At 37.5% G+C, this 121,896-nt stretch overlaps 2 protein-coding genes across 8 annotated transcripts; one reads left to right on the top strand and one right to left on the bottom strand.

The window, feature by feature from the left end:
• The first annotated feature begins 244 nt into the window (after positions 1-244).
• Positions 245-75,442, top strand: CLCN3 (chloride voltage-gated channel 3). 6 transcript variants are annotated; one of them, XM_036281592.1, is made up of 14 exons: positions 253-760; positions 13,629-13,804; positions 42,484-42,641; positions 46,545-46,644; positions 48,247-48,434; positions 49,559-49,681; positions 50,819-51,025; positions 54,385-54,465; positions 56,171-56,716; positions 59,505-59,691; positions 62,320-62,718; positions 65,622-65,838; positions 70,735-70,810; positions 72,527-73,050. In XM_036281592.1, the coding sequence occupies exons 2-14, from the start codon at positions 13,645-13,647 to the stop codon at positions 72,683-72,685; spliced, it is 2,601 nt and encodes an 866-aa protein (XP_036137485.1). In that variant the 5' UTR covers positions 253-760; positions 13,629-13,644; the 3' UTR covers positions 72,686-73,050. The 6 variants fall into 6 exon arrangements, with proteins under 6 accessions (XP_036137489.1, XP_036137485.1, XP_036137487.1 ...); XM_036281594.1 differs by lacking the exon at positions 72,527-73,050 and adding an exon at positions 74,907-75,442 and having other exon boundaries at positions 274-760; XM_036281596.1 differs by lacking the exon at positions 70,735-70,810 and having other exon boundaries at positions 245-760; positions 72,527-73,588.
• On the bottom strand, positions 64,398-104,531 carry LOC118643486 (histone PARylation factor 1). 2 transcript variants are annotated; one of them, XM_036281599.1, is made up of 9 exons: positions 104,423-104,484; positions 100,849-101,008; positions 98,738-98,927; positions 97,001-97,099; positions 90,773-90,923; positions 85,588-85,675; positions 81,903-82,075; positions 78,766-78,893; positions 64,398-64,468 (listed from the first exon to the last, which is right to left on the bottom strand). In XM_036281599.1, the coding sequence occupies exons 1-9, from the start codon at positions 104,468-104,470 to the stop codon at positions 64,414-64,416; spliced, it is 1,092 nt and encodes a 363-aa protein (XP_036137492.1). In that variant the 5' UTR covers positions 104,471-104,484; the 3' UTR covers positions 64,398-64,413. The 2 variants fall into 2 exon arrangements, with proteins under 2 accessions (XP_036137492.1, XP_036137493.1); XM_036281600.1 differs by lacking the exon at positions 64,398-64,468 and having other exon boundaries at positions 78,651-78,893; positions 104,423-104,531.
• Between the last annotated feature and the right edge of the window lie 17,365 nt (positions 104,532-121,896).

Below are 121,896 nucleotides of genomic sequence, written 5' to 3'. Positions count from 1 at the left end.
AAAGCCAGAGTGACGCGTACAGAGCCACAGGAAGGATTTCACACCCTGCGCAGCCCCGGGTGCTCGCTGGCGCGCCGGGCTCCTTTGCCCGGCGCCCCGCCCACTGTTTCCACATTGCCCAATAGGCGCCGACGACGGTGGCCGGAGGAGGAGGTGTTGGGGCGGCCGGACGCTGAACGGCCGTTCACGTCTACGCGGTGACGTCATGCGTCGACGCACCTGTCGGGCTCCGGAGTCCTGCTGATTTTCTTCCCCTTCCGTGGGTCGGGGCCGGTTTGGTGCGGTCCGGAACCTTCAACTCCTTTCTTGTAGTCCAAGTCCTCCCGCAGCGGCCGAGCTCCGGCTGCGTGTTGAGGAAGGAGGGTGTGGTGGGTTGAAAGCTATTCTACTTCATTCCCGAGTTAGACCATGGATTCAGTTTTAGTCTCTCAAGAGGGAAGTGATGTTGGAGATTGTTATTTCTAATTTCGGGTAGAAACAGGTTGACTCTGGGGCCCAGAGCGAGCGTATCTAACTTAGTGCTTCTCCCGTGTTTGAAGGAGGACCAAAAAAAAAAAAAAAAAGTCCCATCTGGCAAAATTTCCGTAACCTCTTAAGTAGAAAACCCCAGGTGTCTTTTAAATTGCGATAGTTTTTGTTGTGTCCAGCTTCTTCGGGTGGAGCTCCCAGGGTTAGCTAGGTTTTAGGTTTGAAACAGATGCAGAATCCAAAGGCAGTGCAGAAAACAGCCAACGATTTTGCTATGCCTCTGAGCTGCAAGGTGAGTTGCATTCTGTGAGTGAAATTTCCTTAGCTGTCCTGTTCACGGTTTTGGGGTCAACTTGGACGCCAGGCTGTCATCTTGGTTTATCTTATAATAGATTTACCTACATGATGTTAAATTCACCCTGGTTAGATATATATTCTCCTGCATTCTTTAAGATTTCACTTGTTTTGTCCAGGAAACGTCGAGGGACCTTTGACTAGAATAGAAGTAGGTTCCAGGAAAAGATTAAATTTGAACTCAGAGTGGGATTTACGTTCGCTATATCTGCCCAAATGTAAAGCAGACATTGAGTTTTCTTTCTTTAGTTTAGGTTTTTGTGTATCTCAAGACATAGTTTGTGTGTATATATAAAATGTTTGTGTTTTGATCTTAAACTTGGACCAGAAGCTTCCTTAGAATCTCAGAAAATGATTTTGCATATAATATGCTTTATTTGTATAGGATTTTAAAACTAGAGCACATAGAAGGTAGTTATATATACATTATGCATATTTATTAGAATTGATTCAACAGTGATCATACCAATTTTTTTTGTAATTAAAAACTTCAGTTCTGCGAACTATAAACTTTTTTGATCTATGCAATTCAGTTACTGCACCATCATTGTGGTTTGTGTCATTGATTATTGAATCTTACCAGAAATGCTTTTTCTTTCATCTCCAAAGAGTTAATTTAGAAGACTTTTTTCTTGATGAGGTCTGTATGGAAGTAATTTAACTGATGTCAATTTTATATGCCTTTGTAACTACTAAATGTCTAGCTCTGGAGTACATATAGGAGTTAACATGCTAATGTATATATTGTTGATTTTTATTGTAAAAGGTGCTGCTGCTGATTGCATAGAATGGCTAAATAAAACAGATGTGAGATCTACAGATAACTTCTCAAATTGAGGATGCTTTTATGACTTCTAGTTAATAGGAGCAGCCACTGTTGACAGAGTACATGACACATTTCATTCCACTCCCACGTTCTACCTCCCACACTCTTCAGAGACTTATTTTTTTTAATAGTATAGCTTACATACAATATATTAGTTTCAGGTGTACAGCATAGTGATTTTTACATTTGTATACCTTATGTGATCACCACATGTCTAATAACTCAAAGCCTTTGATTCTTTGCTTGAAAAATGGGTCAATTGATTTTAAGAAGTCAATATGAATGTTTATTACGTGCATCACATCATTACTTGGAAATTGTTTTAGCATGTGTTTTCAATAATGTGTTGCTCATTAGAAATGTAAATATTTAACCAGGTTTTGGATATATACAGTTCAGGGAAACAGATTTGCTGAAGTTATGATTTTGTTAGTAAATTGGCTATTTTCCAGGTCATGTGGGTGACAGGCTTTCCATTTCCTGTTGTGACATGTTGGTAATAATTTTCAGACCATTCAGGAAGCCAGATTTGAGCTCTGTAGTGGATCAGATATCAAAGCAGTATTCTGTGGGTTTTGGCCACTATGACTGCTTTGTAGAACTTTTAGCAAAGTTTCTAGTCAAACTTGTCAGCAGTGATCTAAAACATATATGACATAATAAATGTTAATATTTATTGAGTAGATTCTATGATTTAGGATCTTTCCTAAATGGTTTTTGTGGATTATCTCAGTTCTCACACCAACTCCATGAGGTAAGGGCTTTCCAGTGTTCCCATTATACAGATGTGTAAACTGAGGCATAGAGGATTTAATTAATTTGCCTAAGATCTCAGTAATTGTCAGAACTTAGACTGAAGCCTGGCAGTATGATTTCAGAGCTCTTGTTCTCAATGGCTCCACTATATTGCAGATAACACTAATTCAAATGCTAGAAGTGCCCTGGTTGGTTTTGCTCAGTGGTTAGAGCATCGGCCTGCGGTCCAGAGAGACCTGGGTTCGGTTCCTGCTAAGGGCATGTACCTCGGTTGCAGTTTGTCCCCGGCCCTGGTTGGGTCATGCAGATGGCAGCCACTCGATGTGTCCCTTTCACGTGGATTTCTCTCTCTCTCTCCCTCTACCCCTTCCTCCCTCCCTCCCACTCTATCCGAACAAAAAATGGAAAAATGTCCTTGGGTGAGGATAAAAAAAAAAAAATGCAAGAAGAAAAGATAGGATAAGAGGGATGGCACCATAGGTTCATTTATTTTTTTCAATTATAAAAGTAGTGTAAAATTACAGAAACTGGAAAATCCTTTTTTCTTTTCTTTAAGACTCTCATTCTACTATAATAAACCCTGTTTTGGCATTATGTACATGTGTATATAAACATGGTATCTATGATTCATTTCGATTCTTAAAGATAAATGTTCCTTAGTTAAGTATAAAATGGAGGATGAACCCATGTGACGGGGAAACTACCCATTTGCATTGTTGAAATTTGCAATTTTGACTAGAACCGAGTTAAATGAATCTCTTTCTTGACCTTATAGAAAATAGTTGAACAGTTTGTCTTGTAAAATCATGACTGTTACTTGGTTTTCAAAGTGTAAGCCCTGTTAGCACCTTTTTGTTGGATTTTTGTTTCCCTTTATTCCTTGTTATAGTCTGAGCCTTATATTTGTGTGTGTTTTTCCTTTTAAAATCATCTAGCATTTAACTTTTGAATGGCTTTAATTTTTTTTTATCAATCTAGGAAATTTTCTTCAGAGTAGATAGCTGCTTTACTTTAACAGGTTATCCATTGCATACTTTTTTGAAGAAAAATACATGGTATAGCAATTTGGACATTCAGCTAACTTAACAGTAAGGATAAAATATCAAGTAGTATTACTTTTGGGAGCAGTCGATTTCTTGTCATGTCTTGTTTGGGTTGACAATTTGTATCAGAATAAATTCTTGCTACCATGATGTTCCAACCTGAGTTTCATGACGTTATATGGGATGGAGGGGTCATATCCTGATAAAATAAAATTGAGAAGCTTTTCATAAATTTTGTTTATGAAATTAGTTTTTACTACAGGTTTTTCCAAGAACCTTTCTTATCCTGTTAGCCATTAGACTTCTAGATGGGGATATGCTTCATTATCCTTGCTGCCTCTATGGTGAAACCTTTTACTGGACTTGTGTTCTGTGCACATACTCATCTCCGAACATGTTTGTTGCCTTCTGGGCTGCATAGCTTGATTCACGCCAATGCTTTTGCTTCTCCCATCTCTGCCCCATAAAATCCCACTTACTTTTTTTTAAACATCAGATATTATTTTTTAAATATGTTTTAATAGTAATTTTTAGAGAGGAAGGGAGAGAAAGATAGAAACATTGATTGGCTGCCTCTTGCACACCCCCTACTGGGGTTTGAGCCCACAAGCTGGGCATGTGCTCTGACCGGGAATTGAACTGGGACCTCTCAGTCCATGGGCCGATGCTCAATCCACTGAGCCACACTGTCCGGGCCCCACTTACTTTTTAAGGTCCAACTGGTATGTCTCTTCCAAAGGAGGCTTCTCATCAAATACAGTGGAATGGGGTCTTTTCTTTGAGTTCTTATATTAATTCTTCTGTCCTATCTGTCATGTATTGCCTTTTATTATGTGGATATATAGTAATTTATAGGAAAATATTAAAACATCCCTTTTGAGTACAGTATATAAAGTAATTTATACGGAAGGTTACTGAAAACTGTAAGCCCTATACAAATATGATGCCATTAATCAATAAAAATTGTGTTTATATTTTTTACGATTTCTTTAAAAAATTTTTTTTTTCTTTATTGACTTTAGAGAGAGAAGAAGTGAGAGGGAGAGAGATAGAAACATCGATGAGAGAGAACATCGATTGGCTGCCTCCTGCATGCCCCCCACTGGGAGCATGTGTCCTGACTGGGAATCGAACCGGCAACCTCTTGGTGCATGGGTTGATGCTCAACCACTGAGCCACACCGGCCAGACATACAATTTCTGACACATTAGTAGCTGTTCTATAAATATTGGAAAATGAATAAATTATTGTTTAACTTTATGGTCACATTTTAATATGTGATCAGTACTTAGCACATACAGTTCTTAAAATAGTTATTTGGAAATGCTGTGTACAAATGGCTAGATAAGTCAGTTTAACTTCCCTGTCATTAATGCTGTTGAGACTTTTGTCCATCTCTAATTGCTAACATTTGGGATTTTCATTTCTTTTTTTGGGGGGTGGGATGTGGACTTTCATTTCTTTCACTCAGATTGTGCACACTTTTCTGTCAGGTTACTAGCCAGCCAGACAGTTGACTGATACACCTTTGACTTTTAGCCATGGTCCTCAGCCCTAACCCGTCTTCTTTATGAGTGAGGTGAAAGTTTGTTGGGAGCTATGAAAAATTAGTGTACCATCTCAGATTGTTAGTCACTTAGCCACCCATTTCTAGGGTCTTCCTATTTCTGCCACCCCACCCCCCTTCTGGTGGTGTACTGCTTAGTGTTTAAAGTTTAGGGCTAGATTACATTCCCTTTGTTGTAGTCTGGCCTTAAATAGGATATATAATTCTACGCTTGGAAAAAACACTCTGATCTTGAGTCCTATAAGCTGTAGGAGACAAAAATTTGTTTCTTTCAACTGTTTTGATTTCTTAGATTTCTTTTTCACCATTCCCTACATTTTATTACCACATCCTCTTAAATATTTCTCAGAACTCTTTCTACTCCTCCGTATTGCTATGTCTTATTTCAGTATGCCCTCACTATCATATTTAGAATTGTTCAAGGGTCTACTAGAATAAGGGTCACCTAACTTTTCTCACTATCTTTAGTCTTTCAGTCTCTTGCTCTTCTAATCTATCTTCCACACTACTGCTAGCATTGGTCTGCTAAAATTTATATATGATCATGTGGTTTCTCTTTAAAAACTCTTAATGGTTTCCCATGTGTATAAATGAGGAAATAAGTTCCTTAGCATGACACGAGCCCCTTCCTTCTTGATCTGGCCTAGGTTCACCTCTCCAGCTACTCTTTAGTTCTCTTCCTCTTCTCTTCTGTAAGCTACCCAAGCAGGTTTTGTTACTATGGTGCTGTGTTTCTGCACCTTTTTTTTTTTTGCCTGTACTGACTTTTCATCTTATATACTTAGCCTAGTTAACTCATCCTAATAATTCATTTCTCATCTGAAACCTTCCCTCTGTTACTAAGTGTTCACAGATTTTCCCAGGCAGCATGCTTATTCCTTTTTAGTGTTATTAAATACCTTGTATATATCTCTCTTCTACTTATCATACCGTACTGTAATGATTTGTATGTGTTTCTCCTTCATTGCCTTGGGAATAGGGACCATATCTTATTTATTACCCCAGCAACCTGGCTTTGTGCCTGGTATATGCTAGCTGCTGAGTAAGTGATTGCTGAATGAATTAATAAATGACTCTCAGCCTTGGCTGGTGTTGCTCAGTTGGTTGAGCATCGTCCTATGCACCAAAAGGTTGCTGGTTTGATTCCCAGTCAGGGCATATGCCTTGGGCTGCCAGCTCAATCCAGGTAGGGAGCATGCAGGAGGCAGCAGATCGATGTTGCTGTCTCTCATTGATGTTTCTCTCTCTAAAAATCAATAAACTATTCTTTAAAAAATAAAATAACAACTGACTCTGAAAACTAACTTTAGCTACTAGGTACATGGTGATCCTGGAAACTCATGTAGGGAGAATAGGAAGACAGGCAGGTTTGGGGCAAATACTTATTCAGTTTGGGTTATGTTGAATTTGAGTTCTCATACAACATCTAAGGAGAAATGTGCCATTCATTTGTTATACATTTGTTATTCATTCATACTATAAATATTGATTGACTCAGAAAGACTTTGTAGCTAAAGAAAGATTATTCTAAAATTTATATGGAAAGGCAAAGGAACTAGAATAGCTAATACAATTTTGAAAATAAAGTGTGAGAAGTCACTCTATCCAATTTCAAGACTATAGAGCTACAGTAATCAAAATTGTGGTATTGCTGTAGGTAGAGATACATAGAGATACATAGATCAATGTAACAGAACAGAGAATTCTGAAATAGACCCACACAAATATGCCCAACTAATTTTGGCAGAGGCACATAAACAATTCACTGGAAGGAAATAAAATTTTCAGCAAATGGTGCTGGAACAGTTGGATATCCATATGTCAAAATAAACCAAAACAAAACAAAACAATGAACCTCAACCTGTGCCTTACACCTTACACAAAAATTTACTTACACTGGATCATGGACGTCAATGTAAAATGTACAACTATAAAACTTTTAGAATAAAAATTTAGAAGAAAATGTTTGGGAGGTGGGTTTCTTATATTTGACACCAAAAGCATTGTCCATTAGGAATAATTGATATATTGAACTCATCAAAATAAAGTATTTTTGTTTTGTGATAGACCTGGTTAAAATGAATAAAAGCTACAGAGTGGGAGAAAACATTTGCAAACAACATATCTGACAAAGGACTATTATCTAGGATATATATATATATATATATATATATATATATATATATATACACTAAAATATAAAACTTGGCAGTAAAAAAGCAATCCAGTTGGAAAATGGGCAAAAGATATGAACAGTCATTTCATTGTATAGGATATGCAGATAGTAGACAAACACATAAAAAGATGTTCAACATCATTAGCTGTTAGGGAAATGCAAATTAAATCATGAGACATCACTACACCTATTAGGATAGCTAAAATTAAAAAATAGTGACAACATCAAGTGCTGGTAAGGATATAGAGAAACTGGATCACTCATACACTGTTGATTGGAATGTAAAATTGGCAGTTTCTTAAAAACTAAACATATGATTACTGTATGTCCCACCTATTGCACTCCTTGGCTTTCATCCCAGAGAAATGACTTATGTTCACCAAAAAAACCCAAACCTGTACATGGATGTTTATAGCAGCTCTATTCATAATAGCCAGAAAAGAGCTATAAATTCTTCAATGGGTGAATGGTTAAACAAACTGTGTTATACCCATGCCATGGAATACTATTCAGCAATATAAAGGAAAGACTTATTGATACATAAAACAACCTGGATGAATCTGGAGAAATGCTGAGTGCAAAGAACTAATCCCCAAAAGTACTGTTTGATTCCATTTACATGCCATTCTTCAAATTTATAGAAATGGAAAACAGGTTATGGGTTGCCAGAGGTTAAGGAAGAGGGGAGGCGGAAGGGGGCTGGAAGAATGTGGGCATGGCTATAAAAGGGCAACAGGAGGGATACTTTTGATGGAAATGTCCTGTACCTTGACTATATCAATGTCAGTGTCCTGATTGTGATATTGTACTATAGTTTTATAAGTTACCACTGGTTGCTAAGTAAAGGGTACAAGGATCTCTATGTATTATTACAACTGCATGTGAAATCACAATTATCTCAAAACAAAAAGCAAAAAATTGAACATGTAGTATGTGCCAGATACTGTGCTCACCATTGAATATGTAATGTTGAGCAAAAGTGACACAGTGCTAGACCTCATGATACATTCTAGAAGGAAAGACAGACATTCATTAAATAATCACGTAAGTGTAATATTACAACTGTGTTGAGTGCCAAAATGGAGAAAAGGAGAGACATAAGAACTACCAATGAAAATCTGACCACGTCAGGAAAGATTTGCCTAGATAGTATGTAGGTCAATGGAGGTTTTCTGTACTAGTTGCATGACTGGACGCGTTATTTAAACTCTGTGCCTCATTCTCCTCATCCTTAAATGGGGATAATCATAGCACTTTGAGAATTTGTTAAATAAATAAAGGGATACTTAATCTGAAGAATGAGGAAGAGAGTTGATTAGATGAAGAGAAGTGTATGTTTCCAGCAGAGGGAACAATAGAGGCACCGAGGCAGGAGATAGAAAAGAACCTGATAGGACTGATAGGAAGATTAGTGAGTCAAGAGCACTTGCAAGAAGTACACACTAAAAAAATAAAGCTGGAGAAGTAAGCAGAGGCCAGGCTTTTGAATTTGTCTGCTAAGGGTGGTAAGAAATTATTAGGACTAATCCAATCCATGGAGTGGGGAGAGATTACTAGTCAGACTTGCTTTTAGAAAAGACTGTGCTGGCCTGGTTGGTGTGGTTCAGTGGTTGAGCTTCAACCCAAGCACCAGGAGGTCACCAGTTCAATTTCCGGTCACCGCTCATGCCCAGGTTGTGGGCCAAATCCCCAGTGGGGGGCATGCAGGAGGCAGCCAGGCGATCTTCTCTCTCATCGATGTTTCTATCTCTCTCTCCCTCTCCCTTCCTCTCTAAAATCAATAAAGAAAAAAAATTTTAAAAATAAAAGACCATACTGGCTGCCATGTGGAAATCAGATTAGAAGAAGGCAAGGTGATTTTACATAGATCATTTAGGAACTTATTGCAGTAAACCAGGCTTCATCCCTGAAGATTTTCATTGGTTATCACTATAATCTTCGTAAATCTGTAAAAATATATTTATAAGCTATGTGTGTCTGTCATAATGTTTTGAATATATTTCTGACAATTAAAAAGGAAAAGGTGACTATAGTATTGTTTTCATATTTTTTAATATGCAAAATTTCAGTTGCTGTATTATGCTTTAAATAGCCATTTGTGGGCAAGCCTGGGAATTGCGTTTAGAACCTGAAAAGACTTAACACTGGTATCTAGATTGCTTTATATTTTCTTTTTCTTTTTTATCCTCACTTGAGGACATTTTTTTTTGCATTTATCTTCAGATAGAGTAGGAGGGAGAGGGGGAGGAAAAGAGAGAGAGAGAAACATCGACATGATCCACTGGTTGCTACCCACACAACCCCAACTGGGCCGGGGACAAACTGTAACCGAGGTACATGCCCTTAGCGGGAATCAAACCCGGGACTCTTTGGTCCTCAGGCTGATGCCCTAACCGCTGAGCCAAACCGGCCAGGGCTATATTTCCTTTTTGCTATCATAGAATTTTAATACTTTATAGCAGTGCTGTTATATAAAAATATTTGTGCTGTAACTGCAAGCCACATATGTAATTTTAAATTTCATTAAAAGGTAGAAAGACAGTGATGAGGTTAATTTTAATAAGTATTTTATTTAACCCAGTATATCTAAAGTATTCTTTCAACATTTCAATATAAAACTATTAATGAAATATTTGATTTCTTATAAAGTCTTAGAAATCCACTAGATGTTTTACTGTAGAGCACATCTCAGTTTGCACTAGTCATGATTCACAGATAGTGGGTGCTGAACAGACGGTACAGCTCTATAGGTTTCTGGGTTAATAAGAGTAGTTTTTTTTTTAAGTTATCAAATTTATGGAAATAGAAACCCATGCAGGCCTGAGTTTAATAAACTTTTGGAATAAAGTTGGTTATTCTTGTTAAAAAGAAAGATGTGGAGTTCTAGTTGCCTCGGCGGTGTTAGTAAAATTAACTTTCTTAAACATTTTGAACGAGTTAAGTTGCCAGTTAACACTTACGGTTCTTGAGGGACTTTTAGGGATAAAATGGAGGAGATATGTTGGAACTTGCTGATTGAGGTCCCAGTATATAGAAAGCCTGTAACTAATGTTTATTTGGTGTATATTATATGTATTAAGCCCTTCTAGTTTGACTATCAACATAAAGAAGTGAAGAATAGAATGTGTTCTTTGCAAACTCTTAGCCTGAATGCTTTGATACGCCAAAATTGAAATGATTCTTTAACTATTAATGCTTTTATAAACAAAACAAAACAAAACAAAACAAAACAAAACAAAAACCCTATGGTTATTTACTCAAGAGCCATAATATTTAACTTGATTGCTTCTGTGGACACTGCAAAATTCTTAGCATGATCAGTTATTTTTATACTATTCTATTTTAACATAGACCTTAAATATAAAAACTCTTGCTTTTTAATACAGTCTAACAAATTTCAGTATGTAATAATAGGCCATCTTTGGTAGAAGTAACCATAAAACAGTAAAAAAGTTGTAAAGCATTATGTATTTAAATTTTGGTTATTCTGCCCTGGCCGGTTTGGCTCAGCAGTTAGAGCATCGGCCTGGGGCCATAGAGTCCTGGGTTTGGTTCCTGTTAAGGGCACGTACCTTGGTTGCGGTTTGTCCCTGGCCCCGGTTGGGGTTGTGTGGGTGGCAGCCACTGATGTGTTTCTCTTACATCGATGTTTGTCTCTCTATCTTCCTCCCTCGCTCCCTCCCGCTGTATCTGAAGATAAATGTAAAAATGTCCTTGAGTGGGGATAAAAAAAATAATAACAAAAAAATTTTTTGGTTAGTCTTCCAAGCGCAGATGAATACTGTTATGGAGAGTATTTGTTTATTGAAAAATATATAGGTTAATCCTCACCTGAGGATATTTTACCATTAATTTTTACATAGAGTGGAAGGGCAGGGAGAGAGAGAGAGAGAGAGAGAGAGAGAGAGAGAGAGAGAGAGAGAAACATTGATGTGAGAGAGACACATCGATTGGTTGCCTCCCGCTTAACCCCACCTGGGGCCGGGATTGAACCTGCAACCAAGGTATGTGCCCTTGAGCAGGAACTGAACCCTCAACCCTTTGGTCCATGGGCTGATGCTCCAACCACTGAGCCAAATCAGCTGGAGCAGTATATTTTTTACCTCATTGTTTGAGTAAGCATTTTGACACTTATTATCCATGTTATGTACCAGTCACTATCAGATGCTGAGAATAAAGATATGTTCTCAAGGAGCTCTTAAAACTTCAACTTCTCTAAATTAGGAAATTTATGTAAATAAATCTGTTAAAAATAATATTTTATTTTTCTAAAAAATATATAAAAGCTTTATAAGTATTATTTAATTATTATAGCTCTTTGATGTTAATTTCCTTGTGCAGAAGGAAAATTTTTTGAAGACAAGAGATTGTCTTGAAACACTCCAAGTCTTCAGCACTAGAATTTAGCATGAGAGCTGGAGTATGCTTAGTTCCATTCATCTTTTATTTTGTATGTACTTATTATAACATATGTAGTAAGTCTTGTTTTATACGGCTTACTAGTTTTGTTAATGGTGGAAGTGGAGCTCTTGGAGTACTGTGGGGAAAAGAATTTCCTGAGGCACCCACTGGATGATGGGGTTTTGTGGAAAGCTTTGTTGATGATGTAAAATTGAGGAGGCTCCCTTCCAAGGTCCCAACTCCATCAGTTTTACCATGGAAAATGCCCAATCTTGTCTTTATCAGGGCCAAGATTAAGGCCACTGTCCAGAATTTCTGCTCCATATTGAAGTCCAGTCCAGTCCAGCATCTGGATAGCTTAGCTTGTGTTCCCAGCTGCAGTCCAGCAGTCCATTTCACATGGGGTCCACATGGCCATGTACCATGTGGCTGCTTAAGGCTACATGACTATGAAGAGGGAACAGGTGAGAACACTGGTCACAGAGCAAGAGAGAAAAGGGAACAAGCAAGAGAGAGGGAACTCTTTGTCATTTTCCTAATTTTTTTTTTTATTATTGAATTTTAGAGAGGAAGGGAAAGGGAGAGGGAATTTAGAGAAACATCGATATAAGAGGGAAACATTTGTGAGAGCAGAACATTGATTGGCTGCCACCTGCATGTTCCCTACTGGAAATCGAGCCAACTGAGCCACACTGGCTAGGGCTCTCTGGGGATTTTAACCTTCCAAGATTTTGCAGGCTTGCAAATTCATTGTTTCCCAGCTAGACTGATAGGCAAGCACCTTCCTTAAATGACCCCGACTTCACTGCACATTTGACTTCACTGTGCATGTGCTTATCTCCCCTTTGTTATATCCCTTCCCCCAGTGATTTGCAGGGAATGGACTAGTGGTTCCCTGCAGAGCATGAAGCTGCAGCTTATAATGATGCCCAGATGACCATGCTTGTAATGTCTGGCTTCCCCTTTGCTCTCTTTCTATTGTGAACATTAATAAACTAGTTATGACATTAATAGTTTCACTATATTTATGACTACCTTGCAAATCCCACACACGGACCTTCTAAGTCTGTTGCTAATGTCTACCAATTTGATGTTGAACAAATAGGTAGATGTATTTTTAAAAATTCAAACTAGGAGTAATACTATTTTCAGAGTATAGAGAGTAAGAACAATGAAAACTTATGCTTGTTTAATATTGTCAACTTTAAAAAAATGAAATTGTTGCCCTGGCCAGTTTGGCTCAGCGGTTAGAGCGTCGGCCTGCGGTCCTGAGAGACCCAGGTTTGCTTCTCGCTAAGGGCGCATACCTCAGTTGCAGTTTGTTCCCGGCCTTGGTTGGTTGTGCGGGTGGCAGCAACTCGATGTGTCCCTTTCATGTCGATGTTTCTTTCTCCCGCCCTCCCTCCCACTCTATCTGAACAAAAAAATGGGAAAAAAAAAATGAAATTGTTACTGTTATCATGTTTTCCATGACTGATATTTGACTATCAGCTCTGTCGATTTTAAATTTTAAAATGATGAAAAGAGAATGAAATTAACATTAAAATAATTTAAATTACAGTATTTAAAATGAGTACTTGTCTTTGCTAAAATATACAGAAGGGACAGTCTCACTTTCAGACCTGGTACCTCAGCCATGTTATTCCTTACCCCTGTGGGCAACTTCCTTGGAAATCCCTCCAGAGATAGTCGGTACATGCCCAAGCAATTATATACTGTGTTCATCCCACCCCCTCATATATTGCAGTATACTGTAAAGACTTCTCTGTACTTTGTTCTTTAACTTAACAATTGATCTTGGAGATCGTTTATACCACTACCTAAAGAAATTCTTCATTCTTTTTTACAGCTGCATAGTGAGAATAGAATTATTAAATCATCCCACAACATTTAACATGATAGATGTTCTGGTATTGTTATAGTGAATTAAATTAGTATTTTTTCAATACAGAGATCAGAGGCTTCCTTTTGTCATGTTAAACTAGATGATTTTTATATGTTGGGAAAATTTTTAAACAATTTTTTCCCTTTTTTCAGATAACCAGACAGCTCAATGGAGTCTGAGCAACTGTTCCATAGAGGCTACTATAGAAACAGCTACAACAGTATAACAAGTGCAAGTAGCGATGAGGAACTTTTAGATGGAGCAGGTGTCATTACGGACTTTCAAACTTCTGAAGATGACAATTTGTTAGATGGTGACACAGTCGTTGGTAAGTTTAGCATTACAACTCTTAATTTTTATAGTCATAAATATCTACTAATCTGTATATACTTGTTTTACCAAAGTTGTGTATTTGGGTAACTATTTTATTTTTGTAAATATATTGATTTTAGAGAGAGAGAGAGGAAGGGAGAGGGAGAAAGATAGAAATACCTATGTGAGAAAAAGCCATCAATCATCTGCTTCCTGTATGACCCCCACCAGGGATCAAACCCACAACCCGTGCTTGTGTCCTGACCGGGAATCAAACCAGTGACCTCTTGGTGCACGGGTCGACGCTCAATCACTGAGCCACACTGGCCGGGCTGGGTAACATATTTTAAATTGAGGTGATTCATGTAACATAAAAAACACTTTTAAAAGTGTACAATTCAGTGGCATTTATCACATTCACAGTGTTGTGCAACTACTACTTCTTTCTAGTTCCAAACATTTTCATTATCTCAAAAGAATACCTTGTATATGAATAAACTTTAAAATTAAATATAACATAATGCAGAAATCGATAAAGCTATAATTGGGGAGCTCAGAAAAACAGAACTAATAGGATATAAACTGATATATTGGAAGAGATTTATTATGAGCAATTGGCTCACATGATTGTGGAGGCTGAGGGGTCTCATGACATGCTATCTGCAAATTGGATGTCCAGGAAAGTTGTTGGTATAGTCCTAGTCCAAATCCAAAGATCTGAGAACCAGGGGAACGAGTTGAGAAGTCCCAGTTTGTGTCTGAATGCTCCAGATCCAGGAGCACTGATGTCCAAGGGCAGAAGAAGATCGATTATGTCTCAGCTCAAGCAGAGAACAAATTCACCCTTTCTTTGCCTTTTTGTTCTATTTAGATCCTTAACTGATTGGACAATTCCCACCTTCATTGGTGAGAGCATCTCTTTTTTTTTCCAGTTTTCCAATTCAAACGCTAATGTCTTCTGGAAAGACCCTCATAGACACATACACAAAAAATGTTTTACCATTATCTAGGCATCCCTTAGCCTGGTCAGGTTGACATAAAATTAACCATCACAACAATCATCAAATTCTAAGTGTGGAAATTGATGAATTTCTACAAAGTGAACATCTTGTATAACTACCCCTCTATCAAGAAGTAAAACATTATCGGGATCCCAGAAGGTCTAAAATTTATATTCCATGTGACAAGGTCATGATAATTTCAGCTATGCTACATTGTTTTTTTCTAAAAATTGATTTGAGAGAGATGAGTCTTCTGTCTTAAGGGTTTTTATCTGTGTACTTTTCTGGGAGAACTGAGAAAATAGTTGGGTAAATCTTGTTTTGTGCTGTGGTTCTAATTAAGAATTTCAGTTGAAAAAGTGTCAATAGTTATGGGCTAAGCCTATAAAAATATTAGCTTAAGTAAATACATAAAATCACAGAGAGTCTATGGATCTGTTTAAACAGTTCTAAAATACTAACATTTAGAGGAAATTCCTTAGAAGAATATTTTTGAATATTGATTTAAAAAAATTATCAACCTTGCTTGACTTAACTACTTCTAATGATTTATTTGTGATAGCTTTTCAAAATATTGTTGTATCATTGGCAAACAGTGACAATTTTGTGTCTTCCTAATCTTTATAGCTTTCTCCTCCTCTGTCCCCCTTGCTTTGCTTTGCTGGCTCTAGTAAATTGTTGAATGCAAATGGTGATTGCAGGCATCTTTGGTCTTGTTCCGACCCTAAAGTTTCACCATTTAGTATTGACCTCAAAGTTTTAGGTATGATGTTTAATCTGGACTTTTGTGTTACATTTTATCAGATTAAACAGGCTCATTATCTATTCTTACCTGCAAAACTAATCTATAACAACAGGAATCAAAATAGTAGTTATTTTTGAACCTGGAAGAGGGAACAATTTAAAATCATGAAGGGATGTTGAATTTATCATTTTCCCTCCATTTTTTTGAGATGATCATCTGATTTATATCTTTTTTCTGTTATTAAACTTTAGTTGATTTTCAGATGTATTAATGCATTATTTTTTGTTAATTGCTGCATTTGATTTACTTATGTATTGTTCAGGATTTTTGCATATATATTTATAACTGAGGTTGGCTGATAGTTTCCCTGTGTCATACTCTTATTAGGTTTTGGTATCAAGGTAATACTTCCCTCATAAAGTGAGTTGTAGTAATGTCTTTTTCTAGTCTCTGGAGGGGTTTATGTAAGACTGGCATTATCATTTCTTGCTTAAATTTTGGTATAATTTGCCAATGAAACGCTTGGCTTAGAATTTTCTTTGTATTAAAGTTTTAAATTATGTTTCAAGTTATTTAATGATTATAGTACTATTCTGCTGTTGTTTCTTTTTACATCAGTTTGGTAAGTTGTATTTTTCTCAAAAATTCTTCTTTTTATTTAAAACATTTATTTGCATAAAATTGTTTTAATGACTGTAGGTTCTGTAGTCATGATAATGACTTTTTCATCCTGATAATGGTTGATTGTGTCCTTCTCTTTTCTCCTTCCCTTCCTCCTCCTTCTCTCCTCCCTCCTTAAAAATCAGTGTCCTGTAAATTTGTCAGTCATCAGACTTTCCAGTGAACTACTTTTGCCTTTGTTCTTTTCTGTTATGTATTCATTTTCTATTTCATTAATTTCTGATCTTAATTCCCCTACTTTCTTTGGATTTATTTTCCTGTATTTTTTTTAACTTCTTAAAATGGCTAGTTCCTTAATTTTAAGCCTCTTTTCAGGTAAATACATTTAAAGCTGTACATTTCCGTCCAGATTCTTATTATTGTTGTCACCAATTAAAAATTCCTTCTAACAGAATAGAGAACCCAGTAATGGACCCAAGGCAATATGCTCAATTAATATTTGACAAAGGTGGCAAGAGCATACAGTGGAGTAAAGACAGCCTCTTTAATAAATTGTGTTGGGAAACTTGGACAGCTACATGCAAAAAAATGAAACTAGACCATCAACTTACACCATACACAAAAATAAACTCAAAATGGATAAAAGACTTAAATGTGACCCGTGAATTTATAAAAATTCTAGAAGAAAATGTAGGCAACAAAATTTCAGACATCATACGCAGAAGAATTTTCACTGATACATCACCTAAGGCAACAGAAACAAAGGAGAAAATGAACACATGGGACTACATCAAACTCAAAAGCTTCTGCACAGCAAAAGAAACAACCATCAAAATGAAAAGGCAACCCACTGTATGGGAAAACATCATTGCCAACGATACATCAGATAAGGGGTTAATTTCTAAAATATATAGGGTGCTCATACAACTCAACAAAAGGAAGGCAAAGAACCCAATTAAAAAATGGGCAGAGGAGCTGAATAGACACCTCTCCAAACAGGACATACAAATGGCCAAGAGACATGAAGAAATGTTCAATATCACTAATCATCAGAGAGATGCAAATTAAAACAATGAGGTATCCCCTCACACCTATCAGAATGGCTGCCATCAACAAATCATCAAACAACAAGTGTTGGCAAGAGTGTGGAGAAATGGAGACTCTAGTGCACTGCTGGTGGGAATGCCGACTGGTGCAGCCACTATGGAAAACAATATGGTGTTACCTCAAAAAATTAAAAATTAAACTTCCATTTGACCCAGTGATCCCACTTCTAGGAATATACTCTAAGAAACCTGAAACACCAATCAGAAAGAATATATGTACCCCCATGTTCATAGCAGCACTATTTACAATAGCTAAGATCTGGAAACAGCCCAAGTGTCCATCGGTAGACAAATGGATAAAAAAGCGGTGGTACATATACACAATGGAGTACTATGCAGCTGTAAGAAAGAAAGATCTCTTATCCTTTGAGACGACATGGAGGGATCTGGAAAGTATTATCCTAAGTGAAACAAGCCATGCAGAAAAAGACAAATACCACATGATCTCACTTATATATGGAATATAATGAATATAACAGTCTGAGGAATAGAGTAGACCCAGAAACATGGAAGTAGGGTGCAAACTGACAACCCTCAGAAGAGGGGGTGGTGGGGGGTGGGAAGAGATAAACCACAGAACTTATATGCATATATGCATGACCAATGGATATGTACTACAAAGCCGGGGATGGGACAAGGGGGGTATGGGGAGGAGGGTGTCAATGGGGTTAAAAAAGGAGAAACATCTGTAACAACAACAAAAAAAATCCCTTCTAACTTCTATAATGATATCTATTTAGGTTTATAGGTAATATCAACATTTTGAAATTTTTTGAGATCTGCATTGTGACCCAGGAAAAGGTCTATTTTTGTAAATGTTCCATGTATGCTATAGAAGAGTATATAATATGAAGTTTTGGTTTATAGTATTCTCTATATGTCCATTAGATAAAGTCTGTTAATCTTCTGATGAACTCTTTTTTTCCCATTTATTTTTCTCCTTGCTTGTTTCTATCAAATATTTGATAGTGGTGCATTAAAATGTATCTAAAGACTTATCTACTACTATCTATTGTTGTTATGTAAATTTTTGCTTTATATACTTTGATCTTAAGTTATTAGGTTATATCTTCCTTGAACTGAACCATATTACTTTTATTGTGAAGTGACTCTGTTTTCCAATACTACTTTCTTTCAAGGCTCCTTTGATAACAGTCTAGCTCCCAAATTTTCTTTGGGTTTAGGGTTTGCATGCACTGTTTTTAAAATCTTTTTACTTTTAGCCTCTCTGTATCCATGTGCTTTAGTTGAGACTCTCGTAATCATGTTGAGAGCTAAAATGTCTTATGTTTTTGAGGGATGAACATTGTAAAACCATTCAGTTTTTTTTTTTCCCTCTCACCTGAGGACATTTTTTGATATTTTGTTCAGATAGAGTGGGAGGTAGAGAGAGGAAGAGAGAGAGAAACATCGACATGAAAGGGACACATCGAGTGTCTGCCACTCGCATGGCCCAACCAGGGCCGGGGACAAATTGCAACCGAGGTACATGCCCTTAGCGGGAACCGAACCCGGGTCTCTCTGGGCCACAGGTCGACACTCTAACCGCTGAGCCAAACCGACCAGGGCAACCATTTAGTTTTTTATATTTACTTTCTGGCTTGTCATTTCTGAGAATTCCTAGATTTTCTTTCTTTTGTGGTGCAGTAACTGTGTAGCATGATTTGACTGTCCTCCTCGAAAGCTTTGCTATTTCTCTTTTTCCTCTCTGATGCTTTTGCTTAGTGAGTAGAATTGACAACTAAGGTTAAAATTTAATGTCATATAGTGTGTCCAAATGTAGATCTAAAGCACCTGTACTTAATGGGTAAACTACAGTTAATCTGACACTTTTAGTAGTAATATACGTAGTTTGAGGAGTAAAGGATATGCTTTTCTATTAATGTCTATCTCGTATAAGTGATTATTTTTATTAACATTTCTTTAAAAAGAATGTTCTTATTATAGAAAATTTTAAATATGTGTATAGGGAAAAGTATTATGTACCTTCTTATTCTCATAATTTAGCTTAAATGATTATCAACTCATGGTCAATTTTATTTAATCTTTGCTTCCTTCTCCCAATTATTTTGAAAAAAATCTCTGAAACATTGCATATTTTAGGTAGATGGATATACTGATAAAGAGTCGCTCCTTCATCAGACTTGACTCAGGCTCCTCTGAATTCTCTTCCTGGGTAGGAGCCTCACTTTTGATTTGTTTCAGTATTGCTCAGTTTTGGCAAGAATCCTATAAAGTTGATTTAGCCTCAAACCTCCACCCTCCTAATCCTCCACCACCCTCAAGGTGATAATCTCATCACCCTGGCCTGCACATTAGCAAGATTTCTATTAGCTAGAACATTGGTTCCCCTCTACCTTACCCCAGATGTTTCCTTTTAGTAACTTTTTAAAAATCCTCATCCAAGGAAGTGTTTTTTATGGATTTTTTAGAGTGGAAGGGAGAGAGAGAGGGAGAGAAACACTGATGTGAGAGAAAAACATGGATCGGTTGCCTCCCTGGCACACCCTAACCAGGGATCAAACCTGCAACCTAATTACGTGCTCTGTTTGGTAATCAAACCCATGACCTTTTGGTGTGCAGAATGACACTCCAATCAACTGAGCAACCCGGCCAGGGCCTCTTAGGTTTTACAGTTTTTTACTTAATGAATTTATTGGGGTGACATTGGTTAATACAGTTAGGTTTCAGGTGGCCTGGCTGGTGTGGCTCAGTGGTTGAGCGTTGACCCATGCACCAAGAGTTTGTCAGTTCAATTCCTGGTTAGGGCATATGCCTGGTTTGTGGGCCAAGTCCCCAGTGGGAGGCATGCAGGAGGCGGCCAATTGATGTTTCTGTCTCTCTCTCCCTCTCATTTCCTCTCTCTAAAATCAACAAAGAAAAAAAAAAAAAGGTTTTGCTCTGGCTGGTTTGGCTCAGTGTTTTTGGCTCAGTAGTTAGAGCGTCTGCCTGTGGTCCAGAGAGACCCGGGTTTGGTACTTGCTAAGGGCACGTGCCTCGGTTGCAGTTTGTCCCTGCCCTGGTTGGTCGTGCGGGTGGCAGCCACTCGATGTGTCCCTTTCATGTCGATGTTTCTCTCTCTCTCTCTCTCTCTCTCTCTCTCTCTCTCTCTCTCTCTTCCTTTCTCTCCCTCCCACTCTATCAGAACAAAAAATGGAAAAATGTCCTCAGGTGAGGATAAAAAAAAAATTAGGTTTCAGGTGTACAATTCTATAATACATCCTCTGTATATTGTATTGGGTGTTCACCACCCAAGTCAAGTAATTTCCATCACCATTTATTCCCCCTTTACCCTCTTCTGCCATCTCCCAACCCTGTTTTCCTCTGGTGATCACCATACTGTCTGTGTCTTTGAGGTTTGTTTGTTTTTTTTGCTTAATCCTTTCACCTTTGTCACCCAGCCTTCCCAAGCCCCTCTCTTCTGACAGCTGTTAGTCTGTTCTCTCTATCCACGAGTCCATTTCTATTTCGTTTGTTAATTTAATTTGTTCATTAGATTCCACATATAAGTGAAATCATATGGTACTTATCTTTTTCTCGTTGGCTATTTCACTTAGCATAATACTCTCCAGGTCCATCCATGCTGTCCCAGAAGATAAAATGTCCTTTTTTTTAAATTTTTATGGCTGAGTAGCATTCCATTGTGTAAATGTACCACAGCTTTAATATTATTATTATTATTATTATTATTATTTTATTTTATTTCCTTCTTATTGGGGTGAAACTGGTTAACAAAATTATGCAGGTTTCAGGTGCACAATTCCACAATATATCATCTGTACACTGTATTGTGTGTTCATCACCCAAGTCAAGACTCTGTTCATCACCATTTTTCCCCCATACCCTTCTCCACCTCCCTCCATCTCCGTCCCCCCACCCAACCCCCTGGGCAATCACCACACTGTTGTCTGTGTCCATGAGTATTTTCTTTAAAAAAAAATTTTTTTTTGCTTAAACTCCCCAGCCTCTCTCCCCTGACATCTACCAGCCTCTTCTTTATGGGTCTGTCACTGTTTTTCTTGCTAATTCATTTTTTTCATTAGATTCCACATATGAATGAATCATGTGGTACTTGTCTTTCTCTGACTGGCTTATTTCACTTAGCTTAATGCTGTCCAAGACCATCCAAGCTGTTGCAAAGGGTAAGATTTCTTTTTTTTTTTTATGCCTGAGTAGTATTCCATTGTGTAAATATACCACAGCTTTTTTATCTACTCATCTACTATTGGACACTTGTGCTGCTTCCAAATCTTGGCTGTTGTAAATAACACTGCAATGAACTTAGGGATTTCTTTGGATATATTATCAGAATTGGAATTGCGGCGTCTACAGCAGTTCCATTTTTAATTTTTTGAGGAAACTCTATACTGTTTTCCACAGTGGCTGCACCAATTTACAGTCCCACCAACAGTGCCCAAGGGTTTCATTTTCTCTACATCCTTGCCAGTGTTTGTTTGTTGATTTATTGATCATGGCCATTCTGACAGGTGTGAAGTGATGTCTCATTGTGGTTTTAATTTGCATTTTTCTGATGATTATTGATGTTGAGCATCTTTTCATGTCTATTGGCCATCTGTATGACCTCTTTTTTTTTTTATCCTCACCTGAGGACATGTTTTTCATTTTTTGTTCAGATAGAGCAGGAGGAAGAGAGAGAGAGAGAAACATTGACGTGAAAGGTACACATCGAGTGGCTGCCACTGGGTCGGGGACAAACTGCAACCGAGGTACATGCCCTTAGCGGGAACTGAACCTGGGTCTCTGTGGACCACAGGCCGACGCTCTAACTGCTGATCCAAACCGGCCAGGGTTGTATGACCACTTTAGAGAAGTGTCTCTTCAGGTACTTTGCCCATTTTTAAATTGGCTTATTTGTTTTTTTGGTGTTGAGTTTTTATAAATTTTGAATATTAACCCCTTAACAGATGTATCATTGGTGAATATGTTCTACCATTCAGTGGGTTGTCTTTTCATTTTGTTGATGGTTTCTTTTGCTGTGCAAAAACTTTCTAGTTTGTTGTAGTCCCACTGGTTTATTTTTTCTTTTGTTTCCCTTGCCTGAGGAGATGTATCAGGAAAAATATCCTTTGGGTGGTGGGCACATACAGATCATGTTATCATGGAAATGTACACTTAAAACCCATGTGAACTTATTAACCAATATCACCCTAATAAATTAAAGAAAAAAACAATGAAAAAACATATTACTATGAGAAATGTTTGAGATTTTGCTACCTACATTTTCTTCTAGGATTTTTATGATTTGGAGTCTTACATTTAAACATTTAATCCATTTTGAGTGTATTCTTGTGTATGATGTAAAAAGGTGGTTTAGTTTTATGTTTCATGTATCTGTTCAATTTCCCAACACCATTTATTGAACAGGCTGTTCTTGCCTCCTTTGTCAAATGTTAATTGACCATAAAGGTGTGGGTTTATTTCTAGGCTCTTTGTTCTGCTCTGCTGAGCTATGGTTGTTTTTATGCCAGTATCATGCTGTTTTGATTAGTATGGCTTTGTAGTATCATTTCATATCATGTAGTGTGAGTCTTCCAGCTTTGTTCTTCTTTCTCAAGATTGCTGTGACTATTTGGGGTCTTTTTGGTTCCATATAAATTTTTAGAATATTTGTTCCTGTTCTGTGAAATAATTCCATTGGTATCTTGATAGGAATTGTGTTGAATCTATAGATTGCTTTGGGTAGTATAAATATTTTAATAATGTTAATTCTTTCTATACATGAACACAGTATATACTTCCATTTGTTTGTATCTTCAGTTTTTTTCTTCAGTGTCTAATACTGAGTACAGGTCTTTTACATTCTTGGTTAAATTTATTCCCAGATATTTTTAAAAAATAATGTTTTTATTGATATTTTAGAGAGAGAGAAAGGGAGAGAGAGATAGAAACATTGATGTGAAAGAGAAACATCGATTGGCTGCCTCCTGCATGGCCCCTACTGGGGATCGAGCCTGCAACCCGGGCATGTGCCCTAACCAGGAATTGAACCATGAGTTCTCAGTCCATGGGATGAAACTCAGTCCACTGAGCCACACCAGGCAAGTGGTACTTTATCTTTTTAATTCAGTTGTAAATGGGATTGTTTTCTTAGTTTCCCCTTTTGATAGTTTATTATTGGTGTATAAAAATACAACTGATTTCTGGATAATTATTTAGTCTTCTGCTACTTTACTGAATTCATTTTTTCAGCTTTAGTAGTTTTCTGGTGGAATCTTTAGGGTTCTCTATATACAGTATCATGTCATCTGTAATAATGACAGTTATACTTCTTCTTTTCCAATTTGAATGGCTTTTATTTCTTCTTGTGTGATTGCTGTGGCTAGGACTTCCAATACTGTGTTAAGAATGGTGAAAGCAGAAATCCTATCATGTTCCCGATCTTAAGGGAAATACTTGTAGTTTTTGCCCATTGAGTATGATGTTGGCTGTAGGTTTGTCATATATGGCCTTTATTACATTGGGGTATGTATGTTTCCTCTATTCCCACTTTAAGAGAGTTTTTTTAAAATCATAAATGGGTGATGGATTTTATCCAATGTTTTTTCTGCATCTATTGATATGATCATGTAGTTTTTATCCTTTATTTTGTTTATGTGTGTATCATGTTTATTGATTTGCGATACTGTATCAACAACCTTGCATCCCAGGAGTAAATCCCACTTGATCATGGTGTATGATCTTTTTAATGTATTGCTGGATACACTTTGCTAATATTTTGTTGAGGATTTTAGCATCTGTGTTCATCAGGGATTCTGGTCTATAATTTTCTTTCTTTGTAATGTCTTTAATTTGGTCAAAATGGATTAATTCCTAGAAACATAGTCTCCCAAAATGGAATCAAGGAAGAATCAGAAAAATCTGAAAAGACCAATTATAACTAATGAGAAGCAGTACTAAAAAAACAAGCAAAAAACTCTCAACAAAAAAAGTCCTGGACTAGATGGCTTCACAGGTGAATTTTACCAAACATTCAGTGAATAATTAACACCCGTCTTTCTTAAACTATTCAAAAAAATTCAAGAGGAAGAAGACTCCCAAGCTAATTTTATGAGCCTAGCATTATCCTAAGTCCAAATCCTCTTAGAAATTTTTTATTGACAAACCTTCTAATCCCCTCCTTGGCTGTAAATTCCCACTTCCTTGTTGTATTGGGAATTAAGCCAAGTTCTATACTGAGGTGTCTTTTCCCCCGCAATAATCCTGAATAAAATCTGTTTTTACCATTTTAACTACTGTTCAGCTCTAGTTTTTTAAAAAATATATTCATATATATGTGTATACACACACATACTTATTTCATTTTGTATCTCTAAAATATAAGAATTTCTTTAAGGTTATATTATATCTAAAATATGATTTATTTCTTAAAATCAGATATCTTCTATTTCACATTTCCCCAGTTGTTTCATAAAAACTTTATATATTGAAATTGATTGATATATCTGTTAAGTGATTTTATTTGTTTTATTTTTAATTCTATAGCCCTTCCCCTTCCTTTTTTTTTTCTTCTTACTATTTATTTGTTGAAATAGTCACGTCATTAGTTTCCTAATTTGGGTTTTCCTGATTGTGTACTTGAGCTGTTATTTAACATGTTTCTGTGTTTTCCATATTTCCTGTAAATTGGTAGTTAGATCTAATGGCAAAAAAACTTTATTTATTTAAATACATTTTCATTGATTTTTTAGAGAGAGAGGAAGAGAGAAAGAGAGAAACATTGATGTGAGAGAGAAACATCAACATCGATCAGGTGCCTCCTGCACACCCCCTACTGGGAATCAAACCTGAAACCCAGGCATGTGCCCTGACCAGGAATGGAACTGGGATCTCTCTGTCCATGGGCTCAATCCACTGAGCCCCACTGGCCGGGCCAAATAAACATTTTTTAAGGTAATTTTTTAAAGGTTTCTTGGCTCATGTGTTTGGAAGGGCTTAATGTTTGAACATTATAATACTATAGTAATATGTTGTACACATATATAGTTATAGTACCCTAGTCATCTGTTCTGCCTCCTTGATATGTATGCCTCGTAGAGGTTGTGGTTTATCCAGTATCCCACATCAAGTTGAAGTTAGAATCTGGGCTGCATTCGGAAGTAGAACTATCTTCTTCTAAATTTTAAGTTCTTTTTTGTGCTGCCACTTTAGTGTTTTTATTCTTCAGAGGTTCCATCCTGAGCATACCTCCACCCCTGACCTAGGAATTCTCCAGTTTGTCTTCTGTTCTCTTTCCACTTTAGCCCTGCTCTAATTGTAATTCAGTTTGTTAATCTGGTAATACCTAATCTGTGTCAAAGTCCTCTTTTGCCACACCTTCCAGTCTACTTTCTCCTTTTCTAAAGTCTAATTATGTAGCACTGAAGCCTGAGTAATAATTCTTATAAGAAAAAGTGGCAGCCATGGACCCATAAGCGTGAGAGATTTGTTTACTTTTGAAATTAAAAAAAAAATTTAGATTTCTTATTACAAAAGTAATATATCTATGTAAAAACTAAATATGTAGTATACAGTATTTGTTTACAACTTTAAAACAATATGGAACTATATAAAGTAAAAACTAAATGTGCCATCATCTCCCCCCACTCCACCTCATTCCTTCCTCAGTGATAACAATTGTTGAGTTTCTTGTGTCTCATTCTAAACTGAACTCTATAAAAATACATACAATTTATTTATTTATTTATTTTATTTTTTATTGTGTGTGTGGTACATGCCCCTAGTGGGAACCAAACCTGGAACTCTCTGATCCTCAGGCCGACGCTCAACCCAAACTGGCCAGGGTCGTACAATTTATATATTGTATGTACATGTACAAAATTTTTGTTAACTAAAAATAATTCAAAATTATTTACTTATGATGCAAAAATTTTACCTATACAACACTGTCAATATATTTTACAAGGAAGGTACTCTTCCCCCCTCTAGTTAGTGCTAGCTAACTATCATTTCAATTTTTCTTTATGACAAAGTTGTAATACAGGAAAAGCAAGTTAGGAGAGTGTCAATACCAGGAAATTCATAGATAGATTTTCATTTTATACAATGGCATGAAAGAATGTAAGTAGTATAAAAATGAAATTATTTATGATTATCATATAGTATATAGTTTTAAAAAGTTTTATAATAGTAGAACTCAACAAAGGACCAACTTTAATGTAGTAAACTTAGCTCTTTTTCAAAGCTTTCCTTGTTTAAAAAATTATTTCCAAGAAAATTCAAAAAAATACAGAAAGAACAAAAAATCACACAGTCATATCATAAATGTTAATAGCCAGAATCAGAATTAGATTTTATGGCATTAATTCCATCTGTGTTCCTTTCCTAAACCCTTTTCTCCAAATCCCATATGAGATTTTATGAGGTCTGCCTTTCTGATGTTCATACTTTTTGAAATATGAGAACTTTATTTAACCTAATTAAAAAATACTCCAAATGTACTAGACAAACTGAGTGGAATTTTCTTTTTGCATTTATCTTCAGATAGGGCGGGAGGGAGAGAGGGAGGAAGAGAGAGAGAAAAACATTGATGTAAGAGAGACACATCGACTGGTTGCTACCCACGCGACCCCAACGGGGGCTGGGGACAAACCACAACCGAGGTACATGCCTCCAGTGGGAACCGAACCAGGACTCTCTTGTCCGCGGGCCGATGCTCTAACCACTGAGCAAACTGGCCAGGGCTGAGTGGAATTTTCTTAACTGCCATGTGAGTCCTCTCTTTTTTTATTACCTAAATTCTCATATAAATGCCTTGAATTGGAGTGGACCTCAGAAGTTGGCTCATTCAGTACTTAGGAAAACAAATTTTACAGAACCCCTGAGTCTTACAGAATTGCTTTTAATGAATAGCACATTTTTATTTAGTGGCACTGCAACAATAATGTGATTTCAGAAGGAGAATCTCCTAGTCTAGAGGAATCACCTCAAGGGTAGCTGTAAAAATTATGAGCATGAGCTTTTTTTAAAAAAGAATTTACAGTTTGAAACAAAAAGAGTTGCTTTATTTATGCATTTCATAAAATTTCCAGCAAAGATCCAATTTGAATTACCTTTTGAGACACATTTTACTAACCCCCCCCCTTTTTTTGAAAGCACAAAATACTTATGAGCTAGGATCAGTAGGAAGATAGGATAAGAAACTCTCCTACCTAGTAAATCTCTTTTTGCTTTGTTTCACAAGCAATAGCCAAGTTACTTATTGTGTTGATAAGTTTTCTTTCTCAAAAGGTAGAATGGCTTACTGTTTGGTTATTGAAAGAAGGGAACAAGAGGCTGCTGAAGGGAATTGGTGAGATAAAATACTATTCAACTGCTCAGTTACTAAAGTTTTTGAACCCATTTTAGATCATTAAAAATTGACTTTTAAAACCAAGTCTCTTGAAGACTTTGATATGTTCTAGTTCTTTATGACTCACATGACAATACTATATAAAAATTAGTATACATATAAAAATCACTTATTAGAGTGTTGCTCCCATTTTTCTACATTAGAAATTAAAAGGGGCATTGTCTACATCCAGAATTTCCTTTTTACATATCTAGATTAAATGCTTTGTTCTCTGTATATTTATCTTAAAATCAAAAAGAAATAATGTTCTGTTGTCTTACTGTAGTTGCCACTGATGCTGTAGAGGCTGTATTGTGAGTGTTTTAAAATTCTCAAACCAGTTTTGTCTGTTATACTTGGAGCTTAGTCATCATCATATGTAGCCGGACCTGATTAAGAAGGCTGTTCCGCCTCTAAGCCTTGCTAGATTGTAGCCACTAGCAACCAGGCTGCAATAATTTCCCTTTGATGACATCATCCACTGTGGAAGAACACAGTTGCTTCAGCGAGTCGAACTACATACAGTTCTAACCCTCATCAAATATGGCATCTCCCTTGCCTGCTGCAGCAGGGGTGGAGGAAATGCTACTGTCTTTTTAAGCTAGCAAGCTTTTATTTTTCTTCTTCTTTTTAAAAATTCTAATCATGGATGTTTCTTCTGATCCTTATTTGCCTTATGACGGGGGAGGAGACTATATTCCCCTGAGGGAATTACATAAAAGAGGTAATATACCCTTGCTATGAATACTCTGTTGGTATGTTTTGCATGCGGCTGGGCGGCTGTCTAATTTAAACAGGTTCTCGATTGTCCTTGACTGCAGTATGCTGTTTAGTTGGCCTGGGTTGTTAGTAAGGGGCAAATGCAACCTTCTGAATGTTCTGTAGTCCTCTCTGATTGTTTTCTCTGTGCAGATTAGTACTGCTTCAGATCACATCGGACTCCGACTCCATCTTCTGTGTGAAATCCTCTTTCTATTTAACTGGGAAAATGAATTAATCCGCTTTTACAGCTAACTAATGTGGTGTGTTGGTTAGCCCCTAAAAAATGTTTTTCTTGCTTCAGAAAACATGTTTCCTTTAATTTAATACAGAGAAATCAAGTGTGTGTCTCGGTACCATTATATTTCAGCTGCTGCCAATTACCATGTAGCTTTCACGCCACAAAGTAAATTTATAGTAAAAGCTCACCAGCATTTTAGAACACTGTGAAATGGCAGTAAAGATAAACACGTTTTGATATTAACATTTTCCATTTAACACGCACTTCAGCTGATTAACACTAACTACATTATCTTACAAAGGTAGCTTTAAAAAATCGATATAAAAATATTTAGGGTAATTTTTATACATCAGAAAAAATAATAGTCAATAGTTTGTAATAACCAGAAAAACTAGCATTCATATAAATATTTTGGCAGGTACTGTCAAGGTCTCCTTAAAACTGATTACATGTTAATTAAATTGCTTTTTAGTCATTTTACTTAAACCGGTTATGCTAAAAATAGGCCATTGGCAATTGTTGTTCTAGAAAAAAATTGAACCTAAAGAAAACCATCTTAGATAGGTGACTTTATTTATGAGCCACATTAGTTTGAATTATTGTATGGTATTATAAACTCATTTTATGCTTTAGCTCAAACTTTTATTTATTAAATATATATAGAGAAGTCATGATTTTCCTGAGTCCATTTAGCCTGTTATAGTTTATATTCTTATAACACTTTTTTAAGTGCTAAGTTCCACTAGAATTGAAAAGTTAATATAGTCAGCAAATATTTATTGGTTGCATTATCTACTGGATACTATTTTAAGCTCTAAACAGTTATTATATGTCCCATAGTATTCTGTTGTTAGTAAAAGCTTGCTTTTCAGATTTTGAGAAAAACTATACAAAGATCATGTTACATATACTTACAGAATTCCCCTCTTAATAAATTTTATGTATTTTATATGTATAGTTATATGTATAAAATAACATATAATTTTAGAATATATGGGAAAATAATCTAAAAGTATAAAGAAGAAAATAAAAATTTTTCATAATTTATCACCCAGAGCTGTTGCCCTCCCCGCCCCCCCCATTATTAGTGTGTCCATTAACTCTACTTTTTCCTATGTTTCCATCATCCCTTTTCTGGTAAGGATTTATTTAAACCAGAAGCAACTTGGATGAGTGATGACTGTTCAAATGTCACAGTATTTGCTAATTATTAAGTAATTAAACTGTAAAATAAGACAAACTGTGTTTTCTTTTCGCTATTATAGCATCTGTTTGTTGATGATAATAAACCAGAATATCTAGGCTTGGTAAATTGAAATTATCAGTGTTAAGCTTAACAATCTTTGACAGAAATTACTTATGGAGTTCATGTCTGTATAAGATATGCAAATAATAATAAGCCAAAGCATATGTAAGAGTAGGCATGGTTACTAATATGATTATTACTAAAATATAAGCTTTTTGCGTTTATTATATTTTTATAAATAATCCTTTAGGAATCTTGCTTAAGTCTAAATCAGTCTTTCTCTTGGCAGCCCAAATAGGTTCCTTGTCCCTTGATGAGACTTATTCCATTAATATAAACTAATGTTATTTGAAGGTAAAATTGTGTCTTTGTAGTACCGATGAGGCAGTTATTAGGCTTACTTGACTGTACTGTAGTTTCCTAGTATCTGTGGGTAAGAGGTGGTTTTCCATAATTTATAAGCTATTGTAGCCATGGGTCAGCACAAAGGAACTGGAGATGCGGAGATAAGCAGCTAACATAAATCAAGAAAACTGAATCAGGACAAAACAATGACTAGAAATATATCTTTAGGCTAATAACAGATGAAGAGGCAGATAATGGAAGTATGAAATTGTAAAGGATGCCAGTAAAGTAAGTATGAAGCTCAGAGTGCTAGAGTTAGGGATTACCTTTGTGGAGTAAATTAAATTTAATACTACTTTTCTAGGTGAGATGGTAAATGATTATTGTTGATAGATTAGAAATGATGACATTTTAGAACTAACCATTTTTGGGGGTAAATTTCCTACACAAAAGCCATTAAGTTCATTCATGAAATGTCTCTTTCATTTTTTTTTCTTTCTTTCATTTTCATCAGGGAAAAAAACCCTTGTTTTATTTGAATTGTCATTTTTATACTTTGACTTTTTTCTTAATTTGTTTATGAAGTTTAATTAGCCTTGGGGGGCTGAATTCTTTCTTCTACCAGGCCCTATCATGCATTTGATCTTTTGGACCTTAAGCCTCCTTTTATTCCCAGAGGGATCTTTAAAAGTTATTTGAATATTAATTGTTTCATTCAAAGATTTTAGTTTAGCTCCTGTGTATATATAAAGCATTACTCAGTAGTGTGGAGAAAGATGATGGTACTAATAGTAATATTAATAATAGCTAATACTTAGTGTACAGTTTACTGTTTTAAGTGCTTAAGTGTATCAATTCATTTATGTGTAACAGGTCATTTTAATCCTCATTGCAGACTTGTGAAGTAGGTACTGTTTTAATCCCCATTTTTTTGTTGACAAAATTGAGGTAAGAAAATGTTAAAAGTCAGGGTTTGATACAGATAGATTTGGCTCATACTCTAATCATGGGTATGTACTGTTTCTTACTATATATTCCTGTAATAACTTGGCATTTTGAGTCTGGAAGGAGCATAAGAAGGCTTCCCAAGTTTAAAAACAAAGAAACAAAAGCCAAGGAAGTTAATACATTTCTAGTGAGTGGTGTAGTCTCCATGTTCTCTGAAACTTTAGGGGAGGAAGAGATCAGTCTCCTTTTGACAAGTATTTTCAAAGTAGTCCAAGTCTTCAAGTACACAAGGGAATTTGATATGATGTTCATGGGGGAGAAGATAGAATGAGTACGTGCTCTTATGGGAGTAAATGCCTTGTATGTTGTTCCCTGGTTAGTTTTGTGGTACCAGTGGGTCATAAAAGGGTTAATAGAAAAGGTGGACTCTACAAGAGTGCTCTATCCTAGAGGAAACTTGAATGCCAGACTAGTCACAGTCTTAACCCATAAAAAGTACAACTTTTCTATTGAAGTAAAAGTTTAGAGTCTTTTTTAAGTTTCTACCTGAAATAATTTCTTGACATTCATTAGCATGCAGATTAATTTGTTTATTTTTATTCCCTCCTAAAAATATCAGTAGTTAACAATTTTTGCACATTATTTGGAAATCCAAGTGCTAGATGATATTTTTATTGCCACAGGGACATTTTGTAGGCTCTTTGTAAAATGGTTTTAAGAATCAGGTCGATATTGTACTTCTATTACCTCTAAGCTTTCAGCCAACTAGAAAATTAAATCTCTTCTTACAAATTAATTCATCTGAGTGTCTCTGAATTAAAAGAATAAAGAAAGGTTATTTATTTGATGTTAGTAACTCTTTATATTCTAAAACAATAGTATAAAATAAAGCCTGCCTTTACATTTCTTTGCCCACAGTATCTGATTTTAAAATCTTCAGTAAAATCTGGTTCATATTACTATCTCTAGCTTGGTTTTCTAAAAATAACCTACACTTTACTATGATTAATTTTATACTATCTCTTGTTCTGACTTGTCGTAAGTCAGAAATGCTTTGTGTATCAAAATTTCTTAAGATCTGCCACATAGATTAAGTTTGTAAATTTGGCTGTGTTTTCCAGCATTGAGCTTTCTTCTTTGTGCCTACACAAAGTCACGGGAGACTGGTGGCTTAAACTGTATTTTAAAGTTTTGCTTTTGTTATTCAATAGATGTGTGTTTAATTTGTAATTTTTTGTAGTTTGTTACAACCATAATTAGATAAAAAATGGATTTACTTTAGTTTCTGTCAATTTATTTCTCATTCCATTTCAGAGAACAAATTTTATAATTTTTAAGTTTATATAATATATAAATCATCTTATATACAGAGATAATAAATATATATGGAACTTCTTTTCAATTACACATATATTTTAATATCCACTTTATTATCTCTAAGGATATGTCTTTTTATTTTGGGGTGGCAATAGAGTAGAGAAGAAAACAGTGAATTGGGTAATGGGCTCAGCATTGCTACTGGCTGGTTTTGTATCTTGGGTCAGCTTCTTTGGGATTTGGTTTTAATTTCCAAGTCTTTGTAGTTTAAATAGATGGCAGTTAAATATAACTTGAAGGCAGAACAGATTTAAAGAGCATATACTTCATTTATCCAGCAGACATTTAATTGACCACCTACTAAGTACTAGGCACAGAGCTTGCTGTTACTCTTTTAATCTTTTATTTGGGACTCTGCCAATGTTCTGGAACTTTCACTATCAACTTACAACATTTACTTTCTCCTTCCTCACCAGGATGACCATTTCTTATCAGTAAGGTCACAGAAAGAGGGGAAAGAATACATGGGGACTAGACTTTGTGCTCTTAATATACAGAAGAAAATGGTAGTTAGGAAATATGTTGAGTTTGGGATTTCTGTCTGCCCTCTTCCATAATTAAAAAAAAATGAATATGTTTTCTGGGTGTGTGATAGGACAGTAATCTGCATTATGAGTTTAAATGATAAAAATCACTGTTGTCACATCTTTTGAGATCAACCCTAGAGATATTGAGTAATAGTCTTAGGAAATAAATATATACCTGCTTTTTCATGTAAAATTAGTATTTGGAAATTCCCCTTTGAGAAAAGACTTAGGCTGCTGAAGATGTGTGGCTTTGAAATTCACTAATAAGCTCAGTGTAAGGTGCAACCATGAAGTACTTTATTTAGCTCAGTTCACCAAGTATATATTGAGGGGTAGTGGGTGGGACTATAAAGGCTTTTCTTTTTGAGAAAGCAAATAATTTCATTAATGTTGTATTCTCCAGTTAAGTTTTTGTCAAATTTCAGGATTTAACATGTTGGTTATGAAATCATTTGGGTTGTGACCAGTATTAAAAAAAAGGAAAGAAAGAAAATAAAAAGTAAACTTGTCAGAGTATATGCCAGATAGTAAGTATACTAAACTTTGGTTTTACTTAGATACATATCTATATGCTTTGTCAGGGAAAAATGTTTCTTGCCTTGAGCCAGTCAAACAAGTTTGAAAACCAGTTTCTTCAGTATACACCCAGCAAGGCAGTTAACTCTTTCTGTGGTAAAGGGAGGCTGCCTGTGGCCTAAGCTGAGTTTGGAACAACCTGAGGGTGAGAATGGGGTTTGTTCTTGTCCTAGACCTCTGCTAAAGCAAGGGATATGAGTGCTAGTAGCAAAGCAGTGCCCATGACTACTATTGCAACATTTTTTTTTTCATTGCAGTATTTTAAATAATATAGGAAAAGTGATTTGGAACCAGAGGCAAAGAGTGATGATGGTTTTGATGGGTAAGATTGTATTAATTGTCTGAAAGCTAAATGCATGTGCACAAGTGTTTTGGAAGAAGACACCATCTATCTCAGAGAGAAGCATGTCCACATATCTTAAAATGTATAAGCAAACTATGAAATTATTTTTATTTTTTTCTTTATTGATTTTAGAGAGAGAGAGAGGAAGGGAGAGGGAGAGAGAGATAGAAACATTGATGAGAGAGAACATTGATTGACCACCTCCTGCATGGTCCCCTCTGGGGATTTGGCCCACAACCTGGGCATGTGCCCTGACCAGGAATCAAACCGGCAACCTCTTGGTGCATGGATCTATGCTCAACTGCTGAGCCACATCAGCCAGGCCCATGAAATTATCTTTTAGGCAGTATTGCATAGTGGTAAGAAATGACTTTGGATTCAAACTGCTTGAGTTTGAATCTCTGTTCCACTACTTACTAGCTTTGTAATCTTGAGCATATTTCTTAACTCTCTGTGCCTTATTCTTCTAATTTGTAAAGTGGAGATAGTGATACCTGTGTCCTGTGGTGTGAGATTTAAGTGCGTTAATACACGTAAAGTGCTAAGAACTGTGTATGGCACATAGTAAGTGCTCAAGAAATCTTAGTTGTTTTATTATTATTATTATTAGACACCAGATAGATAACAATGGCCTCTAGGTGGGAAAGATTATTTTAATTCTGATGTAGTCTAGTTTATCTGTTTTTTCTTTGGTCACTTATGTATGGTATCCAAAGTCACAAAGATTTACTCTTATGTTTTCTAATAAGAGTTTTATAGTTTTAGCCCTTGCATTTTGGCCTATGATCCGTTTTTGGTTAATTTTCATGCATGGTATGAAGTATGGGTCCAGCTTCATTCTTCTGCATGTGGATAGCTAGTTATCCCAGCATCATTTATTGAAAACACTATTCTTTTCCCATTGGTGAAAGTATTACTTTAAATAATAATGAATAATTTTAAATTTTCCTACAGATAATTTAAAAACTTTTTTGTTTAGATTACAGATATTAGTATATAATGAATTTGTGTTTACGTAAGTATGCATGAATTTTATAAAGTTCTGTGTCGGGGTAGGAGAAAAGGCAAAAAGATCTTACCAGGAAAATTATTTTTGCAAGAAAGCTGCTGCTAATCACAGCTCACTGATTGGATACTTTTTCCTGCTTGGTGAGGTATTTTAGTGTTGGTGATACTGAAACTATGAAATATTATAGGTGATATTTGATTTATAAAATGTTCAGTTATAGAAAGGTTGGTCATTGACTACACTTTTTGGAAATTTGTTTTGGTGTCCATGTCAGGTATAATAAATTGTTATCTATTAAAAATCTACAGGATTTTTACTAAATATACAGTAGTAGCAGAACTCACTAGTCAAATTTGTAAAGTACCCCCCTCCCCCACTTTGCAATATTTTCAGTCTTTTGGTTAAGATTAATACCTTATGAGTAATATAATGCAGCCTAATGAAGTTTTTTTTTTTTTTAATTTATTGATTTTTAGAGAATGAAAGGAAGGGAGAGAGAAACATCAATTTGTTGTTCCACTTATTTATACACTCATTGGTTGATTCTTGTATGTGCCCTGACCAGAGATAACCCTGCAATCTTAAAAGGATATTGGGATGATGCTCTAACCAACCGATCTCCCCGACCAGGGCCCTAATGAAGTTTTATTTTATTTTTATTTAATTAATAAATTTTTGTTACAGATGTTTCTCCTTTTTCCCCCATTGACACCCTCCTCCTGCCCCCACCCCCGCATCCCAGCATTGTTGTCTGTGTCCACTGGTTATGCTTTATATGCATAAGTTCTTTGGTTTATCTCTTCCTCCTCACCCAAACCCCCCACCCCCACCTTTGAAGTTTTTCAGTCTGAACCCTACTTCTGTCTCTGGGTCTATTTTGTTCATCATCTTATTTTGTTCATTATGAAGTTTTAAATGCCAAAATATTTGTGCAGAAACAATAGCTTGTGGTTATTGATTTCCTACACTTTGTCAAATATATATATAATCTCTAGTCCATATACCAAAAGTGGGTGAGAACACCCAGGTATCTCTAAGAGTTTAGTAAGTAACTTGTGTTGGATCATATAGTTAATAGGTGGCAGGGCTGGAATTTGACTCTAGGTCTTTCTGACCTGAAAGTGCACTAAGGTCATGGAACTTCTTTCTTAGGACACTGAAAAGAAAGTGATCTTTTCTTCAGTCTTTTTTGTTGCTGAAGGTAGTCACTGGCATCTGCTAGTCTGACCTCCAGAAAAGTTTTTTAAATTTTTTCTTTTCTTAAATTTGAGAGGTACTACTTTCACATCACACTTTTTCACAATCCACAATCTAGGGATCTTTGTTGCAGGACCTATCTTTTCTTTTTTTTTTAAATTATTTCGAAATTCAGTTGTTAGTAGATTCTTGCCCAGCTGGTGTGGCTCAGTGGATTGAGCATTGTCCTGGACTGAGGTCCCGGTTCACTTCCCGGTCAGGGCACATGCCCGGGTTGCAGCCTCGATCCCCAGTTGAGGGTGTGCAGGAGGCAGCCAACTGATATTTCTGTCTCACATCGATTTTTCTTTTTCTATCTATCTCTCTAAAACATTAAAAGAATTAATAGACTCCTACTGTCTTTGTATCACTCTGCTCAAGGTTTACATTTCCAGGACATAGAGTTTGATTAGTTTAACTTGGATCATGTGCCTTTTCCTTAGCCTGGGAAAGGAGGATACTTTGATTGAGGCTCTCACCAGGACTGCATGCAATGAGCGATAGAAGTTTCCTAAAAATAATTGGGTTCTGTTACAGAAAGATGGGAAAAAGTTACTAGGTGGACAGAACAAGGGTCCATTACACAAATAATAACCCTAATCTGAGGACAGTTACTGGATAATGTGTTTATTTGAAGTTTAGAGATATACCTGGTTATTAATATTGAATGTCTGGATATGGGCTTGGGAAAAAAGAACAAGAAAAAAAGTTAAAATTTTAAAAATGTATTGGAAAAGAGGATAACTAAGTAAGTACACTACACATGTTCATTCCATGTACTGTTTGTAATGCAAACTAACCCAACAGTTCATAGTATGTCACAACAGTTAAATATAGTAATCTGAAGTATATTGAAAATGATGAACATATGCATTTAATGACTTGAGATGGTTTAGAATGACTGCCTATGAATGAAAATATGCTAAATAATGAAAACCTCATAAATCAGTGTGGTTAGTATGATATCTATATTTTTGGTTTATAGAAAATGTTAAAGGCTGAAGCCAATTGCAGTCTATTATAACTTCGTTTACTCGATTCCTTCCCCTTGCTTTCCCAGTAAACCTTATGTAGTTATGTAGAATTGGTTTTTCATCTGTTATTTTTTCAATCCATGGCTTATTGTACAAACTCTAATAAGCCTTTTTATTTAAAGCTTTTTAAAACCCAGAAACCCATCACTTATAACTCAAAGGTATTGGCTTTTAAGATTTTGCTTTTTATGTGGGTTTCAAAAACCTAAATTTGAAACTCAGAAGCCACATTACAGAGCCTTGTTTTCTGTGATCTGCTGTATTTCTGTTCCTGTGGCAGTGGCTGTCTCACTGAACTCTATGGGGAAGACACATGGAGAGGGCAAGGAAGTCACAGTGGGTGAGGAGCCTTGATTAGCACTTCCAAAAGGCATTCTGGTGCATCTCTACTACTGTCTTCACGGATAAATAAATGAGACCTGCATATGCTTTGAGAAATGGGAAGTTCAGGGTAAATCATACCATTTTGTTTTAATAAAATGCAACTATAAGAAGAGCTTTTACTGAGGACAGAGAAAGGCATAATCAGGGAACTGCAGCCTCACCATCTTTATTTCATCCCATAAACCTCTTGGTTTTGAAATATTATTTTGGGAAAGAAAGAGATATACTTTATATGTGAGAGAACTTTAATTTGTCCTTGTGGAATAACCTACAAGTTTTATGCTTCATTCATGCATAAGATGAAGTTGGTTAATTTATACTGTTACTTATAAAAATTTTACTAACACACATATATAATTTATTTGTATTCATCTCATTTTAATATATGTAAGTTAAACTTCATACAAATCAAGGTTGCAGTGAACTATACACAAACAAGTGATAGGTTAGGAATATTTAAAAACCATTGTTGTTAGGAAATATGATACCTTTAAAATTACTCCTAACATGGGATATGTAGGTATTTCTGTGATTCTGTTAGAAATTAATGTTCCCTACCCAGTTTAGAATAGGACAGAATATCTTTTCTATTCTCCTTCTCTGTGCTACTCAGATTTCAATGTTTGGCAGAACAAGTTATAAAATAAAATATATGAAGTGTCATACATATACTAAAGTCTGAATATTTTTTTTAATGGCCAGCCAATTCTTAAATTTTATTTAAAAAATTTTTTACAATTAACAGACTTTAAATTAAAAAATGTTTATTGATTTCTCAGTAAATATGATACCTTTCAGTTGTCATTAATAACCTAGTACAATGAGCAAGAAACAGGATGAAAGGAGAAAAGTTAAAGCCAGATTGTAATGTCTGCCTTCCTCCTCCTGGAGATTCCATTTAATTGTATTTATCAGACCCCAACAAATAGTCTAATCAGCTCTACCTCAACAAAAAATGTTTATTTTCATATCAAAATCTATCTTGTTTACTGTCCAAGCTAATTTAATAGCATCAGTCATAAGAAGGACCCAAACCACTTTTAAAAATAATTTAGAGGGGAAATCTGTTTCTGTGGGCTCCCCCAAAACCAAGAAGATCAAGAATTATTTCCCTCTATACTTGACTGTTTCCAAGCACCATTGCTGTGTCAGGTAGAAGCAGATTGGCATGAGGGGACAGACCTGCAAACAGGCTGCTGGGGACACAAACTACTCTGGCTAATTTCCACATTAATGTGTGCAATGGCAGCCCTAGTAATCCTAAGGGACACAACATGCAAGCCCCCAAGCATAATACATTGATCCACAGGGTCCTCTAGTTTAAAAAAGGATGAGTCCTTTATTTCTGGTTTCACATATTCAGAATTACTGCATATATATGTTACTGAGCTGAATGAGAGTTCATCCACCGGCTCACACAGACTGAAAGAAATGTGCAAGTGGGAGTTTTCAGTGGAGAAAAGAATTAGTTTATTAGGATTGCTGCCATTGTGGAGAATGGATGAGCTTGTGCTTCAAAATACCCGACTCCCCGATAGTTTACAGACCAGGCTTTATAGAGCAAAAATCATGCCATCGAGTAAGGGGTTTGGAGTTATAAGTGAAACTAAGTTGGTCAATTTTGAGGTAAGGGAAGTAAATCATGATTTCAGGTCTTGAGGTGAGCTTCATGGTCCTTCAGTATGGTTTCATGGGGACATACATGAACAGGGGGTCATTTCACATTAGGGCTTAGGAGCTGAAACACAGCTTAAGGAAAGCCATACCTTATGGCCATTAGTTAGGGCTTGGCAATTGTTTCTTGCTGCTTCAGGAAGTTAATAAAATGTAAGGGAAAGGGCCAAGGCTTATAGGGCAGGTTTTGAAGAAACTGAATAGAGTAGAGTGCTGGGGCTACATGCTAAATCAGAATCATACATTAAATCAGGACCTTCGATAGTTTAGATGTCAGAGTTTCTACAGAATAGTTATTTGAACATCACTGAAGGCCAGACACATGGTTAATATAAATGTTTATTATGGTGCTATACATTTTGCTACCTCATAAAAATGAGAATAGCCTGGTCGGTATATAAAAATAAGAATAGCCTTGGTCTGGCTTAGTGGTTGAACATCATCCCATGCACCAAAAGGTCACCGGTTCAATTCCCAGTCAAGGCACATGCCCAGGTTGTGGGCCCAATCCCTAGTGAGGGGTATGTAGGAGGCGGCCATTTGATGTTCTCTCTCATTGATGTTTCTATCTCTCTCTCCCTCTCCTTTCCACTCTCTCTAATATCAATAAAGAAAAAATATTTTTTTTAAAAATGAGAATAATAGTCTCTACTTTTCTACTTTCTAGTTCTTAAGTCTGTTGGAAGAGTACATGCTTTATTTTCTATATATCCACATTGGTGCAAACAGCTTGGGCATTCTTATCATTGGGGCTGATGACATTGTGTTGGATGCATGTTAGGTGGTACAGAAATTTTGTTTCTTTAATTTTTTTGCATTGAAGAGTAATAATTAAGATCTGTAGTCCATGTCTCTTAAACTCTACCTACATAAGCTTATATGGGGGGAAAGTTTGAAGTTTGCAAAATATATCAAGTGTTCATTTAAAAAATATTTTTTTCATAGTATACATAAGATAATATTTTCTTTTAATTTCAGACTTACAGATGTTGAAAAATAGTGTACCCAGATTCCTGAAATGTTAACATTTTACCACATTTGTTTATTCTGTCTCTTGTTCTTTCTTATGCTGCTATATATGCTATTATCTGTGTAATGTATAATATATACTAATATATATACACACACACACACGTACATACCACATTTTTTCCCCTGAACCATGTAAAAGTAAGATGCAGACATAAAAAGTAAAAGATGCACTTTTACTTCTAAATACTTCAGTGTGTATTTCCTTATGAGACATTACCTTATATATAGCCACAGTACAATTTTCAAAATCTGAAAATTGGCATTGATCAGTACTATTATCCAAGCTATGGGTTATTTTCAGATTTTCCAGTTGTCCCACTGTATTTTTTACTATAAAAGAAAAAATATGTTTTCCTGGTCAAGGATGTAATAATTCAGAAGTATCCTTTAATCTAAAGTATCCTTTAATCCTCTGTCAAGCTTTGTTTTTCGTGACTTTGACATTTTTAAATAATGTAAGCCATTTATTTTGTACAATTCTCCTCAGTTTGGATTTATTTGTTTTTTTCTTATAAGATTTAGTTTATGCATTTTTGGTTAGAGTACCACAAAGTGGTTTATCATCATACCAGAAATCTATAGAGGCTTTCAACACTTCCCTCCAGAACCATTTTCTTTAAATTACCAGTTTTAGTATTACATGGTAAGCAGAATCAGAGATTCTCAGATTTGCCAATATCATATTTATTCTCCAGCTGCTTTCTCTAAGAAAAGTTATGACCTTTCAGTTAGGTTTTACAAGGCAGAAATTACTAAATAAAATCAGGATAGAGAGAGGAAGAAAAAGATGGAATACTTGAAGCTTTAAGGATAAGGTTTAGAGTATATGTTTTATGTGAATGGACATGTGCCATTGCAGGGATTGGGCCTTTAAACCCTCGGTCAAGAAGGATAAATTATTCCTGGAGCACTTCTGCCAAAACACTGGAATCAATATACTATTCTCCTTTTAGACGTTTTATACCTTTCTAAGGCAACATTCAAATGAATGGAATAGGGAGATAAGAGAGAACCCTGTTTTATCTGGTAGAAGTAAATAGATATTTAAGTTTATTAGTACAATATTCAGGATTTAGTATATTGTTTAAAATGTTAACCCTTTCTATATTAATGCTAGTTCCTATTGCCTCTTTGAATGATTAAGAAACAGATCTTGCAACCTTCATTGTAGTTTATTTGGTGTCTATCTTACCAGTAATAAAATTGTTTTTAGTATTGACATGGTGGCTCTTTGTGTAACTCTCCCTTCCCCTTCACCCTACCCCCAACTGATTTATGATAATCTCTTGCTCTATTCTAGGCAGTGTTTATAGTGATTGGGGAAAGTTCAGATTCTAGCTTTGCAAGATCATAGTTTTGTGAAATGACTTAACATTTATGATAGTTTATCTGTAAATAAAAGGGAATGAGTCATTTTAACCATTAGCAAGTCTTAAAGTCATGTAATAAAATAAGCAGGTTTCTTGTGTTTTATTTTTACAATTTTTTGTTTGTTTGTTTGTTTGGTATGTGCCCCTAGCGGGAACCGAACCCAGGACTCTCGTTCACAGGCCAACGCTCCAACCACTGAGCAAAACTGGCCAGGGCTTTATAATGTCTGTTTAAATATTAGTATACTGCCACTCTATATTCTCTATCATTAAGTTAAATTTTCATTAAAATGACACCCTTATAGATTTTTTTTTTTGGTATAAAATATATATTACCACTATATAATTTGTGGATGTAATTTGTAATCACTTATGATAAAATCACCTATTTGAAATTATGTATCAGCTTTTCTAAGTTTTTAGGGGTTTAGAAAAATTTCAAATGCTTCTTTACTTATATATCTTTATTATAAGCTGTGGTGTATATCATAAAGATATTTAACATATAAAGATGACTTGTCCAAAGTTACTTAGTCTAGGACCAGAATCTTTGACGCAGGCTTATTTTTGATACTCTAGAGTTTGAAAGGACATGCCATAATCACTTTGTCTTATCCAATTTTGGATAACTTTTCTTAATTTGGATAATTTTTTTCATTTTCTCTCTTTTATTATATTTCTAGTGATACTATTACTAATGAACTTCTAAGAAGGTTGCAGTTCACCATTGTTTCTCATAAAGGCACTATCATTGTTCTTCTTTTGCTTTGTAGGAACTCATTACACAATGACAAATGGAGGCAGCATTAATAGTTCCACACACTTACTGGATCTTTTGGATGAACCAATTCCAGGTGTTGGCACATATGATGATTTCCATACTATTGATTGGGTGAGAGAGAAATGTAAAGACAGAGAAAGGCATAGACGGGTAAGTGTTTTGAGTCATTTTCATATGTTTTTATTGATATTTTTAGAAAAAGAGGAAGGGAGAAAGAGAGAGAAATACTGATGTGAGAGAGTAACATCCATCGTCTGCCTCCTTCACACCCCATACTGGCGATCGAGCCCACAACCTCTGCGTGTGCCCTGACAGGGAATGGAAGCAGGACCTCTCAGTCCATGGGACCACTTTGAGTCTTTTTTAAAAATATAGTATAGCCCGGCTGCTGTGGCTCAGTGGTTGAGCATCGACCCATGCACCAAGAGGTCGCCGGTTGATTCCTGGTCAGGGCACATGCCCAGGTTGTGGGCCTGATCCCCAGTGGGGGGCATGCAGGAGGCAGCCAATCACTGTTCTTTCTCATCAATGTTTCTATCTTTCACTCCCTCTCCCTTCCTCTCTCTCGAAGTCAATAAAGGAAAAAAATATTAAATATTTATATATATATATATATATATATATAGTACAGCCCTGGCCTGTGTGGTAGTTAGAGTGTTGGTCCATGTACCCAAAGGATGTGGGCTCTATTCCCTACCCTGATCTGGGGGTGTGCAGGAGGCAACTAATTGATGTGCCTCTCTCAAATCGGTGTTTTTCTCCTCTCTCTTTCTTCCTCCCTTCCTCTTCCTTTTTCCCTCTCTACCATCCTTTTTACTCTCCCTAAAAAAAAAAAATCAACGGAAAAAAATATCTTCTTGTGAAGATTAACAACAACAAAAATATATAGTACATAATTAGATCAATTAATAATATATTTCTGCCAGTGATCTCATACTGCCAAAATATATGTTGTATATTTAAGCATATTTTTAAAAGTTTATTTATGTCCCATATCTTTCCAGAAAGGATTTGAGGTAGCTTAAAATAAAAAAGTGTGTAGTAAGACAAAATAGAAAGAAAAGGAAAAACATGACCCATGAGCTGGGGGGAGGATCTTAAGCCAAGTTCAAGATTTGGAAGTCAGCATGATTTTTGGCTTTGATTAACATAGCAGCTATGGCAAAACAGGAAACTTTTTACATAATTCTCATTGGAATTCTTTATTCTCAGAAAAAGAAGAAACTTTCTGAGTAGTTTTATGGGATTTTGCTCTTTTATCTTTTCTCAGTTTTTAAATTCTGAGATATTTCTCAAATTAGTGTTGAGTGTTATGAGTCACTATTCCAAAAAAGTGAAAAGTATAACTTATGGATCTTTCTTATTGTTGACTGTGACTTACTGGTATAATATAATCCAAAAATACAATTTTTTTTTTTTTTTAAAAAAGAGAGAGAAAAAATTTCTTTGACAGTAAAATTTTAAATTCCAAAAAGCCCTTAGTAACTTTGGGGTCTGTAGTTTACTTGTAAATGCAAATACGTACTTGTACAAATTAGTGATTACCTTTCATATGAATCTATACATGTATTTTAAACCTGAAATTGGAATTATATTAATTACATTATCTTGTTTATGAAAAGTACAGCTTCTGAGATTCATCATTCAACATTTACCTTGTCTGGAAACATTATAAGTGGGGTGTAACTGAAAAGAAGACGCAGTACATGAAATCAGTGTTCTAATCCAGTGATTCTCAAACTTATTTTTGTCTTTGATCCTTTTAAAACTATAACAGTTATTGAGGATGCCTAAGGAGCTTTAATATATATGGTTACATTAATTGATATTTACCATATTAGATATGAAAACTGAGAAATTTAAAAAATATTAATTCATTTAAAAGTAACAATAACCCATTTTATATAAACTGAAAAACACATTTTTATGAAAAACAGCTGTGTTTTCCAAAATAAAAATATTTAGTGAGTGAGTGACACTGTATTACATTTTTATCAATCTTTTTATTGTCTGGTTTAATAGAAGACTGCTGGATTCTCATAGCTTTTGCATTCAGTCTGCTGTGATATGTTGTTTTAATTAAAGTGGATGAAGAAAATCCAGTCTCACAGTTGGAAAAGTTAGGCATATTCTACTAACTTTTTAGATCATTGTAGATATTCTTTGAATACTGCACCAAAGTGACATGTGGTAGTTTCTTAAAGGTTAGTTGCTATGTGTAATCTGAAACTGTATCAATGACCTTTCTGTCTTCTGTTACATTAAAATCCATTGGTTCACTTTGAACTTTGAGTGGGTGATTTTTAACATTATGCAGTATTTGATCACTTGAGAAATGTTGAGAACACTGATTTATGCAGTTCTTTAAGTGTTGACACTTTTTACTACATGATATAAATAAAACACATTGGTTAATTTCAACACTCATCTCTTCAGAAAAGTATTAGGAATTTGTCATTCTTACAGTGATGGTACAAGTTTTCAAAAATTCTAATTTTTACTTGAAAGCTCAAATTTCCCCATATCCTCCCTCCATCACTGTTTATTCCCCCATATCCTCCTCCACCTCTACTTCTCTTCCCCGCAGCAATTACCACACTGTTGTCCGTATCCTTAAGGTTTTTTTTTTTCATTTTTGCCCAGTACATCCACCCGTCCTCAGCTCCCTCACTCCCGCCCCAGGTGGTAGGCTGCTTTCTATCTATGAGTCTGTCTCTTTTTTGCTTATTAGTTCATTAAATTCCACATATGAGTGGAATCATATGGTACTTATCTTTCTGGACTATAGCTTTTTAAAGCAGCAATCCTAGTAAAGCAGAACACCTTAGGGTTTTAAATTTAGAAGTGCATTCTTACTAAGAGAGGGAAGACTTGGCTTCTCATTTCTTAGTAGAGTGAGATCTGGAATCAAATCTGTTAATGTCCTGCTAATCTCAACTCCTCCACTATATTCAGTAGAGGACATTTCTGCCTCACCTAGTGATCAAAGAGAGCCTCTGGACCCTACAAGTGGGATTGGAACTCTTTGTACCTGCACATTTACAGACCTGCACTTTTATTTGTAAATTTATTTTTATAGTCCTATTATTCACATGACAATTCTACACTACATTTATTAACAGGGTACTGTTATTCACTGACTTACCTTTTTTTAATCCTCACCTGAAGATATTTTTCCATTGGTTTTTAGATAGAGTGGAAAGAAGGGAGAGAGAGAGAGAGAGGGAGAGAAACATTGATGTCAGAGATGCACATCGATTGGTTGCCTCCTGCACGACCCTGACCAGGGTCAGGGATCAAAAACCTGCAACCTAGGTATGTGCCTTTGACTAGGAATTGAACCCGAGACCCTTTGGTGTGTGGGCCAGTGCTCTAACTGCTGAGCCCAACTGGCCAGGGCACTCTTCTTATCTTTTTCTCTTTATCTTCAACTAGAGTGGGAGGGAGAGAGAGAGGTAGAGAAAGGGAAAGAGAGAGAAATATCAACGTGAGAGGGACACATGGACTAATTGCCTCCCACAGGACCCTGACCAGGGCCGGCGATGAACTGCAACTGAGGTATGTGCCCTTGGCAGGAATCGAACCCGTGACTCATTGGTCCATGGGCTGGTGCTCTACTGCTGAGCCAAACAAGCCAGGGTGACCTTTTCTTTTAGAGAATATAATAGTCCTCTTAACTGCCTGGAGCAGAGAATGACTAGAGAATGATACACATTTCAAGCTTTAATGCCTTATTTCTGTTCATATAAAAGACATAGATCAGCTAAATTTGATACAGTTTAGACCAGTCTGGATCAGACTTTATATGGTTTGTGTGGATCCCTTGTTCTCAAATTCTGAGGTTCTTGTTAAACTACACATCTCTGGGTAAATGTGTGTCGTCTGGTTTACAGGTATAGCAACTGATAGTGGTTCTGCTCCAAGCTCACCTTTCTCAGTATTTAGTGTAGAAAGTACTGCCCTGGGTATAGTAACTGAGAAAATTGTTAGAATCTAGAGTTGTGGCTTCTATTCATAGATTGAAAAATGAAGCATACACACTTTTAATTTCAGATCAACAGCAAAAAGAAAGAATCAGCATGGGAAATGACGAAAAGTTTGTATGATGCGTGGTCAGGATGGCTGGTGGTAACACTGACAGGATTGGCATCAGGTAAAGAAGCTTTTCCATGCAATCCTTTTCTGGTTAACAGAATGACAAATAGTACTCTTTCCTTTCCTCAATTTTTTTTCAGGTATTGTTGGATTTTTAAAAGCATTATTTTTTTTGTTTCTTTCTTTCAAAAACTCTTCTTAAATATAAGGCTAGAAGGCAGGAGGCTTCTGAGTCTAGTGTTGGCTCTATCCAATTTTTAAATCTTTCTGGGCTCAGTTTCTGTTTCTGTAAAGTATGTGGTTTGGACCATATGATCAATCCAGTATCTTTTAATGTTAACTTCATAACAAATAGGTGCTGTTTATTGAGCGCTTCCTATGTGATATCACTGCTCTAAAAGCTTTACGTGTATGTGATTCTCATGGCAGTCCTGTGGTACATGTCACAGTTCTTAACCTTTTATATCTAATGGCAGTTACTAAAATTCAGTGGCACATCACAAAATACATATTTTTTGCTGATCTGACAAAAAAAATAGGTGTAATTTTGATTTATTCACACGGACAGCTGTTGTTGTGTTGGCTGTTGTCATTTTTTTATTTGACTAAGGGAAAAGAGGTCAGGGCCCCTGACTAAATAATCGGGTGTTGCACGTTTTAAAAATTCTTGCAGCACATTGGTTGAAAATTGCTGGTATATGTGTTGTTATTATCACCATTTTACAGACGAGGGGACTGAAGCAGAGAGAGGTTAATTAACTTGACTAAGGTCATATAGCCAGTAACTGGCCAAGCAAAGATTTAAATTCAGGCAGTTCAGTTCAAGAGCCTATGCTTTTAACCACCGTGCTAGAGTAACCACAAAGTCCCTATGTGAGACTTTAAGAGTAACATTGAAGATCTGAAAGTAAATGTTAATGACTTTCATCTTCCACTGTGGAAGATTATGTCTAGAAGAAAATGAGAAAAAAATTAAAATATGTGTGAAGAATAGAGGGAAGTACTGATATCTCTGATTGACATGCACAAGAATGTTATGGCCACTGTGTATGACTCATTGATCTTTTTATAGAAATGAAAGTATTAAATGCAGTCCTTACTAGGTTTTGACCATAAATTTGTATATATTTTTATATTCTGTCAGTAAATGATCTTGATATATTTGATCTCTTGTTATTTAAGAAAAAAATGAAAATCTATCACAGTAATTCATTAATGCTAGGAGTTTCACTAATTATTTCTAACAGACATTAAATTTTAATGAGATTGAGGTCATTTGTAAGTATATTAAGTTTTGTATTAAAATATGCTAGTAAAAACTCTGACTTCAGTAACCAGATGTGTGAATCTAGTGTCTTTTGAAGATGTTTTAGTGTCGGCTAAATGCCTTTTTGAAAAATCACAATTAATTTGAATGATGTAACTACTTTTAATTTAAAACAAAAAATAACAGTTTTAAAGAATAGGATTTTATATTTTTTAAAAAGTAATATAAACTTATTGATAACTAAGATTTGAAAACTTAAATTAACATGATATTCCCTATGTAACCCTTTATTTGTAGGGTGTCCCCTGTTTTCCTTGGCTTTTTTTAACTTGATAGTTCTTAACTTCCCACAAATGAACTTAATTTTTTACCACCTCCAACTTGTTCTCATAGGGGCATTGGCTGGATTAATAGACATTGCTGCCGATTGGATGACGGACCTAAAGGAGGGCATTTGCCTTAATGCATTGTGGTACAACCATGAACAGTGTTGTTGGGGATCTAGTGAAACAACGTTTGAGGAGAGAGATAAATGTCCACAATGGAAAACATGGGCAGAATTAATCATAGGTCAAGCGGAGGTAAGTCTTCTTTGTCTCAAGATGAATTAATAAATGCTGTGGTGAAATTAGTCTCCAAAATCATTTAATTATAGAATTAATCATATATTAGATGATTGCAACCTGCATTAAAGGAAAAAAAGAAAGAAATGTAATAGGATAGAATGAAAAATATAAGAACACTTTAAAGCAGGTAAAAAATGTAAGTATTGTTTCAAGAGACTCTTGTATTAATTACAGAGTCACATACAAGTCTACAGGCTATGACCTGAAATGTATTTCTTATCGTAGAAAAGGAGTGCAATAGGATCTGTGTAACCACAAAAAGTTGTTAAGAAGCCAAGTTACTGAAACTGCTTAACATACTACATCACTATTCTTTGGGAAATAGGAATTATTAAAAAATTTAGTAAAATAGCCCTAGCCGGTTTGGCTCAGCAGTTAGAGTGTCGGCCTGCGGTTCAGAGAGACCTGGGTTCTGGGTTCAGTTCCCGCTAAGGGCATGTACCTCAGTTGCAGTTTGTCCCCGGCCCTGGATGGGTCGTGCGGGTGGCAACCACTCGATGTGTCCCTTTCATGTTGATGTTCCTCTCTCTTTCTCGTCCTCTCTCTCCCTCCCACTCTATCTGAAAAAAGAATGGAAAAATGTCCTCAAGTGAGGATTAAAAAAAAAAAAAATTTAGTGAAATAAGCCTCCTAACTGGAGATACCTTGAAAAAAATCCATAGATTTTTTCTCATGGCATTACAGTACTGAAGTGATGTTCTGTAATGAATATTTTAGGAGTTACAATGTTACATTTATATATATTATATAATATATATAAAGTTACAGGATCATATATGAATATGTTTTTAAAATTTGGTTATAGCTGAATTTTAGAGATTGAAGTATAGCTGAGACTGCACAATAAGACTTGAGGGATCAGGAAAAAGTTAGGAAAAACATTACATAGATTAAGGCTCCTTGGGATGGATACAAATATGTTTTTGGGTTCTACTTAAATGTTTTGTTCATATAAAGCTTTTATTATTGCAGAAGTAAATCAAGAGCCTTTACAAGTTTTACCCTAGTTTCTAATGAGGCAAGCACTTGCATTAGAGGTGCACAGTGAATTAAATTCATACTATGAACTGTTTGCTTAGGGTCCTGGTTCTTACATCATGAACTACATAATGTACATCTTCTGGGCCTTGAGTTTCGCCTTTCTTGCTGTTTCCCTGGTAAAGGTATTTGCTCCATATGCCTGTGGCTCTGGAATTCCAGAGGTAAGCCATGCAATATTTAATATCATTAAACATTCAGTAATTGTAATGATGCTTATCTTTTTTACTTCTAGGGGGGAAAGTAGTTGTTTTTTTGGGGAAATGATTTGTTTGTAATATGAAAAATTTTTTAAATGTAAATTGATTGTAGACATCATTGAAAGAAATTCTTCCCTATAGTTATTTCATCATTCACTATGGAGGTTGATTTTTTTAGTTCTCACCACTATTATATCACATGACTAAACAAATATCAGAAGACTTAAACCCACAGAACGTGAAAAACTATCTTGTGGCCTGAAGTTATATGATGGATTATTTGATGGTTTGCAGTTATGAATCTGATTTAAATCCATTCTCTATAACTATATTTTAATTAGATAAGTTAATTTTTCAATTTGGCAGATAGTATTTATAACCACTTTATACTTTAAAATAAACATTGGATCATAGTAAGTCAATAGCACAAACTTTTAGATATTATTGCTTTTCAACAATAAAGGAGACTATACTTAGGGTTGAACATGTTAACTGATTTCTTTCCCCTTTTAATTTTTTCTATTTTAAATAATTTACCAGTCTTTTTCAGTGCATTTCTTTTAAAAACTAAATTGTAGTGATTTTTGAAGTTTATTAAGAATATCTTCAATAAGAAACAATATCATGTAGTATTTAGCAGTTGTCACTCATCCTTCTTGACATGTAGGTAAATATTACGCATAATTACAGGACTCTGAGAAGGCATAGTATCTTTATTTCTGATGTAAAATGTCCAAAGTGTATCTAACTATATTATAACAAATTTTCTGGTTATGGTTGCCTTTTTCTGGTTATGTAATTATAATCCTTGTATTACGATCTGTATTCCCTTTAACGTGGCCCAATATTTTAGTTTTGTTCATGAGATAGGGTTGTCTTTTATCCTTGATTGGGAACAGTGTTAGAATATTATATAAGTTTATTATACGTAACATATTATTTAAAGCTTTTGAAAAATTAATTGTGAATTGTTCATAGTGCACCAAAATTTGTAAGGTGGTTTTTAACTAAAACAAAGAGAATAACTTAAGTTAGTTAAATTCTCATGTGTTTTTTTTTTCCCCCCCAAGGGATTAAACTGCCTTAATCTTTCCTTTGTAGATTAAAACTATTTTGAGCGGATTCATCATCAGAGGCTACTTGGGAAAATGGACTTTAATGATTAAAACCATCACATTAGTACTGGCTGTGGCATCAGGTTTGAGTTTAGGAAAAGAAGGTCCCCTGGTACATGTTGCCTGTTGCTGTGGAAATATCTTTTCCTACCTCTTTCCAAAGTATAGCACAAATGAAGCTAAAAAAAGGGAGGTAAGTGTCTTTTGTAGTTTATTTGACATATAAATATCTGTCATATAGACTTAATTCAGTGAAGCATTTTCTAGTGAAAAGATCGCATATTACTCTCTACTTTTTGGATAAATTTTGTCTTCAGATTAAAAATTTAATGTGAAAATTATTTGCTTCTTTCCTTTTTGTGAATAATAGCTAGTGTCTTTCTAGAATCCATTCCCAGGGCTGCTCAATATATTTGAGAGACATTTTAGATAGACTGCCCGGTGTCCATTGGTTTCAGTTAAATTTCACAAAGGTTTTTGTATTTATTTTTGCTTTGCTTCAGCACCTCCCCCCCTCTGAAGTGTTTCTCCCATGTGATATTATTTTACTCTTATTTTCACCATCAGTATTTCTCCATGGTGGGGAAATCTTAACAACTGTGTTTTCCTCTGGAGGAAGTGTCTGATGCCAGTGGGAGCTGTGTGTCAGCTGCAGAGAGCTGCCAGGCACCATGGGGAAGTTCTGAGGGACTCAGGACCTCCTGAGGTTTAAATCAGAGATTTACATCAAAGGGACATAGGAATGCCTCTTTATTCAGCTCTTCAGGGTAGTTTTTTTTTTTTTTTAAACCATTTTTTAAGACCAGCCTGAGATTGTCTAGGAGATCTTTAAACTTTATATATTATAGAGTTTCCCTGGTGTTTCTAAATTGCTTTGGATATATTCTGGAAGGAAAATGGGCTCCTGAGATCTCCTGTGTAAGCTCTAGACTTGGGAGGCCCAGTCCCTTCCTGTTTTCCCAGTCTAATCTGTATCCCAGGATGGTACAGAGCCCTTTGGGTTTTTAAGGTACAATATTTCTATGTGTCATTCAATATCGAGAACTCAGGGGTCTCTGGCCCTGGCATAGGAGGCACTTTCATGCTGTGGTTGTTTTTTACTACAATAAGAAAAGTAGAATATTTTTAATCAAACTGTTTTATTCTGCAGTTGAAATAATTCTAGTTCATTTTAATGGTAGCACTAAAACATTGTCCTTGCATTGTCAGTCTAAAAGTGCAACATTTCAGAGCATCATTGCCCCATCTCTGGATGAGAGTTGTGATTTCAGTACTGTCCATATAATGGCAATTTTCAACTTTCTCATCTCATGGCACACACAAACTGATTACTAAAATTCTGCAGCATACCAAAAAATAGATTTTTTGCCAATCTGACAAAAAAAAATAGGTATAATCTTGATTCATTCACACCGGAAGGCTATTGTGTTGGCTGTTGTCATTTTTTTTTATTTGGCATTCTAAGGGAAAAGAGGTCAGTGCCCCTGACTAAAATAGTCAGGTATTGCATGTTTTAAAAATTCTGTGGCACAGTGGTTGAAAATCACTGTTATATAACAAAAATAACCAGCATTATTAATTACTATGTATCTGATTCTGTGGCAGATTCTTTACTTGCACCTTAAAATTTAATTCTGTGATAATCCTATTAACTTGGCACAATTATTTTCATTTATAGGTAGGTAACTAAACTAAATCTTGACTAACTTGTCCAAAATTACGTGTCAGAGTGTAGTTAAAATTTATTTTGTTCCACTCTAAAGTCTATACTCTTAATTATTCCTGCTACTACTCCTATGACTGTGTGGACATTTGTTTGTGTGTGTTCAAAACAAAACTTAAACTATACTATAACACTGGCAAGTGGCTAAATGGAGCTATATATAGCATTCCTCTCCCCAGTTCAATTTCTTTACTTGCTTTTGTACCTTGACATTTTGGGGGTAAGATTCGCATTTTTATTTATTCATTATAAATGAAACAAATTTAATTAATTAGAAAATGTTACAGAAACTAAATTTATCTAAATTTTAATGTACAAACTGAGGACTAGTAATGTTTATGACATTAATTTTATTCTGTCACCTTAGTATATAAATGTCTAGAGTTTACTCCTTAGTGAAAGCATTAAAGCCTTAAAGCATTAAAGTCTTTCTTCCTATACCCACTTCCTTGACATTTAAAAAAATTTTTTTTTCTCCTTTATTGATTTTTAGAGAGAGAGGAAGTGAAAGGGAGAGAGAGATAGAAACATCAATGAGAGAGAACATCGATTGGCTGCCTCCCACATGCCCCCCACTGGGGGTCAGGCCCACCATCTGGGCATGTGTCCTGGCCGGCAATCGAACTGGCGACCTCTTGATGCATGGGTCGATGCTCAACCACTGAGCCACACCGGCTGGACCCTTGACATTTTTTAATTAAATGATTCTTAAATACTTATTAAACAGATTAAAACATGTGTGAGTAATAGGTGCATGGGTGTTACCTTGATTGTATGGAAAATTCTGTTTTATTAAATGTAGAATTAGACAATTCAGTTAAATATGTTGTCTACAGTTCCATTAGTGGGAAAAACAAAACAAAAAGTAAGTTAAATTATCTCTCACTTCTCCCCCCAATAAGCAAAGTCTGCATTTTAAAGCCAGATACAATTTAATTAAAACAAATATTTGTTTATATTTAATTTATCAAACAGTAGCCTGATTATGTACTTTGTTCTCTTAATCATTTACAATTTAAGTTTGATGATTTCTAAATTCATTTTTAGAAATGTAAATAAAAATTGACCATTTGAGGTAATGCTTTGGTAGCTTCAAATATTTACTGAAGTAGTGAAAAGAATAAAAGCTCTTAGAAAAGTAATTACAAATAAATGCCCAGTGTGTAGTTGGCTTCACACTGGTGGGATTTGGGCAGTGTCCAAGTGCCAGACCAGGAAGTTGGAGAGAAGAGCCACAAAGGAGTTGATTATGTGGGTTCTGGCTGGCGAGGCTGCACCACAGGAGCAGACCATTGTTGGTGCTGCAGTGATGCGCTCCGTGCTGCCAGTGCAGCGTTTGCAGAGGACTCAGTGGTGAAGATATGGGGACTCAATAGGTTTTAAGTTCCCCGGGTATTTTACCAGGATTTGGAATAATTATTTACGATGATGCAGTTAGCTCTAAAATCTGAAGAAATTATATCCTGTTTAAAAATAAATAAACAGTTCTCTCCTCAAACCAGTTACTGCTTTCTCCACTGGTCTTCACAAACAAACACCTTGAAAGTTGGCTATATTTATTGCCTCTTCTTTACATTCCATTTACATCATTAGCATATCTCACATAGGTTTTTTTTTTTTACTAAATATTGAAATGTGAATGACCTTTCAATTAAAACAGAAGAGAAATATTTTTAGAGGAAATAAATATTTGCCTTTGCTTGGGAAGGAGGGAGACATGTGAGTTAAATTCAGAAGAGTCATTTAGAAAGTTTGAGTAACTTGAAGAATTTTGATTTGGCATATATTGGAATTATACAAACATGAGTAAGCCTCGTCCTTTTCTTCAGGTGCTGTCAGCTGCCTCAGCTGCAGGTGTTTCTGTAGCTTTTGGTGCGCCCATCGGAGGAGTTCTTTTTAGCCTGGAAGAGGTAGGTTAAAAAAAAAATACAGCAATTAAAATGATAAATAATTACCATTACAAATATATTTTGGCACACTTTCCAGTTTTATATCTAGTGTAATAGTCATAGACTTTGCTTTTAAGTTTTCAAATTTATTTTAATGGTTATTTTTAATTTATACATAAAAAGTAATATACTATACATGTTCTTTACCTTGAGAAAAATATTTTTTAAAATGCTATTTATTTATCAACACTAGTTATTGTTTAAAATTTAACTTCGTTGACATATTAAAGTAAGCACATATGAATTTGACTTATGGGTAATATTTAAAACAATCTATCCCTCTGATAATTTGCTTAACTGCATTTCATTTATCTCATCAACAAATCATCAAACAGCAAATGTTAGCGAGGGTGTGGAGAAAAGGGGACTCTAGTACACTGCTGGTGGGAATGCAGACTGGTATAGCCACTATGGAAAACACTATGGTGTTACCTCAAAAAATTAAAAATTGAACTTCCATTTGACCCAATGATCCCACTTCTAGGAATATACCCTAAGAAGCCTGAAACACCAATCAGAGAGAATATATGTACCCCCATGTTCATAGCAGCACTATTTACAATAGCCAAGATCTGGAAACAGCCCAAATGTCCATCAGTAGACGAATGGATAAAAAAGTGGTGGTACATATACACAATGGAGTACTATGCAGCTGTAAGAAAGAAAGATCTCTTATCCTTTGAGATGACATGGAGGGACCTGGAAAGTATTATCCTAAGCAAAACAAGCCAAACAGAGAAAGACAAGTTTCATATGATCTCACTTATTTGTGGAATATTATGAACATAACAGTCTGAAGAACAGGGTAGTCCCAGAGACGTGTGGAAGTGGGGTACAGACTGACAATCCCCAGAAGAGGGAGTGGGGGTGGGAAAGATAAACCACAGAACTTATATGCATTATGCATAACCAATGGACACGGACAACAAAGCTGGGGACAGGGTGGGGAGGGAGGGGGAGGTTGGTGTCAGTGGGGGGAAAAGGAGAAACATCTGTAACAAAAATAAATAAAAATTTAATAAAAATAAGTAAATAAAACAGTCTATCCCTGTTGGCTGGGATATAGCCTGTCTTTTTATTTAAAAATTTTTAATCAATTTCTAAATCATCTTTGTAAGTTTTTTGTGTGTGATTATTTGTTGCAGTTATTGATGTCTAAGGAGATAATTGAATTGCTTTAGTGGAATATTTTGTTTTTGTTTTCTTTGGTGCTTAAGACTTTTTACACATTTACACAAAAAATATGAGTAAGAATGTTTTAAAATTTACTTTTTTTAGTTATTTGTGTTCTTTTCTTTTTTCTATTTAATATAGACGAGATAAATCAAATAGTTCTTTATGAGCTAACATGAGTTGATGGCAGTACATTTATTATTAACTACTATGATTGGAGGTGAACTTTATTTTGAAAATAAACCAATGCTAGGTATTTTAAATAATTATTAGACATTTATGACTCGTTGATATTTTTACTGTATAATGAGATGATAGTCAAAGTTAAAACATCAATATTTTTCTTACTACAGTAAAATCCATTGTATGTAAATTCTAGCTGCAGCTAAATTTAGAGCTATGATATTTACCATTCAAGTTACGTATCAGAAACATATCAGAAACATTTTATAAAATGATACCATTAATTTTTCTTTCTGTTTCTTTTTTTTAGGTTAGCTATTATTTTCCTCTTAAAACTTTATGGAGATCATTTTTTGCTGCTTTAGTTGCTGCATTTGTTTTGAGATCCATTAATCCATTTGGTAATAGTCGTCTGGTCCTTTTTTATGTGGAGTATCATACGCCATGGTACCTTTTTGAACTGTTTCCTTTTATTCTCCTTGGGGTATTTGGAGGACTTTGGGGAGCCTTTTTTATTAGAGCAAATATTGCTTGGTGTCGTCGACGCAAGTCCACCAAATTTGGAAAGTATCCTGTTCTTGAAGTCATTATTGTTGCAGCCATTACTGCTGTGATAGCCTTCCCTAATCCATATACGAGGCTCAACACCAGTGAACTGATTAGAGAGCTTTTTACAGACTGTGGGCCCCTGGAATCCTCTTCTCTTTGTGACTACAGAAATGACATGAATGCCAGTAAAATTGTTGATGATATTCCTGATCGTCCAGCAGGCCTTGGAGTATATTCAGCTATATGGCAGTTATGCTTAGCACTCATATTTAAAATCATAATGACAGTATTCACTTTTGGTATCAAGGTAAGTGCCATTGTCGGGTGATGTTTAAGTAATCTTGGCATGATCAAAACTTGTATATGGAATGAGAGATTATATTTTTGTCTGAAGGTGGTTGTTTTACAACCAGGGCCTGAAAAAGTTTTTGTCTTCCAGGTTTAATTTTAAGAAATGAAGAAAAGAATTCCTTAGGATATATTCTTGAGCCATGGTATCTGTTAATTTGTAACAAATCACTCTAAAACCTAGCAGTTAAAGTTCACTTATTTTGTTATTGATATTGGTCAGCAATTTGGGAAGGACTAAACTAGGCATGTTTTTGTGTGTCATACAGTTGTCATCAGACACGGCTAGGGCTGCTCATCTCATGGACATTCATTTGTCTGGCACCTGGGCTGAGAACATTCAGACAATTGGAGATATACTATCTGAGCTCCTGGTTTTTCCAGCATGGTGGTCTCAGGGTAGTTGGATTTCTTACATGGTATCTCAGGGTTCTAAAAGCAAGCGTCCCAAGAGGACAGTTTCTAACCTAGCCAAAGAAGTCACGCAGCATGCCTTCTGTTGTGTTCTATTTGTCTGGACAGCCACAAAGGCCCAGCCCAGTTCAGGGGTAGGGATATATACTCTACCATTTAGTGGGAAGAATGTCAGAAAATTCATGATTGTATTTCTAAACCATTTATTAGTTTCCTGATGCTGCTGTAATAAATTAGCACAAATTTAGTGGCTTAAAATCACCCAAATTTATTACAGTTCTGGAGATTAGAAATCCAGAGTGGGCCTCACTGGGCTAACATCAAGGCGTTCACAGGGTTTTTTTTTTTTTTTTTTTTTTTTTTTGCTTTTTCTGGCTTTCTAGAGGCTGCCCATATGCCTTGGCTCAAGGCCCCCTTCTTCCATCTTAAGCCAGCAATGGATGGTCAAGTCTTTTATCTCATCATTTTGAAACTTACTCTTCTAAATCCTTCTTCCACATTTAAAACACCTGTATTATTACTTTGGGCCCAACCAGATAATCCAGGATAATCTCCTATTTGAAGGTCAGCTGATTAGCAACCTTGATTCCTCTTTGCCATATGACATAACAAATTCACAAGAATCAGGATATCTATATTTTTAGGAATCCATTTTCCTGCCTCACCATATTTCTGTAGTGTTACCTCGAAAGGACACTGCAGACTCAAGAGTTAATTACTATGCCCATTAACACCATGCCTTTTCCATCAAGGATTTAGGCCTTATGCCCAGGGACATTGCTTCTTTTGAATTTACAAAAGTGAGAATAATTTGTTAATTAGTGATTTGCCTATAAATATATGATTATCACTGATATAAATGGGGAATCAGATGTCAACTAATTCTTGTTCTTTAAATTACAGTACCTGTAGTTCATAGTCAGTGTTCTCTGGTCATAGTGTGCTTTCACAGCTGTACATTATGTGGAATAGCAGCTTAATTTTTACGAAATTGGCATGTTGTTTCTGAAATATGTCTCTCTTGTGTTGTCCTCTGTGTTTAGTCAACGTTATATTAATTAAATATAATCAATTAAACATGAGAGTTAATAGAGAAACCTTGGAATTTTACTTTTTATTCCTTAGTGAATCAAATGAAATTTATTGTTAAAGCTCCTGTTTCTACAGTAAGTTGATTTTCTATAAATTCCAATTTTCTCACCCTCAATTGAGCCACAGGAAATCAGATGCAGTTGGCAGGCCTTCGTTAAGTCCCACATTACCCTCCACTCTGGCCTGAGGATCTAACTGGCAGGAAAGTGTAAAACACATTTTGACCTCTTCTAGTTTGGATTTCTATTTAATGCTCCTGACAGACTCTTCAACATGCCATCACTTTGTGCTCAGCTTGTTTCAGATCCAGAACAGTTTAGACTGTTAGTCTTTTAATAGTCTTTATTTTTATGTTTTTAAATATATTTTTATTGATTTTTAGAGAGAGACGAAGGGAGAGGGAGCGAGAGAGAGAAACATCAATGAGAGACAAATATAGATCGGCTGCCTCCTGCACGCTCCTTACTGGGTATTGAGCCCTCAACCTGGGCATGTGCCCAGACTGGGACCCAAACTGACAACCTCTTGGTGCCTGGGTCGACGCTCAACCAACTGAGCCACATTGGCCAGGCTCTTTTAATAGTTTTTAAATGATCTTGCTTAAGGTGTTTACTATTTCTATTATCCTCATTAGATTCATATGTATTAATTAATGAAAAGGAGAAAAAGTATTTATTGACCAAATTTGTGTGTGTGTGTGTGTGTGTGTGTAATCACTAAAAAAAATATTGGAAGACCTGATAACATTGTCCACTTTACATTGTACCACTTAAGAGGAATAGCATCAAATATTTCTATCACTTGACAAGCAACTAATATATAGGAAGGACATAATCTTGGAGTAAATAAAGAGCAGTACTTCAGACTGAATTGAATTAGAGTTATGAAAAATGCTTCATGCTGTTCTTTTTTTGTCGTTCTTTCTTTCCACATTTAACCATGGACTAATGAAAATTTTGTTAGGGACTGGCATTAAGGAACCCCTGAGCTAAAGGAGAAATAACTCTTGGGTTCTTTTCTCTTTGGTTTCTTTGGTTTAGAGAATGTGATTTGTTACTTTGTAACTGAATTCATGGAATTGTTAAGATACTAAACTTTTGCTAAATGTCTTAATTGATGCTAGGATTTTGCTATGTCAGTGTGAAAAGAGTTAAAAGTGTTAGAAGGAAATCCACAGAACGTAGGTTTCAAGCATGTTAGTAGAGGACCTCTGCCTTATTTAGCACTGTTTTCTGTTGTAGGTTCCATCAGGCTTGTTTATCCCCAGCATGGCCATCGGAGCAATTGCGGGGAGGATTGTGGGGATTGCAGTGGAGCAGCTTGCGTATTATCATCACGACTGGTTTATCTTTAAGGAGTGGTGTGAGGTTGGGGCTGACTGCATTACTCCTGGCCTTTACGCCATGGTTGGTGCTGCTGCATGCTTAGGTAACGTCACTGTGTCTGTCTCTGTCTGAATGAGTAAGAGTTTGCTCATACTTAATTGGTGGGGTGGGTGATGGGAGAGAGAGGGGTATAGAACAGAGGAGAAGAATGAGCAGAAATGGAACATTACTGTTATATAGTATTATACAGTATTAGGTATTATTTTACCTGTCTCTGAAAATTTATTAATGCAAGAATTTAGTAATAGCATCTTTTTAATATCACATAATGTTTTATGACAGAAAACATCTCAGTACAACATAGGCTTAATTTGAATCCTATTCATAACGATTTTTTTGTGTTTTTTTTTTTCATTGTCAAGGATCTTGACTTCCCTATCCCAACTATAGCACGGTTCCTAAGATTAGCATGCTAGCAAAGCTGACAAATAGCTTTACTTGGGCTCTGCAGTGATTTATTTTTAGCCTCAGTAAAATATTTCTTTACCAGCCCTCCTCCATCTAAGGTTTATTTATAGCAAAATGAGAAAGGTAACTATAACTACACTTTTAAACAAAAGAAAAGCAAAATATTTGCATTAAATAAGTATGAGTCTATTTATCATCCTCTTGGGCATGAAAAATAGTTATTTTATATTTAAAATATCAGCTAAACTTTGGCTATAATATTTAATAATGGCTGATATTTTCACTTATTTTTGTTCAGTGCATCAAAATTGTGTAAAGTAATTATTGATGTTCAAAAGTGTAATATGAAATGAAAGTGAAGGATAGAATCATTTTCACTGAAGTAGCAGGTATTTAAATATCCACCTTCTGTTTAGCACTGTGCTAGGTGCAGTGAGTAACAGGAAAATAAAACATGGACCAGCCTTACCTACAGTCAGGCTTGGAGGCAAGACCCATACTGAGAAAACAGTAGTGGGCAATAGATAATGATCACATACAGTACTGAAAAAGTCTGTGAAAATTGTAGGAATGTAGAGGAAAAAAGAACTGACATAATTCAGGTAGGGTAGAACTCCAGGCCTTATTTTGAAAGATTAATAGAATTTAAGGGAGAGGACTTTGTTGAAGAATATAATAATGTGAAGACAAAGAAATTAGAATAGAAGTAGATTTAGTATTCATGAGGCTCTGAAGAAACTGACAATATGGAAGCAGAGAGTGCATTTTGGATACTTTTGGGAAACAGTGCTGGATTGGTTTTGTTGGTGAGAAGGAGCCAGACTACAGGACGGCCATGATTTATGTTAGGATGAGTTTGTGTTGGGAATTGGTCAGATCTGGGACAGTCGTGGCTTCGCCACAAGTAGCTTGATGACTTTGGGAAAGTTCCTTTACTTCCTTTAAAAAAAAAAACATTTAAAATATAAATAATAACTACTTACCTCCTGCAGTTTTTTTGAGGATTATATGAGATAAAATATATATAAAGCTATTAGCATAGTGCCTGGTAAATTAAGTGCTTAGTTAAAAAAATTTTTTTAAAGCCTTTGTAAATTGACTAGGGTATGTCTGAGATAGGGTCGATCTCTAATATGCACTAGGTTCTTTCTCCCTTCTATTTTTAGGTTTAAAAACAAGAAGGAAGAGTTTAAGCTTAATATAGTATGAAATGGCGAGCCCTGGTAGGTTTTTGAGTGAAGAAGCAACATGGTGAAAGTATTATTTAGAAAGATTAATCAGGGAACATGGCTTAGAAAGTGGATTGAAGGTAATAGGCCTGGAGTTAAGGAGGTAACACAAAATAGTATTACAATTAAGGAACAAAATCTTGAGGGTCTGGACTAGGCTGATAATAGTGAGAATATTGAGAAATACACCCATAGATATTTTGCAAAGCAAATCAGATAGGACTCGGTGAGAGTCTGGATGCTGGGATAAAGAACCAAGCGTGATCACCTAGGTTGTCAGGAAGAATGTGGTGCTCGCCATTGGAGTCAGGGAAGTTGGAACGCGGAGTTCCTTGGGAAGAAGAGGAGTTTAGTTTTAAGTGTGTGGTGTGTTACAGGAAAAGGAGGCAAGCACCAGAGAAGGTGCGCACAGCTGGATCATGGGCGAGGGCTGCAGTGGAGGGGAGAGGGGGGGGGGGAAGCCTCAGCACAGAGAACATAGTTAGGAATGGTGACGGGCAAATGGGTACACGAGTTTTCGGAGGGAGAGAATATACTGCTACCGTAAATCACGAGGCATCAAGATATTTTACTAATTTGGAAAGATTCAGAGGCGAGAAATGTATTACATTAATATTCTACCCACATATAAATTTAACTTGTAATGGGTAGTAAACAAGATAGCTTTGATGTGCTTCATCACATTCCTTAAGAATTAATAGTAATCTTCATACACAGGTGAAATGATGTCTGCTGTAGCAATGAACCAAAATGGCAAACTTGTTTTCGTTGGACAGCTGTGATTTTTTTTAAATGAAGCAAACAGGTTTTGAAATGTTATTTCAAGTCTTCTGTGTTATGAACTAAGATGATTGATGTTCTTTTAGCTCTTATTAAAATAGTAGTAACTGTCCTAAGAGTGGTTTTTGATGACAATTCTTTTCACTAAGTTCTATTTACAATTTGTGTTGAACTACCTAGTGCATAAATGCTGCTAGCATGTACTGATGAGAGGAGCCTTTCTTCCTGACCAGTGATGCTTATCTTTGTTTCAGGTGGTGTGACAAGGATGACTGTCTCCTTGGTGGTTATTGTTTTTGAGCTTACTGGAGGCCTGGAATATATTGTTCCCCTTATGGCTGCAGTAATGACCAGTAAATGGGTTGGAGACGCCTTTGGTAGGGAAGGCATTTATGAAGCGCACATTCGGTTAAATGGATACCCTTTCTTGGATGCAAAAGAAGAATTCACTCATACCACCCTGGCTGCTGATGTCATGAGACCTCGAAGGAACGATCCTCCCTTAGCTGTCCTAACACAGGACAATATGACAGTGGATGATATAGAAAACATGATTAATGAAACCAGCTACAATGGATTTCCTGTCATAATGTCAAAAGAATCTCAGAGATTAGTGGGATTTGCCCTCAGGAGAGACCTGACAATTGCAATAGGTACCTTTTTAAAACACACACACACACACATACATACTGGTATCTAGATATTTAGGTAGGTAGATATGACTGTATATAGATATCTGGAAGAAAGAAAAACAAAATTTAATTGGTTGGGTTTATGGGGGCAGGTCTTATGTTCTTTAAGAAAGGAATTTATGCTTCCATTGATTGTTTTCCCACTAAATATAGTTTATAAAAAAGTTTTTTTGATGTTTTATTGATTTTATTTTAGAGAGAAGAAGGGCGAGAGAGGTAAAAACATCTATGTGAGAAAAATACATTGATCGGCTGCCTCCTACATGCCCCCTACTGGGGATCAAGCCCACAACCTGGGAATTGAAGCGGGACCTCTCTGTCTATGGGATGACCTTCAATCCACTGAGCCACACTGGCTGGGCCCCCATTAAATACAATTTTATCTTTGACTTGGCATTGTTATCAGTTTGGGGTCAGATTCTTTTTTTCCCCTCTCAGATAAGCCTTGCTAAGTTGATGTTATTCTTACTTACCATGTAATATAAGACCTTAGCAAGTGCCAGGGCATTCAGCTAAATACATTCTTATATTTAATAAAGTTGGCTTATTTGAATGCAAATTGCTGAAAATCCATATTCATTGGTCTGTTTGATATCAGATTTCACAAGGTTTTGCTTTTTAAGTTTTTGGATTTAGGTTTACAATTTTTTTTTTCTTTTAATCCTCACCCAAGGACATTTTTTCTATATTTTGTTCAGATAGAGTGGGAGGGAGGGAGAGAGAGAGAAACATCGACGTGAAAGGGACACATCGAGTGGTTGCCACTCACACGACCAACCAGGGCTGGGGACAAACTGCAACCGAGGTACGTGCCCTTAGCGGGAACCGAACCTGGCTCTCTCTGGACCCCAGGCCGACGCTCTAACCTCTGAGCCAAACTGGCCAGGGCATAGGTTTACATATTGTAATGTCTAGTTTAAAGTGAAAAAAATCATTAAGATTTTATTTTCAGTGAAGTGTCAGGTTGAAAAAGTATGTAAGTACTGTTGTATTTTGGGCTGACATTCCTGAAAATATCATTTAAAGGCATTAGCCATACTATGTTATTTCTTAGAGATAAACTTTTTTTCTGAGGAGGAAGCATTTGTGTTCCTGCAAAATTAATTTTCCTCTTACCCAAGTACTACACTCTTAATGAGGAGACCAGCAAGGCTTTACACAATTTGACTCCTCACCCCTCACTCCCCAAAGGTGATAGAGAATATTTTCATCAAGCTGTTGCTTTTACACTCTGCAGTTTTTAGTAGAGGACCCTAACCTGAAAATGTCAAGCATTTGGCCTGTCTCCAAAGATCACTCCTGTGAGCCTGTCATCTCCCTCCCAACTTATCCCTGTGGCCATTGAAAAAGGATTATAAAATATTTCCATCCTTGTGCCATTTGAAAAGAAGAGAGACTAGACAGTGTATTTGGGGAATATTTCTCAAATCAAACTGGAAGGTCTCAGTTTACAAGAGTTACTAAAGTAGAACAAAAGGAAGGAGGAGGAGGAGAAGTAAGGAGCCTACAGACTATCCTGTTCAGTTTCGGAGAAAGCTTACATCTTTGGAAGCCTTTTTCAAAGACTGACAAGCCCATTGTTCCAAGTTTTGCTTTAAGTAATACAATATTACTTACAATACAATTAGTAGTTGCCCGAGCAGGCACAATATGCGGTCAGACTTGGCTCCGTTCAAGTATTTTAGCTTCTAAGTCATTGCCATGATCAAACCTACAATCAGAGAAGAATTTTATTGTTTAGATTCCCATTCTTTCCCATTTAAATGGTAACCAGGCAAAGAAATGGAAAAGATCAGAATTTTGGAATTTATATAGAAATTTAAAGAAAGAAGGCCAAGTTTTTATAAGAAAAGGGTGGTGAAGTTAAATATTACATTCCCACCTATTGGATATATTTTTTAGTTTTGTTATTGTCTTGAGAAGTTGAGTGTTGGGTTGGAAGGCAGTGTTCATTTAAGGTAATTTGGATATATGGGATTCAGTCCCATCCTCAGAAATGTTAGTCACATGATGACTTTTTGAACACACCTTAAATGTTTACCCATATATATTTTTGTAAAGCAGACCTGTACATTAGGTTTTATATATGTGTATATTATTGAATACACACTAATTCAAAATAGAAGCATAAAGCTATTTTATTACTGTATTTTCTTTACTCATGCATTTCCTTTTTGTACCCATGGTCTCTGTTCTTCCTCTACAGTTTTCTGCATCATTGCCGCTTCCTGTCTGGCACTCAGAGGTGGGGGTGGAGGTGGGCAGCAGGACCGAGCATGTGCAGCTGAGCGGTTACCCTAGCCTTTACAAATAAAACCTACAAAGTCAGTCTGTGCCCCTTATGTGTGTAATTGTAGTTTCAGCCTATCTCTTCATGCTCATGACTCACCTAGAAAATTAAACTTTAACATTAGAAAGGACAAAGAAGGACTAATTCACAGTGGTGCAGTGCACACCACCGTCAGAGTGAGGACGCAGCTCTCGAGTTCCCCTTCCGTGCAGGACACGGGGCTCCGCACAGGCAGGTGTTGTTCGGTGATGAGTCCTATGGTTTGTGCAGGTTTTAAAACCTCATATCCCAAAGTTAGAAAAGCTTCAATCACAGTAAAGAAAATTATGCCAAATTTTTGATAACACCAAAAATATTTTATTTACATGAAGATGGTTTATTGGTTGGAGATTCTGATTCTGTCAAATATAAGACATTGATAAATGACTTTTCAGTTGATTTCTTTCTTGATTCAAAAGAGAGAAAAAAAAATGAAGTCATGGGATACACTTTTTTATTTAATCTCTGAATAAGCATGTTGCCCTTAAAATAAAACCTATGAAATTTTAATTTTTGGTCTTCTCTGTCTTTTCAGAAAGTGCCAGAAAAAAACAAGAAGGTATCGTGGGCAGTTCTCGGGTGTGCTTCGCACAGCACACCCCATCTCTCCCCGCAGAGAGTCCTCGGCCCTTGAAGCTTCGCAGCATTCTTGACATGAGCCCTTTCACAGTGACGGACCACACGCCCATGGAGATTGTGGTGGATATTTTCCGAAAGCTGGGTCTGAGGCAGTGCCTTGTCACTCACAATGGGTAAGTTTCATTAAAAAAAAAATCAGTTCACTTACCAGAATTGTTTTATCCTTTTTAGCGGATTCATATGCACTTATTAGGAGAGAGTGTAATTAGCTCCAGAGTGGGAAAGTCTGTCTTTTAGTGTGGTTATAATGACAAGGTCAATCAGATTGACATTTAAGAAGGAATAAGAGAAATACCAACTCCCAGATCTTTGCCAAAATGTAGTGACATATGCCAGGAACACCTGAAAGTTGGCAAAGAGGTGCTGAAACATCTCCAACAGGTACATGGTTCATAGTGTATTTCCTTCGGTAGACAGAGGGACCCTGACCTGTACGGAGTACTGCAAAAACCTGTTTTCCTGTTGTATTTCCTTTTTAGAATATTTATTTCTAGTTCAGTAACAACCTTCTAGATATTTGGCTATTTACTGTGTCAGACGTTATTTAATTTGTCATGTAATGAAAGAAATAATATATAATTAACTGAAATTTGTAAATTAGCTGAAAACCTCCTTTAGCAAATGCTTTGTTTCCTCTTTCCTACCTTCTCCATTTACAGACCTTTTACATAAACTGCTAATGACAAGTACACCTGTATTTAAAATGTATAAATTGATTTTTGTTTGTCCTTTCCACATAAACTGCCAGTGCCTCTCGAGGATAGGAATATGGGAGAGTTTTGCTTGGCATATGTCACAGGGATTGTGGAGAGTAATACGCAGTACGCCTTGGCTGCCATACTCCGCCCTCTGTCCCTGACCTGGGATCTGTCTCCCAGCCCATTCTCTCTCTAGTCCTCCCTCCCCCCTTTCCCATTATATTACTGTTCTAGCTGAAACACTTAAGAACATTGTTTTACCTGAAGACTGACAATGGAAAGACTAGAATCGAGGAGCAAGGGATTATGCATAACCTGTGTGCACAGCGTGAAGCTGGCTGAAATAATAAGCACATAGAGAATCACAGCAGGTTTTCTAAAATGTAATTTTGTACAAAACATGTGACCCCTGTCTAGAGAAAGGAGGAAGAAAGGACAGAAAGGATGGAACTTTGTTTACTGAACACCACCTCCCTCCTGTTTCTCGTGTAACTTTTCAGCCCCTCTGCAGGTAGGTAGGTGCAGTGCCCTGGTGGACAGAGGCAGTGGTGGAGCTCAGAGAGGGTTGATGACTTGCCCAGGCATGTGGTTAGCAATTCAGAGATCAAGGAATAAAATATCTTTCTAATTTTAAAACCCAATCTCTTGCTGTTGCTTTGTACTGTAATTGACTGATAGAATATATTTTCTTTCTTTGTGATTTCTTAAACCGCTACTGTTTTCTTGGACAATATATTAGACTGTATTGTATTAGGAAAAGAACTATAAAACTAGAGAATTAGATCCATGTTTAGTGTGCTAATTAGTCAAAATAACTCAAGGTGATATGAATACATCATTAAAAAGATAAAGTGCTTGATTAAGGGTAGGGAGGTCAGAATTATTAAGTATCACAGATATTGATTGCAGAAGGGGTGTATGTAGTAAAATAACTTTTTCTTTAGTGTTATCAAACTTAAAAAATAATGGTATCAAATGTCACTGTTTAACAACTTAATAAGTACAAGTTAAGTGGAATAACTTTTCATAAAGCTTTACTTGTTCTTGGGCCCTTTTAATTATAAATGGCTCAACTGGAAGCTAAGCTTAGTTGTTAGGAACTTTTTACTTTTTGAGTTATTCTCTGTGCCTGGCATGGTTTGTCCTTTTATGTACTACCAGATAAATATATTGTCCTTAGTCATGACTATCTGTGACCACAAAGCTGTATGGGCTAATTGCCGTATTTCCCTTTGCTGAGTAATTCCCAGGATTTTGAGAGCACATACATTGGAAAGGAAAATATTTAAAAGAAAAGTGTAAAAATAATGAAGTGGTGGGAAAGGGAGGATAGTTAAATAAAAACCTTACCTGATCCTGCCTGTTTATAAGAAAGCTTGTGGTAGGAGGTGGTTTTTTCTGAAGGAGCATGTTTAATTGCCTTGATTATAGTTTCCTTATTTCTGTCCTATAAGGAAAACAGATTGATATAAAAGAAGAGATCACATGGGGTGGTGGTTCTCTTGGGACTTTTTCTTTGAAGTATGTAAGAAAGTAGAGTGTTTTATTCTCACTTACAGTTAAATGATTTAAACTCAGAAAAGAAATGATATCTTCTGGTTTCTAGTGTAGACATGAAGTTCTGGACAATTGCTCACATTTTATACTGGGTCCTTAGAGGTGGAAAATAACTATTTGGGGGAAGGGATATGTCAGATCAGGAACCTTGGAGGCAAGGAGAAAATGAGACCAGAGGGATGAGGGGAAGTATGTCTGTAAAGATATCATTTATAGATGTCCCACATTCTTATTTTAATTAGCATAATTTCTCAAAATCTTTTAGTCTTGGTGGAATGAAGGCATTGCTCCAAAAGACTTTTGTGATTATATAAATTGGGAAAGTGTTAGATTAAATACAATTGAGGTTTATTTACTGTGGAACTTCTCAGTACTTATAAAATGTTAATATTATTTGATTCTCAGATGGGATAATAGAAAACATAGTTTTCCAAACTTATTTGAATACCAAGCCTTTTTTGTTGGAGGAAAAGGGGTAGAACTCTGGTGACTGGTGTTTCTTGGAACACACTTTGGGAAAATGTTGAGTCGTGCTGTTACTTCTTACATAATTGTTTATCAGCCCACAAGGAAGCAACAAATCAGCCTTCACATGAGTCACATTTTGCATCAATTTTCCTTACACTTCCTGAAATGAACAAAGCAGCACTGAACCTGACCTTATGCTCAAATCCCTCTTCTCCATTAACTAAGGAGAGGAGATGTATGTACTTCTTCCTTTCTAGGGCTATTACTTTGTAAATATTAACATTGCTCCTGTAAATCTCTGAATATGCCATTTGCTCCTTAAAACATGTAATTTTTTTCTCAGCTTGTACCTTGTGATTTGGCAGAGCTTACTAATATAGTAACTGTAATTAATCACTGTATATGATTGGCTAGAAAAGAATGAATGAGAATTAGACTGGAATTATTTGAATTAATTGTCACGATTTTCACATTTCCTGACTACAAGTATAAATTTAAGTGAGTTGATGGGTTTTTGTTGTTTATTTGACCTCAAACATTTAATCAGAGAAGAACATCTACCGAGTGATTGAGCGCTTATTTTACGTAGTGCAGTGTCTGAGCGTGTTTGGAGGGGGAACTTTCTCCGTGCTCTGAGAACTTTTCAGTTTATCTTTGTTCTCAGTGATCAGTACATTATTTAAAAAAAAAAGAAAAAGATTAGCATAGAACCTACTGATGCCTTTCCCAGTCCCTTCCTTCTCTGCTTCACCACCTCCACACCCAGGCATCACCCTGAGTAACTGTTTGCTTCTGACCTATCTGTAGGACCAGGCTGCTTTGACTAAGTGAAGTCCCCTGGTAACACCCTTCAAGTCAGAATGTTCAAAGGCAGTTTAATAGTAAAGTTGACTTAACCTGATCACCAGGGAAGTATGTTCAGTTACCCAGAAGCGCATTCTGGATGGGCTGCTAGAATTTAGCAATTAAAAACTTTTTAAAGTATTTTTTAATAATATGTTTTTATTGATTTTAGAGTGAGAGGGGGAGAGGGGGAGAGAAACATCAATTGGCTGCTTCCTGCTCGCCCTGCACTGGGGATGGAGCTCACCCAGGGCATGTGCCCTGACTGGGAATTGAACCAGTGACCTTTTCATGCACAGGATGACGCTCAACCAACTGAGTCACACCAGCCAGGGCACTTTTTAAGGTTTTGACATTCACTGTTTATATTGTCATATATTGTAGTTGAATTCATTGACTTTCATTATAATACCAGTAACCAGAATTTTGTTTAATAATTAAATGTTTAATTATTTTCAAGTATCCTCATGAGAATTTATGGCCATTATTATGATTGATGTTATAATAATATATTAACTAAGAAATAATTATTTAGAAAAAATACGTAAAGTAGTAAAAGTCATTTTGACCCCCTAATCTTTTTTTTTTTTTTTTTTTTTATCCTCACCTGAGGATATTTTTCCATTTTTTGTACAGATAGAGTGGGAGGGAGAGAGAGGAAGGGAGAGAGAGAGAGAAACATCGACGTGAAGGGACACATCGAGTGGCTGCCACCCGCACGACCAACCAGGGCCGGGGACAAACTGCAACCGAAGTACGTGCCCTTAGCGGGAACCGAACCCGGGTCTCTCCGGACCGCAGGCTGACGCTTTAACCGCTGAGCCAAACTGGCCAGGGCCCCCTAATCTTAACTGTATCTTATTTGCTTATCTTAAGTAGTATTTGGCAGGTCCTGAAAATTAGGAGGTGTTTGTATTGGTTGGCATTATTTATTTAATTCCAAATAATAGTAAAACCCAAGGGACTTCTTAAGTGTCCTCATAGGCAATAAAGGCTAAGACACCTTCTACCTTTTTATTGCTAAGGTAGATCCACATAATACCTGCTGCACTCTGACATCTTAGATGTTAGAAAAATATTTTCCTTGAAGGAAGGAACAGTGAAAATGAAGCTAAATTTTATAATTTTACAGTTGTATATTAATATTTTTTGTACTTTTCTTTGTAGTCATCTTCATTGTGAACTTTTATCATTTTGATTTTTAATTTAAAAAGGGAAACAATCTATCAGTATTTAAAAATAGCACCATGTCTCTTTTGAAAGTCAGTAGAGTTTATGCAAGTGGGACCTGGGATTTTAAATCATTTTTGTTTTTATTTTTCTAAAGTTCATTATAAGCATTCTTATGGTTCATGTTTTTATTCTTTCTTTCATTATCGTTATGATTGGAACCCCCTTTAATTTAATTTCTCACAGTTATTAGCATAACATGATCTGTTTCAGGATTGTCTTGGGGATCATCACAAAGAAGAACATATTAGAGCATCTCGAGCAACTAAAGCAGCACGTCGAACCCTTGGTGATTAGATATATCAGATCTCCTCATTAGACACCTTAGAAGTCAGGAGGCATGAAACTTGTGAACTGTTCAGTTCTCTCTTTCCCAGATACCTGCCGAATAAAAAGTCCTTCATGCTGCCAATTACATTTATAGCTCATAGAACATGTCTGTAAAATAAATTTAAATGGGTCTAAAATTCCATTCATAGGAAGTAAGCAAAACTTAACGTCTCATCAAAATGATTAGTTGCAATTTAAGAACTGTAAAGAGTTTGGTAGTTGACTGAGTAAATATTACTGGGCATTTATTTAAAAAGTAACAATATATCTGTCTACTCTAGCGGTCACACCAGTCTCAGAGGATGCCAGACTGGTTAAAAATGTCTACCCCATCATCCCAACCCCCCCCCTTTTTTTTTTATATATAAAAAAAATGTTTCATGATCTTGTGGTAGTTTTGTGGTAAATTTAAGCTCATAAATCATTATAACCGAGCTTAGCAATGTTAGAATTGCTGACAAGTAAATGGATTTATTTTATGGGCACACTAACTGGAGCGTAATGTGTACATGTATATATATGTGTGTGTGATCATAGCATTAGTTCTTTTTCTGCTATACCCCCATACCCTCCATTCTTTCAAAGTCAATAGTGTGTGTCCTGCCATTTCATTAGTGAACTGTACCTAGAATATGTGTGTGCCCCTTTTGTATGATGCTTCTAGAGTGCTTTAAGCATCTTTTAGGGTCAGATGCATTTGTTTTAACTGGCTCTATGTCCTAGTGGTTTCATGACTAAAGATACATTTTTAATTATTATCTTACCTTATAACCTAAAAAGTGTCTGGCTTTAACAATTAATGCCTGAAATTATTTTGCCCTGCAATTGTCATACCTATATAAAACGTATCCCAGTTTAATACACAACTGATTATGTATTCCTGTTGTATGCTAATATTTCACAAGTGTTTCATGCATCCTTCTTAAAAAAACTACTAACCAGAATAATAAGTAGCTACTCATTCATTCTGCTTTGTGCTTCACTTATAATACTTTAGGACTGCTTCTTGATTTTCATCTATCTTTTAATGTAAGCATTAACAACTATGACTTTCATAAAAGCACTGTATCTTAACTTTTTTGGCCAAAATCAAAAAAGTATAACGTTGATGAGTGTACCAGAAACTTGAGTTGTCTTACAGATTTATTCTGGGTTCTGAAGTTTGCAATTGAAGTTCTGTGTTGACCATTTTATCTCAATTGTATGTGCTTTCATGAAGATACAGCATACAACTGGGCAATCTTTATTTTTTAAAAGTTAACTTTGGTTTAAAAAAAATGGAATATTGAGGGGACTTGGTAATCAGACATTTTACTGCTTTCTTGGTGTGATGGGAATGGATATTTCTTCTCAAATGGGATTGGTATTTCTTGTTCATACATTCTCCCACTTTTTGTTACTTTTTTGTTGGCATACATTAATCAAAGTAGTTCTACTTCATTGAGAGTCTCAGTGGAAAGGACATCGTACTGTTAGTGACCATAATACTTTCTATATCAAAGGATGGTTGCTGGATAATTTGGTTATCTTTGCCAATAAAATACTTTTTGAAAATACAAAATCAGGCGCTTGCTTTGCTCTATTCCTGTCAACAAAAAGGATTTAGCTATAAATGTAGCTTCTCTTTTTCTTTTCCCTTTTATTTTAATGGCAGTCTTCTGTTTATCCCTTTCAGGCGCCTCCTTGGCATTATAACAAAAAAAGATATCCTCCGTCATATGGCCCAGACGGCAAACCAAGACCCCGCTTCGGTCATGTTCAACTGAATCCCGTAGATGAGGAGAGAGAGGAGGCAGAAGAGGAAGTTCATTTGTTGAATAGCACAACTCTGTAACCTGAGGGAGTCGTCTACTTATATTTCTCCTTTAAACAAACAAACAAAAAAGAAATATAAAAGCCAGGCGTTTGCAACATGGTTTGCAAATAATGCTGGTGGAAGGAACTGTTTGGGGAGGGAAAGGAGAGAGAGAAGGAAATGAGTGAGGTATTTTCCCTAAGGAGAGCAGCCAGCCACCTCCTGTTGTTCTGCACTGGTTGCCTTCAGCCAAGGATGTGCTGTGACGGAGCAGGCTTGAGCCCCAAAGGAGAGGACACCGGAGCCCCCAGCACCTGGCCTGTCACGCCAACATCGCAAAGACGCGTTATCAGTCCCTGTTTCTGGAGGGATTACTTTGAATTGAGCCATCTCTAAGACTGCAGGTCTTGCCCTTTTTTATCAAAACTGTTCTGTTTAATTCATGAATTGTATAGTTAAGTATTACCTTCCTACATTCCAGAAGAACCTCCCTCCCTCCCTCCCTCTCTTTCTGTCTCTTCCTCTCGCTCCCTCCCTCCCTCTCTCTCTCTCTCTAACAAAGCCTCTTAAATGGTGTGCCCTTTGGAAGCAGTCCTTTCTCATATTGAGATGTACTGTGATTTTGCTGAGGTCTCATCACAAGAAGGGAGTGTTTCTTGTGCCACTGCCCGTGTAGTGTGCGCCATGAGCGTTCTTGGAGCAGCCTTGTGCACTGCAGTGAAGGCTGATCACAAAGGCACAGTCTCCGCCAAGCGTGGATGAGCTCGCAGCTTGTGTGCTGTGTGGCTCAGAGTCTGCAATGAAATGGGACTCATGAGGATAAAGTTTTCTGTTTATTTTCCTCTCAGACTTTATGGATAATGTGACCTGGTCTTATGCATAACTACTCTGATAGACAACTACTGTTCAACATACGGAAACAAAATGCTGCTGCTCTGACAGTAAGGAGGAGGAAATATTCTGTTGAGCTGTATCTGGTATTAACTGCATGTTTAAACACTGGAATTTTTTTTTCTTTCTTGAAATTAGATCAGTCATTTTTTTCTTTCCTCAAGGTATTTTACTGCTGACACTGAAGAAGAAATGTAATTCATAACTTGCACTAAATGTATATTTCTTTTCTTAAAAATTTACCATTCTTATTTATATTTTTATGGATTAAAATTTATAAAATACAGATCAGTTAATATCTCACTTAAATAATTTTACCTTTTTAATGTGATTTTTATAGACTAATTCAGACTTACAAATATGGAGCTATGAACAAAGTTTACAGTGGGAATAAGGGTTTAAGCGAGGTGGTGGTTTCTCTATGATCTCGTGTACATAACCTTTCTCTGATCTTTCACTGCCATCCCCTGGGTTCTGTCTTCTGACCTGTCCATTCTGACTCATGAACTGGAAAGATGAAACACTACAAAATCACTTTGCAGATTAAAATCAAATGTTAAATAGTGTTTACGTTTTTAAAAAAATAATAAAGTTGCAAAGGTAGCAGTTAAAATTGTAATTGGAACATAACCTTTGGATCTTTGGGCATGTCACATTCAGAAGTGACGATGTTTTGACTTCACAGTGCACATTTTTGCAGGATGAGTTGAAAATGTCCTGGGGTGCGTTTGGGATTTGTTGTTTTTGGAAATGTCTGTCTTAATCGTGGTCTTAATTCAATATCGGCAAAGGCAGTTTACTTGAAAGACTGGCCTAAATATTCTGTGGTGGTAATGCATTTTTGGTTGGAAAGTCAATTTTTGCAGACATTTTTTGAAACAAACTGGCAATGAGCTGCTTTTTTTGGAAGTGATTCTTCACTTTCTAGTTTTTAATAATAATATATCTGTAAGATCACATAAGATCGGTAAGAACATGAAGCCATATTCGAATGACAATTGAAAGTTGAACAGAATTTTAGGAATTTTGTGACACATTCTTAGTTTTGCTATCTAAAATTAGTCTTTTGTCCAACACACTTCCCCATTTTGGCAGACTTCAAGTTTTCTTAATGGCCCCTTCAAAGTTTATTTGACTGTCCAAAGTGAAATCATTTCTAGATAGTTCTGTGTATCTTATCTCCGGCTTGTTTTCAGTGTACTGGCCGTGTGCAAGGCGCTGCTTGAGTGTGAATTCCTCCACAGTGGCTACTGAGTAATTTAATCCCTGGTCCTCAGTTATAAGCCTTCAAGGGAGAAACAGGTTTCTTTGCTTCATAACATTAAACTTCACATGGATATCATTTTTCATGTTTTCTTTTTGATTTTAGGTCCACCTTTCATTGTCCATCCTGCTTCAGAGACTGACATTTCAGGGTGAACATTCAAGGTGGATATTAACTTTCTTCTTGATGTATTTCTATCCCTGATGTGTCTTACAGCTGAAATATACAGGAAAAGTGCCATATTTTTATGCCTCCAGTGGTTTTCTTTGGTATTGCTATCCGTTCCATTTTTCTTTTTGATATGTTGAGGTATGTCTGCTTTTTAACCAAACTGTGAAATAGTGGAGACCATGAAATATATGTGCCTGGTTGATTGGCAAATAATAATTGGAGCACCTTATTTGAGTACCCTTTTTGAGAAGGTATGATGAGAATGGGCAAAGGTGTCAGCATCTCTTATTAATAATTGTTTTCAGTTTTGGTTCATGAAGAATGCTTAGTTTGTTAATCTGTGATGTTGCCTAGAGCTGTATTTATCTGTTTTTATTTATACTAGTGTAGTAAAGCTGCATATCATTACAGTAAAAATGAATTACTGTGATGAGTTAATCAGAATCTCTATTAAAATCTATATGACAATGTGTGGTTTGCCCTTCAATTATGTCACAGCCCTCCCATTTTTACTGCTCTTTGCAGTGTAGGCCAATATGCGTGGCACACTGGGGTTATACATGGAAAGCTTCTCTCCGGTTACAAAGCCCTTTCTGCACTTTGCAAGCAAGGAGCAACCACACAGTGGATGCTGGATAGAGCTCCAGGGTAGCTACATAGTAGCAATAGTGTAGGTGCCAGTGGAAGCTGCGGATTTACAGAAAGATTTCATTTCCTTTTCCTTTCAGAACCATGATTTAAAAAAAAAAAAAATGCTGTTTGCATGAAGAGAAAGCATGTGAAGGATTTCCATTTCAAAGGTTTACCTTGGAAGTTTGCTATACTATAGAATTGCCTAAAAGGAGGTGGTAAAAAAGACTTCAGCAGTCTACTAATATTAAACTTCTAGTAAAGATGAAAGCACTTGACTAAAAATTCAAGGATAGATCTTTTCTCATTCATTTCATTGAATCATTCACTATGTAGTTATTGAACATTTACTGTGTGCTAGGCATTATTCTCTGTTCTTGAAGCTTACATCCCAGTAGGGAAAGAGACAAATACATAGATGTCAGATGGTGATAAATTCAGCAGATCCAAAAAAATGATTCCTACATTTTAAAAAAATGCCATACATAAATCAGACAAAATTCTGAAGGAGAAATATAATGGGGAGGATGCTATTTTTATAGAGGGTGATCAAGGAAGGCCTCAGGGATAAGGTGACCTTTGAGCAGAACCTAAAGAGAGAAATGATAGTTATCTGTGGGTGTAGGACATGCCTGACAGACACATGGAACAGTAAGTAGGTCACTGGCTGGAGGGGAAAAGGTGTAAGATGAGGAAAGAAGTTGGGTGTGTAGGAATTTGGCTTTTATCCTGAATAAAATGGAAAAGTCAGTGAGGCAGACAGTGACGTCATCTCTTGGTTGCTTTGCCTGGAATAAACTGGAAGGGGGCGGGGTGGAAGCAGAAGACCAACCAGCCAAAGGCTCTTGGCATAATCAAGGTAAGTTACTGAGAGGCCGGTTCTGATGAGCTGGCGGAAGCAGTTCCAGTGGTTGGATTCCAGACATTCTGAAGGTGGAAGAGACAGGCTCTGCTAATGGGTTGAATGTGGAGTGAGGAGAGTAAAGGATGTCACCAAGGTTTTTGGCCTGAGTACAGAACAATGGACTGGCCACTGACTGAAGTGGGAAAGGTGTCATGAAGAATAGATTGGGATGTGTACAGAGAGATTTTGGTTTTAGACATTACGTTTTAAATGCCTTTTAGACTTCCAAGTAGGGATGTCAAGCAGGCATGTGAGAGACTCAAGTTTCACCTGAGAGATCTAGACTGTGGGAAGTACCCCGGGACAGGAAAAGGCCACCATGGGGTTAAGTGGACAGAAAGGACTGAGCATTGATGCATCTGTATGTTTAGAGCTGAGATGAGTCAGCAAGAGGGAGCAGCAGTGAGGTAGGGAGGGGATTGGGGCCATTAAGACAAGGGCAGTCCCCTGGGCCAAATGAATGGTAGTCTTAAGGAGGATCAACTGTCAGGCGGTGTGGACAGGTAAAGGACTGAAAATTGGGCAGTGTGGAGGTTGACCAAAGCAGTTTCAGTGGATCAGGCTAAAGTCTGATTGGAGTAGGTTTTGCCAGATTGGAAAGAATTAAAGGCAGTTACTAAAGCTCTCCCTGAGTTTTTCAGAAAAGGGATGTACGATAAAGGGTAGTTTGAGTTGCAGGACATTATAGCTTTTGTTGGGAATGCAGGAGAGGGAAACTGATTAACTCAGAGGTCCTCGAGTAGCTAAAAGGGATAGCATCTCGGGCACACAGCAGGACAGTAAGCGACATTCATAGGAATGGGTAGCTAGTACTGCAGTGAGATTCCCTGGAAGTTGATTGCTTCTATTTTTTCAGAGAAATAAACTGAGGATGGAGGAGGTGTTGCCTATTTGAGGAAAGATGTGGAAGTGGGATAGGTGGTAGCATGACCAACTTGAGGTTAAAATGAGACCAGTCTTCATGGTTCTGTTTTTTTTTTTCTCCAGCCACACGTACATTCAAAGGTTTATGTGGGGTTTATGTGGCTAGGAAGGCTATTTACTCATAAAATCCATGTTCTTAAAAGCTTACAGTGTAACTGGAGATGAGATATGCTCCTCAATTAAACATCCTGACGATGTTTCTTTTTAATAGTCCACTCAGTCCTTTTATCACAAACATTAAGTATCTCATAAGGTCTGTTTAAGGACACAACTCACAGAGGAAGTAATTTTGGGGACTGCAGATGTGGGGACTAAACCAGAGAACCCCAGGGCTTTTTTTGAACTTCATAGGAATGGGAGAGCGCTTATAGGCTCTTGAGCCCGATCCACAGTTTGCTATTTTACATTTCATGGTTTGCTGTTTTTCAAGTGAAGGACGTTTAATGAGGATCTGAATCTGGTAAAACACAGCTCTCCACAGATTTGTACTGGAAGTCCAATGAAGTCATTTGCAATGGAAAACTAAAATCTAAATAGTTTATTGATTTGTCTACTATATTATGCTATATCAATACACTGTGCATTATTGATTAGTAAATACAGAGTCAAAGGAGAATCGCTTTAAGGAACATTCCGAACAGGATAACTGCACTACTGGGGAGGATACACGAGTCAGGAGATGCTGCTGAAATGCAGCTCCATTAGACCCGGTCAGGGACTCTGCGAGAGTGCCTGGTGCAGTCTCCCGGGTTTCCTACCCTCCATGAATCCAATCCTTAAAGCTACAGCTATTAACTTAGTCTCAGAAATAAATTCTTAGTTGCCCATGCTGAATACTAACACAGGACTCCCTGGGAGGAGAGGAAGGGGTGGTTGTCCACAGGCATTGGGCAGTGACTTCCTGTGCAGTGGTTCTCAACCTTCCTAATGCCGCGACCCTTTAACACAGTTCCTCATGTATGTGGGTGTATCTGCATGTGGGCGGACCCGCCTGGAGACAGAGGTGCGGTGTCTCGGTTCCTAAGACCATCGGAAATGTGTTTTCCAGTGGTCTTAGGTGACGTTGTGTGAAAGGGGTCGCGACCCACACACAGGCTGAGAACCACTGCATTAGAGGGTGACTTTTTTCCAACGTGACTAGGGCCTCACCGCCTAGATGATTTGGCTGCCATTTATTTGCACATGAAAAAGAAAACCAGGCCAGAAGGGATTTATACAAGTTTTAGTAAATGTTTCCATCAATTTATTTTTTGTATCCCTTAAAAACAAAATCACAAGTTTAATATTTTAAGCCTTTAAAATAATGTACACCAAGGAAAGCCAGCTCGAACTCACGCTGAAAGCTGGTCTAAGTCCTCTTTACTTCTGTTTGCCAGATGATCTTCAATAATTTCTGCAAAGAGATTCCTCTTCAACAGATTATATGCAAGAGGTAAAAGCTGGCCAGCAACTTTATGAAAATACTGAAAAATAAAAGAATAACATTAAGCAGAGAATAAACCAGATGCTCGTGTATCACAAAATACATAGTGCCCTGGCCGGTTTGGCTCAGCGGTTAGAGCATCGGCCTATGGACCAGAGAACCTAGGTTCAGTTCCCGCTAAGAGCAAGTACCTTGGTTGCAGTTTGTCCCCGGCCCTGGTTGGGGTCGTGTGGGTGGCAACCGGTTGATGTGTTTCTCTCACATCGATGTTTCTCTCTCTCTCCCACTCTCCCTCCTGCTCTATCTGAAGATAAACACAAAAATGTCCTCAGGTGAGGATAAAAAAAATACATAGAAAAAGCACTCGTCTAACAAAGCACACTCCCCAAATCATAATAGCTTTCTCAACTGCTTAAGACTAAATTTTGAGACAACCTATGGCACTCTGTCCAAGAGACAATCGGGTAGCTCTAAAGAACTGATGGTATATTTTGAAGGAAATTCAGAAGAAAACCAAGTTAAAAATGTAAGCTTCCCCATTCCCTTAGATAAGGTTAAGGTTTAACAACCTTTTTTTTTTTTCTTTTATCCTTACCCGAGGACATTTTTGTCTTTTTCTTCAGATAGAATGGGAGGGAGAGAGAGAGAAACATCAATGAGAGAGACATTGACTGGCTGCCACCCACACAACTCCAACCGGGGCTGGGGACAAACTGCAACTGAGGTACATGCCCTTAGTGGGAACTGAACCTGGGACTCTCTGGTTCACAGGCCGACACTCTAACCACTGAGCAAAACCAGGCAGGGCAACAACCTTTTTTATTTGCTCCAAACTATATGCTCAAATGCTTTTTCCATCTCTTCAGTGTATACCTACTAGTTAAGATTTTAATCATTACTTTCCTTGGGTGATACTTTAAGAATACAGTGATACCTCGGTTCTCGAACGCCTCGGATTTCGACCAAATCGGTATTCGACCAGGAGATTCGAGAAACTTTTGTCTTGGAATCCGAACAAATATTTGGAACTCGAACTTCCGAGATGAGCCGAGTTGAGCCGAATGGCGTTCATTCGTCCCCTTGCTTGCGTCATCAGTGTGAGTGCAGAGAGAGAGTCACGCTTTGTGGAGAGAGTCACGCTTTACACTGAATTGAACCCTTAGACATACTGTACACTTTTATTTCTTGTTGAGACTTATGTTTTTCTACATATTATATACAAATTAGGCCAGTAAATAGGCATTTTCTGGGGCTTGGAACGAATTAATCCAGTTTCCATTATTTCCTATTGGTTTCATTGCTTCGGTTCTGGAACAATTTGGTTCTCGACCGTCCTCCTGGAACGAATTATGTTCGAGAACCGAGGTATCACTGTAGTTATGCTGAATTTAAGTTTTTAAATCACTCCCTTTTCAAATTTCTTCTCTCCCTCCTGCCTACCATGTAACCCCTTCCATCCTTTAAGTCACTGCCTTGGGTTTATCAAGTGCCTTAGACTACTACTATTTACTAGAAGAAAAACTGGCAGTGCTTTTTTTGATAAACAATAATTAGCACTTAATATGTGCTAAATCCTGTGCTAAAAAACCTTTTCATATATTCTTATATGGTATTTAACTTTCACAACAATCACGTTTTTTATCAAGCTGGTTAATTTTCTGGCAGGCCAAGCACTATCCTGGCTGGTAAAGGACTGTAATTCTGGCTGTCAAACGTGGGTATTTTTACTGACAACCATGTATGAGGAAGGCAGAAAAACAACAGTAATGTGGTTTAGAGCAGAGTTCTCAAATGAGACTCACCAGACCCAGCAACTTGTCAGAAATGCAAATTCTCATGACCCACCCAAGAACTTCAACTTTGGAGGGTGGGATGCACCATGTGTGTGAACAGAGGATTCTGACGCATGCCAATGCGAGCTGCTGGCTTAGTCCGGCCCCTCGGAGCATGTGCAGAGCAGCAGCATGACCATCAATGGGAGCATGCGCAGCACCTCAGTATTCACCCCAGATCTACAGAAACAGCCTGCATTTTAACAGTATCTCTAGTGATTCCCATGGACTTTACAGTTTGGGAATTACTGACAGATATTGACTCCAGAACCAGACAGCCTGTGCAAGATGGTTAACCTCTCTCTGCTTCACAGGTGACATCATAGGTTAAATGGAATTAACTGGTCTGTGTGCAGACATATTTTACATGTAAGGAGACAGACAAAGGTGTTGGAGAAACTGTCCATCTTACACAGCTTTTAAGTGGGGAGGAGTAATTTAAAACCAAATAGGTTAGCCCTAGAATCATGCTGTGGCCACTACATCTTACTGCCTCTTTGAATTTGAGGCAACTGCAGCTGAGAAAACACCATTTTAACTGTTGGGTATGTTTTTCCTATTTAGCAAATAGTTAATTATAGACTAGCATCTCATTATTTTAAATAATTTAAAGCCTATATTAAAATAGTACTTATTCTTCCTCTAAGAATTCAAGCACAAGAACAAATATGGCCCCCATCACAGGAAATGAAATGGAGCCCCAGGAAAGGTGTGTGCACACCCACACACATGCATGTCCCGACACTGTGTCTAATACATACATTCTGTTTAATGTAAACCTGAAGGCACATAATCTTGGTTATTCACCTTTGCCAGAATAGATGATGAGTTTCAAGTAAAAGATATTTAAAAAAACATCTGCTTAAAGATCACTTCAAAAAGTTCCCTTGAAATATATGTCCTACCTATCTAGAACTTGGGGATATAATATGCATGTGTGTGTATGCGTGTGTGTACAGGGGTGCGGGACAGGAGGGAGGTTTGGTGGTGATTTAAAAAAAAAATGTGTTTATTGATTTTTTTTTTAGAGAGAGGAAGGGAGAGAGAGAGAGAGAGAGAGAAACATTGATCAGCTGCCTCCTGCATGCCCCCTACTGGGGATCGAGCCCACAAACACACACACACACAGGGAATCGAACCAGGACCTCTCAGTCCATGGGACAACACTTAATACTGAGCCACGCCAGCCAGGCATGGTGGTGATTTTTTTTACTCACGTGGGAACCATAACAAAAGAGGTCCATTCCCAACTCGAGCCCCATGCCATAGTCACATTCATCATTAGCAAACTGCACAAAAGTCATCATTTCCTGGATGGGAGCAAAAGCTTTTAGTCTCTCCTCATCACTCGGTGCCTCGACAATTGCCTTGCAAATTCTCTTGAGGTTAGCTGGAAGAAATCGATGATATTAAAAATTATCTATCACCATTTTCGAAGGTAAAAATACAAGCTGGGTTTTTAAAAATTTTTTTTTCTTTATTGATTTTAGAGAGAGAGGAAGTGAGAGGGAGAGAGAGACAGAAACATTGATGAGAGAGAACATCAACTGGCTGCTTCCTGCATGCTCCCCACTGGGGATCAGGCCCACAACCTGGGCATGTGCCCTGACGGTGAATCGAACTGGCGATCTCTTGGTGCGTGGGTCAACACTCAACCACTGAGCCACACTGGCCGGACACAAGCTAGGTTTTTTTTCTTCATAGGACTTTTCATACAATTGATACAACCTTTTTGGCACCATAATTTAGAATGGCGATTTTATAATTTTCCTAATTAAGATTTAAGCATAAAAATGGCTTAACAAAATGATTTCTTGTACTAACAAAATGTCAGTGTTTCACAGCGGATCTGGTTGTAATCGTGATTTTACTAAGCTTTCAACAATGTTCAGTAGGCTAGTCTAAGGATTGGCAAACTGAGGCCAAACTACCTCGCCCAACCTGTTTTGTCCCCCACCCCTTTGTTTGTTTCTTTTTTTTTATTGTTGTTGAAAGATTTTTATTTTTTTGGGGGGAAGACAGTCAGAGAGAGAGAGAGACATTGATTGGTTGCCTCCATACAAGCCTTGATTGGGGATTGAACCTGTGACCTTTCAGTGCAGCATGGATGGTGCTCCAACCAACAGAGCCACACTGGCCAGGTCCCAACTACCGTTTCTAACTGCCCTCAAGCTAAGAATGTCTTTCCATTTTTAAAAGGTCGGAAAAAAGCAAATAATATAGCAACAGAGACCATAGGTAACCCATCCCTGGGATAGTTTTTATTAAGAGTTGGATTAAACAAAATCCAAATAGACTATAATAAAGTTTACTCTTTTTTGCCCTATCCTACTTTATTTAAAAAGTACAGGAAAAGACGACAATAAAACCGGTGACAAATCACTGCAGAACGAAGCCTTGACCAACCTGGGGGTAGGCAGTGCAGCCATGGCAGAAATGTAATTTGAAGAAAGAACACAGAAAATTTCTAACATTTATCTACATATAGAGAACAGTGGTTTAACATTTCTATTTTGGCTTTCAACATTTTCTTACTACCTCCTGGATGCTAATGTGTGTCAGATCTCAGGATGCCTATGAGAATGAAGATAATGAACAATATCTAATTAGACTTCCTTTTTTTTTTATCCTCACCCGAGGACATGTCTCCATTTTTATTCAGATGGAGTGGGAGGGAGAAAGGAAGAGCAGAGACAGAGAGACAGAGAGAGACAGAGACAGAGACAGAGAGAGAGAGAGAGAGAGAGAGGTGAAAGGGACACATTGAGTGGCTGCCTCCTGCATAACCCCAACCAGGCCAAGGACAAATCCCAACAGAGATATGTGCCCTTGACTGGAATCGAACCTGCAACTCATCAGTTCATAGGCGGACGCTCTAACCGCTGAGCCAAACTGGCCAGAGCTAGACTTACATTTTGATAAACTACCTTCTTGAAGATGATCCACTAAAGAAAAGGATGGTGATTACTCAAACCAACAAAAACACATCTTTAAATGTGGCTACTATACTGGGGAGACAAGGAAACCTTAATCACACCTAAGAGTGATACGTGATTATCAAGTTGTATGTATGAGGCATAACATTTTACTGATACTACAAATATAAAGTATAAGGATTATCAAGAGTGGTAAAGTTTTATGAGGGTTAACTTCAGTGTATGAATATCATTCTGTGATTTGTTGACACTGTTACACACTGATACACTGCCTGTCAATACTCCTAGCAAACAACACTAGGCAGGACCAAGATGACAGGAGGTCCTTTATGTTTTGCTACCACTTCTCATTCAAAAATAATTAAAACCACTCAAGGATTTAATGTCTAGAATGTTAGAAAAAAGTAAATGGAAATAAAAAGATCTAGGACATAAAACCCCAGAACCACCACCAGGGGAGAGTAACAGGGCTTATTCCAGGCACTATGATTTAAAACCCACCACCCCTTAGTTTTAGAGACTGCTTCTTCTGTAACAAATGTTCTCAACCTTTCCCAAACAGACAGTCATTCTGCCTGCGAAAGCTTGGAATGGACTAGTGTGCAGAGGCAGGAAGAGAATATAAGCCGAACACTGCACAGTAAACTAGAGCCCACACGCCTTCCCCGTCACAGACAGATTACCTCTGATTCAGGAAGGAGAGGTGGACAGTGGGACAGAGGGACAGATTACCCTGTCCAATAAATACAATGCAGACTTCATATGCAAATACCTTGTCTCATATCCACATTAAAAAAGGAACATGAAATTAATTTTAAGATAATTTAATCCAACTATCCAAAATAATCATTTCGGTGTGTAATATAAACAAATGAATTAAAATCAAAATTACAAATTCTTCTTAGCCACACTAGCCACAGTTGAAGTGCTCAGCCACATGTAGGCTAGCCTGCCATGTTCTACAGCCCAGCCATACTCATTTCCCCGGGGAATTCCTCTACTGCAGTATGAAGCTGGCAAAAACCACAGCTGAGTAACTGATATCAGACATCTCAATCTACTGCCCAGAGACTGCACAGTCAAATTTGAGAACAGCTTAAGAGAATAGCCGTAGAGAACTGGTTAAGAACGTAGGTTTCTAGGTCCCAAAGCCAGAGACTACCAGCCCAGTCCGGTTGGTTCTGTTTAAAACATGGCCAAATGCACATGCTGGACAGGAATACTCAGTTCTTCCTTGAGAAGTGCTAATTTTGACTTCTAAGTTGTATCTTCTCTGGAACAGGATGAAAAAAAATAGGGCAATGCCAACAGGGATGTTCAAAGTAAGAAGGGAAATACAGGGGAGGGCAAAGTGTTGAGAAGTGATTTAGTTTCCTCAACATAGCAGCAATTATATTTGTGTATGAATAGTCCATTTTCAAAGTGTTTTCATACACATGAAGCAGTTCAGGATCTTGGGCTTGAGAATGCTAAGGTAACTTATATGCAGATGAAAAACTTTTTGCAAAAGACTACATAAAAACATACTAGTCAATAATTACTATTTTGCATGTTGACTAATGTCAAAGGTTCTGAAGTATTTCAGAAAATGTAACCTAGGCAATAGGTCAAAAGTCCCTAAACTCATAACTACTACATTTTAAGCACTATAAGACATGCAACGTGCTAAGATCTTACATTTTTACACCCCTAACTCTTCCCTGTAAATGGTATTCACCATTATTAACCATTTTACAGATAAAAATGACAAGGTTTAGTGAGGTTAAATACTTTGCTCAAGGTCACACAGCTACAAGCCCAGTTTTGATTCTGGCCCTCAGACCTGAGCTTGGTCTGTTACTAAGGCCCAGTGACTGCCCACAAAAGGCATCTGTAGGTACTACGGCTCCACATAAGGAAAACCCTCCTGCACACATGTTAACATACATATGTTCACATATGCACGCGTACATAAGAAATACATTACCATCTGTCTCAGGGAGCTCTCTGTACCCAACTTCATTTTTATCCACTGGAACCACCAAGCCTGCACTATGAAAGGTCTTTGTCACGACCTAAGTTAAAAAAAATAAAATAAAATTTAATCACGGTAAATAAAACAAACTCACCCAAACCCAACAAAACACACACACAAACCCTCAACGTTTCTGTCAAAATATAAATTTAATGACATTTTATTTCAGTAAATTTGGATGCCAGGGCAAAAGTTTAATATTCCTTTTCTTTAAAATCAGCTAAAAGTCAAGCCCTTCAAGCAATTATAAAGCAGTGGAATGACTGGCTGTTGTTAACCGTGTCGTCATTTACAAGTCTGCAGCCTGCTTTGTGAGGGAAGAAGGCCAATGCAAGCCAGAATATCAGTTTCCTCTAAGACAGCGGTTCTCATGACCACTTTGGGGGGTCGAATGACCCTTTCACAGGGGTTGCCTAAGACATAACAGTAGCAAAATTACAGTTATGAAGTAGCAATGAAAATAATTTTATGACTGGGGGTCACCACAACATGAGGAATTGTATTAAACGGTCGCGGTATTAGGAAGGTTGAGAACCGCTGCTCTAAGGTCAAGTGTCTTTTAGGTAGAAGGCATAGGAACCGGGCCTAAAAGAGAAGGAATAGTTTTTGTTAGCAGGAAGATGAAGTAGCACAGAATTCCTCTCACTCATCTTGCCAAAGTTATGCCCATTATTTTTTTATTTTTATTTTTTTTTTATCCTCACCGGAGGACACTTTTCCATTTTTTGTTCAGATAGAGTGGGAGGGAGAGCGAGGAATGGAGTGAGAGAGAGAAACATTGATGTGCAAGGAACACATCGAGTGGCTGCCACCCGCACGACCGACCAGGGCCGGGGACAAACTGCAACTGAGGTACACGCCCTTAGCGGGAACCGAACCCGGGTCTCTCCGGACCGCAGGCTGACGCTCTAACCACTGAGCCAAACCGGCCAGGGCTATTTTTAGCTGGAAAATTCAGGCTTGTGTGCAAACTTCCCCAAAGCAGGGTAGTTTCTAGTTTTTTGGTAACCTTTATGGAGGCAAATAACAAAACCAGTGAGCTATTACTAAGTGGTAATCTCCAAAGACAGAAACAACCAACTACAGCCACCATCATAACCCTTCCAATCTATATTCTCTCTATTTGCACTAGTGACATTATTCTTAGGTCTTTCAGTAACAAAACACCTGCTTCACATATTCCACCTTTGTGTAGACCAGTAAAAATCCCTGACAGAGAGGGACACAACCCCTCCTTCCAAATAAACTACTCTGCACCCAAGTCTGTATCTTACTTTACTATAATGTCCCCACTGTGCTGCTGCTTTAATTATCTCTTAGTAAGTAACCACCGGAACAGATTGTTCAAGAAGTTCACAGACAATTGCTCACACTTGAGAAAAAACAAATCAAGTCATAACTATATCCTACTCTTTATGCCACAATAGCTTGCAGTTAGATTTTAAGATTAAATGTAAAAATAAAACCATAAAACTAATAGAAAGTTTTAAAAATAATTTTGGATTAGAGAAAGAAAAGGCTTTTAGATTCAAATATTTAAAAAAACCTATCAAGCCTGGCTGGTATGGCTCAGTGGTTGATCGTTGACCCATGCACTAAGAGGTCGCCAATCGATGCGGTCAATCGATGTTCTCTCTCATCGATGTTTCTCTCTCTCTCTCCCTCTCCCTTTCTCTCTCTAAAAATTAATAAAGGAAAAAAAATTTATTAAAAAAATCTATCAAGAATAAATAAAAACAAATTAAGAAAAATTAACATGAAAAATATCTGTAATATACAAATAATAAAATTAATAAAGATTAATATCTTTATAAAAGAGTCTTAAAAATAAAGGAAAAGTGTAACACCCAAATTAAAACATAAGGAAGAAAAAAGACTAATTCTAACCCTGACAGAAAAATGGGCAAAATTCAGGTAATTCACAAAAGAAATACAAATGACCAACAGATAAGTAAAAAACAATGTCCTTTATAATCAAAGAATTAAAACAAGGAAGTATTATTAAGAGGACTGATAATACCCAGTACTGGTAAGGATATGGAGAAAACAGGTGCTCATACATTGCTAGTGGGAATATTATACACATAGGGCAGTTTTGCAAATAATGTAACCAACACAATTAAAGAGAAGCAAAGAAAAACAAAATGCGCGCACACACAATCACCTTACGACCAGTGTAGACCTGACAAAACTTAATTCTAGGAATTTCTTCTAAGGAAATAAGCAGATAAATGTGCAAATAAAGGTATATAAGGATATTTATGGCAAGGTTGTTTGAAAAATTTTAAGCAACCTAAACTTGGAACACGAGCACAGTGCTCTGCAACTTCTCGAAATTATGAGGCAGATCTTATATTCAGCAATATGAAGTGATAATCATAATATATTCAAAAGTTTATAAAGCAGGTCATAAAAGAGTACTGATAAAGAAAACGTGATATATGTGCACTGACTTATCTTACACTGACACACAACAAAACCATTGTAAGTATTTTCACATTTTCCACAGATGATAAACTGTACTAATTGTCTATAAAGAGGTATTAATAGTTAGCAAAACATGAGAATCCTAATTTTATTATGAAGAATAGGAATACAAACTTAGGAAAACCCTGTACAAGGGTGGTGATATCCTAAGGCATTAGGATCAGAGATGGGTAGAATGATAAACCCTCAATTTTATGACATCATTACTTCAAAGTTCATTTTTAATAAGAAATCTAGGAATAAAAAAAAGGCAAAGTGGCAGGTGGCCAATTAGTAGTAGGAAGATGGGGTGGAAAGAATCAGGTAGAAAGAATGCTAAATATTAAAGATGTGAATTTAGGTCTGACTCACTTATGATTCTGGACAAAGAACAAAGCCTCTGTAAACCTTGATTTACTTATCTCTAAAATTGGATGATAATTCCTACCTGCTCTGCAGATTTGCTGTGAGGGTCAAATGAGGCAACTCATAAGGACTTTGCATTCCAAAGCACTGTAGGTACTGTCAGTATAGAAACACGATTTCTAATGTATTGTATTGTAGTCTATTATACTGGAATGAATATATTACTGCTTTCACACACAAGGACAAAGTCATTAAGTCATATATACTAGTGGAGCTAAATTTTTCAGGACTAGAAAATTATGAATTAAATGGAGATTACATAACAACAAAGAACAAACTCGAATATGAAAGCATAATCAACGTGTTTGGTAAGATAAAATGGTTGTCTTATAAGTTCTTTTTTAAGTTGTATTTATATTTTTAGCAGCTGTTTTTAAAAAATATGCAAACATTGGGGAGCAGACCAGGACAAATATACCTATGAAGTTTAACCCCATCATATTTTATTTATAGCTATGGGAAAAATTAAGGAAATCCCATTTGAAATAAATGATAGTTGATGGTTAAAAAATAAAACAAGGTTCTGATGAAAGAATTTGCTAACAGCTGTTCTGTACCTACAAGCTTAGTCTTTAGTCAAGAATTAGGAATACATAATAATGAGATAAGAAATGCTCTCTCTCTTTCTCAAGGGTGGGAGAGGCTCCCTATGAAAACTAGAAAGGTAAAATGGCAACATAAAATTTAAAAAATAAAAAAAAATGCCCCATTGAAGTGAGTTTCAAATACATTTTTATAAACTGTTTCCAGTCTGTAGGATGAAAGAAAGAACTGCTAACAATGCAGTTTGGTGACTAATTTACCAGAACATTATCACCCTACAGTTGAGTCATGATCAGAGAAGGAACTGAAGTAGGATTTTAAATAACTAAGTACACTAAAGTACTTCGTTACCTGTACTACTTTGTTCAGGAATAAATGGTACTTCATTTGGCCTAGAACATTCAGATGATCAGCAGACAATGGTGAGAGGCTGACGGAGACTGGAGTGCCCTCATTCCACAGTGAAACGTGTCCTTCCTCCCCAGAGGTTGTAAGAAACAAACTCCTATAGAACTCTTATTTACCCCAAAGCAGATTCTAGCTTGTCTGTTAACTTACTCTGATATTTGTGAGTGATAAACCAAAAGAATCCAAAACACTCCATTCACTCTGTAGGCATTAGGAGATGCAACAGGAGATGGTGATGGTATCAATAAGGGAAAGCGAGAGAGGACTGCTCAGTCCACATTTACTGGAGGAAACGAATAAATCTTAATACACAGTCTCTCTCAAAAGAGAACCACCTTTGAGGCCTTAAATAAAGCTCTCTGACGCATACGTTTACAAAACTACGGCCAAAGACACCTTGCACTAAATCATGAGCCCCTCCGACCTTACCCATTAAAAAAAACATTTAGCCCTGGCCGGTTTGGCTCAGTGTTAGAACATCGACCCGCAGACCCGAGAGGCCCGGGTTCGGTTGCAGTTTGTCCCCAGCCCTGGTTGGGGTCATGTGGGTGGCAACCAGTCAATGTGTCTCTCTCACATCAATGTTTCTCTCTCTCTTCCTTCCACTCTATCTGAAGATAAATGCAAAAATGTCCTTGGGTGAGGATAAAAAAAGAAATTTAAGTAAGTTAGGTACAAAGCTGCTTTCACTCAATGTTATGAAATGAATAACTGGTAAAACAGGATTAAAAGAATGGGCTATCCGCACCCTGGCCGGTTTGGCTCAGCAGTTAGTGTCGGCCCGCAGACCAGAGACTCTGAGGTTCAGTTCCCACTAAGGGCACGTATGTACCTCGGTTGCAGTTTGTCCCTGGCCCCGGTTGGGGTTGTGTGGGTGGTAGCCAGTTGATGTGCTTCTCTCACATCAATGTCTGTCTCTCTCTCTCTTCCTCCCTCTTCCTCTCTCTCCCTCCCACTCTATCTAAAAACAAATGCAAAAATGTCCTCAGGTGAGGATAAACAAAGAACAAAAAAAGAGTAGGCTATCCTGGCATGAGTTATGCAACCACGGTAGCAATATATCAGGTTACTCAGCCTGTTTAACGAGCCAGAGTGCCCCTGCTCTAGTGCTACCCTCCTGGCTGTCCAGGTGTTGCACAGCCCTGGAGGGGGCCCCTGGGGTGAAGTCCAGCTCTCCTTAGGATGGGGCAGCAGGTGAGGAGAGGATAAGGTGCATGTGGGAAGGAGTCAAGAGAGGGAAAAACACCCTATTAAAATACAAAACAGCCAGTGGCTAACAGATTTAAAATCATACTTTCTTATCTCTCTGCTTCATCTTCACGGTCCTCTGTTCCAGTGAGTATCCCAGTTCTCTGGCTGCTTCTGTGAGTCTTTCATCTATGCTTTTCAAGAGACTAGTTTTCTTTTTATCTGTTACTTCTTTAAGTTTTTTCACCAAAAATAATCTGAAAAAGAAGTAAAAGTCCTCGTTATACTACCGGCCACTGTACCAAGTACACAAACATTGGGAAGTGAAGGGAGAAGTTAAAAAACATCAATTTCCATACAGGAAAAAGACTGCAGAATACTTACCAACAGCTCTCTCATAATCCCTAACAGATTTCTTCAAACAAGGGAAAAGCAGTATCAATAAAAAGCTTTCGGCCACAAAACCAACAAACACGATTCAAATTTGTATTATCTCTGTCTACAATAAAAACACAAGGAGTATTTACAAAGCCGATATTGAGCCAAGTGTTAAGTGGATTACCTGACATTAAGAAGCCTGGCATACCAGAAAGAAGCAGTATATACACACCAAAAAGGATTTTTTATTTTTAATGAGCCAGGAGACAGTGTTATGATACTGAAGATCAGCAGATTTAAAAATACGTTACCTTCAAATTTGTTTTAAGAGAGACGTAAAAGGAAGGCACTTTATAATCTTAGAGAGAAGCACAATAAAACACAGTTTTTAAAGGTGTGTGAACAGCAGAGTATGTTACTGCCAGTTATGAAAATAATTTTATCATAAGCAAAGTTAAGACTTTCGCCAGCGGAACAGGAGGGCAAGAGTTAAAGGCAGAGCTGGAAGCAGCGCTCAGTGGAAACACCAGTGGACCCCCTTCGTCTGCAGCCACTACTAACTCCCAGGAGGAAAGTCACTTCTCACTACGACATTTGACAGTTTGCTGTGGACTGGGCATGTTATAACATTCATAGTGGGTGCTATTCTCATCCCCGTTTTACATGTCAGGAAACTGAGGCACAGAGCCCAATCCATTTATCCATGTTCACAGAGCTAACAAGGGTGGATTCAAGTGCCACAGAAACCAACCACCAAATCACTGTCTTCTGATGACGGCACACACACACTAATGTTACCTTCAGTCATAACCAGTTGTGTATCAAAAGAATATATTTATATTAACAATAAAAAGCAAATTAAAGACTTCAGGTCTGGGTGAATCCATCTTCACAGTCCTCCGCAACCTCTCTGGCATGGCACATAGGCCTTCGAATACTGTGTGCTTCCCGTTTTCATCCGTTCGTTCATATATTGCTACCTTGCCTAGTACACCCTTCTTCCCATTTTTTCTGGTAAGTTCCTAGGCATTCAATGTATAGATAAAATGTCTCCATAAAGGGTTCCATTGCTATTTAAGGTGCTTAACTGCTGTCTTCCACACTTGGTCCCAATGTATGAAGGTTTTGTTTCTCTGCCTCAATTTCCTCTCTAATACTTTACCTCTGATGCTTACAGTTGCCTACAAACTGAAATAACAACCACGAACCTTTTGTACTCAGCTGCATTAAAATCTACTGGGGTACCTTGAACTTTGAAAGAATACTGCAGCAACCATTTAGAAAATACAGATTTACTAAATTATGCAGATTTTCTAAATATTGAAACTTTTCATTCTATCACATTTACTCTAATATATCACAATATGAAAACACCATACTCATTACTATTACCACTAGTCACATTAGAAACGTCTTTAGGTAGTGAGAAGCTGTCAAGCTCACAGTGGTGGTTATAAGTTTCCCCAATTCTAATTTTTCCTTTTGAAACCTTGACGTGAATCATTGGCAACAGTTTTCTCTGGTTCATTTGAGAAGATGTCTGCCAAAAACCCGTGTCTGATTAACCAGTTTGTCAGTCACTCTCGCAAGTAAAAGTGGGAAAATTTCAGCTCACAACTCAATCACACAAGAGCCTTTTTCCCGACACAAAACAATTCCTGACTATGCAGAAGTGCTTTCTTTCTACGTATCTCATAAATCACACAGAATGTTAAGAGATGTGTGCTCAGTGACACAGCTGATATTTTTACTACTTCATCAATGACATTCTTGGATGACACCTGCATCACATTACTGCAATCAGTAATATAATGACTAATGGGTGCCACTGCCTTCATTCTGGTCAAGGTACCAACAGGGTCATCCACCATTCGTTACCTCTGTGCCATTGGTGCAAAATGACATTTTATTATCATGAATAGTTTTGACCTCAAAGGACCCCTAAAAAGGTGTCAGGGACCCACTAAGGGTCCTTTGATAACTGCTACTTAGTTAATGGTTTCAAACCTGACTGTCCAGAACCTCCTGGGTTACTAGTTAAAAGTACTTTACCGTGAGCTCATGTTTGAAAAATCATTGCCTTTGGCAATAAAGCCACATGACCCAACACGGAGGGGAAGGGTGGCAGAAAAAGCTGGGGCAGCAGGCAACAGGAAAAAAGATTATTTAACAAGATCACCCAAGATCTGATGTACTAGATAAAATAAAATGTATTTATTCTTTTAAAAGTACTAAATCACCTTAAATAGTTTTTAATAGTTTTCGGGCCCTGCACAAAACAAATGTTCATTAAATGTAGGGTAAATGAATTTTAAAAACTTTAGTATCAAAATCAGAGAAGTATAATTTTGTGTTACATTTAGACATACCTAGAATGTGTATTAAAAAAATATTCCCGAGTCCTGTTCTATATGTACTGAAGTGGAATCTCTAGAGGTAGGACTAGTCGAGTTCAAGGTCAAGTACTTTTAACCAGTAACCCAGGAGGTTCTAATATGTTTGAAACTATTAACTAAAGAATAGGTATCCAAGAATAGAATGGGGAGCCCTGGGGGTCCCTGAGATCTTTTTAGGAGGTCTGTGAACAGTATTGCTAAAGTTATTTGAGGGGAGGAAAAAAAAAGAGAATGGGGTAAAATTAATTCACTTCTAATTTTGTTGTCCAAAGATAAATGAAAAGTTTGAGTACATCTAGAGTTTTTTCCCATGTGCAGTAAACAATATGAAACAATCATTATACACTGTTCTATTACATGCCCTCTTCATATAATAAACATCTTTCTAAAGCAATGTATCAGTATCCTGACATTATAATTGTGTATAAACAATTTATTTATTGACCTAATTTTTCCTATTGCTGAATATGTAGTTTCCAGTTTTTCATTTTTATCAATAATCTGTAATAGACACACATATTTGTGTACCTGTCCAAAATTTCTTTAGATAAATAGCTAGAAATGGAATTATTGACTTAAGAGTAAAAATGTTTACTTAGCACAGTACCTGGTAATGTTAATAACCTGGCATGAAATCTTGAAATAAAGTTGCTGAAATTGCTCTAAGAGTTTTACTAATTAACACATCAGTAAAGTTTCTTATAATCTAATTGGGTATTATCACTCTTTAATCTTTATTAATCTTTACTGGCTGAATTTGTTTTGTTTTTTTTTTTTTAACCTCACCCGAGGACATTTTTCCATTTTTTGTACAGACAGAGTGGGAGGGAGAGAGAGGAAGAGAGAGGGAAACATCGATGTGAAAGGGACACATCGAGTGGCTGCCACCCGCACGACCAACCAGGGCCGGGGACAAACTGCAACCGAGGTACATGCCCTTAGCGGGAACCGAACCCGGGTCTCTCCGGACCACAGGCAGACGCTCTAAACGCTGAGCCAAACCGGCCAGGGCTGAATTTGTATTTCTTTGACTATTATTCAGTCTTGCACAAAACAAACTTGTTTCCCTTGGCATAAAAATAATTTGTTTATAACAAATGGTCTCCCTTAAAATACCTTACTCAGGCTGATATACAAATAAACTAAATTAAATGTTCTGAGTAGCTTTTTAAAAACGGGCTGAAAAAGTTATAATACTTGAAAAGTATTATAATATTTTTACCTTTATGTTTGAGATAAGTTATTGGGATAGAAAACATCTGAGTAAAATAGGTACTCAAATACTTGCTGGTCTTCATCTAAATTATAAATTTATCACCAGTGAATTTTTTTTCTTTTCTTTTTTTTTTTAATCCTCACCCAAGAACATTTCTTCCTAATTTTTGTTCAGATAGAGTGGGAGGAAGAGAGAGGGAGAGAGAGAGAGAGAGAGAGAGAGAGAGAAACATCTATGTGAAAGGGACACATCGAGTGGTTGCCACCTGCACTACCCAACCAGGGCCAGGGACAAACTGCAACCGAGGTACGTGCCCTTAGCGGGAAGCGAACCCGGGTCTCTCTGGACCGCAGGCTGACACTCTAACCGCTGAGCCAAACCAGGGCGTTTTTTCTTTTTCTTTTCTGTGTTCTCCAAAAACCTAAAAAAATACCAAAATAGTCTTGGGTTATTTTAGATAACCACTATGACTTTTTTTTAAAAAGGTTTTTAATCAGACTAATAAAAGATGAGGTGTTTTTGCATGTCAAAGTATTTGTAGAATGAGCATGTACTATGGGGCAGGTACTGTACACAAGAAAGCCTTTGCCCTCATGGAACTTACATGTTGGTGCAAGACAGACAATAGGCAAGTAAACAATGATATTTTCTAATAAAGATGGCACCAATTTCAATTGAATGATAAATCGGAAGGGCTTAAAAGAACTATAAATTCTATATAAATTATAAGTTACTGTAAGAACAGATGCTATTAAGACAAGCAACATTTTATAAAACTCAGAGGCATCAGAAGAGAAAGAACATTTTTTGGACATCTACAATAAACTGTCCTTTAAATACCTGATATATATGACGTATGTAGCAGACCTGTGGGTGATTGGGTTGACTAAGTTTGAATTGTTTATTGCAAATCTGCGTTATTAAATCACAGGGCATAAAAGTCTTTTTAAAAAGTAGGGTAATAGCCCTGGCCGGTTTGCTCAGTGGTCAGAGCATCGGCCTGAGGTACAGAGAAACCTGGGTTTGGTTCCCACTCAGGGCACATACCTTAGTTGCAGTTTGTCCCTGGCCCTGGTTGGGTCGTGCAAGAGGCAGCCACTCAATATGTCCTTTTCACATAGATGTCTCTCTCTCTCTTCCTCTCCCTCCCTCCCACTCTATCTAAACAAAAAAATGAAAAGAAAAAAAAAGTAGGTTAATAAAAAGAGGTCCCATCAAACATGATCTACTTATGATATTTAAAATGATCAGGATGGCCCTGGTCCGTTTTTTCAGTGGTTAGAGCGTTGGTCTATGAACCAGAGTCGCAGATACGATTCCGGTCAAGGGCATGTACCTGGGTTGCGGTTTGTCCCTGGCCTTGGGCAGGGTCATGCAGGAGGCAACCAGTTGATGTGTCTCTCTCAGATTGATGTTTCTCTCTCTCTCTCCCTCCCTCCCTCCCATTCTATCTGAAGATAAATGGAAAATATCCTTGGGTGAGGATTCAAAAATAAAATAAAATGATAATGATGGCTTTCTTCATTTTGTTACAATGTAAACTGTACAGCTGCTGAGAAATGGCTTCTAATTATGTCTGAGGGTGGGATGGTGTGAACTGGCTCACTCAGCTCCATTCCACGCCCCTTCCACAAGAGACGGTGCTGCATTTCCCATACTGTTCTTCAGCTCAGACTCCACATGGGACCTAACTTCCCTCGAGCAGATGCAACTCTGAAATCCTAAAGGCAGCAGAGATACCAGGTGGGGGCTGTGCTTCTGCTGTGTCAACCCGTGAGCACAGCAGCTGCAGCTGAGGTGTCAGCACCTGCTCCTCAGCTGCATGAGGACTGAGAGGCAGAGGGCAGGGCGTCCATTTTACTGACACAGGTTATGGCAAAGATGGTGTGCTCCAGAAGCCACATGTTGTGGCAGCAGTTGCTGATTTCCCAGTTTCCTGGTGGTGACAGAGACATAAACTCCACTGGTGAGGCAGTCCTGCCTACAACAGTCATTTCTGGAGGTTCCAGCTGCTCCAACAGCCCTTCCAAGGATGTTATGAGCACCTGCTTTACTGTATTAAATCTGTTTGAACTAAATACAGTGGGTTCTTAGAATAATGTTTTAAAATACCATCATTTTTACTAAAAAAAAATCTTCTGATTTTCTCATGGAACAACTGAGGTCAAGATTAAGTAATAGTTTCATTAAATAAAATAATTGGTTATATGGAATATAAATATATGTTTCTAGAATTTTTAGGTTACCTCAATTCCCCATATAGCACAAAAATTATAATTAGGGACAAAATTATAATTAGGAACAAATATAATAAGGAAGGGATTGAAATAAAATATTTCCTTACCTAACCGCAGCAAACACATTATCTCCACTTTGAAGAATTATACAGTTTTTCTTCGCTTCATTTGTACCAACATATACAGGAAGTTCATCAGGAGAATCCCTGTTTAAGCAAAAGATATTAAAAATTCAGCTGCCCATAATTTACATTGTTAGGCAAGTAGTATTTTAGGTTTACTGACAACAATGTACACCTGCGTGTTTTTTAAATGGAATTTGCCAGGTTTAAGCTCTAAGTTTCTTAGGAATAGCTACAACAAATTGTACTTATATAACAGAACCTAAAATTAAGATCCTTAGGACCTAGCTCATTGTATAACTGAATATTTAAAAAGGGTGAATAAGGGCTATCAGAGAAGTAGTGCCCTGGCCGGTGCTCAGTAGTTAGAGCATTGGCCCTCAGACCAAAGAGTCACGGGTTCTATTCCCAGCCTGTTAGGGTTGGGGGTGTGGGAGGCAACCAATCCATGTGTCTCTCTCTCACATCAATGTCTCTCTTTCCCTCTCTCTCTCCTCCTCCCTCCCACTCTATCAAAAAAAAAAAAAAAATAGAAAAATACTCTCAGGTGAGTATTAAAAAAAAAAAGTAGGAAAGATTATACACCATCATCTCAACCCGTTTATAGTCTGGAAAAAAGGTGAAAAGAAACAGGACAGACTGGATTATAAAGGATTATTAAACATTACAGGTGCAAGGATTTGATTTATATACATATAAGCAAATTCTTTGATTTTACAATTGAGGAAACCAATTCAGAGAGATGAAGTACTCAGCCAAGGTCCTGGTAAGTTAAGAGCAGAGCGAGAAGCAGAATCCACGCTAATCAAATTCCTAGTACTGTGTGCACTCTACTGCACCACAACACTTCTCCCTGGGCCCGTTTCCTCCACTTCCTCTACTCTATCATCTTACAGTTCATCTGTACTCTATTTTTTATTATTTTATCCTCACCTGAGGACATTTTTGCACTTATACTCAGATAGAGCGGGAGGGAGGGAGAGAGAAACATCGATGTGAGAGAGACACATTGACTGGCTGCCACCCACACAACCCCAACTGGGGCCAGGGACAAATTGCAACCAAGGTACATGTCCTTAGAGGGATCTGAACCTGGGACTGATCTGCAGACCAATGCTCTAACCACCATGCCAAACTGGCCAGGGCTCATCTTTAAATGATAGACCCTCTAGTGGTACAAGTGCACAGAGTATTTTTCCCCTCAGTCTACTTCTATTTCTTTAACATTCTAAGCACGTTGTACATATCCTAATATCCTATTAGGTATGTACATTATTCTAATTTTTAAAAGAGAGGAAACTGCATCACAGAAATTCAGTCACCAATGACTGGCACATGGTTACTCAGATAATAAACAGTAGGACAGGTCTATCTGGCCCCAGAGCACGTTCTTAACTACCAGTTGTCTCTATGGCCCCTGGAAGCAGATGGCTCACTTAAGTCACAGCATCTATTCTAAACAATCTTCCTTGAGCTAAAAGAGCTCTTCTGAACCCAAAAGGAAAAAACAGAAGTTTATAATCACAAAGGAAAAACCAGTGACGTTAAACCCGGAATTCACCCATCCTAGGGTGGGTTAGGTTAGAATGGCCAGTAGTGAACAACAGATGGCCCATGCATCCACCAATAAGGGGAAAATATGCCCTTCACCTTGGGTGATACCAGTGAATATTTGCTTGTTAGAAGAACAGTAATTCTATTTTAGATGAAAAGATCCTTTACCTGAAATACCCCATGTGAAACTGAGTTTTATTATCTCCAATAATTATTGTCTGGAACTCAGGAGGATCATAGTAAAATCTCCAGTGAAGGTTAAAATTCAGGCTTGCTGATTTTTTTTTCTTTTTATGTTTTCCAGCAAGGATATCATATGGACCCACTAATCGAAGTCCAAGGCTTGCAGAAAGTGAATCTATAAATTAAATAAGTTTATTTAGACAATAACTTTCTGAAGGCAGATAGGACATAATGCCTTTCATTAGTAAACTACGTATTTCTAAGCAATTATCTTAAAAAACCTTTTAAAGTAAAAGGAAACGATCTTTAGTTACATGTGAAGATGTTAGTTATAAACACTCAATGGAAACAAAATCAGAGCAATAAAAATGTGCCATTTACATTTAGTATTTCCTCTTAAATTTACCATTGAATATATTTCAAACATTCCTGCTGTTTGTTTTTTTGGCCAAAGTAAGACTGCTTTCTGTTCCAATGGGCATATTAGAGCTGCGACACCTACCCTGTCTCATTACTATGTTGTTGCGAGCCTAAAATAACTGTAGCACACCCAGATAAAGGGAGAGACGCAATAGATAATGAGTGTGCATAAAGGTAAATAATTTATTTAATTAAAAAATGTTTTTAATGAAAGTATTTCTTCCCCCTTCCCTCGACTTAGCTAATTATCACTGTGGGATTCCTTTGTCTCCTTGACAATCTATCTGGCCAATCTTGGATGATTCCTTCTTTCTCCATTCCCAGATCACAGAGGGAGAATGTTAAATAAGACCAGAGTCATGAAGTCTGTTCAAATATACACTCTTACAACATGTACACTCCTAGATCCTCTGAGGTAAGCACTCCAGGCAGGATCTGGATATGTAAGAGGTAGGAATGAAGAGAGGAATTCTTGGAAAAGATAACAATGTGAATAAAAGCACAATTTCCTTGGAGGGGGGAAATGGTTTAGCTTAGCTGGAAGTTAGGATAGCACACACTAATTTATAAAGCAATATAAAAACTAAAACCACTCGTCTCACTAGACAGTGATAACAAGGTTAATAGTCTGGTATATAGTAATAACATTCCCCCCACTCTATAAACAAGTATAAACACAGAGATATTTTAAAGAGATTACGCTGTTTTATAACGTTTTTTTGTTTTCCATCCTGTTCTCATTTAAATTTTCTGAATATTTCTCCATGCTATTAAATTTTTTAATATAATTTTAATACCTGCACATTATTTCATTATAGATACCTATTTTACTGCTGATATTTACTATTTAACTTTTTTACTATTCTAAACAATGCTTCACTAAACATCCTAAGACATATTTGTACACAGCCATGATTATTTTTAGAGAAGTTGCTGCAGTTTAAGATTTTAAGACTGCCAAAATTCATACTTATCTACCAATATAATTCATTTCCATCAATAGTATATGAGAGTGTTTCTCTCTCCCTACCTTATGCTAAAATTTTAAACAGCACAAAATGGTGACAGTGAAAAGTAACTCCGTCACAACCATCATGTTTTCTGGGTATCCTTTCAGAGATAGTATAAGTGAACAGAAAGTATGTGTGTGTGTGTGTGTGTGTGTGTATCCTTGACTATTTTTTTTAACACTAATGGTAGCTACATACTCCATACACTCTTCTTTTTCACTTAAAATCTTTCAGGCATAATACTTTATCATTGCCTAAAAATCTGATTCATTCTTTTAAAACTACAAATACTTATTGAATAGATGCATTACTGATGGGCATTTAAGCCATTTCTTATTTTTTGTTTCAATACATATCATTGAACAAAATTTTGGGTTCACCTAAACCATAAGACAAATTCCTAGAAGTAGAACTGCTGAGTCATACTAAAACTCCTGCAACATATCAAAGTAGTTGTTTTCTTTCAAACCCTCATCAAAGCATGTCATGAAATTATTTACCTTTGCCAGGATAATAGGTGACAGTGATATATTAGTACAATTTTATATTTTTATTAGAAACATGTTTGAGAAGGTTCCTATTCTATGAACTGTTTAGATTCTTGGTTCAGTTTCCTACCGCTTTTTCCACTGGCAGAAGCAGTAGAATGATTTTGGAGCAACTCACCAGTTGGCTTTTCAGGATCCAGTTCTTCACAGAACTTCCAGAAGTGATAGAAATCTTCCGGCAGAGAAAGCTTATAATGATTTTCTACCTCTTTTCGAAGGTCACTGGAGACATCAGCTTCACAGGATTTGCTCTTCTTCACATCAACTGTTTTTTCGCACTGAAAATTGGCATGCAAAATGTTTTCTCCAAAAAAGTAATTTCAGTAACTTTCCTTAAATAACAAGTGTTCATTTCTGTTCACCCAACTCTATAAGATACACGTGTTTTCTTTAAAAGTCTATAAATGGTATTTCTGAGTAAAATCTGGGCAAATAAAAAAAGAACAGTTTATAACATACAGTGGTCAAGAGAGACTCACACAATAACTCTTTAAATGTATTTCTCTAAGATGATGGAAACACAGAAAATAAACAAAAAATCAAAAGTAAAAAGAAAAGGTAAAAAGTGGGAAAAGAGAAATAAGGAAAAGGCAGGTTTTGCTTTCTCTTGGTAAATAGGATGTCATCATGCCTTTTGTTTAAATAGATTTAGTCATCACAGCAAATGCAAATCATCATAAATAACTGGATACAAGGGAATTTACCAGTTTACCAGTTATTTCACAAAAGGCCCTTTAATGCCAGGTGTAGGTTATAAAACTTATCTCCAACATGTCTGCAATATAGGTTCATTATGTATATATACATACATACACACACATACACGCCAGGTTTAATAATGCATATGAGATATTTGATAAGTTTCTATAATGATAAAATATTTATTTGGAGGTTACTTATCTCTAGTTTTGTAAGTAGCAACGTCTTTCTTTCTAGAACCTTTCTTCTAGATTAAGTTCTTTTTTTATTCTTTCTTTCCAGTCAGTGCTTCTCAACCAGAGTGATTTTGCCCCCTCCAGGGGACACATTTAGTAATGCCTGGAGAGCTTTTTGGTTATCACAAATTGGGGGGGGGGGGGTGCTACTGGCATTTAGTTGGTAGAGGCCAGGGACATAGCTAAATATCCTATAATGCACAGGACAGGTCCCTTAACAAACATTTACCTGGCTCAAAATGTCCATAGTGCCACGGTGGAAAAATGCTAACCTAAATGTTTCTCCTATTTATACTCTTCCATTTTCCCAGTAGACTCAAGTGTATTGATGCTACTTTAGGTAGCATTCAAAGTCTACAGGATGACACATACAAGAATGTTCTTGATAGCACTATTTCTAAGAGCAGAAAACAGAATAAATGAAAAGGCCTGTTGATAGAAGAATGGATAGTTACAGGACTTTCAAGCAATGTAATACTACACTTAGTGAAAAAGAAATATAACTCCACACAACATGAATCAGTCTTCATACTAGAATGTTGAAAGAAAAAGTCCTTGAAGATTATATGCAGCATCATAGCTTTTAATAAAGTTCAAAAACAACAAATATTGTTTAGGCATACACTCATAGGTGATAAAGCAAAAAAAAAAAAAAGGCAAAAGAAAACATAAAATTCAGGATGGTAGTTCCATCGAATGTGGGTGAATGGAAATTAGAGGATAGGTGAGTAGATTAGAGTTGTCTCAGTTCAGAACAGTGTTTCAGTTCTCAGGTTGGGCAGTGGGTTTACAGGTGTTTGTTATATTATTAATAAATAAGGTAAAAGAGGACCATGCATTGGCCAATGAGAACAGTTTATTATGCCAAAGACTGTAATGTGCCCATTTGAGGTCATAAAAAATTACATTTAACAAAAGAGGTGCTAAAATATGGATCCAAAAATGGATGCTGATGATAATAGTAAACAATGGTAATAAAGAAACAACAAAAAATAATACATAATAAAAAAGTATTTATTATGCATTTACTATGTGTCAGGCCACTGTTCTAAGGACTTTCTATGGATTAACTCATTTAATCTTCACAACTGCCTTATGAGCTAGATAATAATATCCACATTTTACAGATGAGGAAACTGAAGTATTTCCCCTAGGGCCCTAAGTATGAATGAAAAGAGCAGGGATTTATTTAAACCCAGGTGGGCTGGCTTCTGAGCACAGATTCAACCACTTCATGCTACTTCTCCAACTACAAATAGAGAACAGTTGGAAGAGTCTGTGCCTGACCTACCTCCCTTCTGTTTTAAGAATTATCTTTGGTTAAACTTTCAAAGACTGGCTCAGACTTAAGATGTTAGAAAAGCCTTAATCTACCTTGCTGAAAGGCAGTTTTGCATAATGGGGAGGTCAGGTGGGTTGACTTCTGATTTCCGGCTCTGTCACCTTGGACAAGTTACTTAAATTCTCTGTGCCTTGTTTTAACTTCTACAAAATGGGCATATGTAGTACTCTACCTATATCATAAGGTTTTTATGAGGGGAAAGTTATTTATAAAAATACACAGAACAGTCCTAGCTCATAATGTATAGGTGCTGGCAATTATTGTTAGCTACGGTCTCTATAGTCTCATCTTTATTGTTGCTATTTTGTTTTTGACACTATCACTCTGTCAAAGCAGTTCCCTGCACAAAGGAGATAAGGGTTTTTTTCAGCGCTGCCTTACCTCAGACACCAGTTCAGCATCTCCAAATCCCCAATAACTAGAATTTAGGACAGCTGTCCCCTTCACAGGCAGCACCTATCCTTTACCCTTGTGTTCTAGAAAGCGTGACCCAATATAATGAATGCCCAGAACTGTGGCCCTCTCAGTTAATCAGGCCCTCTAACACTGTCTTACCCTACTCAGCAATAACAGTAGCCAGAGTGATTTTTCTAAAACACAACTTATCACAATGACCGTTCGTTCCTTCCTGCCTGGATCTCCTTATTGGCACTGCAAAGGTTGCAGAACTTCTGAAATCATTTAAAAGCACGAGAAAATGCACAAACTTCATGCCCCCCTCCCTCATTAGTGCCTTTATGATCAGGTCCCTCTTACGTTACCATCTTTCAGGCTCCAGCCTGGCGGAACTCGCCGCCGTGCCCAACACTTATTTCTTACCCCTTATTTAACTCTTCTTTGCCTTCAAAAACCTTTTCATACTCGTGAGTTGCCAACCCTTTCAAACTTGTGAGTTGCCCCTAAAAGACTTCCTTAACAGCCCCCAGGGACTTGTTAAATCCTCCTTCAACGTTTCCATAGCACTTTCTCCACATTTTTGTTACAATGCCAAACAAAAGAAGTTACGGTAGGACGTCTATCCCCTTGCGCCCCGCCTCCCTAGTCTGGGGGCTCTACGTGGAGCAGGGGCAGCAGACCTCGACTGGAAGCCGCGGCACCCCGCACAGCGCCCGGCTTGTACTCGGTTTCCAATTAATGTGGCTGGTGCAACGAATGAACGGTCGATTGTCTTAAACGGCTTCCCCAGGAACCGCGCCGGGAGAAGGGCAGAAGATGCAAAGGCGCCACACCTCTGGTCCAAATCCCGGCAGAGCTCGGGGAAACAGCGGCCCCGCGCAGGGCACACAGAGCAGCCCCCGTTCACAGGCACACAGCAGGCGCTCAGTGACTGCTGGATAAATGCGATGTGCCGCCCCTTGGTGCCCTGGCTGTCACCCGAATCGCCCGCAGAGCCCGCACAGCCCCTGCGGCAGTACCTGCTGCCCCTCCCCGCCGGGCCTGCGCTTCCCGCCGCCGCCGACCATCCTGTCGCTGCAGTACCAGCCCTCTCCGGCGTCCCGCCGCGGCTTCCGAGCGCGGCCGACTGCTTCCGGGTTCAAGAACCACCAATCCGAATCCCTGCGCCGCCACTGGCGCGCCAATTTAGCGAGAACGCTCCGCCCATGCCCCGCCCCTAATGCCGGGTGAGGGGTCTGGCCGAGGCCCCGCCCACTGCCCGGCTGGCGAGAGGGTGTTGCATCTTTCACCCACCGGGCCGCCATCCAGAGCATCTCCTAGGGATGCCCCTGAGATCCACAGACCCCCAATTTGTTTCCGTTCAGGTGGTCTGGCCTTCCTACTAACACCTGGATGTATGGCACTGTCCTCACTCCCGGCCGTGTTTTTCCTTGATTTGTATTTATTTAAAAGATTAATCTTTCCCTCTATTTCATCTCTCTTCCTCTTCTACTGTACTATTATTGCTTAACATGAATTCATCCTCAATTATCTCCCAGAAGTAAATCAATTTCTCTCTCTCATTCTTTCTCCGTACAGTCTTCTTGTTACAATTTGGACTGTTTGTTCTCTACACCCTGCTGTACCAAGTGTAGTCCCTGAAAGAGCAGCATCAGCATCCTGTGGAGAGCCTGTTAAAAATTCTGAATCTTAATCCCTGCCCAGAATTATTGAATCAGAATCTGCATTTTAACAAGGTCTCCCAGCGATTCCGATGCACAACAGTGTTTGAGAGGCATTACATTCAACTGATGCCCTGGGGTCTCCCAACTGCCATCCTGGGAAAGTCCTAGCCTCATTCTTGAGATGGATTCTCTATTTCCTGAATATATATCTTCCTCTTTCTTGATTTTAACCATTTTTGTTGAATAAAATTTATATTTTAACTCAACATTTGGCATTCACTGTCTCACTCTGTTCATGTATTTATTCCACAATGATTTTGAAGAAACTGATAAGTTTCACCAAATTTGGTATATCTCTTTAAGGTATCAGTGTCCACCATATTGGAACAAAGTTGTTTTATTATTATTATTATTATTATTATTATTATTATTTTAAAACCTCACTGGAGGATATTTTTCCATTTATCTTCAGATAGAGTGGGAGGAAGGGAGGGAGGGATAGAAACATCTGTGTGAGAGAGACATATCGATTGGTTGCTTCCCCCACAACTCCCTCCCTCCACGAGGGCCTGGAACAAACAGCCACCAAGGTATCTGCCCCTGATTGGAATCGAACTGCAACTGTCTTTGGTCCACAGGCCAAGGGCTTTAAGCCCTGAGCCAAACTGGCCAAGGAGGAACAAAGTAATTATTGATAAATATTTTCACTAATCATTAAATGTGTTAGTTATATAGGTAGGCACAGGTACAGCAATGATTTATAGAATTCAGTGAAATTTAGCATATAAGTATTGGCATACAATAATATAGCACTTACAATTCAGTAGTACTGTTCTTAGTGCTTTATACATATTGACTCATTTAATCCTCATAATAATTCTCAAGGTAATTATTATTTGTATCTCCATTTTACGGATAAGGTGGCTAAGTCACAGACATGTTAGTAAATTGTTCAAGGTAACACAGCAAGCACAGGAGGTGAGATTCAAACACAAATAGTCTGTTAGTCCCGAGTACTCTCAACACTGTGTGATACTATCTTTTTAGCAATCAGTGGAGTTCATAGGATTATGTAATTGAATAAGGTCTATAGTTCAGAAAGCCACTTGCATTTTTTAAATCATATTTGAATAAACTTAGAAAATTCATATCTAAAGGATACATCTTTTTGACTGTGTCTTCTGAACCTCCCTTTAATCAGGAGGGTGGACAGAATTTTAGGCCCCTTGTTTTCCAAATGATCAGTAAAAGAGGAAATGAAGATATGCTACAATTAATTATTTTCTGCTTCCTTAAGTTGGTTGTAGATTTCTTTGGGGAAAAGAACTTACTTTCTTGCCTATGAGGGTTGGTTGGTGCTTTTCCCATGTTTATATGATTTCCAGGAAGTTCTCAAATAAAATTCAGAGGGAGTGGTTTGAAATTACAAAATTTTTGTCCTCCCAATCCCTTGTTTTTCTCTCATAAATTGGTCTTACTTAAGATCCCGTAAGATCCTCTTGAGATTTGTATCTTTGAAAGTATATCAGATAAGTGGTTAATTTCCAAAATATATAGAGTACTCATACAACTCAACAAAAGGAAGACAAATAATCCAATTAAAATGGGCAGAGGACCTAAAAAGACATCTCTCCAAACAGGACATACAATGGCCAAGAGACATGAAAAAATGCTCAACGTCACTAATCATCAGAGAGATGCAGACTAAAACAATAATGAGGTATCACCTCAAACCTGACATAATGGCTGCCATCAACAAATCATCAAACAAGTGCTGGCGGGGGTGTGGAGAAAAGGAGACTCTAGTACACTGCTGATGGTAATGCAGACTGGTGCACCCACTACAGAAAACAATATGGTATTACCTCAAAAAGTTAAAAATTGAACTGCCATTTTGACTCAGTGATCTCACTTCTAGCAATATACCCTAAGAAGCCTGAAACACCAGATAGAATATATGTACCCCTATGTTCATGGCAGCACTATTTACAATCGCTAAGATCTGGAAACAACCCAAGTGTCCATCAATAGATGAGTGGATATAAAAGCTGTGGTACATATACACAATGGAATACTATGCAGCTGTAAGAAAGAAAGATCTCTTATCCTTTGAGATGACATGGAGGGACCTGGAGAGTATTACGCTAAGTGAAACAAACCAATCAGAGAAAGACAAATATCACATGATCTCACTTATTTGTGGAATATAATGAAAAAAACAAACTGATGAACAAAATAGACCCAGAGACATGGAAGTAGGGTACAGACTGACAAACCTCAGAAGAGGGGGTTGGGGGGGAGAGATAAACCACAGAACTTCTATGCATGTATGCATAATCGTGGACATAGACAACAATGCTGGGGACGGTGTTGGGGGGGATCAAGAGGGGGGTGTCAATTGAGGGAAAAAGGAGAAACATCTGTAACAAAAATAAATTAAGAAATGTATATATGTATGTAGATATATATAGATATATATCTGAAAGTTTGTCAGTGAGACAAACCAAAGTTTCCCTAGAATAACCTTGCTGAGAAAATTATATTTATTTAGATTATTATTTTTCTCTTTTTATCAAATATGAGGTAATATAACTATCACCAATATACCTTAAAATAGATGTTTTTGTTAGTGATAGTGCTGGTGGAATTCTATAGAAAAATTCTCTCTATGTAAACAGGAGAAGTGATGGGTGATTGCCAGGACCTTTGATTTTCCATTAAAGAATTATATGATATTTTAAATATGTTTTTATAAAAATGTACATGGATATGATTCTGTAGAATTCTACAGAATGAGAATTCAGACATGTGCTATCAGAACTATATAGAGACAAGTAAAATAAATGAAATGTTAAGATGGCATAGGTCATGGTTATCAAGCAACTAGAAACCTAAAAAAGAAAAGGATCCTAACCACAATACAGGTAGAAAAAACACACACTGCAACAATAGTAGCTATGAAATGCATATATTTCTTTTAGAGCTAAAAGTTACTGGATTCATTATTTAAGTGGTAGGGTGTTAGTGAAACAGTGTTTAATAAAAGACATAGAAAATGGAATTAAGCATTATTGTGTATTCTTTAAAAGAGTGACCGATTCTAGTAGTCAGCTAACTTCAAGCTCCTAATCAATGAGAAGTTTTTTTTTTTATCCTCACCCGAGAACATTTTTCCATTTTTTGTTCAGATAGAGTGGGAGGGAGAGAGAGGAAGAGAGAGAGAGAGAAACATCGACGTGAAAGGGACACATCGAGTGACTGCCACCGCATGACTACCAGGGCCAGGGACAAACTGCAACCGAGGTACATGTCCTTAGCGGGAACCGAACCCGTGTTTCTCTGGACCGCAGGCCGATGCTCTAAGTGCTAAGCCAAACCGGCCAGGGCATGAGAAGTTTTTTTAAAAGAAGTATTTATTTCCAATCTTTTGCACGCTTTCAAGACCACAGATGTCACATCTAGCTTCTTGAATAAACAGTTCTTTCAGGATTTGATATGAGAGCTGCTGCAAATGAAAGTCAAGACAGGATGTCACTCAAGAGTCCAGGTCTTCGGTACAGCCAGACTATTAGCATTGAAGCAGTGTTCAGGACATGATAACCACATATAGTGGCACACGTGTAAGTAATTAAGGCTTTAACAAGCCAATTCATAAGGCTCTAAATGGTGGAAACATTCATCCTAGCAATCAGGAATGAAGTTAGTCCCAATGACTAAGGCCATTGTCCACCCCTGGAGAATTAACATGTGCTTTGAGAAGGCCCAGAACCCCTAGGGCATTCAGATTTTTAGTCTATTCTGTCAAAAGGACTCCTTTGGGGGACTATTGATCATGAGGGATCCAATTAGAGAGATCATGTGATTGCATTAAGACCAGAGGAAATGGAGATGTCAGAAGGGTCAATTTTTGTCTTAATTGCCAGATTAAATAAAAGTCAGCAGAATCTTCAGGCAGAGATGATCCCAGAGGCTGCTACACTAATGGCTGCAGATGAGCTGTTGCATTAACCTTTGACACCTACCTGTGACCACTTGACCCTGGAAACCACTTGATTAAATAGTGACCAAACTATCAGTTGCCCTAGTACCATGTAGCCTGTAGTTAGCACTAGCTGAATGATCAAAAGACATCTTTAAAGTCTTCACATTTACACTGGATGAAAAGTTCAGCTGATTCACCAATCCACTGTTTTTCGACCACAATTTCTAGGAATGTAGCTTCAAGTACAAACTGTCGCATAATGTGTGCAATAAATAATAAATATTAATTGATTGGCTGATTTTCACTAGTAAATTGCAATCACTATCCTTAAATAATTACTCACCTCTCCTTTCATCCTTTCAGTCATTTATTCATTTGAAGCATTTATTATGTGGAAAAAAAAAAAAAAACAAAAACAGCAAAATGGAGTTGGTATTGTCAAGGGAGCAATCGAAAATGGAGCCAGGAGGCTTCCAGGAAGCTGAGCTAACACACACCCTCCATGTGAAACTGAACTTTTGAACTGAGCTAAACCAAAGGGCTTATATCCTGATACAGTCCCTGGACTGGCACTGCATCACTGAACTCTCTATTAAAAAATAAAAATTTCACCTAGCAATAGACATTAATTAATCATGTATAGCATAATGCAAGTCTGCTGCCAGCACCAATCACAGCTCTTTGAAATCAGCTTGTAATCCCTTTGGAAGCCCCTCTTTTACTGTCTTTATAAACTTTGCCCTTTCTTTCTCCCTGGGAACACAGTGGGACTTCTACCCAAATTTCTGTCCTGGACTTGCAATTCCTAAAATGACCCCCAAATAAAGCTTTTGTTTGCCTTGCAATTCTTGCTCCAAGTTGACTGATATGTAAGTGCCAACTATGTAACAACTAGGTTAGGCACTGGAGAAACCAAGATGATGCAGTTGCTATATTCCTGGAGCTCAGGGTCTACACTGAAGACTCCTGTAGATATAGGTAGTCAGTATTCCTGTTATTTAGATCAAAGAGGCATAAGAATTATGAAAGTCATCACGCTCCCATCTTCTAGCTACATTGCTCCAGATCTGCTTTCTCATTGACAGCAGTAATCTCACATGGCACAAGAGGCAAGGGAACTTCCCTGGGCCTCTTTTACAATTCCTAATCACCTCCCAGAGGCCCCACCTGCTAATACCACCGCAGTGGCATTTGTTTTCTCAACATAGGAATGGGTGGGTGGATGGGGGGCACGAACATTCAATCTATAGAGCCTGCCAGACAAATTGTTTTTGGATAAATGGAAAATTCCTTTTTTAGGCACATGTATTTTCTCATTGCTGACAGGGTTTCTAAATTCTAGGCCTTTTTTTTTTTTTTTTTTTTTTTTTGGTAAACCACCACCGTGAAACTGATGAGAATGGCTTTCCATGCTGACTGCAGAATAAAGAGGTAAACTCTGTTTCTTCTTTCCTCGGGCTTTATTTTCTCTTTCTAAGGAAATGTATATATTTTTTTCATTGGGCTGTTTATTCCCAAGGCTCTTAGACTCCAAGCATATTGTCATGGCTATAGCTGCAGTAAAACTGTTTCTTTATATGCTTTTCTGCTTGGATCCGGGGAAATTGCTGGATTAAATTAGCCACAGGAGGGCTCCATTGTTGTTTCTGGGGGTAAAAAACTCTGCAGTTGTACTGTCCTAGCACACAGGTGTATCTCTGCAGTTTTCAATAGCTCATAACTACTTATAAAGGTGAAAAAATAAGACAGGGCATGTAGCTCAGGGACATTGAAAATGTTCATTTAAAAATTCCAAATAATTTTCTGGAAACCTGGAGTATATTTTTGTGTGGGAAATAGCACAAAAATGAGACTTGAAATGATTAAGCTCTGATTTATTTATTTTTATATTAAGTATTTAAAAATTCACAGCAACAGTTTATATTCAGGATATGCAATTTATAAGAGGCTAAAGCATGAAAAATACACTTACTGTTATGCATTATTTATTATTTTTTTCTTGTCAACCAAAAAGGCTTTTATTATGATCCAGTCTGACAGGCCAGATGCTGCATGTCTTTATTTTCATCTGTAACAGTGCTTCCTAACATCTGTCTACAGGATGATAATAGCTATTATAAAAAGAAAAGTACAAAATTTCCAGGTGAAACAAAATGGAACGTAGTTCCTTACCGCAGAACTTATTAGCACCTCACTCTGAATCTCTGAGAGAGATGTTTCATGCATACTTGAGGATCTTCTTTAGGGACTAAAAGCAAGTTTTCAAAAGTTACTATATAAAAAAATGCCTGAAATGAGGATCTAAAATTCGAGACCATACCTATTCTTAGAAATGGTGAAAAACAACATGGAAAATAGAAATTATTCTATGCCTGATCTCACTATGCTATGCTTGTATCTCACTCACAGGAGAAGCCATAGCAACTCTTATGGGAATTACAATATAGGTCCAGACCTCAAACGATCTGGACACCAGAGATCTGAAGTTCTAACTCATTCCCTTGCAGCTATCAACGATTGAATTTACTATTTTGTTTCTTTTACATTTTTTTTGGGGGGGGGGGAGTAGTAGCCAAGGAGTCTAGTAAATATAAAATCTCAATGATGTACAGTCGTCCCTCGTTTATGGTGGTTAATCCGTTCCACACTCTAGCGGTTGCACCTGGCATTGAAGGATTCCTGGGGTGCTCGAATACATAGGCCTACAGTCCATACGTACAGTAATTTTAATTTTAATTGTAATACAGGAGTGTATTATTGACTCAGACAAATGAGCATGCGTTGTATCTCTTTCACTGTCTTGATCAACTTTTTAATGAATATATTTGAAAAAACCGCGACAGAGTGAAGCTGCGAAAGTCGAAGCGCGAAGTGGTGAGGGACGACTGTATATAATTATGTTTGAGGGTTAAAGCACATGAGAATAGGCATTGGTTGTAGGGGGGAAAATGATCATATAGAAGAGATGAAGGAGCAGCACTTTGAACTGCTGTTTGTTTGTTTTTTTCCAATCCTTACCCAAGGACATGCTTTCATTGATTTTAGAGAGAGGGGAAGGGAGAAGACAGAGAGAGAAACATTGATCAGCTGCCTCCTGTATGCATCCCAACCGGGAGTGAAACCTACAAACTGGGTTTGTGCCTTGACCTGGAATTGAACCCGTGACCTTTTAGCTTATGGGACAATGCTCCAACCAACTGAGTAGCACCGGCCAGGGCTACACTGCTGGTTTTGAAGAAAAATTACCAGTCCTCATCATTTCACAAGGACATCACTCTATAAATTAATAAACATAACAATAGGTAATATACACTTGTTTTAAAAAAATAAAAAGGCATCTTTGTGGCTATCACATTTCCCGGCAACTCACTGAAAATCATAGGTGATTGCCTTTCTCTGAACAGATAAATCTATTTTTAGTTTTGACAGATCTATCCTCCAGGTCATCTCGCTATTTTATTTCCTAGTATAACCCTATTGATTATTCTTTTTCCTTTCTTTCCCCTCTTTCATATGTTTCTCCCTTCACACCTCACACCCTTTAAACACACCCAAAGATTAAAACACAGGACTGTACAGAGACCCTCCTCGGGTAAAGATGTGTTAGATTAAATCCTGCTGCCATGATACAGAAATAAAGAAGTGAAATAAACACAGGCATGAACTCAAGAAAAACTTGTTGTGTGGTTAGCACTAGGAGAGGTGGGAGAACACAGTGGGACCTGTATCTGCCAGACATGCTCTTCTGTTCGAGGTTCTTCTAAAAGCCTACTGAGATACTGAGATGATTGAATTCCCTGCCTCATCTAACTCTAATGTCATCTTCCAGTTCCTCCTACCAAGATTATCCCTTCATATTAGCTCCTATTTTGACCACCCTTTACTTCCTCTCATTTTCTTTCCTTGTTTATGTTATTCTCCACCTTCACCTCCCATTTCGGAAAGTTCTTCTCAGGGTTCTGAAGTAGACGATGTTGGCTTGCATCCCTGATCCTTCACTTCTCATCTATGCAATTAGACAAATGACTTGATATCACTAGGCTTTAATTTTCTCATTTTTAACTGCAAATAACTATAGTACCCACTTCACAAGGTTGAAGAGATTAAGTAACAAATGCATGTAAAACATAATATTGAGCTATTTATATCCTTCAAGTTTCAAATTCACTTCCCACTTCCTCATAAAGTCTTCTCTGATAATCCATGTTGGAAAGAGCACTTTTCTTTGTTGACTTCTTATAGCACTTGTGACCATAGGGCCATAGTATACATGGCCTTGTGTTCTAGTCATTTGTGTCTGTGTTTTCTCATCTGGGCAAGAGGGAAATTTTCTGGATGGCAGGGAATGTGTCTTATGCAGTATCTAGCACAGTGCTCTCTCTATAGCAGAGATCCTATAAATTATTATTAAATCAAAAAGTCAATTGGTAGTTTAATAAATTGGTTGAGTGAATCACTGATTTAGGTGGTCAAAAACCAGTTTTGATACTCTTAATCCATCACTCACATGGAGGGCATAAAAGTGCCTAAAGGAGTAAAGAGGATTTCTGGAAAAATTCAGCTCTTGGGGACCCCAGCACCTGAGTGAGTAGCTACCCAGGTGTGGGAGTGGGAGGCCAGGAAGGAGAGAGAAGCTACAGCTCCACTTTCCCAGGTACATCCTAGCCAAGAGGGAAGACTTGAACGTTTAAGGAAGATTGAAATGGTAACTTATTGCACCAGACTGAACATATACATCACTGGCTGAATCAAGACTAACGTTTAATGACATGACATTGCCGCAAGACTTCTTGTTATTTAGGAGTGAGTATGACACTTTTTATCCAAATGCAAAAGGGAGAACCTGCCCAAAATAGTGGATTTGAATAGTCAAGTGAGAAAAAAAGTTGTTTTCTGATTTCACCCCAGGAGTCCTGCTGCTGATGTTATTGTTCCATGAGGTTGACTTAGTGTTGTCCTTGGTTTGTCGAACAGCAACTAGAGGTAGAAGTGTTTGCAGGTGTTATGGGTGGAAAACAGGTTCTTCCACGGGATCCTGAGGAAATCACTTCAAGGATCCACACATGGGGATTGTGGTGTGGCAAGGTGATTTATTTGTGATGCAAAATCAAAGGAGTTCCCCTTCTGGGTTCCTTATGTCCCATCTTCCTTTTGTCCCTCCATGGAAAATGTCCAATCGTGTCTTCAGCAGAGCCAAATCAAAAGCCAGTGACCAGAGTTTCTGTTTCATAGAAAGCCTAGTCCTTTAAAATCCACGGTGTCTGCTGCAGCCCAGGCATCTGCTAGACCCACATGGTCACATGTTCCTGGACGGTAGAGTGCTCCAACGACTGACAAATGTGTTACCAGGTGGGGGAGAAAGAAAGAAAAGGGGCAGGTAGCTGCACAAACACTGCACACTCTTTGTTCCCCTGGGGTTTTAACCAGAAGCTTTTCCAAAATAACCAAACAACTTCCCAAGCTTCTGTGGGTTCACATTGGGCCCACCCCCTAGCCAATGATACTTTTTTTTTTTTTAATCCTCACGCGAGGACACCTCTCCATTTTTTGTTCAGATAGAGTGGGAGCGAGGGAGAGGAAGAGAGAGAGAGAGAGAAACATCGATATGAAAGGGACACATTGAGTGGCCGCCACCCAGACGACCAACCAGGGCCAGGGACAAACTGCAACCAAGGTACGTGCCCTTTGCGGGAACCGAGCCTGGGTCTCTGGACGCAGGCTGATGCTCCAACCACTGAGCCAAACCGGCCAGGGCCAATGATACGTTTTTTAAAGTCCTCACTGGAGGATATTTTTCATTTATCTTTAGATAGAATTGGAGGGAGGAAGAAACACTGATGTGGAGAGACACATTGATTGGTTGCCTCCCACACAACCCCAGGCTGGGGACAAACCGCAACCGAGGTCTGGGCCCTTGGCCAGAATCGAACTCACCCCCGACTCTTTGGTCCCAGGGCTGATGCTCTAACCGCTGAGCCAAACCAGCCAGGGCTAGCCAATGATCCTTTCCCCAGGCTATGGTCAAACACCTTTTTTGACTCTATTACACATGCGCCTACCCCACTTTGGTCTGTCCCTTCCCCCAGTGATTTGTGGGGGTGGGGGTGTGAGGCTGTAATATCCTGGAAACAGTCCTCAGCTCCTCAGCTGACCATGTTCAACAATGTCTGATTTCTCTTGCTCTCTTCCTATTAACATCTAGCTATCTAGGGTAACAGGGAGGGGAATAAAAACCATCAGCGGTGCCCTGGCCAGTTTGGTTCAGTGATTAGAGCATGGGCCTGCAGACCAAAGAGTCACATGTTTGATTCTGGTCAAGGGCATGTACCTCGGTTTCGGGATTGGTTTCGGTTCAGTTCCAACCCTGGCAGCCATTTGATGTGTCTATCAATGTGTCTCTCTCACATGATGTTTCTTTCTCTACCGCTGCCCCAACTCTGTCTGAGGATGAATGGAGAAATACCCTCGAGTGAAGATTAAAAAACCATTAGAGGGAAGCAAAGCAGAAAAGGAAAGAAATGGTGCTGTGGGGAGAGTTACATCGGTCCTCATCTTTTAAATTCTCCCCCCCCACCCCCGCTCCTCCCAGTGATAGAACTGTGAAAATTAATAAACAGTACCCTCATTTAAAATGGATTAGGGAGGTTAGAAGAGAGAACCCAATACACACAACTGACCTCAACAGGAAATGACATATCCTGCACCTCTGACAGGAAGCCATACTACTTGACTACCTCACTGGGAGGAAGAAAAGACTCCTCCTTGCCCAGGAACAGCCCAGTCAATGGGAGACTCAGCCAATGAAAAGTCACTATACTTCAAACTCTTAGTTTCCTTCAATGGACTCTTCCTTTACAACAGCTTAAGAGAGCTTTACACGTCCTTAAAAGAACTTCCTCTCCGTTGTTTCTCTGGGCTTCCACATGGTTCACCATTAGACTACAGTGTCCTAAATTGCAGTTCTTTATTGTTCTGAATCAACCCATTTTTCAGGAGAAATATCTGGTTGTCTATTTGTTGAAGGTCAACAGATCCCTCTCTTCTCCTGCAGCTACCACCCCGAGTTACTGCTCAGCTTTTGCTTTGTGGGCCACATAGCACAAGTCAGGAGAAAGCACTTCAATTTACCAGGCTCTTGGGAAAGTTCTGATTCTTCCAGATCTCTATTATGTTTTAAATAAATGTTTCTTTTGGGAAGTAATTGTCAGTTGCCATGGTATTCTGTGCAAACAGAAGCTTTTTTATTCTGGGGATGCTTTCAGAGATGTCATCATGCAGTGTCTGTCAGAATGAACTGCTATTATAACCAGTTTATTTACAGGTTGCACCCTTAGCTGTCAAGCCCTTGAGATTGTCATTTATATTAGCTGCACCTGAGACCAGTGCTCACAAATTATTACACGTGAAATCATGAACTCTACTTAAGGGTTCATTGAGATTATCTTGGGGAGGAAAAGATACATTTTGAGGGCTGGCCAAACTAGGAACTAGGTAGATTTGTTTTCTTTAAATGCCTAGGGATTTGACTAACAATTACAACAGACAGGTTTGGCTGTAGCATCATAATAATCACTGTTTCAGTGGCAAAAGTTAGAAACTAAATTGAGAATGTTTGTTTTGTTATCTCCAGTTGCCTTTTCATCTGTGCCTCATTATTGCCTCTCCAGTCCCGACTGCCTCCCATTACTTCCCACTTTAGAGCCCTGCTAGAGTTTGTAATTTCTGTGTAATGGCCTCTACTCCAAATGTTTCTGTCCTTCTGTGATAGCTTACCAAGGCTAAGAGAACAGTAAGGAAGAATGACATATAAATCAAGCTCATGCTAATTAGTGAGCATTAATGGCCAAATGCATGACATTTGGAGCTTGGGAGAACTGTTTTTAAATTGTGTTGGGAAAGAAAAGTTTGGAAGGTGCCAATGTAGTATGAGTCTCAGCTTGAGCCAACACCCTAAGGAATGTATTCTCCCTGGGGATTTGGCTGGAGAAGCGTGGTGGTGTCTGCAGCACCTAAGGGAAAGATAGGAATGCCAAGGACAGCTTGATGTTTGTCAAGCTTTTCAGATTCTATAGCCTCAGGGCCTGGGGTCAGGTCCCAGTTCTACTACTTATGGGCCAGTGACAATTTGGAACAAGGTACTTAATCTCTTTGACCCTGTTTGTAAAATGGGGATATTATTAGAAACATGCCTCTCAGGGGTGTTTGGAGTTAATTTGTGTAAACTACTTCAAGCAGTGCATGGCACATATTATGTGTTTTTATGTGCCAGCTATTAATATTATTTTATGTTTCTTCAGCCCTCTTTCGGGGACTGCTTTCTGAGCTGTGTGAAGAGAGGGGCTCTGTGAGACCCAGAGACACAGGCAATGTTGCATTGACTTCCAATTGAAAAAGTATGACCCAGCCCTGGCCAGTTGCTCAGTGGTTAGAGCATTGCCTGTGGCCTGAAGAGTCGAGGGTTCAATTCCCGGTCAAGGGCACATATCTCGATTATTTATTTATTTTTTTATCCTCACCCGAGGACATTTTTCCACTTTTTGTTCAGATAGAGTGGGAGGGAGAGAGAGGAACAGAGAGAGAGAGAAACATCGACGTGAAAGGTACACATCGAGGGGCTGCCACCCGCACGACCCCAACCAGGCTGGGGACAAACTGCAACCAAGGTACATGCCCTTAGCGGGAACCGAACCCAGGTCTCTCTGGACTGCAGGCTGACGCTCTAACCGCTGAGCCAAACTGGCCAGGGCCACATATCTTGATTATAAGTTCGATCCCTGGCCCTGGTCAGGTTGTACAGGAGGTAACCAATTGATGTGTCTCTCTCACATCAATGTTTCTTTCTCTCTCTATCCCTCCTTCCCACTCTATATTAAAAAAAAAAAAAAAATCAATGGAAAAATATCCTCAAATGAGGATTAAAAAGAGAAAAAGAAAAAGTGTGATCCAAGGAGAGAAAAGGAACTATTTGCCTATTACCTTAAGGAACGTGACACGAGCCTCTAAGATTTCTCTTTAGGAACACCGGTACAGCACAGGCTCGTGGAGGGACCAGCACCAGTGCTGGGAAGGCAGCCGAGATGAAGAACGTGGGAGGCCCATCTGCGCACATAGAAGCCATCCCTTAGCATTCTCAGAAATACTTCAGGGGGACTCGTTAGGAGGCCAAAGCCCTGTCAGCTATGCCTTGGTATGGCCCTTCTGTATGCGAAAGTTGGCAAGCCCTTGGGAAACTCGTTATACCAATAAAAGAGATGTCAGAAATCTACTGACTCTTGGAGACTCTTCTACTTCTTTTCTTGTTACCTAATCTTTACCTCCTTCCTAGACCACACAGTTGTTCCCTGAATGTTTGAGTTTTAAACACAGTATTGTTGGTCTTATTTATGGGAACCAGAAACCAGACTGGGGAGAACTTTACTTATTGTCTCTACTCAGGGTTTGGGGTTCTTTTTTTGTGGATGCTGCCTTAAATCTACTGCCCTTGCCCTTTATATTTAATATTACTCATTAGTCAAGTAGTCACTGGAAATGGGGACATGAAAACCATTAGCAAAGCTGAGATAATAATGGAGCAGTGATTGATACCTCTATACTTGCTGATGATGTAATTTACTCTGACAGATGTCACTTCAATGCTACATAAACAGAAGAGACCCAGGGGTGCTTCTGTCACATGCTCCTAACTGAATGAAGGTACTGGCTCTGGGTGCTTGGACTGATTCATCCTCTGCTACCCCAGGCAGGGTAGACCTGTGATTAGTATCTAAGAGTTTAGCCCTTGATTGCTATATAAACAATTGCTTCATATACACTAGTGTTATGTTTCCAGATAGATGATCATCCTTAGGGGTGATTATGCTTTTATCCTTTGTGAGTATTTCTGCGTATTTAGTAGAGTCCAGAACGTAATAAAGGCTTCATAAATATTTAATTGCGCCTGTAAAAAAACAGAGTGCAATGGAACAAACATTTTTTCTTTCAGTTCATGTAGTATTACATTCTTCTTGCTTGTGTGCTATTTCCACTGCAAGAAGGGACTAGTCCCATCTACTCTCTTCACTTCTCCACACCTTTCATTGAAATATGACTAGCATGGACATACTAGGGAAGATATTGGGGCCTTGTCAATAATACTGAAACAAGGAGTGAGGACATATAGTTGTTAAACTCAGATCTGTTGTGAATCAGCAGTGATGGTAAAATACACAGCATGCAATCACAGTCTGATGGGTCTGAGTAACATTAGACTAATGCATCAAAATGAGCATGTGGTAGAACAGAATGCACAAGTAGAAAACAAGTCTTTACGGATGAATCCATATTAATTTATATAATAATTATACCTCATTTTGTTCCCATTTTGTTGGAGCAAACTTCTGCTAACTCTGCAATTATTAGACATTTATTTGCATAATTACCTTGTTTGGTTTTTTTTTTTACACACACTACATTTTGAGAATGCAATAGGGGATTAGATTTTTTTGCTCACAATTGCTCTCTTTTACTGCTTTGACACAGAAATTGTTGTTAACAGACTTCTCTATGAGAACTGTCTTTCTTTTTCCAAATGTTGAACACAGTGCTAAATTTAATGAACAGGCAATGCAATTCCTTAAACACAAAAGCTATTCAGCCACCTACACAGCTACTTCCACTCAAATACTCCTTCTCAGTCCATTTCCTTCATTTTCCTTCTCACTTTATTAGTTTGGAGCAGGAGATCTAGGGCTGTTTGAATCTCCCAACTCCCACCTAGGGGAGTGTCGTAGTTTGCCAAGGCTGACATAACAAAATAACACAAACTGAGTGGTTTAAACCACAGAGATTTGTGTTCTCCAGTTCCGGAGGCTAGAGGTCTGAGCTCAAGCTGTCAGTAGGTCTGGTTTCTCCTGGGCCCCTTCTCCTTGGCTTGTAGATAGCTGCCTTCTCACTGGGTCCTTAGACGGTCATCCTCCTACCCATGTTTTCTGTGTCCTAATCTCTTTTTATAAAGACATTGGTCATATTGAATTATGGCCCATCTTTATGACCTCATTTTAACTTAATTACTTTTTAAAAGATATTATCTCCAAATACGGTCACATGCTAAAGTAAAGGAGTTAGGGCTTCATCAGATGAATTTTGCAGGGGTACATTCAGCCCATAAAAGGATGTTATTTGAAAATGTTGTTTCTGGCATGTCTTGTTCTAATTAGAATAAAGGTACATTAAGTGCCACACATAATTCTTCAAATATTGGAAGTAGTTGCTACCTTTCAAATACAAATACTTTTTTTCTCCTAAATAATTAAATTACTGATTTTCAGTGAAGGCAGAATAGCTGCCAGTACCAGTTTAGAAATTTTCTGAAAGTTTTTGGTTGTCACAGAGATTGGAGGGTGCTACCCTGCAAGGCATGGTACCTGATTGTTTCTATAGTACCTACATATTACACTACATTTTTAAAAATCACAATTTGCTTTCCTTTTGTTTATAGTGTACAATTGCAAAATATATCATGATTTTACTATATTTTATAATTTATATTACAATTATGGTATTATATTAGTTTTCTGAATTTGTAGATTAATTATCATTGAATTTTATGTCATAATTAGAATGGTGGCATTATAAATATTTGTTTTAAAAGAGGTATTGAGCCCAGCTGGTGTGGCTCAGTGGTTGAACATTGACCCATGCACCAAGAAGTCATCGGTTTGATTCCCAGTCAGGGCACATGCCCAGGTTGTGGACCAGATCCCCAGTGGGGGGCATGCAGGAGGCGGCCAGTCGATGTTCTCTCTCATCGATGTTTCTGTCTCTTCCTCTCCCTTCCACTCTCTCTAAAATCAATTTAAGAAAAAAGGGGTATTGAGTTTGATAGGGTTGAGACGATCTATACTAGATGTTAAAATTCTTAAGGGCAGGAATGTCCCTCATTCATTTTTTTCCTCCAAACTCAAAACATCTATGACATATAGATAGTATTCAATGTATAGTTGTTAACTGAGTGAGTAAATGCTTTACTTAGATTTACTTTTATTTTTACCATTTTGGGAATGCTAAATAAGGAGATATTTTATTAGCTCTGTATCACAATGAGCATTTTCACTGATTTCTGCGTATCTTTGAGTAATTTACTATTCACTAATAAATGAGAATAAAAGGTACATAAGATGGACTGGTCATAGAGGAGGGAGGACAAACAATATTTCACATCCTGGTGGTCCGAGGAAGAACGTCAGGAAGGAGGGCAGTATCATATGCCTGGATTCCTTGTTATTATAGAGATGAAATTCTAGACTGATGATTGCCTTGCTTAATAATCACAGGAAGTTGATTCTGAGTGTTTTCCTGAATGCAACCTCTTGTAATCCCATCCTTTCAAATTCCCCAAAGAAAAGAAAGATGAAAAATGATTAGGAACCAGATTTAAGAACCTCCCATTCCTCATCTCTACATTTAGAGAAACAAACCAGTAAAAAATACACCTTTGACCATGTCCGTGTGGCAGTCAAGTTCCCTGGAAAGCTGAATCGGAGGCCAGCAGGTCGAAATTGAGGAGGGAATAGCCTCAAGATGTACATCTGTGGACAAGAAGCAAAGGAAGCAGGGCTGTGCAAAGGAAGAAGTTGGACCATGACGGAACCTTGTTTGATGAAGGCCTCAGCTGGCTCTGTGAGGAGCACTGAATTGGAAGGCTTTTGAATTTCTCATGTCGTAGGGGTGAAAGTTGGACTCTCACACCCCTCATTAACCAGTCACTGGGTACAGGCTGATCCCAGAAAGAGAGCTTGACCCTGCGTAAGCTGGCTGTTATCCACTGACAATGATTCCCTGAGGGGGAATCAGATGACAGCTATGAGTT

Source organism: Molossus molossus, unplaced genomic scaffold, assembly GCF_014108415.1.
Source record: "Molossus molossus isolate mMolMol1 unplaced genomic scaffold, mMolMol1.p scaffold_m16_p_4, whole genome shotgun sequence".
Taxonomy (NCBI): domain Eukaryota; kingdom Metazoa; phylum Chordata; class Mammalia; order Chiroptera; family Molossidae; genus Molossus; species Molossus molossus.
Note: the sequence above shows the minus strand (reverse complement) of the source record. Positions and strands in the feature narration are given on the sequence as shown.

Coding starts and splice junctions, on each gene's coding strand:
- CLCN3 (XM_036281592.1), top strand. CDS start 13,645: ATGGAGTCTGAGCAACTGTTCCATAGAGGCTACTATAGAAACAGCTAC. Junction 48,435..49,558: donor TAATCATAGGTCAAGCGGAG/GTAAGTCTTCTT, acceptor CTGTTTGCTTAG/GGTCCTGGTTCTTACATCAT. Junction 56,717..59,504: donor TATTCACTTTTGGTATCAAG/GTAAGTGCCATT, acceptor TTTCTGTTGTAG/GTTCCATCAGGCTTGTTTAT.
- LOC118643486 (XM_036281599.1), bottom strand. CDS start 104,470: ATGGTCGGCGGCGGCGGGAAGCGCAGGCCCGGCGGGGAGGGGCAGCAG. Junction 82,076..85,587: donor AGAGCTCCCTGAGACAGATG/GTAATGTATTTC, acceptor GATTTCTTCCAG/CTAACCTCAAGAGAATTTGC. Junction 78,894..81,902: donor TCTTTTGTTATGGTTCCCAC/GTGAGTAAAAAA, acceptor TTTATTTTTCAG/TATTTTCATAAAGTTGCTGG.